The 140,197-nt window shown below is 54.9% G+C and overlaps 2 protein-coding genes and 2 long non-coding RNA genes across 14 annotated transcripts; 2 read left to right on the forward strand and 2 right to left on the reverse strand.

Moving 5' to 3' along the window:
* Nucleotides 1–19,961: 19,961 nt before the first annotated feature.
* LOC147821631 (uncharacterized) lies at nucleotides 19,962–20,832 on the reverse strand. Its single transcript, XR_015446755.1, has 2 exons — nucleotides 20,303–20,832; nucleotides 19,962–20,058 (listed from the first exon to the last, which is right to left on the reverse strand). It is a non-coding gene; the product is annotated as an uncharacterized LOC147821631 (long non-coding RNA).
* A 229-nt stretch (nucleotides 20,833–21,061) lies between these two features.
* Odc1 (ornithine decarboxylase 1) lies at nucleotides 21,062–28,364 on the forward strand. 2 transcript variants are annotated; one of them, XM_004869963.3, is made up of 12 exons: nucleotides 21,062–21,205; nucleotides 23,280–23,507; nucleotides 23,599–23,729; nucleotides 23,894–24,067; nucleotides 24,175–24,347; nucleotides 24,671–24,805; nucleotides 24,918–24,999; nucleotides 25,130–25,213; nucleotides 26,461–26,623; nucleotides 26,693–26,805; nucleotides 26,886–27,100; nucleotides 27,540–28,364. In XM_004869963.3, exons 3-12 carry the CDS (start codon nucleotides 23,628–23,630, stop codon nucleotides 27,682–27,684), a joined length of 1,386 nt encoding a protein of 461 aa, XP_004870020.1. In that variant the 5' UTR covers nucleotides 21,062–21,205; nucleotides 23,280–23,507; nucleotides 23,599–23,627; the 3' UTR covers nucleotides 27,685–28,364. The 2 variants fall into 2 exon arrangements, with proteins under 2 accessions (XP_004870020.1, XP_021104042.1); XM_021248383.2 differs by having other exon boundaries at nucleotides 21,067–21,205; nucleotides 23,394–23,507.
* A 3,797-nt stretch (nucleotides 28,365–32,161) lies between these two features.
* Hpcal1 (hippocalcin like 1) lies at nucleotides 32,162–91,244 on the reverse strand. Of its 10 annotated transcripts, XM_087199714.1 has the most exons (8): nucleotides 90,942–91,161; nucleotides 89,926–90,091; nucleotides 77,528–77,624; nucleotides 77,203–77,325; nucleotides 46,551–46,632; nucleotides 35,879–36,274; nucleotides 34,881–34,986; nucleotides 32,162–32,973 (listed from the first exon to the last, which is right to left on the reverse strand). In XM_087199714.1, the coding sequence occupies exons 6-8, from the start codon at nucleotides 36,254–36,256 to the stop codon at nucleotides 32,876–32,878; spliced, it is 582 nt and encodes a 193-aa protein (XP_087055840.1). In that variant the 5' UTR covers nucleotides 36,257–36,274; nucleotides 46,551–46,632; nucleotides 77,203–77,325; nucleotides 77,528–77,624; nucleotides 89,926–90,091; nucleotides 90,942–91,161; the 3' UTR covers nucleotides 32,162–32,875. The 10 variants fall into 10 exon arrangements, with proteins under 10 accessions (XP_087055840.1, XP_021104039.1, XP_087055836.1 ...); XM_021248380.2 differs by lacking the exon at nucleotides 89,926–90,091; XM_087199710.1 differs by lacking the exon at nucleotides 77,203–77,325.
* On the forward strand, nucleotides 75,986–78,275 carry LOC147821632 (uncharacterized). The gene is made up of 3 exons (XR_015446754.1): nucleotides 75,986–76,368; nucleotides 76,460–76,581; nucleotides 78,162–78,275. It is a non-coding gene; the product is annotated as an uncharacterized LOC147821632 (long non-coding RNA).
* Nucleotides 91,245–140,197: the final 48,953 nt, after the last annotated feature.

Here is a 140,197-nt window from a genome sequence, read left to right on the forward strand (position 1 = left end):
ACGGGGCCATGGTGGGACATGCCTGTAATCCCAGCACTCAGGAGGCTGAGGCAAGAGGATTGCTGTGAGTTTGAGGCCGACTTGGGTTACATAGTTCAGCCTGGACTGCATAGTGAGACCCTTTCTCAAAACAAACAAATAAACAGAAAAGAAATAAAACTAAATCCGAACTTGAAACTCAGTGAAACTCAGCAGACAGCTCAAACATGCAGAGGAACAGCTCTCCCCGGAAGCAGAGCCACTGGCCAAAGGAGGCTGCGGAGGGAACAAGAGAAACGGGAGGTGCAGCCTAGGTGGCCTGATTAAAAATAAACTTAAAAAGAGCATTCCAGAAAGAAGAGAAACCTGGAGAGAAAGTCATCAGTGAAATCATTCAAGGAAACTTTCTCACGCGGGGCCATGAGAATACAGTGAATGGACCCTGGGGTTCAGCCCAGTGGACATAGACCAGTAACCAGGGCTTCTTTCTCTCTCCCTCCCTCGGTACTGGGGATTGAACCCAGCGCCTTTGCACTGAGCTACAGCCCATCCCTTTTTTTTTTGGTACCGGGGATTGAATTCGGGACCTTGCGCTTTCAAGGCAGGCGGCGGAACCACTGAGCTAAATCCCTGGCCCTCCATCCCTTTTTAAAAATATTTTTTAAGGCCGGGGATTTAGCTCAGTGGTTCCCCCGCCTGCCCAGCAAGCGCAAGGACCCGAGTTCAATCCCCGGTACCCCCCACCATCACCATTTTTTTTTTTTTTTGAGAGGGTGTCGATAAGTCAGGCACTAAGTTGCCCAGGGTGGGTTTAAACTTGAGATCCTCTTGCCTTAGTCTCCCGGCACACTGGGATGACAGGCCTGGGGCACCACGCTTGGCTTCTTCTTGGTTTTGCTTTCTCTGGAAAGTGGTAACATCCTTGAAAGGCCTGCGGGGTGAGGGGCTGTGGCCCGGGCACCTCCTTTATGGAGTCTGCGAGAGGCTCACCCGGGGGCGTGAGGCGCAGCCTGGGCACCTGAGCCCGGGGAGCCAGAGGGAGGCAGTGGCCCTGGGGCAGGCGCAGAGCAGGGAAAGTCAGGAGCAGCAGGAAGGACTTTGGGGGCGGCTGGTGGGGGAGGGAAGCTGTGAACACATCTGGCGGAGACCGGGTCTCACAGCGCTGTCCCCGCGATGTGCAAGCCTCGTGTCCACTCTGGCTGGGCGCGCAGTCCTCCCCAGGGACAGAATGGGACCGAAGACGCCCGCTAAGTCGCAGCCACCTGGCAGAGCCGCCCCTGGCTGCGGCCGGGCGGAGCGGGGTGCTGCGGGCAGCTGGTGAGCTGTCCGGGGACTGAGCTCATCGCAAATCGGATGAACCCGAATGGTTTGGCGATGGGGTTGTTCCGGGGAGGGCAGAGGCCTCACCAAGAGCCTCTGGCGGGTGCTGCGGGGGGGGGGGGTGTCTCCCCGGTACGCAGCCCTCACATTTCCACCCCCGCTTTATGCAGGAGGGGTTGGAGGCTCAGAGAGGCCTGGTGACACCTGAGGACAAGGACAGAAACAAGGCTGAGCTGGTTTCCTGGCCACCACTGCAGACTTCACCACTGCTGGCCGGGTCTCAGAGAGCCTTTCATTAGGTCGCACGGTCTGGGGTTGGAGGAGCACTGGGCTGGCTGGATTAAATAACACACCAAAATGCTGCAAAGCATGGTATTATGTGCCTGTAATCCCAGCACTCAGGGAGGCTGAGGCAGGAGGATTCCAATTCCAGCCCAGCCTGGGCAACTTAGTGAAACCTTGTCTCAAAATAAGCAATAAAAAGGGGGTAGAGATGTAGCTCATATCAGAAAGCCGCTGTGTTCAAATAAAGTGCCAAATGCTTTGTTGTTGTTTTGTTGTTACTGGGGATCAAACTCGGTACCTTTCGCTTGTGAGGCAGGCACCGGAACCACTGAGCTAAATCCCCGGCCTGTATTCAAATAAATATGGTGTTGGCACAGGAATTGAAAATTGGATGTAGAACTAAACAGAAAGCAGAAATAGATGCCAGGATAGTTGAAAATCTAATGCACAGGGCCAGGTGTGGTGGTGCACCCTGTAATACCAGCAGCTGGGAGGCTGAGGCAGGAGGATCACTGGGAGTTCAAGCCTGAGCTACATAGCAAGCTCCTGTCTCAAAGAAAGAAGGGGGGGGAGAAGAAGAGAATAGACACTCAGAAGCTTTTTTTTAAAAAAAGATAGACATGTTTGTCAATATTAAAACATTTAAAATTATTTATGGCAAAAAGATATCTTAAATCACCATTCAGACTTTAGGTAGCGGCTTAGTATCTTATCTATTGTATAGAGAGTTCTTACAAACGGATGAGACAAACAACCAATAAAAATAAACTAAAGAAATTGTATCAGTCTATTTTCTCCTTTCTGGGATGCAATACCTGACACCCACAAGCTAAAAGAGGAGAGGGTGGATCTGGCTCAGAGTTTCAGGGGATTCAGTCCATGGTCGGCTGCTCCAATGCAGGAACATCATGGCAGAAGGGCATGGGGGAGCAAAGCTGCTCAGTGCATGGAAGCCAGGAAGCAGAGAGGGGAACAGGACCAGAGAGGAAGGACACAGGGGCCAGATATGGACCCCAAGGTCACCCTCCATGACCACTCAGACACACCTAGGAGTGAGCTGCACCCATCCCCTGGCACGGCTCTCATGGCCAATCTTGTTGACATGTCAAGCTTAACTGTCACGGCTACAGAGAACCAACTTGTAGAAAAGGATGTCAAGCCACTAACAAAAATTTGTAAAGATTCTCAAACACTCCAGTGGTCAAAGAAATGCAATTTAAAACAGTTGTGAGATGATTCTTTACAGCTATTAAACTAGCAGAATTTAAAAGTAGCAATAACATCTTTTGCTCTTGGGGATACAGGGAAATGAGTACCCATTTGCAGCTTAATGGAGAGGCAGTCTGGTGAGAGCTATTAAAATAATACACACACCTCTGATTAGCCAAGCAAGAATCCCTCCCCAGGGAAGCTAACATGGAGACATAATACCACCAGTGCATAAGACTTTAGCTTCAGGAATTGCAGCCTGCAAAACAGCAAGAGCTCAGGAAATGCTTATCAATAACAAGTTTTTAAAATCAATTATCTGTGGCAATTCTCCCTTTAGATATTGGGTAGAGCAATGCGTGGCGGCACACTCCTGTGATCCCAACACTTGGAAGGCTGAGGCAGGAGGGATCACCCTGAGTTTGAGGCCAGCCTGAACTACAAAGAAAGACGCTGTCTCAAAAAAAAAAAAAAAAAAGATATTGGGCAGAATATATTTGTGCAGTGACTGTTGCCCTCTTTAAGAAAATTAGGATGCAAGAAAATGTATAAGATATGAACTTATTTTTTTGTACACTATATTATCAGAGCCTTATATATGCTTGCCCATTAGTATGTGAGCAAGAAGGCGATGGACAGGGTTCATGGAGAGAAGTGGCAGAAAAAGGGAAAAGGAAAAAAATTACTATGCCCAAAAGCAAAATAAGCAAAGGGAACAGTGGATCTGGGTGTGCCTGGCCCAGACTGGGGAGCCCAGTGCCATTTGCTACATTTGGTAATAAAGACACAGCGTGAAGGATTTTCCACTAGTATTTATTTTAGATTCTTTTTGACACAGAGTCTTGTTATGTAGCCCAGGCTGGCCTCAAACTGATGGACTGAGGGTCAAACTTCCCGAGCGTCTTTAGCTGTGCTGTCCTGGCTGCCTCAGTGTCCTGAATGGATTCAAAACGTCTCCCTCTCCTGGTCATTGTGACCTCGGGGAAGAGCCAGAGTCACAGGGTGCCAGATCCGGTGACGAAGGTGGATGAGGACACAGTGTCATGTGTTTATGAGCTGCTTTTCTGTTGGATGGCGCTCGGTAGCAGCATTCACCATATTTTTGATCCCTCCTGGTAAAGACCCTCAGGAAGAGAACTCTGGAGCAGCTGCAGAAAGTGGCGAGGAGATGGGATGAGTGTGTGCAAAGCGAGGCGAAGATTTAGAGGGGATTCGTGGCAATGCGTCTCTTACTGTAATAATTTTTAAAATTTAAACATTCACCATATATTTTGATCACACTTCATATGTAGTGCTCCTGAAACTCTTGTCCTTTCCTCAGTGCCAGTGGCACTGGGGGAGCTTTTAGTGCGAATATTTGTTGTTTGGGTTTTTTTTGGTACGGGGGATGGAACTCAGGACCTTGCGCTTGCCAGGCAGGCGTGGTGCCACTGAGCTACATCCCCAGCCCCTAGTGCTAATATTTGATTTCTACCCCACTTCTCAGCTCGGAGCTCCTCAGAGGACAGTAATTTCCTGGTGATAGGAGCATTGGACACAGAGCTCCTAATTTATGTGGGATTCCTTGGGGGGAGGCACGTCATTCTAATGAGGTAAACCTCCCCCACCCCCTGCTTTTGTTTCTTAAGACATGATCTCGCTGTGTAGTCCAGGCTGACCTCGAACTCACAGCGATCCTCCTGCCTCAGCCTCCCAAGTGCTAAGATTACAGGTGTGCGCCACCACGCTTGACTCTGTTTCTACCACTCTGAGAAGAAGCAATCTTGTAGCAGACAGACTCTGGCCTCTCTCCTCCCTGCTTCTTCCCTTCCACCTTCCTGGTCAGGAAACAGGAAGTCAGATTCGGATCAGGAGCCCCAGGCAGAGGCTGGGCACACAGACTCCGGGAAGGGAGCTCTAGGTTCGGGAAGGATGCTCGCTCCTGGGATTGGTGCTGTCAGCACTGTCCTAGGGGAACAGCCCAGAAAGGTCCCAGGACTCACACCTGCTGTCCCCGGGTCGATCCAGGCACTTTCATTAATTTGTTCCTTCCACGCGTGATGAGGATGCAGACAAAGGGCCCAGTGCTGCCCCGGAAGGAGCTCACACTGGGTGTCCGGGAGTGGAGAAAGAAAAGCCAATAAAGGACAGTGTGCCACAGGGTGTGGTGACGCACGCCTGTCATCCCAGCACTCTGGGAGGCTGAGGCAGGAGGATCCCAAGTTGGAGCCAGCCTGGGCAATTTGGCAACTTAGGGAGACCTTGTTTCAAGATAAAAAATCTAAAAAGGGCTGGGGTTGCAAAGGCCCTGAGTTCAATTCCTCATTGAATTCCTAACTGAAGACGCAGGAAAAGGAGAAGGAGGAAGAGCAGGAGGAGGGCGAGGTGGAGGAGGAATTTGAGGAGGAAGGAGAGCAGGGGGAGGAGCAGGTGTCCAGGGGAGGAAGAGGCCAGGGGGCTCATGGCAGGGGGCCGCCCAAGCCCGCAGACCCCACCTCGTCCCCTGGGACAGTGTGCGGGCTCCCATGGTGGCTGTCACCCAACTGTCTCTGCTGGAGGCACCACTCTGTCCCGAGCCCAGAGCGCCCTGTCGCCCCTTCTCCTCAGATGTGGGGGTCCTCTCACGGCGACTGCTGAGTCCCAACAGTGTCTCCCCAAGATCCCAGACCCTTCCTATCATGGTGCTGAGTTACAGAAAGGTGGATCTAGTTTAGCTGTTGTCTTTGTTTTTGTTTTTTTGGTACCGAGCAAACTCCTGTCCTTGTGCTTGTGGGGCAGGCGGTGGAATCACTGAGCTAAATCCCCCGCCCCTTTGATTAGCCATTGTCAAAAGGTTAAGCCAGGTGTAGTGAAGCAGGCCTGAGGCTGAGGCAGTAGGATCGCTTCAAGTTCAAGGCCCGCCTGGGCTACATAGTGAGATCTTGTCTCAAAACACTGCCCCCCCAAAACCAAATTAAAAAAAAATATATATATATATATATATATAAATGTTAAAAATGCAGCTGTGTCCACGCCATCCCCTAAACAGGATGTGCTTCTTTCTGGTTATAATTCACGTCAAAGGGAGACACAGGTAGAACATCAGACCCTCTGCACAACAAAGATTCTTTGATCAGAGAGGAATGTTTGGTAAACTCCCCCAGAGAGAAACTAATTGGTTGGGAGCAGATCTAATCTCCCCAAGACACCGCTGAGAAATGAGGACTGGTCAATGTATTTGAACTTCACAGGGCTGGGCTCTCCCACAGCAGTGTAATTGGCATCTGGGGCTCCCGGCCCTGTCTCCCGACACCAACCCTCCTGTGGGGATGAAAGAGACACCTCCAGGACCTGGAGCCGCCAGCAGGTGACCTGGATTTTCTCACAGGACTGGCTGTGTGTAGGGGCATTGTCCCTCCGAGGAGCACTGCTGGGCTGGGAGAATCAGCCTTTCTGGACCACAGAGGCAACTGGAAATAACTTCCTACATGGCCATGGACCCCAGGGAGGCCAGATGACCTCAGCTGAGAACCAGTAGGCTGGGCCTCCAGTGTCTCTTCCTTGGTACCGGTAGCTTCCAATCAGAAGCATCCCTGGTCAAGCTGGTGGTGCACACCTGTGATCCCAGCACTCAGGAGGCTGAGGCAGGAGGACTGCCACAAATTCGAGCTCAGGTGGGTTACATAGTGAGTTCAAGGACAGCCCAGACCACATAGTGAGACTTTGTCTCAAAAAAACAAAAAAGAGGGCCGGGGATTTAGCTCAATGGTTCCAACACCTGCCTTGCAACCGCAAGGTCCCGAGTTTGATCCCCAGTACCAAAAACAACAACAACAAAAATAAGGTGAAGAAGAAGGAGAAGGAGGAGAGGAGGAAGAAGAAGCTTTCTTGGTCAAAGAATGTTCAGTTCCTACAGCAAATTGCTGTCCCTCCCTAACTAGTGTTAAAATGGAGATTTAACTGTCAATTCTTTTTTTCTTTGTTGTGTTTTGTCTTTTTGAGTCAGGGTCTGGCTATGTAGCCCAAGCCTGCGTCACCACACCCAGCTAGAATTCCTATTCCTACAGTGATCGCTGTCCATCTTTACAGCCCTGGTTTTGCAAAGGAGAAACCCAGGCTTAGGGAGACCTCCAAAGTTTGAGTCGAGTGGACTGCAAAAAAGGAAACTTGACTTTCCACACACGGGGAGTGAGCACGTCTCCTCCTTTGGTCCCATCCTTGCAATACCCAGACCCTCCAACTCTCAAATCTTTTCATCTGTAAAATTTGACCAATCTCAAAAACTGCTTCCAAGCCAGGTGTGGTGGTGCACGCCTGTAATCCCAGCACTCTGGGAGGCTGAGGCAGGAGGGTGAAATTTCAAGCATGGCCTGGACAAGTCGGTGACTTAGCAAAAACCTGGCTCAAAATAAAAAATGAAAAAGGGCCGGGGATTTTGCTCAGTGGTTCTGCCGCCTGCCGGGAAAGCACAAGGACTCGAGTCCGGTCCCTGGAACCTAAATAAATTAATTAATTAAAACTTTTTAAAAATGAAAAAGGGCTTAGGATGCAGCTCAGTGCAAAAGGCCCTGGGCTCAATCCTTAGAATCACAGAAACAACAAGAAGGAAGGAAAGGTCCTGACGGTTCACTTCACAGACCCCTTGTGAGCAATCGCTGAAGACAGGAAAAGCACACAGCAAGCCCAAGTGGGGCCCACGGGGTGTCCACATCAAGCCGCCGGCCACACCCCATGGTGTTCTGCTCCTCGCTTCCCCACAAGAAAATGCCTGAGAAATTAAAATGCACTGCAACCGCAGATACCGAGTGGCACAGCTGGGATTTGAACCGAGTCTTCTCTCGGAGGAAAGTGACAGTTTCAGAGGCCAGGACAAGGAGTGCTGAGTGGCGAGGAGCTCAGACCGGGTGTCTGCCTCAGTTGGTGGAGCAATGAGGACCTTGCTGCGGGTTCGCCTCTCTGTCGCCCTGCCCGGCCTCCGTCAACCCCAGAGCCCCAGATGCCCCCGGAACTCAGCGCAGGAGGACATCCCCCCACACATGGGTCCGAGTGACCAGACAATCCACTCTTCTCCCCGTGTTGCCCATTGATTTCCTGTTATAATTTCTACATCTAATTTTCTTTTTTGCAGTAGTGGAATTTTATTTTGAGACAGGATCTTGCTAAACTGTCTAGACTGGCCTCAAATGTGCAATCCTCCTGCCTTAGCCTCCTGAGTGCTGGGATTACAGGCGCACACCACTCTGCCCAATTTAAATGTATTTTAAAAAATCTGTCCCAGAAGTTGTGAAATGATATGACTACCTGTCCACCTTGTATTGTCTGATGCCTTTGAACACTGAATATACAGAAGAAGAATAAAAATCACCCAGGAAGAATGGTGCTTACTTGTCATCCCAGCTTCTTGGGAAGCTGAGGCAGGAGGATTGCAAGTTTGAGGGTAGCCTGGGCAATTTAGGGAGATTCTGTATTTAAAAAACAAAACAGGCCCATTGTGGTGGTGCACTCCGGTAATCCCTGTAATGGAGGCCAGCCTGAACTACATAGTGAGAACCTGTCTCAAAAATCCAAACCAGGGTGGGGGATTTAGCTCAGTGGCACTATGCCTGCCTTGCAAATGCAAGGTCCTGAGTTCCATCCCTGGTATGAAAACAAACAAACAAACAAAACAGCCAGGTGTGGTGGTGCACGCCTATAATCTTAGCATTTCAACAGGCTCGGGCAGGAGGATCACCATGAGTTCCAGGCCAGCCTGGGCTACATAGTGAGATTAAGACCAGCCTAAACTACAGAGCAAGATCCTGTCTCAAAAAAACCCAAACCAGGGCCAGGGACTTAGCTCAGTGGTTCCACTGCAAGGTCCCAAGTTCAATCCCCAGTACCAAAAAACCCTCAAAAAACAAAAAAAACACAAAACACAACAAACAAAACAAAATAAAACAGAAGGCTGGGGATGCAGCTCCATGGTAGAGCACTTGCCTGGTAGATGCATGGCCCTGGGTTCCATCCCCAGTATGAAGAGGAAGAAGGAGAAGGAAGAATCACTCCCCCCCGCCCCAATATCAGGGGCTTTGTATGCACTGCTCAAGGCTGCAGGGTGCAGCCCACATTTCTCGGGGATCCAGGACCCGTCCGGGCCTCCTCAGACACCGAGCCACAGTCATCCCCTGCCTCAGTGTCCCCTCTGGGGAATCACCCTAAAGCCTGCGCTTGCTCTTCCTGTTCCCTTCCTCTGGCTCCCCGCCCCTGGAGCTTAATTAACTGTAGGGAAAATCTTCCCTGGAGATGAAAGGGACCAGCATCGCCCAGCTTTTCTATATATAGCTTCTCGACTTTAAAGCCCTATCTATCTATATATCATCTATTAATTGTTCTTTAAAAGAGAGTAATTGACTCTCCGCACAGATCAGAGGCAGGGGCAGGCCAGCTTTTTCTTTTCTTCTGACAGAGGAAGGCGTGGAGAGATCGGGCTGTGCGGTCTTGTGGGGCAGGCAGGTGTCTGAGGAGATTCATCTTCCCTTCCAGCAACCCCATCCAGGCCTGCCATCTGTCATCTGTCGCAGATGGAATCTGCTAAGAGATCACCGTGGGATTCTGGGGCATAGGTCACGAGGAGCCCCTAACCCAGGGCTGGCACTAAAGACGCCTTGTACTATTTGCTGACCTAGGTCTAAAATCTGTAATTATCATTCTGCATTGATTATTGGTAGGGAGAAAGCATGTTATAATTTTTTCAAATTATATAAATTATCTTCTAGACTCCTTTTTGGAAAATTTTCTATGACTATATCTGCCTTTGTTTCTGCTTGTATAGAAATTAAATTTTTGCCTTTTCCTGCAAAATTATCTTTTATAGTCTGCTGGATGATGATGATAATACTTTGTACTTTCTGAAGGGCCTTTTATCCAGGAATCTCAAAGCACATCATAAACTTTAATTAATTCTTGCAACAAGCCCCATGAGGTAGGTAAGTATTATTAACCCCATTTTACAGATAAGGAGAGCAAGGCGTGGATTGGTTAAGTAATTTGCCCAAGGCCCCGAAGCAATTAGAAGCTAAGTCTGAACAAGATCACCCAGCGCCCGACTCAGCCCTGCTGGACCCAGCAGGGCGGCCTGGGGTCCCCCAGCCCTGGCGTGATTGATGGAGCGACCTCAATCAATGCAGCGCCTGCCTTAAATACATGTTTTGCGGCTTGCGGGCGTTATGGGGAATTATTTCAGCTGAGTCACAGGCTTCGCCCCTGGGGATTGGCCTGTCTTCAGCCTGCAGACCCACTTCTCAGATCCCAAAGCTCTTGCTATGCACCCGCACCCCCAGCAAGCCCTCTCCCCGTCCCAGGCATGTGCTGTGGTCCAAGCCCACTGCTGGTGGCATTGGGGCCTCTGGCACTTCCTCAGAATAAATGTTATGGCCACTGGAATAGTGGCTATGTTGGGCCCATTTCACAGATGAGGAAAACCGAGGCTCAGAAAGTGAAGAGGGCTGGGCATAGTGGTACATGCCTGTCATACCAGCACTTAGGAGGCTGAAGCAGGAGGATCACCAGGAGTTTAAGGTCAGCCTGGCCTAGTGAGATCCTGTCTCAAAAAACCAAAAAGAGGGCCGGGGATTTAGCTTAGTGGTTCCGCCGCCTGCCTTGCAAGCGCAAGGACCCGAGTTCGATCCCTGGTACCAAAAAACAAAAAAAAAAAAACCCAAAAGAAAAGTGTATAGGAATAGTTGAGGTTACACAGTAGAACCAGACTGAGTCCTGGTGCAACCAGCCAGCTGACACCCAGGCCTCCAGCCAGGCTGCAGGACCACTGCTCCCATGGTGACATTTCCGAGGGATACAGCTGGGGGAGAGAGTCCACCTCCTAGCACCTGCCATCGGGTGTGCAGCTCCCGGGCCCCTGCTGGGAGGCCGGGGTGTGTGGGTCCCTGACGGGCTCAGTCTGGCGGGGCTCCCAGGGAAGCTGTCTCTCTGCAGAGGGAGCAGCAGGACCCTGCCCCTCGCCCTGAGGCCCGGATGCAGCTCAGAGCCACCCTCCTCCCTCTGCAGGACAAGCCCAGATCTGAATCTGCTTCTGTCTTGCTTGCTGCGGTTAGTCTCGGGTAGGTCCCAACCACTCCCTGCCTCAGTTTCCTCAGCAGGGAGAGGCACTGTCAGGAAGCTTGGAGGAGAGAGGGCACAGGACACCCATGCCACAGGCCTGGTGGACAGGAAGGGTGAGCAGTGTCCCTGTCCCTGGCCAGGACAGAGCAGAGGCCCAGACCAGTGCCACCAGTTCTCCTTTTCCTGGCTTGGCAGCACCCCAGGGGTGCCCACCTGCAGGCCCAGGGATGGATGGGTCCCCGCTGCGGGGTGCCACGCAGGTCTCTCTCTGGTCCGAGACTCAGTCCCTGCCTGCTGAAGCACAGCACCAGGCTTGTCCTGCTCCAGCCTCCTCGGCCTCAAGTCCAGAGCTCCTAGATGCCAGCAGATGATGGGATGGGGATGTCCCCTACCCTGTCCCTTCAGGGTCCATCGCGTGAGCTGAGGGACAGGGTCCTCTCTTGAATGCCAACCCTGGAACAGCAGCCCCTCTGTGGGGTTCTCTTTCAAGAGCAGGGATGGCGACACTGCTCTGGTCAGCTCTGGTCACCTTCAGCTCCTCACCCTCCGCACCTTGCTCCATCCCTGCCCAAGATTACCCTGACTGCATCTTCCCACTGGCAGGACTGCTGTGGGACTCCCTGAGCTCTGAGCCCAGCCTCGGCTTTTATTTTTTTATTTTGAGTCAGGGTCTCCATAAATCGCCCAAACTGGGTTAAACTTGCGATCCTCCTGCCTCAGCCTCCCAGAGTCCTGGCGTTACAGCTGTGTGGCTCCACACCTGGCTTTTCCTTGCATCTTGAACCTCATGGCCTCTCTGTCCATTGGTCCACTTTCACTCTTGACCTCGAGGGACATTTTGTGGGAAACAGAAGGCGAACACAGTAAACACCCTTCCAACTGTGCCCAGCAGGTGTGACCAACATTCTTCGAAAGGAGCAGAATCCGTGGTACCGCAGAAAAATGCCTGGGTGCCTGGTCACTTCTCCGGTGCCAGGGCAAAAACTTTGCAGAACTTGGGGGTGGGGACCAAAGAGTGGCTCTGCCCCTAACCTGCTCCTTCAGCCCCCTGCAAGTAGCTGCTGTGCAGAGCATTGGCCTGCTGGGTAGTCCACAGCCTACGAACTGTTCCTCCTCTGTGGGCTCTGCCGCCTGGTGCTGCTGCCTGCCCTGGGCCTGGGAACGAAACTGGTCCCAAGCCTCTGTCTCTTTTGTTCTCCTGATCATAACATGAATCCCAGACCACACCTGAACAACCCACAGCTGCCCAAGAGTGACACACCACCCCCCAGATTGGGGGGGCTCACTGAGAAGAGCTGGGGACAATCAAAATCAGAAGGGCTTCTGTTAAAAAGAAGTCAGGCACGGAGGGGCACACCTGTGACCCCAGGCTGAGGCAGGAGGGTCACCATGCGTTCAAGGCCAGCGTGGACCATATATCCATGTCTCCAAAAACCAAGAAAGCATTTAGGCAGTCAGCGTGGCCCTAACCGAATATCAACTCTGTCGACCACGACCATTGTTTCAAAGATTATTGATATGAGTTAGAAGCGGGGGTGAAGGAAGGGAAGAAGCAGTCATCCTAAGTGTGGATATTACTGCCATTTTACCACATGGAGAAATCGAGGCAGAGAACCGTCATTTCTCCAGGGTCACACACTCTCCAAGGGAGAAGCTGGGATGTGAACCAAGTTTACCTGCTTTTTTGAGACAGGATCTCGCTATGCACTTCAGGCCAGCCTTGAACTCACTGTGTAGCTCAGATGGCCTTGAACTCAGAGTGATCCTCCTGCCTCAGCCTCCCGAATGCTGGGATGACAGGCGTGTGGCACTGCGCTCGGCTCCTTTGCTTGGCTTTAGGTCTGGAGAAAGCCAGGCTCTTCGGCCCCTGTAGAGCACACTGCTCAGAGGTCAGCTTCCCGAGTTCAGGACAGGAAAGCCAGGTTGCAGTAGGGGAGCGATTTGACCGTGATTAGTGCTGGGTCCCTCGGCCCCGAGGCTGTGGCCGCTGCTCAGAATTCCCACTCCCTAGGACACGGGCGCTGCTACCGCAATTAAGTGGAGGGGCCACAGGCCGAGAGCAGCGCTGAGGTCCCGGGGAGTCGCCCGGGCGGCACACAGGCCTCCCTCAATCCCGTCCGCCTCAGCCTCTCCCAGCACCGGCCTGCAGGTCGGCATGGGCTGCACGGAAGCCCAGGGCGCCAGGGGAGTCGCTTCCGTGTAATGAGGGGTTTGGTTTTATGAGCAGAAGGCATTGTCTCTGTCCAGCAACGAGAAAAAGTGGTTTTAAAGGTAAAATTATGTCATCGGTGGCTCTCAGACTCTGCAGTGAACAGCACCTGGCGGGAGAGGGGCAGGGCGCTGTCCTCCAGCGGGTGTGGCCTGGGCTCTCCCAGCTCCTCCAGTCTGAGCCACAGACTCCCCAGGAGCATCCGGTCCCTGAGAACACAGTTCTTTCTTTTGTTTTGCTTTCCTTTGATTTTTGAGACAGGGTCTCACTATGCAGCCCAGGCTGGGCTGAAACTCATGGTGATCCTCCTGCCTCAGCCCCCCTTACTGCCAGGATGACAGGCGTGCGCCACCCACCAGAGCTGAGAACACAGCTCTTCCACATGCAAGTGCTGTCGGGAACACTGCCCCTCACACACAGATGCACATTTGTGGCTCTGCCCTGGAGCTGCAGGCTGCAACACAGGGCCACCACACCAGGCGAGGTTCCTCAAATGCACGGCAACTGAGCACCCCATTTCCCAGGCACCCGAGCCATGTCTGGAGCGTCCAAGAGCTGTGTGTGGCTGCCCGAGGCCACAGGGAACAGCAGTGGGACCCAGCACCTCATCACAGCAGCCTCAAGTGGTGCTGGCGGGCATCTAATACAGACCCAAAGCCCGCCACGGTGGTGCACGCCTGTGATCCTGGCACTCTGGGAGGCTGAGGCAGGAGGGTGCCAAGTTCCAACTCAGTCTGGGTGACCCAGTGACTTAGCGAGACCCTGCCTCAAAATGAAATATACACAAAAGGCAGGAAATGAGCCCCTGGACCTCAGGACAGTGTGTGTCCCTCCACCCTAGGACTAGTGGAAGAATTCAGCAGCCAGCACCAGTTCCGGTGTAAACTCTGCCTGGTGGGGACACAGAGGCAGAAGAGAAATACAAACATTGTCGGACTTTGCCCTGGACACATATTTTCTTTTTTCTTTTTCTTTTGGTACTGGGGATCAAACTCAGGACCTTGCACTTGCAAGGCAGGTGGCAGAACCGCTGAGCTAAATCCCTGGCCCTGGATATATATTTTCTTCCACAAAAATAATTCCTGTTTGTTTACTTTTTTATTTATGTTGGTACTGGGAATCAAATGCTTGCCATTTATTTATTTTAAGAGATAGGCCCTCACTAGGTTGCCCAGGCTAGTCCTAAACTCTTGGCCTCAAGAGATCCTCCTGCTTCAGCCTCCTGAGTAGCTGGGACTGTGGGCTTGAAACACCATAACTCGCTCCTGTTTTTTTCTAGTGATGAGGATTGAACCCTGGGCCTTTGCACTGAGCTACATCCTCAGCCCTTTTAAAATTAATTAATTAATTAATTTGGGGGGGGGGTACTAGGACTCAAACTTAGGACCTTGCACTTTCGAGGCAGGTGCTGTGCCACTGAGCTACATCCCCAACCCCCCTTTGTTAATTTGAAAAAAATTTTTTTTTAAATTTTGAGAAGGGTCTTGCTAAATTGCTGAGTTACCCAGGTTGTGCTGGAATTTGGGATCCTCCTGCATCAGCCTCCCAGAGTGCCAGGATCACAGGCCACCACCCACAGGAAAGGCAACAGGACACTCTTGGGAGGGAAAGGCTCTTCCCCAGCCACCAGCCCAGGACGGAGAGCACCAGGCAAGGCTGGATCTGCATCCTACCCCGAGTCACCTGGGGCCCCTGTGGCCCTAAGTCACCCAGCATCTGCAGGGTATGAGGCGCCAGTTATCCAATCCCAGGCTGGCACTAGAGCAGGCCTTGTGGCCTCTGCCCTTCACCAGAGCTGTCTCTCTGAGTGCAGGGGACAGGAAACATAGTCGGCCAGGAACAGTGAACAGTGCTTCACAGGGATGAGACCCACTCACTGTGCATAACCGCCCCACCAGCCTGGCCCAAGAGAACGGGATTCCAGGGCCAGGACAGGGAGGCTGATGTGAACGCAGTCACCCAGATGCCATTCTTTGGCCATGAGGTAAATTTCAGTCCACAAGCCAGGCATGGCGGTGCACACCTATAATCCCAGCTGTGAGAGGCTAAGGAAGGAAAGCTGCCTAGCCTGGGCAATTTAGCAAGAACCTGTCTCCAAAAACATTGGTTTTTAAATTTTATTTTATTTATTTATTTTTTTGGTACCGGGGATCGAATTCGGGTCCTTGTGCTTGCACAGCAGGAGGCGAAACCACTGAGCTAAATCCCCAGCCCTAATTTTATTTTTTTTGAGACAGGGTCTTGCTGTGTAGTTCAAATAGGCCTTGAATTCACAGCGATCTTCCTGCCTCAGCCTCCTGAGTGCTGTGACCCCATCCCGAAAACTCCAGAGAGAGAGACTCCATAAGCGTCGAAGGGCAAGCCGTCCCGGGAGGGAAAGGGCATCTCACGGTTGCAGAAGCAGAGCAGAGAGGAGGATGAGGAGGCAGTCCCTAGCCGGAGCACCACCGGAGCCTGCACCCCAGACCCAGGACGGCGCAGAGCCACCCAGGACCCCACGGCGCCAGGGTGCGGGCCCAGCCAGCAGGAGGGTGGGCAGGGCAGGAGATGGGGCGCCCTCAGGTACAGCAAGAAGGGCCGTCTTTGTGTGCAGATCATTTAAAATCATAATGAAACTGACTCAAAGGCTCTGCTTGTTATTACCCGGCGCTGTGCTGACAATTCCATCATCCCGGTGCAGCGCCCTTCCCTGAAAACTACTATTGTTCTGAACAATCGCTGTGGTCAGGATGGAGTTTTAATAACACAACTGTGGGCTTCCGGGGCCCAACGCCCTTTCATTCACGGTGACCTGGCTCCCTGCGCCCCTTGGGACAGCAGGTTCCCGGGGTCTGCAGCCCTTCCTGGGTGACTAAGTCGGCCCCGAGTCCCTGGGCCTCTGCAGGGTTTGGCACTGATGGTCTCAAATCTTGGCCACCCACCTCAGTGCGCACCCAGGAACAATCCATGACTTCCGGCGTCACATTTGGAGAAGACTTGTCATGGACGGTGGGAGCTGAGAGTTTTTTCTCTTTTCTTTTTTTTAGGCAGGGTCTCACTATGTAGCCCAGGCTGGCCTTGAGCTCAGAGATCCTCCTGCCTCAGCCTCCCAGGTAGTAAGCTAACAGAGGTGTGCCACCATGCCTGGCTCCGGGTTGCTTCTTCTGGGGATACTGCTGGCTCCCAGAGGGGTTGGCGGCTGTGGTCAGCATGGCCACTTGCCTCTCTGTCCCTTCCCCACTGATGAGAAACCGTGGTACTGGCACCCCGATGACCTCGTTTTGATCCGGTCACACCTGAAAGGACCCCCTCTCCAAATACGGTCACATTCCGCAGGCTGAGCGGAGGACTTCAAGGTAGTGAGGCACACAACCATAACTGATAGCATCTTCCAAGGCTCATGTTCTTCATGGGAGGCCACTTAGTGACTTATTAAGACCCCGTCTCAAAATAAAAACTACACAAAGAGCCAGGCATGGGGGCATACACCTGTAATTCCAGCACTCCAGAGGCTGAGACAGGAGGGTTGCAGCATGTTCGAGGCCAGCCTGGGCTACACAGCGAGACCCTGTCTCAACGCCTACCCCCCCAAAAGAAAAGAAAATAAACAAGGGCTAGGGATGCAGGAGCTCATTGCAAAGGGCCGGAGTTTGATGCCCTTCCTCTGTCCACACGCTTTCTTTGAAGATGATGCCAGGACCAGGGCAGCCACTTTGGATCCATGAGGGGAGCTGGGCCAACCAGCAAGCAAGCATGGAGGCACAGAAAGCTGAGAAAGAAGGCAGGTCTATGGTGCTTTTCCTGGGGCTCTGAATAACACAAACCGGAGTCCCTGCCCCGAGACTTGCTGCGTGAGATGCTGGATTTCCCTTATTGCTTAAGCTGACGGGAAAGGCCATGTGGTGCTTACCAGAAAACTCTCCTTAGGAAGTGGCCTGCGGAGAGACTTCCACAGGCCGTGGGAAGGGCATGGCTGCCTCGGCCCAGAGAAGCTGGGAAGGAAACTGGCTGCTCTTTCTCTCCCCTTTTTGGAGGGGTGGGTGGGGTTAGTGAGGATCAAACCCAGGCCATTCTATCACTGAACTACACCCCAGCCTTTTTTTTTTTTTTCTTATTTTAAGACAGCTCACACTAATTTGCCAGTCAGGACTCAAACATGCGACCGTCCTGTTCCTGCCTCCTGAGTGCTGGCTCCACAGGCACGCACTATCACCCTCTCGGAGCCGTTCACACCTTGAGTCCCCAGGGAGGTGGCCTGTGTGTCACTGTCCTGACGGTGGGCTCCCCTGGGGATGAGCTCTTCTAGGGCTGGCGCTCACAGAGACCGAGTTCGGAGCCCCCATGCCCAGCCCTCCAGCCTATGACCCTGCTGAGCACCTTCCAGGCCTCGGTTGTGCAAGGGCCCACAATGCTCCCTGCCCCGAGGAAGGAAGCAAGGAATCATCCCTGCTCTGGGGCTTCCCAGAGGTGGGGCCCCGGCAAAAATGGGGCAGCGGTAGAGGCAGGGCAACCTGCTGGGTGCCAGGGAGTCACCTGGAGCACTGGAAGCTGAGCCCAGGAGGCCTCTCCGAGGCGCCGGCTGGAGGGCAGGCGAGGACTGGCCCGGGAAGTCACGATGCCCAGCCTCAGGTGACTTGTGTGTCCCAGGTCCTGGGCTAGAAAGGAAATCACAGTCCCACAGACAGGCAGGAAGTCACGCCTTTGCACTAAACTACATCTCCAGCCAAGTTTTATTTTTTATTTTGAGACAGGGTCTGGCTGAACTGCTGTTTCCCAGGCTGGGCTGGAACTTGGGGTCCTCCCGCCTCACTCTCTGGGGGTGCTGGGAACATAGGCATACACACCAGCACATGGACCTCAGCCCACCAAGACCAGGCTGAGAGGAGCAAAGCACTGCTAAACACAAGCTGCGGGTGAAGGAACCCCTGGGCCGAGGCACTGTCTCCGTGGCCTTCGTGGCCGCTGACTGGCCCAGCCCAGCCCGCTGTCACCCGCTCCTTCCCAGTGAGCCACCGGGCTGGGCCAGGCGGGGCCCTGATGCCAGCCGAGTCCTGCCCCTTCCATGCATTGCGGCGCGGGTGACGCCACAGGTGACGACACCCTGGCTCAGCCGGGGCCTCCCCGACAGCAGCCTTCCCTGTCCAGGGGACGGCGTGCGCACCACGGTCAGAGGGGGCCACTTTCAGCCTCCCAGGAGGAGACTGGGCTACTGGAAACGCTCCAAACAACTTGGGGCAAGGCCCCGACTCCCACATCCAGATGGGATTGGTGCGCTGCGCCTGGTCTGCCTTCCCAGGTGTGCCGAGTGGGGGCGCCTCACCCAGACAGGAAGGAACTTCCAAAGGGCTTGGACAGCTGATGTGAACCTCACTCCACAGTCAACTCTCCAAATGCTTCTGGAAGAAACTGGGAGCTGAGCATGGCAGTGCGCCCTTAAAAATCCCAGCACTCTGGGAGGCTGATGCAGGAGGATCACAAGTTCAACCCCAGCCTGGGAAACTTAGCGACAAGACCCTATCTCAAAGTTAAAAAGCTGAGATTGCAACTGAGTACAAAAGCCATGGGTTCAATTCCCAGAACTCAAAGAAAGAAAGAAGGAGAGAGGGAGAAAAAACTCAGTGAGGCAGAGTATGACTGGATGTGTAGGCAGGACACAAAACATGCCATCCAGAAAGCCCTCAATATTCCAACACTGAGTGTGACTCCTTACATTTGTAATCGCTGAATACCTTGGCAAATCCTTTCAAGGAAAATACAATTAAGAAGAAAAAGCAGGGCGTGGTGGTGTACACCTATAAACCTGTAGGCTGAGACAGGAGGATCACTCCAAATTCAAGGCCAGCTGGGCTACATAGCAAGACCCAGTCTCAAAACCAAACAAAAAAACCCTTCTACATGAGAGTAACTTTCAGGGATTTGTTGTCATCCATCTGACAAGGGTGTGATGTGTTGCTTCTGATTTCTGATTTTTGCAGTGATGGGACGGAACTCAGCCCATCTGTCCTCATCTTGAGTGGGTCTCCCCACTCCGAGCTACTTCCCCAGTCCTTGTTGCTTTTCTCTCAGCGAAAACAGGCAGGGAGAGGGTGTGGCCCATGGAACACATGCAGTCAGTGAAGTCCTGCTGGACTCGGGCTGGGCTTAGTCACCACTTATCTGCTGGGATCCAGGTCAGTGGCTGAGTCTTGACTCAGCCCCGCTGCCCACACACCTGCTGCCAGGGATTCTCCGCCCAAGCCTGCCAGGCCTGTGTGCCAGTTCCCCTGGGCCTCAGCTCCCTGCCTGACCAGTGGGGCGCCCACAGGGCCTCGCCCCCTGGCTCCCTGAGCCAGAGCTTTTGCTGCTCAGTTCCAATCTCCTAAGGCTAACGTGGCATTGCCATCCTGCCACCCTGTCCTTCCTCCCATGCCAGATGCCAAGGGGTCCCACATGCAAGATACATGCTGCCCTGGGAGCTGGGCACTGAGGGAGAACGGCCTTCTTCACAGAGGGGGAATCAAAGATGTCCCAGGTAGCCAGGATGGTGGTGCACGCCTGTAATCACAGCACTCTGCGAGGCTGAGACAGGAGGATGCCAAGTTAGAGCCCAACCTGGGCAACTTAGCAAGTTAGCAAGACCCTGTCTCAAAATAACTGTGAACAAAGGGCTGGGGAGGCAGCTCAGTGCAAGGTCCTGGGTTTAATCCACAAGGTAAGAAAAAAAGAAAGTCCCGTGTAGTGCTTCAGGCTGTCACTTTCTCTATCTGGGGAAGAAACAAGCCTGTTGGGGTCCAACTGACTCCCTTCTCCCTCCCCCTAGTCCAAGATACTTGACAGCAATGGTTGTTCTCACAGGCAAGGGTCCTGCCTAAGCTGTTCTGTTTCCCTTTCTGCAGAGGCCTTGTCCGTTTTGGGAAAGGCTGCTCAATTACTCAAGAAACTGGTATTCAGACTGTGCCCCAGGCTGGTAGGATACCAGGGGCGTCTTTTATTCTTCCCTGGCTTGGGTGGCTGTAAAGACTTGGATGGCTGAGGTTGAAGCCCTGAGAAAGGAGATGACTTGCGTCCAGTGTGGCTGAGTTACTCCAGGGTTCTCCAACTCCAAACCCCCGAATACCCCGGGGTAGATTTACATTCCACCCCCACCCCGTCTCACTCACACACACAAACACACAACAACAAAAAGAAATGAAGGACCATCTCAACACTCCGGGAAGCTGAGGGAGGAGGATCGCAACAACTTCGAGCCCAGCCAGCCCTCGGCCATGGTGCGGGAACCCTCCGCACCTCCTCCGCGCTCTGCCTCTCTGCTCCCCGACTGGGGTCGCGGAGCTGCACCGGAAACGCTTAGAGCCCGTCTCCAGCTAGAAGGCGCCGGGCCACAGGGTGCAGAGTCCGCTCCGCCGTGTCTACGCGGCCCGCGCGCCCCGGGACTCAGCTCGCATCGGCGATTTCCCTTTCCTGCCCTAGGGGACGAGGCATCGAATGCGAAGTGAAAAATAAAGATTTGCGCGGCTGCAGACGCTGAAACGGAGCGAGGTGCAAAGGCTCTGCACTCCCCGCTCCAGGACCTGCGGCGCAGTTCGCGTGCGCTGGCCGGAACTCCGCCGCAGTCAGCGGGAGCCTGAGGGCGCGGTGCGCGTGCGCAAGTGGGCTGCAGCCAGGCCCGCGAGGCCAGGGGCGTGGTGCGCCTGCGCGGGCTTCCCTCGGGGCTGGGCTGGTGGCGAAGCCGGGCTGGGCGCGGCGAGAGGGCGCGGCGCGAGGCCGCGGGGCGGGCACGCGCGGGGCGGGCGGCCCTCGGTGACACTGACGTTTCCCCGCCCGCGCCCCCGCCCGCGCCCCCGCCCCCCGCGTCCGGCCTCGGTTGGCCCCCGCCGAGCCCCCGCCCCTCCCCTGCCTCCCGGCCGGAACCGATTGCGGCTGGTTTGAGCTGGTGCGTCTCCATGGCGACGCGCGTGGCGTATAAGTAGCGGCGCGGCGCCGTCGGCTTTGTCAGTCGCCGCATCCGCCGCCGCCGGCCGCCCTCAGCCAGCAGCTCGGCGCCATCTCGGGCCGGCGTCTCTGGCGGGCGCAGCGAGGCGGCGGGGGCGGCGGGCGGCCCAGCGCTGCGGCCTGGTCCCGGCTCGGTCTTCGCCCGTCTCGGCTCCGGCGCTCCCATGGGGCCAGCCCTTGGCGCCCAGGCGCTCTGAGGTGAGGGAGAGCGCGGGCGGGCGGGCGGCGCAGCCACGTGTGCGGGCCGCCGGGTGACACGTGGTCGCCGGGCCTCCGCCACCTTGGTGACCCCTTCTGCGGCGCGGGGTCGCTCCCGCGCGGCCACCCTGGCCCTCGTCTCCCCCGGGGTGGCCGCGGGCTGGCGACACCCGCCGGGCCGGAAGCGTGGAAGGCCGCGTTCCCCTCGCGGCAAGTGCAACGGGCGCCGGGCCGGTCCTCCGCCCCGCGGACCCGCGATCGCAGCCCCTGCTGTTCTTAGTTATTTCTCCTGGGCGCTCAGAACAGGCGGCACCGACGGGCGAAGTTTGCGGGAGTTGCTAGTTTTCAGACTGCCCGAGAGTAACAGTAATAAGGGGAACCGAACCCCCATGGCTAAGGAGTGTTTATTTAAAGACTCCGATTTAGCAATGTAAGAAAAAAGCCTGGCGCTCCTAAGGGGTCGGGTGTGGTGACTGCACGCCTATAATCCTAGCGCTGGGAGGCGGAGGCAGGAGGATCACCGCTAGTTCGAGGCCACCCTGGGCTACAAAGCGAGGCCTTGTCTCAAACACCGCCCACCCCCAAAAGTAAGCAGAAAGCTTTTATTCAGCGAACCGGCGTTCACATAGGAGCCAGCTGTGAGGTTTTAGCCAGGAGGTTGATGGTGTGGTTGGAGAACCCTAAGTGACGGATGAAAGTGAGGGAGACAGGCACCTTGGGTGTGTGGGGAAGACAAAGATGTGTTGCTTCATTCAGACCTAAAAGGGAGCAGTTCCATTGACTCACGAGGTTTTTAAAGTTTTTGTTTAAATGAGCTGCTGTCTCTTCCAACATGCCAGCTTGTGCTGATTAGCTATAAAGACCAGGTGGTGGGTGTGCCTAAGTCAGACTTTTCAGATAAGTTATTCAAGTAAAGCTTTAAAAAGATCCAGAAAAGCAAAATACTAAGTAGTGGTATATTTCAAAGAAATAAAGCCTTTCTGTTTAAGGTGCCTTTGATTCAAAGATGTGTAACAGGACTGTGATTGTTTGGTCTGTTACTGCCTGACTTCTTATCAGGCGATGGAAGGTGCCTGAGGCTTAAGACAGTGCCACCACGCCTGGGTTTGGGTTTGTTGCACCCTCGTATTCAGGGCCTCCAAGGCAGAGTGACTTCTGCCTTTGGCTGCCGCACTGAAGTGGGTCCGCACAGTGGAAAAGAGCCCTACCTGCTGGGAATTGGAACAGGTTAAAGTCAGTAATTTTAAGATAACTCATTTGCCAGTGTCACATTTAGTGAAGGCCAAGGACAGGGCTTTTGTCATTACTATGGGGTTCTTGCTAATTTTTCTTATTCTTAGCTAAAAGTGACTCCCATATGGCAATCATTCATAGCTGCACAACTGGTAAGGGGAGTCAGAAGTCCCAGAACGGCTAATATAGTAGGAAACACCGGTTCTATAGTACCGGTCTGTGATTAGGTAAGAGCAGCTGCAGTACCGTGCATCATGGCAAAGGTCAGAGAATTAGCTCTGGAAATTCTCTGGAACTCTGCTCAGTGAACCGCATGGTTTGGATAGTTCCACAACGCTGCTTAATTAGGAAAAGTCCTATGGAATTTAGTGGAGGGAGGGAATGGCAAGATGTCTCGGGCTGCAGGTTACTGCTGTAATACTCTTTCAGGTTTCTGAAGCGCTGAGACAGCTTCGAAATAAAGCTGATGAAACTGAGGTCCCTTGGGAGGCTTAGGCAGGACGACCACAAGTTAGCTTCTCACTGAGGCAGCTTGGTGAGACCCTGTCTCAGGGGATGTAGCTCAGTGTGAAAGGCCTGGCTCTGTTCCCAGTGTCGGGAAACAACAAAAAACACTTGTCCCGTCAGTGAGCTAAGTGCAGACAAACTTTTTGTGTGTGTTAGACAGGGTCTCACTGCAGCCAGGCTGGCCTCCACTCAGAGCAATCCTCTTGCCTTAGCTCCCTAGTGCTGAGATTATAGGCAGCCACACCCAGCTTCGGGCAAACTTGTGAAGACTTCCATCTGTATTCTGGACAAGCATATTTGAACTGCTTGTTTGGAAATGTGCTGTATCCCCCAGGGAATTTCTACGTGGTGTTGGGAAGAACAGTATTGGGTCTGAGGCTCCCCGCTCACGGAATCCTGGAATCTAGGAGTGAACGTTGGGATCTCACACCATCAGATCTGTCCCCAGGAGTAGTCGGTGGCTCTGCTTCCTGCCTGTGGTGACCCTGAGGTGACTTCTTAGAACATTTCAGCTGCTGCTTCAAGGACACGCTGGCCTGCATTACGTCTCTTAGCGGTCCAGGTGAGTGCTGAGCCCACCCTCAGGGCTGGGTGTGCAGCTGAGCTAAGGATTGGAGTAAGTTCCCCTCCCTGTTTCCCCTCCCTGTTTGCAGCTCCCTGTGTGCAGAGGTGTGGAGAAACCATGAACAGCTCCCGCAGTGAGGAGTTTGACTGCTACTTCCTCGATGAGGGCTTCACAGCCAAGGACATCTTGGACCAGAAGATCAACGAGGTCTCATCCTCCGTAAGTGAGGCCCATGCAGCACTGCACATCGGGGACTTGGGCTCTCCATGGCGGTGGGCGTCGGTGACAGTGGCGGGTGGACAGGAGCAAGACCTCGAAGGAGGGGACGAGAGGGCAGTGCCTGTTGTAGAGCTGCCAGTGGTTACCTGCTCCTCTCGTTTCAGGATGACAAGGACGCCTTCTATGTCGCAGACCTGGGGGACATTCTCAAGAAGCATCTGCGCTGGCTGAAAGCTCTCCCTCGAGTCACCCCCTTCTATGCAGTCAAGTGCAATGACAGCAGAGCCATTGTGAAGACCCTTGCCGCCATCGGCACGGGATTTGACTGTGCGAGCAAGGTACAGAGGGCAGCTGGCTTTGGACAGCAGATGCTAAGGAAAGGTGGGTGCCTGGCAGCTCCCATGTGCTTCTTGCTGTACAGCATGCCGTCTTTCTGTCCCCTCAGACAGAGATCCAGCTGGTGCAAAGTCTTGGGGTGCCCCCAGAGAGGATCATCTACGCCAACCCCTGCAAGCAGGTGTCGCAGATCAAGTATGCGGCCAGCAGCGGGGTCCAGATGATGACCTTTGACAGTGAGGTCGAGCTGCTGAAAGTGGCCCGGGCGCACCCAAAGGCCAAGTAAGTCGCTTATTCTCCCTCCTAGGGGGAGTGGGAGTGGAGATTCCTGGCAGCCCACCAGGAATTCCCAGTTAATTAGAAAATAACGTGAACTCAGCTGGTTGAGAAAAGCATGGTTTTCTCAACTCAGAGGGTGGGGCCAGCACTTAGCATAGGATACTCTTTTGTTTTGTTTTGTTTTGTTTTGGTACTGGGACCTTGCGCTTTCCAGGCAGGTGCTGGAACCACCAAGCTGAATCCCTGGCCCCAGGTTCTCTTTGTTTTGACCTCGGTGGTTCTGAGTGGTTCTCTGGCCTGAGGTGCGTGACATGCTCTTCTCTCAGGCTGGTCTTACGGATCGCCACCGACGATTCCAAAGCTGTCTGTCGCCTCAGTGTGAAATTTGGTGCCACACTCAAAACCAGCAGAGTCCTTTTGGAACGGGCAAAAGAGCTGAATATTGATGTCATCGGTGTCAGGTGAGGCCTTGGTGGCACTGTGTGCACCTGAGACACCAGGCAGTGCCAATGCCACAGGCTTTCTTCCAGTTGAATGTGAGACGGTAAGAGACCCTGTCTTCTCTGCCCTCAGCTTCCATGTGGGGAGCGGCTGCACTGACGCTGAGACCTTTGTGCAGGCTGTGTCGGACGCGCGCTGCATCTTTGACATGGGGGTGAGTGGTGAGGGCAGTGCCACAGCGAGTGCACCTTCTGCCCCGCGCAAGTCCTCCCGGGTTACAGTTTCGCTGGCCAGGGACACTGCTGTTGCTGTGGCACCCGCCTGACTGCTGCTCTTGACTCTAGGCTGAGGTTGGCTTCAGCATGTATCTGCTGGACATCGGTGGGGGCTTTCCTGGATCCGAGGACGTGAAGCTGAAATTTGAAGAGGTAATTTCTAACAAAACTGAGATACAGTGGCTATTACAGCATGTTCTTTTCTTAAAACTTTCTATTTTAATGTAATACAAGTAGATGTTAATAAAATATAAAAATTAGTTTTCTATGAAAACATGAAACAGTAATTGGAGAATAAAAATGATTAATATACTGTGTATTATGATCCTAGATAAAAAGATTCTCTTAGAAGAAACAAAAATGAAACTTTTTTTCAGTGAAGGAAAGAAACTAGTAGTATAAGTGAAACAAATTAGCATTTACATTATTAAGATATTTCTTAAACAACAGAGTAGATACTTTGGGCTACTTGAGCTTCCTTGCTTCCTGTTTATCTTGTGCTTTGCTCTTCAGCAAGAGTCTGAGACCTCACTGTGGCACCAAGCACCGGCTGGGACAGCCACTTAGCACCGTTTGTTCCTGCACTGAAAGCCCTCGGCCAGAGCTCTGGCAGTCAGTTCTCCATCTGAGAACTGCTGTGGGTTACACAGGGAGGCTGGCTTCCTTCGGCCTGTACTCTTGAGAGTGGTTTGCTACACTTGAGACTTCCTGTCCATAGGAAGTTAGGCCATTGTGTGATGCTTGGGTTAATTATTAGGATGGCACATGTCTGCCATCCCAGCACTCAGGAGGCTGAGGCAGGAGGAGTGCAAAGGGTTTGAGGCCAGCCTGGGCTGCATAGTGAGTTCAAGGGCAGCCTGGACTCCATAGGGAGGCCCTGTCTCGAAAAGCCAGTAAATAGGTTCACATTCTCATTTGTTAAGATTATGTGAAGGAGGCAGAGGGAAGGGTTTTTATCTCGATGGCATGTTTTTGCTAAATCAGACTTCTGTACCCTGACGCTACACTCCTTAGTCATTTGTTGTGTGCTGTTGGATGAAATCGTGACTTGTAACACTTTAAAAGGGAAAGGAGCATGGGGGTGCTGGGCAAGGTGGTGCATGCCTGTAATCTCAGCATCTGGGAGGCTGAGGCAGGAAGATCGCTGTGAGTTTGAGGCCCAGCCCCTGAACTACGTAAGGAGATTTTGTCTCAAAAAAAAAAAAAATTAAAAGGCAGCATGGGTGGCCAGTAGGGATTGAAGCGGAGTGGCTTCTGGGTGTGGGGGTGTTTCTGCTGCTGTCCCCCTATGACAGCTGCCCCGTCCCCTCTTCCTGTCCTGTCACTCTCTGAGGCCCTGGGGTCTTTTCCCTCCATGTGAGTCCCCATGCTGAGTGGCCGCTCTCTGCTCCTCCTCATAGATCACCAGCGTGATCAACCCTGCTCTGGACAAGTACTTCCCGGTGGACTCCGGGGTGCGCATCATCGCCGAGCCGGGCAGGTACTATGTGGCGTCAGCCTTCACCCTCGCAGTGAACATCATCGCCAAGAAGCTGGTGTGGAGGGAGCAGGCCAGCTCTGACGGTGAGCGGGGTGCAGCCAGGGAGCTCCCAGAGCTGGGGTGGGCGGTGCTGAGCGGGCTCTGCTTTCCAGATGAGGAGGAGGCAAGCGAGCAGACCTTCATGTACTACGTGAACGATGGGGTCTATGGCTCATTCAACTGCATCCTGTACGACCACGCACATGTGAAGCCCCTGCTGCAGAAGGTGCGTCTGCCCCTGCCCTGGGAGCGGCAGGGGTCGGGAGCTCATGGGAGCAGGGTTAACAGCCACTGCTTTCTGTGCAGAGACCCAAGCCTGATGAGAAGTACTACTCATCCAGCATCTGGGGGCCCACGTGCGACGGCCTGGATCGCATCGTGGAGCGCTGTGACCTGCCCGAGGTGCACGTGGGCGACTGGATGCTCTTTGAGAACATGGGCGCCTACACCGTTGCCGCAGCCTCCACTTTCAACGGCTTCCAGAGGCCAACCATCTACTACGTGATGTCAAGACCAGCGTGGTGAGTGCGCATGCGCGCGAGGGTTCTGGTGGAGATGGGGACCTGGAACCCCAGCACTGTGGGAGGCCAAGGCAGAAGGGTCACAGGTTCAGCTTGGTTAAGAGCCTGTCTCAAAGTAAAAAGTTAAAAAAGGGCTGGGGGTGCAGCTCAGTGGTAGAACGTTTGCCTGGCATTCGAGAGCCCTTGGCTTGGTTCCACCCTCTCCAGGAAAGTGCTTGTTTGCCCTTGCTCCTATCTAGTTGAGTCAGAAATTGCTCTGCCACAGGTTACACAGCAGGAGGGGAATCCCTCCCATAACACAGACTGAGAAGGACTGAGGAGGGAGGGCGGCTGTGTAACTGCAGTGTCTGACGGACGCAATCTGTGGCTCCCCATTAGTAGAAGGTCCTGGGGCAGCCCTTCCTGTGGCATCCAGGCTGAGCACCACTTTGTCCCCTAGGCAGCTCATGCAGCGGGTCCAGAACCACGGCTTCCTGCCCGGTGTGGAGGAGCAGGACGTTGGCGCCCTGCCAGTGCCCTGCGCCTGCGAGAGCGAGATGAAGCGGCACCCGGCAGCGCGCACTTCCGCCAGCATCAATGTGTAGACCGCCTGCCATAGGTGTGGGCCCGAGGGCAGCTTGGCTGCGGGTTGGGACCGTTAATTTAACTACTGCTAGTTCTGGGCATTTGTAAGAGTAGAGTTGGCACAGGCACAGCCAGGAGACTAGGGGAAGGAGGGTCACACTTATCTGTGTTCCTATGGAAACTATTTGAATATTTGTTTTATATGGATTTTTATTCACTTTCACACGCTACTAAAGAGGGCCCACAACTGCCCAGCAAGCGTTTGTAGCTTGTGCAGCGGCAGCATGGGCCCAAAGCTTAGTGTTGTGACCTGTTTTGGAAATAAAGCATCTTAAGAGAATTATAGAATTGGGAGATACTTGCAGCCGGCTCACCCGGCCCTGTGGCATCTGCTGGGAGCCTCACGGACCAGGCTTGTGCACCTGGGGGGTGCAGAGTGGACGATGATGAAGGTGACGAGGAAGATGGCAGCCGGGCGGGGGCTGAGCCTCAGTGCACAGAGTCTGATGAAGGTGACGAGGAAGATGGCAGCCGGGCGGGGGCTGAGCCTCAGTGCGCAGAGTCTGCAGTCTTGTGACTGGGGCAGAGTTGCCCTGGCCGTGCCTGGCCTGTGGGAGTCACATGGGCATCCTCTAGAGCTCGCTGTCTGGGTTCGAGGCATGTGGCAGTCCCCTGACTAATAAACTTGGTGTCAGCAGTGCCTGTGTTGCGGATCTGCACCTTCCTGTCCAGCTGTGGCCACTGGCCTCAGATGTCCTTTGCTCACTTTCTATCCCATCTGCTTCCACTGAGCCTGCGGCTGCCCACAGGAAGCACAGGTTACAAGCAGGTGCGGTCCCTGTCAGCGGGGCCATCATGGGGACCCTGCCAGCTCCTGGGAGGGACAGGAAGGGAGAGGCTGTGGCTGGGAGTGCCATTGGATCACTCAGGGCGGGGTGTCCTGTCTGCTGCCGGCCATGCTCTGTGCCACCCTCTGCTAGGTGGTGCAGAGTCCAGCTCCAGGCAGGGGAAGCCACTTCCCTCCAGGCCCCTGTGCCCACCCTGGCCAGGGGCTGTGGGGCGGGCCCTGGGCACCTGGCCCCAGGTTATAGAGGGAGCTGGCTGGAGCATGTGTGCTCCCCGTGCCTAAGGTCCCGGTACACTGGGCGGCCTGTGGTCACCTGCATTGGGCAGGACCCGCCCTTCCGCCTGAGGGTGTGGAGACTAAGGAGCCTGAACCAGCGTGGGGCAGGGCCATGGGTGATCTGCTTCCTTCCCCACAGCTTCTGTCACCGCACTAGTGTGTGTAACAGTGCAAGAGGGGCCAGGTGGGTGAGACAGCTGTTAAGGACAGAGGTGGGCCACGTGCACTGACACAGGACAGCCTGCAGGCCGGGAACACGGGTGTGCTGGTACTTGTGGCAAAAGCAACACTCACTAAGCTCTGTGTGAGAGACCCTCACCGCCTCAGTACAGATTAGGACATCCACGACAGGCAGGAGGGGGTGGCCAGGGAGCAGAGGCCCCATCCTTCCTGCCTTTTGGCTATGTGTGCTGCATCTTGCTGGTGACCTAGGGCCTATTCCTAGGTGTCCCTGGGTGGCAGGGTGGGTTGAGATAAGGCCAAGCCCTGCCATGCAGATGGTGAGGCCACCTGCAGACCATGCCTGGTGACTGCTTATCACCGCTCAGCAGCTGCTGAACAGCTGGAGGTAGAGCCAGGCAGGGGCGGTTGGGCTTCCGAGGTCATGGGAGCCACAGCAGCAGGCAACCCTAACCCTGGGGTCAGCAGAGGCACCCTGTTGGGGGAAGGCATCACAGACCCTGCCCTGCAGTCCTCTTCAAGGGCTCTGCCGGCAGGCACGTTGGAGGCACAGGCGGGAGGGTCAGTGTATTGGAGAGCACTCTGCTCTGCTGCTCTGCTCTGTTCTCCTGGCCTGGGGCGGGTGGGTCGGCCCTGTGCTGTCCAAGGTAAGAGGAGGGCCTGGGGACAGACAAGTCCCCACTTTCTGGGCCACTCCCTGTAGCAGGAGGGTTCCCCCATTGCACCTTGCCCTGGTGGCAGCTCAGGGACACCCCAGAGCACGGTGCCCCCCAGCCTCCCTGACCCAACCAGGCAGCGAGTCACCCTGGCTTCGGGACAGATATGCTTGGCCGAGGCCCGGCTGGGCTGGGCAGAGGGGTGGCGTCTCCGGAAAGGAGCTGGCTGCAGCACAGCCTGTGACAGTCTGGCTCCTCCAGCTCCCAGCTCCAGTCCCCTCTGACTGTACAGAGCCAGCTCTGATTTCACAAGTAAGGTGCTTGGATTTAGCAAATAAAAATACATTACATGGGGCATATGTAGAGTGAAAAATTACTCATGTTTCTCTGAAATTTTTATTTATCTGGGGCCCCTGTTGGGAGGGCCTGTGTGCTCCGTGGCCCACTACACGTCAGGCTCCCGGGATGGCTTCGTCTGCCAAAGGGAACGGAGATGGAGGGAGGCCTTGCACACAGACTGCAGGCCCGCGGCTCTGAGAGGCCTGGAGGCCTCAGGGACCCCACGTGCCCAAGCCAGGAGGGCCTTCCAAGTTGCGGCCACCAGGGGGCAGGAGCGCCTCGTGTTTAAGGTGCAGGTCCCGTGACCCATTCCCCGCCACACAGGTGCAGCTCCAGCCACTGACAAGGCAGCTGTGTGTGGGGACAGAGTAGGCCCCTATGGAGCAGGAGGGTTAAACTCCATCCTGGGCCACTCTGATCCTGTCGCCTGCCTCTCTCCCATCCACCCATCTTCCATCCACGCACCCTCTGCCCATCCACCCGTGCATCCATCCCAAGCACCACGAGACTGCAGCTGGACCATGCATGAAGCCTTGCTCAAAGGGATAAATTCCTGGGGCCACTCTGCTGTGACTCCATGGAATAAACCAACTCCAGTGCCTGCCTGCAGAGGATAGCAGAGCACTTGGGACCCCAGGGCAGAGCAGGAGAGACAGAGACCTGGGGAGCACAGGTCACAGAGTGGGAGGCCTGGGACCCCTCCTCCCAGATGCAAAGAGCCCCCAGAGGCCGGGGTGGCTGGACGCCTTGTGCTTCCTGCCAGGCTCTCTCCCCTGCCACTGGGCTCCTTGGCCCATGGCCGCTGTCTTGGGGCCCAGGGTGCCTGAGGAAGGCCAGTGCTACCTCGTGCTCCTGCTAGGGGAGTGTCCCTGGGGGCCCCCAGGCTCACGTTTCCCACATTTGGACAGGGGCGGCCATGAAGTTACTTTTATCCATCAACTTGACTGGGTCCCGGAGTGGCCGGGTGAGACCAGTCTGGAGTCTGTGGGCTAAGTGGACTGTCCTCCCCGGGGGTGGCCTCGTCCAAGCCACGGGGGCCTGAGCAGACAAAGACCGAGCGAGAGAATTCACCCTTTGCCTCGTGGGCTTGGGCATGGACACGGGCCTCCTGCTTCGGACGTGACCGGAACTAGCTGCTAGCTCTCCTGGGTTCCCAGCTGGCCAACTGCAGGTCTTGGGGCCTCTCAGCTGCTATCATCATTCACTGCGCCCAAATCCTTACCATCCAGGTGCCTATTACCTATGCATGGGTCATGGATCCATCCATCCATTCATCTGCCCATCTATTCTTCCCTCCCACCCATCCACATGCCTCTGCCCCTGGAGGCCCCTGGAGAGCCCTGACGCGGGCATCCCACTTACACCCACACCCACTGGCTCTGCTCCCCACGGCACCCGCTCCTAGCAGCACTACCTATGTGGCCTTTGCCGGGCCTCACTTGAGAGTCCTCCGCCCAGGCAGCATTGCCAGCACCCCTGTCCTGCCTCCAGCAAGCTGAGGTCACCTGGCCTCGCCCCCGTGCCCACCTGGCTTTGCCCGAGGCTTGGTGACTGTGGGCGCACGGGAGCGAGTGTGCTCGGGAAGTGGCCTCTGGGTGCCAGGACTCAGCCCTGCTGGACTTGACTGTCTCAGGAGGTGTGGAAAAAACCTCGATCAGCTACGCACCTGTGTCCATGAGCCTGCTGAGAAGACGACCTGGAGCCCTCACAGCGGGGAAGCCAGGGGACCGTGTGACAGGAGCCACTGGGGCCCCTCTTTGGGCCAAACGGCACTTCCGTCTCTCCCTGGGCCTCTCTGCCTGGCCAGTGCCCGTCATCACCAGGTCCAGCCTGGGTGTGGACAGGGATGGTGGCCTGGCCACGAGCTGGGAGGCTGCCACGGTCCAAATTAGGACGGGGGAGCCCGGGAGACGCGCTTATTGAGAAAAGCTGTGTGTGCGAAGCCGGCGTGGGAGAGGGGCACAGAAGGACCCGAGGCTCCTCAGTGATGGTTTCCCGCAGCCCCGATGTGCGACTTCCGGGCGGGGGATGGGCATCCCCACAGGGCCAGCCGCCACGGGCCCAGGGGCGGACGGAGGCCGAGGAGGCAGGATGCAGACCCAGGCTGAGCCTCGGGCCCCACCCATCCCCTTGGAACGTGACTTCCACACCGAGACGCTCCCTGTATGTTCAATACGAGGCACATGACACTCACAGGACTCCGTTTATTTGATCATTTTAATACCAGAAATGCCAGACCAGTCAACAGGAAGGACGGTCACACAGATGCCTGCACTCACGACAAGGACGGTGCAGCGTCCAGGGCCCCGGGCATGCATGCATCTTCTCCAGCACGGGGCGGGTGCGAGGCCGAAATCCACGGGACCACCGCAGGTCACGGGACCATGCTGCACGGGCGACGGGAGGCTTCAAATAGGGAACCTACACGTCACACCTCACGTCAGCAGACACATAATTTACATATGAAAAGAAAGGACCGCAGAATGACGCGTGCAAGGGCTCTGGTCACGTGGGCAAGGGGGCGGGCCATGCACGGGAGGGGCTCGGCTGTCTGTGCTCCGCTGTCTTCGTCTTCATCTTCGGTCCCACCCAGCCCACGAAGTCCCCGCGCTGGCGCTGGGGAGGCCAACTCGGGCCTCGGCACGCTCCTGGAAAGTCCTGCCCGGAGCCCGGCAAGCCGTGCCCTGCAGAGGAGAGTTCCATCCCCGGAGTCACTTTGGAAGGGACGGGCCGGGCGGGAGGGGACATCACGCTGGTCAGGCGGAGGAGGGAGGCAGAGCCCGCAGGCCAGGTGCTTCGTGTTACTGGCCGGCCCGGCAGGAGGGTGCTGGAGGCGGAGGCGTCCGCTTTGGAGAGCAAAGCTGAGAAGGGCAGGAGCCCGGGCTCCTCGCGTCGCCCACCCCACCCCCACCCTCAGAACTGGCTGGCGCTGCTGGGGTCGCACTGCAGCAGCCGCACGATGGAGGGGTCGCTCTTGGCACCTTTGATGAATTCTTCCAGGGACAGTTTGCCTGCAGGGCGGAGACGGGAGAGCAAGGGGGGTCATCAGCACTCTTTGGTCTTTGTGCTTCCAGAGGGGCTGGGAGAGCCTAGTGGGGTGGCGCATGCGTGTCATCCCAGGACGTGGGAGGCTGAGGCAGGAGGACTGCCCGAGCCCAGCCTGGGCCGCTCAGTGATACCCTGTCTCCAAAAGCAAAACAGAACAAAACACGGGGCCGTGCAGAAGTCGGGGTTCAAGCCTTGAGTTTTGTGATTTCCACACACTTCTATGGCTTTCGTGAAAAACAAAAAGCAAAACAAAATGAAACACAAACAACCCCTTTAGCTTTTGAAGCTCTCTGCAAGCACCCAGCAACTCCAAGTTCATTCTCAGGGGCAGTGGGCCCTGCTGGACGAGAAAATACTCGCGGAAACCACCCCACACTTCACTTAGTAAGAAATTTATGAAGTGGCGCTCGCCTGTAACCCCAGTACGGACGGACGGAGGCTGAGGCAGGATTGGAGGAGTTCAACCTGGTCAACTTAGCAATTCAGTGAGATCCTGTCTTGAAATAAAAAATATAAAAAGGCGGGGATGGAGCTCAGTGGTACAGCAACCCGGGGTTCCTTCACCCAGAAAAAAAAAAAAAGAAAGAGAGGAACAAAGAGGCCCCTGACCCGTGGCCAGTTCAGGGCTTCGGGACCTTGCTGGCTGGGGTCTCCCTTGAGCATTGCTTTCTCTCTAACACTGGGAGATGAAGCCCAGCCACGCCAAGTCCCCCCAACCCCCCTCTGGGCAGAGGGGTACAGGGGGGAGGGCTGGGTGGCAAATCTAATGATACCAGTGACAAAGTTCCCGAAATTGTGCCTGCTTCCTTCCTTCCTTCCCTCTCCCTCCCTCCCTTCCTCCTTCCTTTTCTTTCTAGATAGGGTCTAACTGTGTAACACAGGTGGGGCTCAAACCCAGGATGCTCCTTCCTCAGCCTTCCGGAGTGCTGGCATTACACGTGTGCACCACCACAGCTGGCTAGGAGACCAGATCTCTTTCCTTTTCCTTTTTTTTTTTGGTACTGGGGATTGAACTCGGATCCTTGTGCTTGTCCAGCAGGCGGCGAAACCACTGAGCTAAATCCCTGGCCCTCCTTTTCCATTTTTTAATCTATTTTTTATTTTTAAATTTTTTTTCAGATCTCTCTCCTGTGCATTTTGAAAACAGTTCCCTTGCTGTCTGGGAGGCTCTTTGCTGTGTGCAGTCAATCGGGTGCCCTGGTCTCCCTGCCGGGCTTAACTCACCTTAACCCAGAGCACTTCAGACTCCACATGCACTTTCTTGCGCATTAGTTTATTTTTAATCTCAGCATAGCCCAGGGAGAGCATTTTCTTTCCTTTCCTTATTTTTTTTTTGAGAACAGGAAAATTTATTGGGGAACTGGGAATAGGAATAGCTCCTCAGACACAGGAGGGGTCCCAAATGGATTGCCAGTAACAATCATCTTCGATGGTGAGTGGTTTTTTTTGGTATTGGGGATCGAACTTGGGACCTTGCGCTTGCAAGGCAGGCACCAGAACCACTGAGCTAAATCCCTGGCTCTTCCTCCTTTTTTGTTTGCATTTTTGAGACAGGCTGGCTTTGAACTTGCGATCCTCCTGCCTCAGCCTCCCAAATGCTGGAATTATAGGTATGCACCCCCCCCCGCGCCCCCGCCATGAGGTCAGACCTTCTGCACAGCGGGGTGAGCTAGAGTTCAGGTGCAGTGGCCCCGTCCCCTGGGGCATGTGAGGAGACTCATCTCATGGTGGTGGCAAGAGAGGCTTGGGCAGCTTCCCAGGACCCAAGAACCAGCCCCTGTGCCCCCCAAACACACTCCGGGGTTACAGACAGCAGGCGACAGGAAGGAGCCATCGGCTTCCACCGTGCCGCCCATGCTGGCCGCCCTACCGTCGTTGTTTGTGTCCATCTGTCTGAAGATCTTGTCTGTCCGCTTCTCCGGGGTGGACTCGTCCTCCGGCATCTTCATCACAGACGACACCATTTTGTAGATGGCCTGCAAGAAGTGTGGTTCAGGGAACACAGGGACAAGGGGCGGCCAAGCTCGGGCTCCCTGATGCACAGGAAACAGCAGAGGATGCAGCATCTGAGCCGAATGCCGGCTTCCTGACGCTGCTGTGCTAAACAACTCGGCCTGACAAGCATGGCCACAGCTCAGCCTTTGGGGTCACTCGGGGCCACCTTACCCCTGCCAGGGCCACACAGGGTCCTCGGGGTCCTGGAGCTGAGGCCCGAAGATACTGGCAGAGGAGGGAATGCTGGGAAATCAGCTTGCTGAGCCTAGGGCCTGAGAAACGCACCAGTGACTCCCTTCATAGGACACAAAGACTGATACTGTCTGTCACCTAGGCCAAGGGCTAATACACGCTGGCTTTTTTTTTTTTCTTGAGACAAGGTCTCGCTATGTAGTTCAGGCTGGCCTTGGACTTGCTTTTTGGGTTTCTTTGGTACCGGGGATTGAACTCAGGTCCTTGGGCGGCGTAACCACTGAGCTAAATCCCTGGCCCTGGCCTTGAACTCATGATCCTCCTGCCTCGGCCTCCTGAGTGCTGGGATTACAGGTATGTGCTACCATGGCTGGCTTTGTTCTTTCTTTTTAGCAGTCCTGGGGTTGAGCCCAGGGCCTTCTTACTGAGCTACATCCCCAGCCCTTTTTATTTTTTATTTTGAGACATGATCTTGCTAAATCACTAAGTTGCCCAGGCTGGGCTTGAACTTGGCATTCTCCTGGCTCAGTCTCCTAGAGAGCTGGGATGACAGGTGTGCAGCACCATGCCTGGCTTAACAAGGGCTTTTAGCCAGGGAGATGACACTGATCCCTCTTAAAGGGGCAGCCAGGGTAGCCCGGCCCCTGGAGGCCCAGGCGTGGGGGCAGGTACAGCCTCTACCTGCACAATCTCCAACATCTCGCTGCGGCTGATGTACCCGTTGCCATCCAGATCATACATGCTGAAGGCCCACTTGAGCTTCTGCTCCAGCTTCCCCCGAGAAGTCACGCTCAGCGCGATGATGAACTCCCGGAAGTCGATGGTGCCATCACCGTTGGTGTCAAAGGTGCGGAAGACATGCTCGGCGAACTTGGAGGCGTCGCCGTAGGGGAAGAAGTTGGCGTAGATCTTCTTGAACTCGTCCACGGTGAGGTGGCCGGTGGGGCAGTCCTTTAGGAAGCCCTTGTACCACTCCTGCAGCTCATGGTCGGTGAACTCCGTGTTCTCACGCAGGTCTTGCAGCACCTCCGGCCGCAGCTTGCTGTTCTGCTTGCCCATGGTGGCCGGTGACTACACCTGCAAGACACGGTCAGCTGAGGACACCGAGGGCCCAGCCGAGCCAAGCAACATCCTGGGTGTCACGAGCCATAGGCCAGAGGGACCCAAACAAGCCCATCAGTGTTTGTTTTTGAGACAGGGTCTTGCTCTGCAGCCCAGGCTGGCCTTCAACCTGTGGCAGTCCTTCTGCCTTGGCCTCCTGAGAGCTGGGGTTACAGGTGTGCACCTGAGGGGATCAACCTGCCCCAGCCCTGGTCCAGCCCCACTCCATTGCCCCCACTGGCTCTCTGATCTGCCCTGAGACTTGGGGTGACACCAGCATATTCTGGAAGGCTTGAAAACGTCCTGTTTGTTTCTTTTCTTTTGGCAGCACTAGGGATTGAATCCAGGACCTTTGTACTCAGCAACAACCCCAGCAATTTATTTTTTGAGACTAAGTTTTGCTAAGTTGCCTGGGTTGGGCTTGAACTGGTGACCTTTCTGCTTCAGCCTTCCAGAGTGCTAGATTACAGACCTGCATCATGGAAACTCAATTAATTAAAAAGATAAATAATTGAAGGCACACCATGGTCATGATGGCTGAGGCCAGGGTGGCTAACAGTTAAGCTGCTTGATTGGCTTGGGACCCACCAATCCACTCTGGACTGGTGGGATTGGTGTAGCTCTCTTCTGGGTGTGTCTGGGTGGTCATGGAGGGTGACCCTGGGGTCCATATCTGGTCCCTGCCCTTCCTCTCTGGCTCTGTTCCCCAGCTCTGCTCCCCGGCCACGATGCACTGAGCAGCTTTGCTCCACTAGGCCCTTCTGCCATGATGTTCCTGCCTTGAAGAAGCCAACCATGGACTGAATCCTCTGAAACTGTGAGCCAGATCCACCCTTTCCTCGTTTATGGTGCAGGTGTTGGGTCCTGGGAAAACCATGAGCCATGGGAAAACCAACACAGTGGCTCAGAGCCAGGGTGAGGCCTAGGCATGGCTGGTCCAGAGAACCCTAACTGATGGAGCAGGACAAGCTGTCCTCAGAACGCTGTCTGAGGTACAGGCTGGGGCTGCTGCCTAAGTAAAGATGCAAGGAAGCTGGGCTTGATGGCACACATCTGGCATCCTAGCACTCTGGGAGGCTGAGGCAGGAGGATCGCAAGTTGGAGCACAGCCTGGGTTACTTAGCAACTTAGCAAGACCCTGTCTCAAAATAAAAATTAAGAAGGGGCTGGGGATGTAGCTCAGTTCAATTCTCAGTACTGTATTAAAAATAAAGAACTAAACTAAAGCTTCTGGCCTCAAACTCCCAGTCACTCACGGGGACAAAACCCAAGATGGAGTATTTCATACAAAGGAGCTCACTTTAGCTCTCCTTGAAACTCACAGGCCCAAAGCAGCGAGGCGTGGGGAGCGAGCGGGAAGAGAGCTGCACGCTGCGGTGACCCCGGGTTATTAATTGAGTGTGGCGCAGCTGCCTGGGAAGGCGCCCGCCCGCCGGGAGCAGCCTCTGTGCAGCGCCTCACTGAGCAGAGCCATTTTCTTCTCCGCAGGGAAGCAGGGGGGCGGTGAGCGGCGCCGCCACCTGGTGAGCAGCGACGCCTGCACTCGTCACGGAAACGGGGGAGGCCAACGCAGGCCCTCGGTTCATTCTAGGGCCCCGGGACTCTGTTACTGTTCTTCATGCACTAACTTGTGAAGAAGAGACGCAGACGCGGAGCTGGGAGCCCTAGGTAAATATCTGACGTGAAGCCCGCACTGCGGCAAGTGAAAGCCTTTCTGATGGCACAGTGCTCCAGGAGCCCGGGGAACCGGGCCAAGGGCCCCTTAACCACAGCTTAGCGAGGCAGGCTCGGCCCCTCTTGAGAAACGCCCCCATCGAGCCCGGCGTGGTGGCGCACACCTGCATCCCAGCAGGCGGGAGCCTGAGGCAGGAGGATCGGATGAAGGGCCAGGGCTCAGGAAGAGGTTGGAGCGGCCTTCGCTGTGAAGCTAACTTCAAGGCATCAGACGGCTGGTGTGCAATGACAGCCAGTTCCATCTGGAACAGACCTGAGAGGCGTGGCAGGTGGGAAGCTGGCGGGTCTGTGCTTTCCTCCTCAGCCCGATTCTCCCAGTGATCCACAGACATACCCTCCTCTCACAGCGATCGTCCTGCCTCAGCCTCCAGAGGCCTGGAATGGCAGGTGTGTGCCACCGCGCCCAGCTTTGATTACAGTTTTCAAAATAACTGATGTCCTTCTTTCCTCCCTAGAAGCCGGCGAGAGTCAAGTCTCCAGTAGCCTCGCTTCCGGTGCAGTCCTCGAAGAAGCCGGTCCCAAGGAACCGGTGCTGCAGGCAGATGTGCCTGGGGCCAGGCGGGCTGCAGTGCATCCTGGCGGACACTAGAGGGCGCAGGCGGACAGGCTCGCAGACCTGAGCTGAGGCCCCGCCCCTGGACACACCTCCACCCGCTTTCTGCCGCCCTCGGGTGCCTCAGTTTCTCCATCCATAAACTAGGACTGCTCTGCACCGCACTCCCCCCCGCCTTATGCGGCTGTCGGCCATTTAAAATGTGGCCAGTCTGAACCCGTCTATGGGACCTCTGTAAATACTGGATTTTGATGCTTTTTTTTCGTTTTGGCTTTTGAGACGGGGTCTGGGTATGTAGACCAGGCTGCCTCAAACTCACAGCAATCCTCCTGCCTCAGCCTCCCGAGTGCTGGGATCACAGGCGTGCAGCACCACACTTGGGTGTCCCTTCTGTCTCTAGTGGTGCGGGACAGAGGCAGTATTCAGCATGTGATACCAAGGAGACAGGGTCTGGAGCCACCGAAGTGGCTCCCAGAGTCCTGTGCAGGCTGTGCTGTTCTTTGTGCCTGCAGGTCCCAGGCCCTTGAGCGAGAGATACCGTGTTTGCATTTCAGTCACGTAGAGGTGCAGGCTGTTTGGGGTCCAGGGATGGGGAGGCCCTGAGGCCCCTGACCCAGCGAGGTGCAGGAGTAGCTGTAGGGAGAGTGTTCTGCCTCTGCTTCCCTTTCCGAGCCACAGCAGCCGTGCCCTGTGTCCTCTGCGGAAAGAGGTCACACAGTGACCTGGTGGCCCGGATGTGAATCCAGCCGCTGATGGAGAGCAGCACTCACCACCGCCAAGGGAGGCAGTGACAGTGGCCCCTCAAGGACAGAGGCTGGGCCATGTGCATGAGCACGGTGGTGGGAGGGGGCCGCCCAGCAGAGTGGCCAGGACTTGCCTGCCCCCCCCACATCCCCCTCTGCAGCTATGCCCCATGGACACAGGGGGCATCAGCTACTCAGTGACAGGCAAAGCTGAAAAACTGGACCCAAAACATCAGAAGCAACCAGTTTCTTATTCCCAGGGACTCGGAGGGCCCCAGAAAATGTAAGAGGCACCAGCAGAGCCGGGCGAGGTGGTGCACACCTTGATCCCAGGCCTCTGGCTGGCTGAGGCAGGAGGATCTTTAGTTTGATCCCAACCTGGGCAACCTAGCAAGACTCTGTTTCAAAATTTAAAAAATAAAATAAAAAGGGCTGGGGATGCAGCTCAGGGTGAAGGCCCTGGGTTCAGTTTCTAGTCCTGAAAAAGAAACAAAAAGCCACAGCAGGTGGCAGCCTGAGACCTCAGCCTTCTCCATCAGGACGCACGGATGGGAGTAGTCCCTGCCACCCAGGCAGGCCCCTTGGGGCTCCTGTGGCTGCTGATGTCGGGTGACCTGCAGCCCACCCAGGCCTGGGCAGAGGACAACACCGCAGCAGAGCTGTCTCGGTTTGCCTGGCTCTCCCGGGGCACAGGGAGCGAATTGCTCCAGGCTGGCTTGGTGAGTGGTGACTCAGCCCTGCCCGCGGACACCAGGAAGGAACAGGGTTCCCCGCCGGGGCTGAGCAGGGGCTGTCAGGCAGTGTCACTCCTGACTGAGGCCCACACGCTCCTCCTCGAATGGGCCCCAGTCAGTGTGGCTGGGGTCTCTTCACTTGGCCCTGGGGCTGGAACCCAGGGCCTTGGCACGGAGCTGCATCTCCAGCCCTTTTTATTTTTAAATTTTGAGACAGGGTCTTGCTGAGTTGCCCAAGCTGGGCTTGCCCTTGAAAACTTCCTGGCTCAGCCTCTCAGAGTGCTGGGCAGATAGGTGTGCCCACTACACCGGCCTGAGCCCTAGGTCCCTGGCTGTCTCTGAACTGGCCTGGGTTCAGTTTCCCTGACTGTAAAACAGGAACTGTGGGCTGTGGTGAGGATGGGAAGGAAAGTGGAGAAGACTCTGGCACATGGAAAGCATCGCAGACACGAGTGAGAACTGGCACAGGCTCCGTGACAGACGCGCCGGGCGGCTTAATGAGCTTCATCACAGACAGAGCGGGGCTGGCGGGAGCTGCAGTAGCAGCCCATGGAGAGGGACCAGGAGCCCGGGTGGGCACATCCAGTTGGGAGAGGCCAGTCAGAATCTAACTGCCGTCCAAGGAAGAGGAGGGAAGAGACGCGGCAGGCCGTGCCCGGACAGGTGGCCTCGGGATGGGTAGAGGGAGGACAAAGTCTCTTGGTGGCGGGGCTGGGGCTACTCCCACTGCAAAGGGGACAGGGGGGCTAGCGAGTGCTGCAGACACTGAGGGGGCATAGGGAACTGGCTGGAGCAACCCCAGCACGAGGCGCGTGGGAGCCACGCCCGGGAGAGGACAGGGCTGCTGCGGGGTGGGGATACACACCTGCCATGCCGTGTGTCTGTGTGAGCCCCTGCCGGGTGCGTGCGCGCCGTGCACACCGCAGACCCCACACAGCACATCACAGCCCCTCCCCACGTCACCCGCACAGCCCTTCTGTCCGCACATCCCCTGGGTCACACATCACATATGCTGCCTCCCCTCCCGCTGGGGTGGCCCCACCGACTGTCCCCAGGCCTCGGTCCCACCAGGACAGGCCTGCCTTTGTGGGCGGCTGGCCCTCTGGGAGGGAGAGGGGTTCACTCCTAGGAGTTTGCTCCTAGCACCAAACACATGGCCCTTGCTTTCCGTTCATCCACTCATTTGCTCATCCATCCTTCTATCTGTCCACCCTCCCGTCCACCCGCTCCCCTGCTCTTTACCCACGAGCTTACAAGGTGGGGCCTCAAGGCATACAAAGCCACCCACTGTGACCCGACATGCAGAGTGGCTCTGGGGTACATGGGTGAGGTCTCAGAGGTGGCACCTGAGCTTGGGTGGGCTGGGAAATCACTCAGGGTGAGGACAGGGTGGAAAGGGCATTCCAGGAGGGGCCCACCGAGGCTCAGGGCCCAGGAGATGTGAGGGTGGAGGCTGTGGCTGGTGTGAGGGGAGCACTCAGCTTCCTCCTGGGGTGCAGCCACCTGCACAGCATCCAGGTGTCAGCGGCTCACAGGGACAGGGTTCTGGGGACACCATCACCTGCTGCGCAGCTATGGGCCCGTGACCAGTGCAGAGCAATGTAGAATAATGTAGACTCTGCATCATTCAGCTTTCCATTGCAGGGACACAGTGGCCAACACCCACAATGCAAAGGAGGAGCAGAGGTTTCATCTGGCTCGTTCTTTCTTTTTCTTTTTTTTTTTTTGGTACCGGAGATTGAACTCGGGTCCTTGCGCTTGCTCAGCAGGCAGCAAAACCACTGAGCTAAATCCCCGGCCCTCTGGCTCATTCTTTAGGCGATGCAGTCCATGGTCAGCTGCTCCAAGGCATGAACACCATGGCAGAAGGGAGTGGAGGAACAAAGATGCTCAGTTCATGGTGGCCGGGAAGTAGAACAGGGGAATAGAGCCAGACAGGAAAGGGAGGGACCAGATATGGACCCCAAGGTCACCCCCCTCCATGACTCACCCAGAAATGGGCTTTACTAGTCTCCTGGGCATTTCATAATCCAGACAAATTGATAAATCATGCTTAACATTCACAGAAACGCATAGAACAATACATAGGAGTATGGAATAAAGGGCTAGATTAACAAATGTAAGCTGAGGGGAGGAGAGGCAACTAGGGGAAGAAGAAAAGATCCCATCAAGCCCTAGGAATTCAGACAAAGGACTAACAGGGCAGTTCAGATGGATAAAGGTAAAGAGATACCGGAAGCAACGAAGGGCAGGAACTGGCACAAGCCGGCCTCGGTGACAAGCACTCTGTTATACGCAGGGCTGTCACTGCCAACTGGGGCTTGGGCTTGAAGGCCTGGAGGTGCTTTCTTCCCTTGCTATAAAATCCGAGTTGGAACAGCTCGGCTCTGGAAGGGAGTTCCAGCCCTAAAGCAAGTCCCCGCCCCAGCGGAGGCTGTGCAAGTCCCGCAGGGCTCTCCCCAACTGCCCTTAGCAGGTCCATGGCTCAGCTCTCTTCCCAGTCAGGGGAGAGCACTGACTTTCTGCCAGGTCCTGCCTGAGCGATGACTAAATTCTCCACTACGAGCCCCAAGTGAGCTCTTCCCAAATTTTCAATTCATGTGGCCCAAGTGATCTGATCGCAGTTTGGCCACACGCTGTGAGCTGCCTATGAGAAGAAATGTAATCGTGAAGTTTACACTTCAGAGGTGTCTACAAGCTGGGCGTGGTGGTGCATTTGAGCACAGTCTGGGCAACTTAGTGACTTAGCAAGACCCTGTCTCAAAATAAAAAATAAAAAGGGCTGGGGATGAAGCTCAGTGTGGAGGCCCTGAGCTCAGTCCTCAGGACTGAAAAGCAAAACAGTGTTTCCAAGACACACTCAGCCTCCAGAGATTTCGTGCACACTGGCAGAGAGCACTGCCCCAGGACAAGGTCCACCGGAGACGCTGGCCACGCCTCCCGCCGTGCCACGCTCAGCGCTGCAGGCCAAACGCTGCAGGTCCTTGTCCTTCAAACGTGGAGAAGACCTCCAGGCCATGGGCTGTGCTCTCACTCAGGCCTGACTTCTCAGTAAGACAGGAGACGGCACTGACCCAGAGGGAGCTGCCCGGCACAGGGATGCGGCCGGGGACGGCGTGGCCCTCAGGGGCCGGCTCCAGCTTCCTCAGAGAACATGTGGATCAGGAGGGGGACGGCGCCGACAAGCTGCCCTTGGCCACCTCTGCTTCAGATGACAGCATGAGAAGTCACGGAGTCTGTGGAGAGGGCTGGGCTGGAGCTTAGGGCCTCACTCAGGAGCCGACCGCTGACACCAGTAAGTGAGCAGCTACAGGATGACACCATGGAGCTCAGTGCCGGGGATGGAGACTGCAAGAGGCCCTTGAAGTGTACGTGCTCTGCTCGGAAGGCAAGGCCTGAGTCTTTTTTGTTTTTTTCAGTACTGGAGGTGGAAGCCAGGGCCTCCACACTGAGCTACAACCCCAGGCCTTTTTCTTTTTCATTGTGAGGCAGGGTCTCGCTAAGTCACTGGTTGCCCAGGCTGGGCTCGACTTGTGATCCTCCTGCCTCGGCCTCCCAGGGTGCTGGGATGACAGGTGTGCATGGCCATGCCTGGCTCCGTGCCCCTTCTTGCCTTCTCCCAGACTGAGCTCCTCCTCTGCCAGGGTCTGTGCCTAGGCGCTGGGCACCAGTGGTGCAGGGAGCCAGCAGCGACTCCAAGATGAACCTCCAGCCTGGGCCCGATCCTTCGGAGCCCCAGTCCCCTGGACTTAGAGCTGGGTTCTGACTGCCCAGGTGAAGGCTGGGAATAATCCCATAAAGACCAGCACAGGGAAGCACTGCAAGTGCAGAGTAATTGCCTAGAGGGTGGAAGGGAGGGAGGAAGGAAACGGAGGGAGGGAGAGGGCTGGCTGCCAGGGTGGCCCCCTGCCCCAAGCCATCCCCGGGGTCCCCAGTAATACACATTTGCACACGTGGTCTCCAAAGAGAGAAATGGGAGCTCCGGGCCATCCCTGGGCTGTGTGCCCAGGACGCACGGGGGCCTCAGGGAGGGACGGAAGGAAGTATTGGTGCGATTCCACCTGAGAGGCCGGGACGTGCGTGGGGGGCAGCACGGCTGATCACCTGTTCACTCTGGGGCCCCCGGGGCTCTGAGCAAAGCTGCCCAGCCATCCAGCTGTGCTCCCCTTGCCTTCTGAGTCCTCTCCAGACCAGAGCGGGCCCGGGGCGGCCTTCCTCACAGTCCTGGGGCAGAGCAGCCGCAGCAGGCACTCAAGAGAGGCCGGCGGGCAGGAATCCCCTGCTGGGCGCCTGTGGACCCCCAGAGCGGCCAGGATGGGGCTCTGGCTCCGCACTGAGTCGGCAATACCCACAGTGGGGAGGGGTGTGCACGTGTGTGCACATACCAGGTGTGATCGAGACATAAGGTAGATGTTTCAACTAAAAAAAGTTATTACAGGGGCAGGGGATTTAGCTCAGTGGTTCCACCGGCTGTCTCGCAAGGGAAGGGCCCGAGTTCGATCCCCGGTACCAAAAATAAATAAATAAATAAATAAATAAATAAAGTTATTGCAGTAAAACACACACTGCCATGAATCCCCCTCAAAATCCTCCCCTCACTTTGAACACACTCATCCCGTCGTCCCTGACACTTCCTGCAGCAGCTCTGGAGTCCTCTTTCCTGAGGGTCTTTAGCTGCACTGTCCTGGCTGCCTCCATGTCCTGAATGGATTCAAAACCTTTCCCTTTCATGGTCATTGTGACTTTAGGGAAGAGACACAGGTCACACAGTGCCAGATCTGATGAATTAGGTGGACAAGGACACAGTGTCATGTTTTCACAAGCTGCCTTTCTGCTGGGTAGCACTCAGCAGCAGCAGTCACTATGCTTTGGATCATACCCCATAGACCCTCAGGAAGGAGGACTCCAGAGCTGCTGCAGGAGGTGGCAAGGACGACGGGATGAGTGTGATCCAAGAAAGGGGAGGATTTTGGGAGGATTCATGGCAATGTGTCTTTTGCAGTAATACCTTTTTTTTTTTTTTTGGTACCAGGGATTGAACTTGGGACCTTGAGCTTGCAAGGCAGGCGGCAGAACCACTGAGCTAAATCCCCGGCCCTGCAGTAATACATTTTAAAAATTAATCCTGCACCATATTTTGCACCTGCATGTCCAAGTGTGCTGTGTGGGCATGTGTGGAAGCCGGAGGGAGCCACCCACAGGAAGGGATACTCCAAAGTCATCCTGGGGTGTCCTAAAAATAGGCCTTGCCGCGGGGAGGACTCTCCCTCCGGGAGCCTGAGGTCCACGGCCAGCGTGGGGTGTGAGCTCACCTGGGGCTGGGGCCTGGCCAGCAATGTGGGGCCACAGCAGACACCAGCAAGGGGAGAGACCGGGTCACACCCTCCTGAGGAGCAGCAGATCTCCAGCCTCTCAGCCCAACACCTTCGGGAAGAGCTGAGGTCCCACCAAATCTTCACGAGCCAGGAGGCCTTCCCTGCGCACTCCGGCCACAACAGAAGGCTCGACATGCACCCTCCTGCTTGCCGACTTTCCAGACCCCCATGGGCCACACTTGCCACCCCCAACCTCTGACCTACTCCAGTTTCTGGTCTCACCCGGCCCTGCTAGGCCCCTGTGCACCTGCAAGCCAGGAGCTGCCAGATGTGTGTGCAGGTGGTGCCCAAGGGTGCAGCCCCAGATGCAGAGCCTCCCAACCCCTGTTCCAGCTGCAGCAGGGCTGGGGGGAGGGAGGAGGAAGCAGGAAGCAGTGCCTTCCGAGCACTCTTGTGTCCATTTCCTTTTTCCTGCGGTGCTGGGAATGGAACCCAGGGCAACTGCAGTGAGCGACCGCCCCGGCCCTTTATTTTGAGACAAGGTCTCTCTAAGTTGCTAAGTGGCCAAGGCTGGCTCAAACCTGCTGATCCTCCTGCCTCAGCCTCCTCAGCATGCTCCACTACACCCAGCTTCTTTTCTTTGGCGGGAAACACAGAGCCCTTGCTGTTAATCTGACTGAAGCAGAGGTCCCTCCCTGGGTGTCAACTCCCATAGGCAGAGGAGACACCCCCTTGGGGCTAGAAAAGCCACCCCGCCCGCAGGAAAGCAAGGGACAGCTTGGCGGGGTGCACTGTGTCCCTGGACATCCTGGCTGCGGTCGCAGAGGCGCCCTGCAGGAAAGCAGCTGGGCCTGCAGCAGGAGCCTGGCACTTGCCCCTGCCTGTGCCCCTCCGCCCACCACCACTGAAACTAAGGTAGTGACGCGCTAACAGGTCCCCAGGCAGAGGCTCCACGAATCGCACAATCCACCCAGAAAGACCCAGAACCGACCCATCCAGGGCCAGCTCCAAGCCTCAGTTTCCCGACCTGTGCCCCAGGCGTGCTGGGTAGCCTGGTGCTCACCGCAGCGTCCCCTGCTCTTTCTGCAGAGCTGGACCAAAGACCCACCATGGGGCGGAAGCCACCCCTCCGCTCCTCCCCGGCTGGCAGGCCCATCGCCGAAGTCCACCTACCTGCTGCCGAGCGGAGAACCAGACACGGCGAGGGTCAGAGGCTCCGGGCTGGGGCGGCGCAGTGAGTGGCTAGACCATGCCCCTGCAAGACAGGAAGGGTCACATGGGTCACACTGTCCCTCTGGCTGCTCTGCAGCACCCACTGGGGCCACAGCCATGGGAGACGCAGGCCACCCCTCTGCCACCCCTGCCGTCGGGGTCGGCGATCCCAGAGCCAGCACAGGCGCTGACCCAGGCTCTGAGGCCAGCAGCATCACCACCCAGCCAGGTCGCTCTGGCCATCAGACAGCCCATGCAGGCCCAGCCCGGCCACCCTGTAGGGGCCCCCTCACCTGAATGACTCCCAGAGGCCCCAGTAGCCTTGGGCCCAGGGCAGGGCACACACCGGAGCTCTAAAAAGTGCCTGAAAGGTGGGTGTGATCAACCCAGCAGTCTGGGAGGCTGAGGCAGGGGGATTGCAAGATTCCAAGTGGGGGTTCCCTTGCTCTGCAGAATGGGGGCTGCAGCCCGCCCCTCCTTCCTCCCACCTGTCCAGCTGTGAGCTCTACACAGCCAGGAAGGTGTCTGCTTCCTTTCTGTGTATGTGGTGTTTCTGCCAGCCGGCAGGCTCTCAGCACATAACCAGTGCTTGACAAATGAAGTCCCCAAACCTAAACTAATGGCTAAAACTCAAGACCAGAAGAGTCACACACCACCCTACCAGAAATTCTCACGGCAGGGCTAATGTGCTTTTTAAAGACAGCATTTCACATGTGTAAACACATAAATATAAACACACCTCTCATATATACGATCTGGGTTTTTTTTCTAGTATTGAGCCCAAGGCCTTCACACTGAGCTGTATCCCCAGCCCTTATTTAAAAAAATTTTTTTTTCCTGGTACCAGGGATTGAACTCAGGACCTTGCGCTTGCCAGACAGGTACGGTGCCGCTGAGCCTGGCCATGTGCCATGCCAACCCACAAGGGCATCGTGGTCCTGGCTGCCCCATTCCGCGCCAGCTCATGGGGAGGCACGGGTGGTGACATGGCCCATTCTAGGGCCGCCTCCACTGCTGTGCCCCGTGACGATTGCCAGGTGGGAACGTGGGACCAAGGGCTCCCGGGGACCCGGCCAGCTCAGCACCCAAGTCTCAAAGCCCGAGAGGCCTTGATCTCAGGGGTCTCACAGGCTGCTGGGGAGGAACTTGAGCTCCATCAACTCGAATTGCAGATTTCCTCCCAGCCCTATCACTGAGCCGCAGGGCCTCCCTAGCCGCAACAGATAGAATGACAGTCATTGCCGGGGCCTGGACTCAAGGAGTGGGAGTTATTATTATGTGGAAATAATGATGCTGAGTTGCGTCTGCTTGCTCCTGATTTCTGTCTCCAGCTTGTTTTACACTGTCAGCCTCTTCCTCACTCGCAATCCAGAGGCCTGAAGGATCCGTACAGAACCTGGCCTGGCAGCCACAGCCCCATTCCTCCTGTCAGCGCCCCCCCCCCCGACTGGACACTGGTCCCAAGGGTCCTGCCTGACACCTGGCTGGCCATGGCTCCTGTCCCGCCCAAGGCCTCTCCCGCCCTTAGGTGTGGGCCCCTGGGACAGACCCAAGGAAGTGACCAGGTCCTCACCCCCAGCACAGCAGCCCAAGCAGTGTCAGGGCGGCTGGGGACCCTGAGGCACGCAGAGACCTGTGCCTTCCAACCCCACTTCCTGGTGTGTGACGCGGGCCTGTGACCTCACTCCTTCCGGCTTCCCTTTCCACACTGTGAAATGGAGATAATAATACCACTAGGTCATCAAGCTTTCATAAAGATTAAATGAGTTAATGTGCACCAAAAAATGTTTGACGCACAGCAGGGACTCAATAATCAGGACAGCAGAGCATGGTAGTTTACAGCCGTCATCCCAACACTCGGGAGGCTGAGGCAGGAGGACTGCTGCAAGTCCAATGCCAGCCTGGGCTACATAGCAAGACCCTGTCTCAAAAAACTGAAAAACAAACAAAAAAGAATATTCAAGGGGCCAACAGTACAAGATGCTCCCTGCACTAAGTTATTAAGAAAATGCTAACCAAAAGCACAGTGAGCTATCACTCCAAACTCACAAACATTTCTCAAATTCAAAAGTTAGATCAATGCACGTGTGGGCAGAGATTTGGAAAAACCAGAAGCCTCCTACACTTCCTGGTGCAAATGTAGATTGTTTAACCATTCGATTCTCACAGAGCCTGTGTGCTTTTTGCCCCAGAGTTATTATTTATTTTCACACAGCCTGCAAGCTTTTAGCCTGGAGTTTAACTATTTGTGCGCTTTTGGCCTGTATTTTAACCATTCGCTCCTGGCCAGGTCCCCCACAATTCTCCTCAAGTCTTTACCATGGTCTTTGGTCATCAATCTGGTTTCTTGTTTTGGTACCGGGGATCGAACTCAGGACCTTGTGCGTGTGCCACTGAGCTAAATCACTGGCCCTATCCATCTCCTTTCTTCAGACTTCCAGTCAGACTCCCATGGGGGAGCTTCCAGGCCTTCGACCTCAGACTGGGGCTGTGTCCTGGATCCTTCCTGGTTCCACGGCTTCCAGCTTCTCCGGCAGAGCAGCTCCTGGATCCTCCAGGGCAAGACGACCACTGTGGAGTCCGCCTCTGATCCTGTGAGCCACCGAGTAAATCCCCTCGCATAATTACACACATGCTTCCTACTGGTTCTGTTCCTTCAGAGAAGCCTAACACAGGGTATGAAGACAGAGGTGGGTGGTTTGGGATTATGACTGATTTGGAGGTGACTGTGGTTTAAAAATGACTAATTATACCACGTGGGTCCCCAGGTAACGAGAGCAGTTGTGCCCAGAATACTGTCTTTGGTTGAGCAGTCCTGGCTGCCTCGATGTCCTGAATGGGTTCAGAACGTCTCCCTTTCCTGGTCATTGTGACTTTGGGGAAGAGCCAGAGGCAGAGGGCGCCAGACCTGGTGACTAAGGTGGATGAGGACACAGAGTTGTTTTTACAACCTGCTTTTCTACTGTGTGGCGCTCGGCAGCAGCAGTCACTGTACTTTTGATCACGCCTGGTAGAGACCCTCAGGAAAGAGGACTCCAGAGCTGCTGCAGGAAGTGTCGAGGACGATGGGATGAGTGTGTGCAAACCGAGGGAGGGGCTGGGGATTTAGCTCAATGGTTTCCCCACCTGCTGCCAAGCACAAGGACCAGAGTTCGATCCCCAGTACCAAAAAAAAAAACAAACCAAAAGCTTAGACATGACAAACATTATTTTGGGGCTGGGGATTTAGCTCAGTGGTTCCCAAGCGCAAGGTCCCGAGTTCGATCCCCAGCACCAAAAAACAAACAAACAAACAAAAACAAACCGAGGGAGTATTTCAAGGGAGATTCGTGGTGAGGCGTCTTTTCCTGTAGTAATTGTTTAATTTAAATATTCACCATATAGTGTGATCACACCTCATATGTCCACCCAACAGCGTGTGCCAGAAAGTTCATAGCTGCGTAACTGCACCAGTATCAACCTGGAAAATACTGGAATGTCCGTCCATGTGAAACAGGAAAGTAACAAGGGACAGTCACAGAGTGACCCTCAGTGCCACATAACAGAGGCGAATCTCACAGACAACACCCCATGAAGCCGCCAGGAACAAAAGCTTCTGCCCTCTGTAGCTTGGCCCAGGCTGCTGTAACAGAGTCACAGAGCAGTGGTTCACACACCACAGAGGCTGGATTCTGGAGGCCGAGCCAGAGATCAAGGCACCAGCTCAGCCGGGAGCCTCTGAGGAGCAGATGGCGCCTTCTCGCTGGTCCTCTCGGGCAGTGAGCAGGGTTCGCCCTCCTCCTGCATGACTTGTTCACCTCCCAGGATTCTGTGTCCCATGAGGCATTAGGGTTTCCACACAGGAACTTGGGGACACCAATGATGAGCCCCAAATGAGGTGGGGCTGGGCATTCCTGCCAGGACCTGAGTGTGGACTTCTCTCTTCTCAAGACAAGGGCTTAGCAGTGGGCGGTGCTTGCCAGCCAGGATGAGGGGCCTGCATTTTATTGTAAGCACAAAAGTTGCAGAACTTTGAAAACTACACAGTACTACAAAAACACTATGCCAGGCATGGTGGTGCACGCCTGAACTCCCGGCACTCAAAAGGCTGAGGCAGGAAGGTCACCATGAGTTTGAGGCCAGCCTGGGCTACATAGTGAGACCTTGTCTCAGAAAACAAAAACCCAGGGCTGAGGATTTAGTTCAGTGGTTTCGCCCCCTGCCTCACAAATGCAAGTCCCAAGTTCCATCCCTGGTACCCCAAAACAAAAAACTCCACAAAAACCCAAAAAACAAAAACAATAACAAAACACCAGGCACCGGGGAAATCCTGGACCTCAGGGCCGTAGAAGTGAGGCCTTGGGACTGGCTGGTCGTCATTCACACACAGGATGCTGTGTTTTCTGAGACTGAGACTCTTGGGACCCCCCAGCCTGGGCCACTGCCCCTCCCAGCACAGCTGCCCCACATCCCAGGTCATAAAAAGCCAGCTCTGCGTCTGCTCCACAGCGTCTGAGGCCCTCCGGTTCCAGAGGGATGGAGACGAAATGACCCTTGCTTGCCAATATCCAGCAGGGAGACAGGAGAATCACTCCTAACACCTTCGACCCAGCTCTTCCTGTTTCAGGGAGCTCCGTGTCCGGAATCAGACCTGCTGTTGGGCATCTGTCTTGGCCAGAGAACAGGCTCAGACTTTTTCTTTTTTGGTTTGGGGTTGAAACCCAGGCCCCTCACACTGAGCTACATCTCTAGCCCTTTTTATGTTTTATTTTCATTCTTTTTTTTTTTTTTTTTTTTAACCAGGGATTGAACTCAGGACCTTGCACTTGCAAGGCAGGCAGTGCCACCACTGAGCTAAATCCCCAGCCCAGTTTATGTTTTATTTTCAGATAAGGTCTCGCTAAGTCACTAATGCCAGGCTGGGTTTGAATTTTCCATCCTCCTGCCTCAGCCTCCTAGAGTGCTGGGATTACTGACTGCCCTGTGCCACCACACCTGGTTTGTCATTGTTATTAACGTCCGGACTGCAGGACCACCCGAAAGCTCAGGGCCTATGAGTGCCTGGTCCTTGATTCCTGAGCAGAAGAGAGGAAAGAACAGACTGGAAGAGGAGGGACAGCCCCAAAGTGGGGGAGCTCGGGGCCCCCCTCAGTGCAGCCAGCAAACCAGCAGCCTGGAATCAGGCACCAGAACACGCAGAGATGCGTCTGGGCAGCCACGAAGATGAGCGAGCCGTGCGCAAACAGAGATCAATTATTCATCCCCCACAAATGAGCAGCCTCTGGGTACCCGAGGATTCTACTGGTGACACTGCTGGCTCGCCAGTCGCCCATTCCGCCGCCCATGCTGGTCGCGCACCAGGCTCCGTCCATGCTTCTCCCACCCAGCATCCAGGGCCGATCAGCTTCGCATGGCCCATCCAGCGGAGGCCACGGCCCTGGCAGGGAGATGAGGGTGGGGCAGGTGGTGGCTGATGCTGATTCCCAGCAGCTCCAGGCCCAGCGTCTGGGACGTTTGAATTGTAAACCAAAACCTCAGAATGCTCCACCAGGGGACTCTCAGGACAGGGGTTTTGGTGGCATGGAGGGGACATGAAAGGGATCAGGACACCCTCAAGCTGTCTCTTTAATCCTGCCTGACACAGTCAACAGGGTCTCCCCTGCGGCAAAGCCAAGAGAAGGCCAATTTGTCATCTCTATACAGTGCTCTGCCAATAAGGTGCTCCACTTCCTGTCACCTGACGTCTCCACGAGGAACCCAGGTCTGGGAACGCAGGGGAGCTGCTGAACACACTGGGCGGGAAGGACACTCAAGGTCCCTGCACAGGACTTCCGATAGTGCTCAGCAGATGCCACCCCACGGCTACAGCCAACCGCGGACCTCAGGGTCCCTCAAGGGTCCTTGGTGGCCTGGGTCCAGGGCCCCTGGTAGCTCATGGACACACTCGCCTCTGGGCAGGTGCCCACTTCCCGGCAGCCCCTAGCTGGCCCTGTAGGATGCTGAGGACCCATTCTGCCCTTGGTTGCAAGGGGACATGGGGCTGCATGTTCAGTGAGCCTGGGGACCCAGGCCAGCCAAGCGCAGCGCCCACACATCTGATCTTTTTTTTTTTTTGGTCCTGGGGATCGAACTTGGGTCCTTGCACTTGTGCAGCAGGCAACGAAACCACTGAGCTAAATCCCCCACCCTATCTGATCTTATTCTGGACTGGAGCAGAGTCCTGAGCTCACACCTTCTTCCGCTCACTCCACACACCTTTAACTGAGCTTCTACTATGTGCCAGGCAGTGTCCTACATGTTACAGATGGGTGAGCGTGCGGCAGGTGCCCCAGGACAGAAGGGGACCGAATGACAGGTGCTACCGGCCAGAAGCACAGGATGCTAGGGGAAGCCACCGAGGAGGGGCCCTCCAACTCAACGGGTGACCACAGAGGGCAGGTCTGAGAAGGAGTAATTTCCATGCAGAGGGAGGGAGGGAGACAAGACAGGGAGGGCAGAGCGGGCAGCTCTGCCCGGGACTTTCCGAGAAGCTCGTGCACCCAGGCAGGATGCTGTTGACCCTGGGTGAGGTGGCCTTGGCCAGCACAGGTCAGCGGGCGGCTGTGGCCAGAGCTATCACAGACAGCCTCTGGCCAGGCGCCTGGGCGCTGCTCCCAGCAGGGCTGGCCTGGCTGGAAGAAGCTCAGGGGCTGGTCAGTAATCTCACCCGCCAGGACGCCTGGGACACACATGTGGCTTTCCCACCACCTGAGAGTAGACCCTGGCGATGCCAGGCCAGGACCTGGTACAGTGCTGGGGACACCTCGGGAGTTTCAGCTGCAAAGCCACCGTGCCCAAGGGCAGAGCCGCCGAGAAGTCCCACCCTGCCTGGCTTCCCACCCTGGGGCTGGCACCGGTACCATCACAATCGGACTCATTCCCGTGTAGATCGCCACCCTCTGGGTCCAAAGTGGCCCCGGTCGCCCGCTTGTGATGCCATCGGAGGGGCTGCAGGGAAAGGGCCGGGTCTCTGAGTGCCTACCCCAGCCTCCCCATCCTGCTCTTTCTTGGGAATGAACGACCCCGAGCATAAGCCAGACCCTAAAGCCTCCTTTAGCTGGGTTTGTCTTCTTTCCTGGTCAGCTTTCCAACTTGCACAGCTCTGGGATTCAAGTGCTCCTCGGCTTTGCAGCCTGGGCCAATCTGATCAACCTGCCTCACCTCAGGGAGGAGCCAAGAAATAGAGGACGTGGCCCAGGCCAAGCCACGTGGCACCCTGGAGAGGTCCAATGGCCACTATCATCCCGCTCCTTACAGCCTCTGAGGGGGACCGCAGGACCATTCTCGAGGCCCGCTGACCAGCTCCCATCGCAGAAGGAACCGGAAGGGCCCAGTCCATGGCTCAAAAGGGGAGCCAGGGCTGGGTGCCCCGGGGCTTGGCAACCCATCTCCCGGGCAGGAACAAAGTCACTTCCATAAGCCACGCCTCAGTCACCGGCGCTATTTTTTTGTCTTTGCTACACGGTCTCATTAGGTAGCCCAGCCTGGCCTCAGACTCGGGCCGATTTCTCCTGCTTCAGGCTCCCAAGCACTGAGATGACAGGCGTGCGCCACCGTGTGCAGCAGAATTCACCTTTTCTAGGTGTATAGTTCAAAGGGTTTTGACAAATGTGCTAACCACCAATGTCACTTCAGCACAGGACTGGAACGTATGTAATAAGTGATTCTGGCTAATGTGACTATTTATTGTCTCCCAACTATTCCCTTGAATTGTTTTAATAATTGCTAGTGTTCCAACTGATTTCCTCAGTTTTTATGCCACATACAAAAGAAGAGCAGAATAGAACCCAGCCTCTGGGGAGTGAATGGGATGCATAAGGGGCCTGCTAAAGGGGACACTCGGTTTGTTCTCTCCTCCCTGCCCCATCCTAGTGAGGAAAGGAAGTCTGGAACTGATCTAACTCATCCCAGGTCACACAGCTGGAAGAGGGGCATCCAGGCTGAGACGCAGGGCAGGTCTGCCTTCCAAGTTCACGTCCATCCCCAACAGCCACACTACAAATGACACTATTGTCACCTGGGCTTGGGGACTGCTTGGCCCTGTCCCTAAAGGGCAAGAGACGGGAGTGAAGGTCATGCCCTCTGCCCCGGGTGGGGGACAGCTCCGCTCCATAGCTCTGGCTGGGGACCCCCAAGCTCCCAAGCCCATCCCCATCCCAGAACAGACCATCGCCACCTCCTCCTGCCCAGTGAGCTGTAGGGAAGAACAGGGTGTTGCTAGGTGACAGAAGGGCAAACAAGATGGGGCACCTCACTTCCTCTTTGGGACAGGCATCCCCTAGGCAGGATACCGCCTGCTACCCCAAGGGCTGGGCGACAGTGGAAACTCAGTTTCCCCTCCCCGCCTGCTCTCTCTCATGGGATTTTCTATTATTTCTTCCCCAGAGTACTAAACTGGGGAGAGGTCTCAGGCCCAGTGTCCCCAGAATGACCGCTCTTCCATGGCTTCTTGCCCCTCCATCGTCAGCACCTGCCTCAAGAGGTGGGGAAGCCCAGTTTCAGGGTCCACTGACCAACAGCTGGCCACCAAGAAGGTCACAGACGGGGTCCACGCTGGGACAGAAGCAACCAGGGAGCCACCTGCAAGCCATCAGGTCCCAGTATCTGCTCCCCATCCTCCCCAGAGCCACACATCTAATACGTCCTCTCAAACCGCACCCCAGAGTTCAGCTAACACTGGCCTTGGTGTATGGACTGGAACATGCATGGGTCTCCCTCCCTGAGGGACAGGGGCAGGAGTGGCTGGAGCCTTCCCTCAACCCACCTCAGGGCTTTGAACCCAGGACTGCTGAGAAAACAGAGACCCACTTTCCAGAGGCTGAGGCAGGAGAATTGCTGCAAGGTTCAGGCCAGCCTGGGCTACATAGTGAGCTCAAGGTCAGCCTGAACTCCACAGCGAGATCCTGTCTCAAAACAAAACAACAGAGACCCACAGAGCATGGGAGAACTGGGTGAGTGGGGTCAGGAAGTGACCATCAGTGACTTTTTTTTGTGGTACTGAGGACTGAACTCAGGACCTTTGCCCTGAGCTGCAACTTCAGCCCTGTTTATTTATTTTTAATTAATTAATTAATTAATTAACTTACCTTTTTTGCACTCCTGTGGGTTGAAGCCAGGGCCTTTGCACCAAGTCCACCCTGCTGCAGCCCAGGGATGGGGTGAGTCAGGAGAGGAAGGTCCTGGGACCCCAATGTCCAACCGTGGGAAGAAAACAGGGAGACCCCAGGCTCCTCCGTCCCTGGCTTCCGAGGCCGAAGCAGGCAAAGCTCCTGGGGAGCTCAGCACAGAGAGCAGGTCGGAGCTCAGTCTCCGGTCCCCAGGGATGCTGCTGTCACTTGTCACTGCAGAACACTTTAAATTTTAATTTTCTATTACCGACTTAGACGCTAACAAAGAGAGCACTGGGCCAGCCTCCTCATGCCTTATTCATGTGACTCTGCAAGGGTCAGCGAACATAGAGCCAGCTGAGCACAGCCCTGACCACCCGGGCCTCAGTTTCCCTGTCAACTTCTCATCCCAGGCCACTGCTCGCCTGCCGGTCGGCTCTGTGTCCTCCTTCAGCCGTGCATCCATCCCAGGCCGGGACACCAGCTCTCCAGGACTGGCCATGGCCCCTGGCCAAGGAGTTGAGACACTTCCTGCCTCGGGCTTCGGTTCAAGGGACGGGAGCAGCTGTTACCCCATCTATAGATGGCTGCTGTCTGAACACCACCGCTGACAGTGGAGGGAGCGATGGGACCCAAGCCACCCTCTCGGTGGGGGGAGATGGCCGAGCAAGGGGGGCTTGGGCAGTGTGCAACCCCAGCTGCGGTGCCCTGCCTTGGTAGCAGTGCTGGAGCCTCTGGGCCCTGACGCTGGGCTTGCCCGTTAGCCTCACCCAATGTGACATCATGGGTGAGATTCGATCTCAGGCCACAGAAATGTGATGTTGCTGATCTGGCCCTGGTAAGGGTTATGAGACACAGAGATAAAGTGACCCTAACATCAGGCCAGCTGGTGACAGATTCAACCAGTTCAGGCTCAGGACAACGGGCAGTGAGCAAGGCGACCCAGGCTTCTAGAAGAGCGATTGCTCGGGCAGTTGCTCCAACCAGGCTTGCAGCTGGGCCCCTGACGCGTGCAATTCTGTGATTCCCAAGTGGGTCCCTCTGCCCTACAAGAAGTGGATACTGAGGCAGGGCAGAAGGCTGCCCAGATGCTGGTGCCAAGTCGGAATCTGGACTGCAGTGCTTCCAGAGCAGGTCGCCATCTAGAGGCTCGCACCTGGGGTCTGGAGCAGCTCGGGGCACGGGCAGCTTTACGGGGCCCCTGGGTCACAGCCCACCTCATCGCCCAGAGCGTGTCCTGGTGCCCAGGTGCCTGGGTTTCCAAGGAGCCGCACCTGCAGGGGGCGCCATCCAGAGGCACCGTTGCTGCTCCTCCGCCCCGCCTGCCGCCAGCACCCACCAGGGCTGCTCCGAGCGGGGAGAATCGGGACACTCACAGCAGGGGCAAGTTCACAGAACGGGCCACAGCCGCCTTCCAAGGCCTCCCCGACCCCCCCACATCCTGCGCATGCCCCGTAGCACTGCCAGGACCCACAGGCGCAGGTGGGGACCTGCAGGCAGGGCAGCGAACACGGCTGCTTCTCCATCCTCACCCCACGTGCCCAGTGCCCAGGACCGATGGGGATCGGAGGGGATGATGGAGCCGAGGCGGTGGGGAGCGGGTCACCCCCTGTTGAAGGAGCTGGGAGGTGTCCCGGTCCCCATGGATTCCTCAAAGGCCTGGTGGACCGGCAGGCAGAAGGCCAATCCCGCCTGGGAGGGCCGATCGGCTGACTCAGGGTGTGTGTGCCTGGGAGATAAGTGGCCCAGGTGGGCGCCTGCACGGGGAGATGAGGTTATTTATAGCCGGCAAAGTTGTTTTTTCCAAGATGTCCAGAAGCACATTGCAAGGAGCAAGGCGGTTTCAAGGACGTCCCGGGGGCAGCCAAATGAGGCCACAGCCTCCTCGTTTTTTCAGAATTCTAAGTTACACTTCTTGAAGGACAACTAGTTCTGGGCTGGTTGAATCTAGGCTTCCTTTTAGCTCACTTGTGGCTTTTCCTCCAGGACCATATTCATGATCCTTTCGTTAAAAGGGAACTGGCCAGCTGGATGCGGTGGTGCAGGCCTGTGATGTCAGCACTTTTGAGGTGGACAGGAGGATCGCCATGAATTTGAGGCCAGCCTGGGCTACACAGGGAGACGCTCTCAAAAATCCCAAATAATAACTAAAAAGGGGGGCGATTAGTGACAGCGTCCAAAGGACACAGGCTGTTGGCTTAACTACCACCTCCTCCAGGAAGCCCTCAGGGACCCTCCCAGTCCTCCCACCCCTGGGCCAGGTACCCTGGAACCTGAGCTAGGAACCAGCCAGGAAGCCAAGGCCCCCGCTCAGCAACCCCAAGTGTCTGCATTCGCCTCACCCCACTACGATGGGCCCCAGAGGCTGACAGCACTGCCGGGGCCCAAAGGCATCCTGGGAACTCCATGGATCCTGCAGGTGCCGCTGGGCCAGGGAAGATCTGGAGAGGGGTCTCAGGGGGTCAGTAGGGCACAGGAGCCCCAGGTCCATAGCCCCTAGAAGGCAAGACCGGGACCCAGGAATCAGGCCACAGGTGTCAGGTGGCTTCACACAGTGGAACCACACGGCTCACCAGGGCAAATCGCATTTTCAGTCCGAGTGGGCTGGCGGGGGCTGGGGAACCCAGGACCAGACCGGGCGCGGCCCGGGACAACAGTGTGTCCTCTTGCTTGCCCCATGCCAGGAAAAGCCCCAGCCGCCACCTGCTTGGGGGAGATGTGCTTTTGAGAAAATCAGCTCATTATGACCTCCTCCTGCCCTCTGTCCCCGCCCACTTTCGCTGTTGGCTACGAAAACCAAGCCAGTGGTGGCAGTGACTTCCAACAGATATAATCAAATAATCTGTTCCTGGATTCCACAACTCCTGAAATGTCATTTCATAGCTGCTGGTGCAGGCTGCAGAAAGCTCACTCGCTCACTGGTCCCAGCCTGCTCACCCTGACCCTGGGCAGGCCCGATGGCCACAGTAGGGGAGTCCCGGGGAGGGAGATACTAAGAATGGTGGATAAATATGGGCCAGACTGGCCAGGCCGGGTGGCGGTCTCCTGCAGTCCCAGCAGTTAGGAGGCTGAGGCAGGAGGACCGCCAAGAGTTCCAGGCCAGCCTGGGCTACACAGTGAGACCTTGTGTCAAAAACACAAAACAGAAAACAATAAAAAAAGAAATCCAACCCAAGTGGCATCTTGCCCAGCAGTCGCAGTCAACCCTCCCTATGCAGACTCAGGATCTCATCTGAGATAAGGGCCAGACCCGGCCAAGAGGCCACGGCAGATCACAGGCTCCTCCCATGGTGCAGCTCAGCTGCCCCAGGGCATGAAAACCATTCATCTTTGGACAGGAGTGCAGGGCGGAGCAGGAAGGTCCTGGGGCCCTTCCTCCACAGCGGAGCCCGGTGCTTCCACCCCAGGACATCCAGCCTGGCCAAGCGGTGTCCTTCCTCATCCCCATACCTGCCGTCCCCCGGGACAGCCAGAGGGCTCCGCTGCACACCTGCCACCTCCCTCAAATGACTCAGGTCCCCAGATGGGACAGTTTCACCCCGACAGCTGAGAGTCACCAAGATGCTTCGCTGGGACTCTGACTTCCATGAGGGCGGGCAATTGGTTCCGGGACAGAACCCGCTGTGGCTGCGTCCCCGGCCCTCCCAACTGGGCACAGCAGGCATCCAGCAGGTGCCTACTCAGTGAACGCCACTGGTCAGTAAGCAGCAGTGTAATTAAGAAAGTCTAGCTGGGCGTGGTGGTGCATGCCTGTAATTCCAGCACTTCTGGAAGCTGAGGCAGGAGGATGTCAACTTCCAGGTCCATCTGGGGAATTTAGCAAGACCCCGTCTTTAAAAAAAAAAGAAGGAGAGAAGGAAGGTATTTTGGTGGGGCCAGAGAGAAGGGAGGGAGGCTATGAATGAAGACCCAGCCTAAAAGCCCTTTCCTCTCAGAAGAGACTTCCAGTTTGGGGCCCTGGTTTGCAATCACCTGCTGCAGTGACCACAGGGGAAAGAGGAGGCAGGAGCCCAGGCCAGGAGCTCATCAGCGGCCTCGAGCCACGACCCAGAGACTCGAGAGGCCGAGCCTCTCCCCACTGGTGCGGTGCCCCTGCCCTCCCAGACACTGGGGATTCCAGGAAGCCAGGAAGTGCTCCTCACTCCCCTCACCACTGATTCACTCTGTCTCCTCCTTGTTCCCCACCAAGCAGCCAGATCTGCCCGCCTACAAGCCGGTGCCACCGCACACCCAAGCTCTGCTTGTTACAGTGGGACCGGACTCGCTGAGGACCTGAGCCCCATTTTTAGCCAGAAACGAAGGCACGTAGTCTCCCAAGTTTCAGCAATTCCTCCAGGTGGTAAAGAGGCCCCTTCTTAGCCAAGCACAATGGTGAACGGCTGTAATCCCAGCACACTGGGAGGCTGAGGCAGGAGAATCACAACTTCGAGCTCAGCCTGGGCAATTAGTGACTCAGTGAGACACTGTCTCAAAATAAAAAACCTCAACTGGGGAACACAGCAGCAGAAACTTACCATGTTCTCCAAACGCCTGGTGGGGAGGAAGCGTGACGTTTGGAAGAACCCACCCTTGTGCTGGTCTCCATCGAGGGCAACCTCTGCCAGGAAGGCTGGCTCAGTGCCTCCCTCCACCAGCCCTGGCCAGGAACAGACAGCGGGATGAGGAAACGCTGAGGATAAGGAATAGAACTGGACAGGAAAGATGACAGTCTGGGTGTGGCCAGGCTCTGTGACCTTGGCCTTCACCTGCTGCTGCAGGCCTGGGCTGGCATCTCAAGGAGGAACCCAGGAGCCCGGGGCACAGAGGGGCAGGTGGGCGGCAGCCCTCTTTAATTTTGGGGACAGGTTCTCACTGAATTGCTAAGTTGCCCAGGCTGGGCTCGAACTTGCAATCCTCCTGTCTCAGCTTCCTGAGTAACTGGGATCACAGGCCTGTGCCACCATGCCCAGCAAAAAGATTTTAAGGAGCTGACACTCCCGTTCCACCTTTTGGCATGGGGCAACAGGAAGAATGTGGGGTTCACAGCCCACAGACCCAGCTGAGTCCTGACCCTGCGGCCTGGGCTGTGCACTAGGAGCCCCGAGCCTCAGTTTCCCATTCTGTAACAGCATCCCTGCAGGGCAGCCTCCCAAGGGACCTTGGGAGGTTGTTGATCCCGACCCTGGCCTCTGAGTGGCCAGGGTGGCCTGGGTTTCTGCCCCAAGCAAGCGGTGACCTGTTCCCTTAGAGTCCAGTGACGGGGTCGCCCGGGGGCTCCCAGGAGGCCTCTCACCCGGAAGGGAGAGGAGGAGGGTGATCGGGCTAAAGGGCGGACCGAGGAGGCTGCTGCAGGGTGAAAGGGAGATTCCTGGAGCTGCAGCCCCAAGGAGAACCAGCGAAAGAGTGATTACGCAACAGAACTTCAGGGTGTTGAAAGGCCAAGGCCACCGAGGTGTGGTAAGTCCCCAGTCACTGGAGGAATGCAGCCCAGAGCCAATGAGAGGTCACTTTACAAAACCACAGACCTTCTGCAGACTTGCCAGAAAAAGCCAGCACTCAACATCTGGGGCTCGGCAGCCTCCAGCGGCCCAGCTGCTGCTCAACCCTACTTGAGGCACAGGGCAGGCAGAGACAATGGCGTACACTGTGAATGGGTGCAGCTGTGCCAATAAAACTTTATTTGCAGAAGCAAGCAAGGAGCAAGGGGCCAGATGCGGCCAGGGACCCTGTGGTCTGATCTGAGGGGAGCTGAGTCACAACTCAGGTGGGCAACTCTTCCACCTCCTTAACTTCAGCCGCCCTTCATTTTACATTTTATTTCGTTTGGTTTTGTTTTTTGAGAAAGGATCTCCCTTCATAGTTCAGACTGACTTGAACTCACTATGTAGCCCAGGCTGGATTCAAACTCAAGGTAATTCTCCGGCCTCCCAGTGCTGGGACGAGAGGACAGGCATGCGCCACCACGCCCGGCATTTTACAGTTTTCACTCCATCTGTGTGTGTCTGAAACTTTCTACAATAAACAGATGAAAAGGGAAACTGTTTCCAACTCTGGGCCTCCTAGAGAGCTTATCATTCCCATGCCTCTGGAAGAGGGAGGAGCCAGCGTCCCTGGAGTCCCTGGAGGGTGGGGCAGGTGGCGTGGGGCTTCTGCTCCCAGAGAGGAGTTCCTCTACAGAAGCCTTGCTGAGATTGCAAAGCCAGGTATCCTGAGTGTATCCAACCCTCTTGCCCTTGGTGTTCTGAACGCACAAAAGGCCCTGAGCCCCGCACGCTCATGCAGACCCTTGCTAATTCCTCAGGAGGCCAGTGGGGCAGAGATACTCCCACTTGACAGATGAAAAAGCTGAGGTTCAGAAAGGTGAGGGGAGCGAGGTTTGTTGGCTCACTTCTATAATCCAAGTACTTGGGAGGCTGAGGCAGGAAGATTGCCCTGAGTTCGAGACCAGCCTGGGCTTACGTAGTGAGACCTTATCTCAAAAAAACCCAAAACAACACCACACAGAAAGGGGACTCCTCCCCACCCCAACCCCATCTTCCACCAACGGCAAGGGTGTGATGGGTCCTTGTCTGTTTACCACCACCCAGGGCATCAGTGCGGCCCTAGCTCAACCTGGTCACCCAAGCTCCACCTACCCCTTCCTGAAGAGGTGACCACGCAGACCACTTGGGAAGCCTCCTTTCTCACTGATAGACATGAAGTATTCAGTGTCCAACCTGATCTGACTTTTTTGTTCTATTTTTGAGGCACTGGGGATCAACCCCAGGGCCTTTGCATATCCTCAGCCCTTTTTATTTTTATTTTTTTGAGACTGGCTCTCCCTAAGTCACTAAGTTGCCCAGGCTGGGGTTGAACTTGAGAGCTCCTGGTTCAGCCTCCCACAGTGCTGGGGTTATAGGTGGGCACCACCTTATCCAGCTCTGATTTTTTTTTTAAATGTCAGGAACCATACCCACCTTTAAAGGGCTTAGCAGTTGGCAAGAAAGAACAGGAGATTCTTTTCAGTCTGCTGCAGAGTCCAGAGGGCTGGAGAGCTTGGGATCTGGTCAGAAAGCAGGCAGGACCAGAATGACTCCAAAGGTCCCTCCTGTCAGGGGTGGTGCCAGGCCCTGGCTCCCTCCCTGGGGACCTGAGTGGTGCTGGGGCTCAGTGTCCCAGAGGCCCCGGGGCTGCAGGGAGGGCGGGCTCCTGCCCTGACTTGCTCAGCCTCTGAGAGCCTGTGACAGCCTCCAGGGACTCCACACGGTGAGCTCAGAGCCAGACGCAAAGCCTCCTGGGAAGCCATTAGGAGACAGGAAGAGGTCTAAGACATGAGCACACAAGCTTTAGCCTCTCACGGTAGAGATCGAGGGCTTCTGTGTCTCTGTGTGTTTTGCAGCACCAGAGATTGGACCCAGGGCCTTTGCACTGAGCTGCGTCCCCAGCCCTTTTTATTGTTTATTTGGAAACAGCGCCTCGCTAAGTAGCTGAGTTCCCCAGGCTGGGCTCCAACTTTTGATCCTTCTGCCTCAGCCTCTGAAGGTGCCCTCTGCACCCTGGGCAGGGCGATGAAGGACTGGAAGGGAAGAAAGGAAGGTCACAGCAGGCTGGGCGGAGGGCACAGGGGAACGCGCTCCCTGCACTGGTTTTTACATAATGGCTTGATGGCGACAGAATTTACATGTCATACAATTCACATATCCAAAGGGTAGAACTCGGTCAGGCATGGTGACCCACACCTGTCATCCCAGCACTCTGGGAAGCTGAGGCAGGAGGATCACAGGTTCAAACAGCCTGGGCAACTTCGTGATTTAGAGAGACACCCTGTCTCGAAATAAAAGAGTTTAAAAAGGGGATGAGCTGGGCATGTAGTTCAGTGCAAAGGCCCTGGGTTCAATCCCCACTACTGCAAAATAAGAAGTAAATAAATTAATAAGGTGTACAACAGTGGTTGCACAGTGCTGTGTAGCCATCACCACAACCAATACTAGGACCTTTTTCTCTCCCCAAAGAAACCCCTCAGCATCTTTCCCCATCTCGCCCCAGACCCCAGCGACCCTAATCTCTGCTGTCTGCATGGGTTTGCCTCTGCTAGATTTCATGTACATGGAATAGCACAACACACAGCTTTTCATGACTCCCTTCATCCACTCAGCACAGGGCTGACCCAAGTTGTACCATGAATCTGAACTCATCTGGGCGGATCCCAACACTCGGGAGGCTGAGGCAGGAGGATCTCCAGGAGTTCGAGGCCAGCCTGGGCTACATAGTGAGTTCAGGGAAGACTGAACTACATACTGTCTCAAAAAACAAAAGAAAAAAAAAAGAATCTGAACCCCTCCATCCTTTCTATTGCCAAATACAACCCTACTTCGTGGACAGACCACGCCTCTCTGTCCATGCCTCAGCCATTTGACACTCCATCCTTTCCGCTCTGGGGCACCATGCATAACGCTGCAGTGAACACTTAGGCACAAGTTTTTGTGTGGGCAGAAGCTTTCGTTTCTGGGGAATCCAGCCTGGAGTGTAATCACATGGTGACCTTAAATATAAACTTTTGGGGAACCGCTAGCCGTTGTCCAAAGCAGCTGTTTTCATTTCTACAGCAGTGGAGGGGCTTCGGTTTCTCCACATCCTGTCTACACTGCATCCTGCTGCCATTTACTCCGGCAGTCCTCTGTTGACTGCTGGAGCTGGGCATCCCTTTCTGTCCTCATTTGCCCCTTGTAGGGCTTCTCTGAGAGTCCTTTGCCCACACTGTATGAGCTGTCCTTTACTAGTGAGTTGTAAGAGTTCTTTACATGTCCTAGATTCAAGTCAGAAATATATGCTTATTTTGCAAATATCTCCTATTCTATAGGCTTGGGGTGGGGGGGTTGTTCTGTTTTTTGGCAGTGCTGGGATTGAACCCAGGACCCTGCACAGGCTAGGCAAGTGCTTTATCACTGAACTATGTCCCTATTCCTTTTAAAAAAAATTTTAGTTTGAGACAGGCTCTTACTATGTAGCCCAGGCTGGCCTTGAACTCACAGTGATCCTCCTGCCTCAGCCTCACGAGTGCTGGGATGACAGGGGTGTGCCACCATAACCAACATGAAAGTTCATTTCTGAATGATCCATTTCATTTCATGGACTTATATGTCTATCCTGCTGCCACTATTATATTATCTCTGTTACTGCTGTTTTGTGCTAAGTTTTGAAATCAGGAAGTGTAAGTCCCTGCAACTTAAGTTCTTCTTTTTCAAGACCATGTTGGTTGCTCTGGGTCCCCTGAGTTTCCATATGAAATTATTGTACTGACTTTTACTTTTATTTTCTTAATTCTAGGGATGGAACCCAGTGCCTCACCCAGGCTAGGCAAGCAAGCACTCTGCCACTGAGCTTACACCCCATTCTTCCATAAGATTTTAGTATCAGCTCATCAGTTTCTGAAAGGAAGCCAGGTGGAGGCCGGGCATGGTGGCGCACCCCTGTATTCCCAGGACTCAGGAGGCTGAGGCAGGAGAGTCACTATGAGTCTGAGGTCAGACTGAGCTACACAGTGAGACCCTGTCTCAAAAAAACATTCAAGGGCCGGGGATTTAGCTAGTGGTGCGGCCGCCTGCCTCGCAAGCACAAGATCCTGAGTTCGATCCCCGGTACCAAAAAAATTAAAAAAACAAAAAACAAAAGTAGCAAAACACAAGAAGCCAGCTGGAATTTTCCCAGGGCTCATGTTGAATCTGTAGATTAATTTGGGAGCTGTGCTCTTAATGACAGTAAGTCTCTGACCCATGAACATGGGCTCTATTTATCTACATCTTTCATTTCTTCCAAAATTTTTTTTGTAAAGTTTTCAGAGCATCAGTCTCGCAATTCTTTTTTTTTTGGTACCGGGGATGGAACTCGGGTCCTTGAGCTTGTGAGGCAGGTGGCGGAACCACTGGGCTAAATCCCCGGCCCTCGAGTCTTGCACTTCTTTTGTCAAATTCATTCCCGAGTATTTTGTTCTTTGATGATAACATAAATGGAATTGTGTTCTTAATTTCACTTTCAGATTATCTGTGGCGATTCATTGTTCTATAAATCTTTGTTATAATTTTATAATAATTTTATAAGTCATGATTACAATTCATTGTTCCTAAGTTTTAGATTCAACAACCTTGTTTATTTCCCCGATTAGCTCAATACATTTTCTAAAGTGGATTCTAGGGCCAGGGAATTAGCTCAGTGGTTCCGATGCCTGCCTTGCAAGCACAAGGTCCCGAGTTCGATTCGATCCCCGGTACCAAAAAAAAACATAAACCCTAAAGTGGATTCTACAAGATCACGTCATCTGTAAGTAGAGGTGGTTTTACTTCTTAAGTCCCAACCTGGAAACATCTGATTTCTTTTTCATGTCTAACTGCTTTGTCTGGAGCCTCGAGAGAGGACAGCCTCATCTCGTTCCTGATCTTAGAGAGGAAGCTTTCATTCTTTCCCCATTAAGTACCTTAGCTGTTGGGTGTTTAAGTTTCAAAATGTCAGCCTGGAACAGATAACATTTTAAGACTTTTCTGGGCACTTAAAAGAGGGAGGCCCTACAGGAGGCTTCGTATATAGAAATGGCACGGCCTGGAATTTAGCTCAGTGGCACCTCGCCTGCCTCACAAGCCCAAGGTCCTGAGTTCGATTCCCAGTACCAGAAAGAAAGAAAGAGAGAGAGAGAGAGAAGGAAGGAAGGGAGGGAGGAAAGGCACTCATGGAAAGGAGACCGGAAGAAAGCAGACCTCATTGGCCACGCACCCAGGCCCTGTGGAGAGGGTCCCGAGGCTCTGCCACATTTCTGAGACTGAGGAGCTGCTGATGCTCAGGGAAGAATGGCTGCCCCAACAACCGCTTGTGGAATATCAGAGGTGTTCGAAAAACTGCAAGTATACGGGGCGCTCAGCTCCTACTCCTCTTGATAGAAACAGAAGCTGAGAATCTCAAAAAACACCAGATGTGTATGCCAGAGATAATGTAGGACATCCTCCTGTGGACCCATATCTCAAGTCTTATATTAATATGAAATGGTTTATGTCCAAAAAATTGCTCAATTTTTCTGCATGATTTTAATGATTCCTCTTTAATACTCTTGTTCAATTATTCAACTTCCCCCAGGGCTAATGGTCTGAGAAAAATGGGATTCCTTTAAACATCAAATATAAGTGCCGACTTGGGCAGATCTTTTTCCAAGCTCCTTTTTACCATTTAGCTTTTTGGATTTTCTGAATAAGTTTTTTTTTTTTTTTTTGGTACCGGGGATCAAACTTGGGTCCTTGTGCTTGGGCAGCAGGTGGCAAAACCAGAGGTAAATCCCCGCCCCAACCATTTAGTTTTTTAGGTTTTATTGTTTGTTTTTTGATACAGGGTTTCACTATGTAGTTCAGGCTGGCCTTGGACTATGAAGTCCAAGCTGGCCTCAAACTCGAAGTGATCCTCCTTCCTGCCTCAGCCTCCCTCGTCAGTGCTGAGGTTACAGACCCATGCCACCTCGCCTGGCTACCATTTGGAATTTTCCAAACATCCCATTGAGTATGAATTCTTTCATGCAGCGAAAAAGTATGATCAAATCTTCTGAAAAAACCTCACATTCCATTCCCGCCCAGTCATAACGGGAAGGAATTCTCAAATGGCGCCCCCCCCCCCATGGCCAGCGGTTTGCTGACACCAAGAAAGAGCCGCAGTGCAACGGAGCTGAATAAACAAGCAACATGGAAACACAAGGAAACAAGGCAGGACCGGGACCTGAGTTTGAAGCTACTCTGGCCACACCTGACTGTGGTCCTGTGGTTCCTCACCCTCTCCAGCCTGGCAGGGGAAGGGAAGCGGGGCACTGGACCACGGGGCTTGGGCAATGTGGTGCCACCCACATCTGGATTTCCTGGGAGGCCAGAACCAGGGTGCTTTTAAAACAACATGTTCTTGCCAGGCGTGGTGGTGCTCACCTGTAACCCCAGGAGTCTGGGAGGCTGAGGCAGGAGGACCGCAAGTTCAAGCCTAGTCTGGGCAAATTAGCAAGACCTTGTCTCAAAATAAAAACAAGTAACAAGGGCAGGGGATGTGGCTCAGTGGGTTCAGTCCTCAGCACTGCAAAACAAACAAAACAACAAGAGCAAAAAACCAAAAAAACCTGGCAGGGACTAGTGGCTGGAGAAGCTGGGGTCTGAAGGAGGGACAGCGGGGGCCACTGGGGACTGAGAGGTGCAGAGCGGAGCTGCCTCACGCCGGTGTCATCCCCCCCCACACACAGCGTTACCAGGCAGTGAGGCACATTTGTTACTCTCCTGAGATCCCGGGTTCGGTGGGCTTGGGCGCAAGGCTTTGCTCCTCTGCGAGCAGCTGTGCCCTGCAAGTGACATCTACCCCGGGACAGCGCCAGGCACTGTGCCCACAGCCCCTTTTCTGGCCCTGGTCCTCCTCCTCCCCCTCGTTCTCTGCCCGAAGAAGGGGGCACCAGCCCTGCACAGCCCCGGGAAGCTGAGGGCTCCAAATCACCACACCTAGGTGCGTATACACATACAGAGCGCACGCTCAGACGCCCCACAGCATCAAACTCCCATTTATTTCCACAATTTTCCTTCTGCTTTGGATACACGGACCATCTGTGCACGCGGCCCTCTGAGTAAACCTTCCAGAACCCAGCAGAACATCCGCAGGGTGGGTGGGCGGGGCCTATGGAGTGTGCCTCGGTTCACGAACTTGATTCTCTCCAGGCTTCTGGTCACAAACCGAACTGGACGAGACCTGCGTCAAATTCAGTGGTCAGGTTCAGGGCTGACCTTATGGGGAAATTTGATTCGGTTCTCACCCAATTCAGTTTGCAACCAGGAATGTGGAAAGAATGAAATTTGTGAACTGAGGCACCGCTATACACGATGAATTTCTTCTCCGGTTCCTCTGTACTAAGTATCTTATGCTAAGATCTTATGGGCATCACATTTGCATTTGGAAAAGCTAAAGAGCACAATAAAGCTTTTGTTTTTCTGTTTGGTTGGTTTTTGTTTTTTGTGTTTTTTGAGACAGGGTCTCACTATGTAGTTCAGGCTACCTGAGCTCCCAGCAATGCTCCTGCCTCAGCCTCCTGAGTGCTTTGATGACAGGCAAGTGCCACTGCACTGGGCTGCTAAGGTCTTTCTGAGACAAATAATAAATGACACCCTGCAACACACGCTCGGCATTAATCACATCCGGGCCCATACAGCGGCTCCCCGTCTCACAAAGGACTCAGCCAGGGCTGCGCAGGGCCACCCAGCTGGCAAGTGACAAAAACTGAGAAGCCCGTGCGTGCCTTCCCTCTGGGGGGGGGGGAGGCTTCCTGGTGTTTCAGACCCAGAAGGTGGGAGGCAGGGAGAAGGGGCAGGCGGGGAGTGCACCGCGTGTGTGGCGTGTGGCAAGCCAGCTTACTCATTTGATTAGAAAATATTTCTGAGCCGCCAGATGGTATAATAGCAGCTGCGATTCTTCATTTCTTACCCGGGCTCCATTTCAGACCCTAGAGAAGGAGTGAAATCCAAGAGGCCACTCTGGTCCCTCAAAGACAGTGACCACCCGAGCTAGGCAAGGAGCCTGCTCTGCGGCGCCTGCCAGACGTAGGCTCCTGCTGGATACGGGGCCCCTCCGGGTAGCCCGGGGCCCCGGCCCCGTTACCTAACAAATCCTGGCTCTGGGCCCTGCACACCCTCACAGGTGACTTGGCTGGGCCCGTGATGGCAGGCCGAGATCGGACATCAAAGACCATGTCTCTGCGGTCCCCGCCAAGCCCTGGAGATCAAAGCCACAGAGGGACAAGCTCACCCCGGCGCCCAGCTGTCTGCTTGCTGGTTCTGCCTTTTCTGATTTTCACTTAGGTTTGTTTGTTTTTTTTGTACCAGGGGTTGAACTCGGGTCCTTGCGCTTTCATAGCAGGCGGTGAAACCACTGAGCTAAATCCCTGGCCCCTCATTTAGTTTTTACTACAGGGACTCGTAGGCGTGGTGGCGCACACCTGTCATCTCAGCACTCACTCCGGAGGCTGAGGCAGGAGGACCATCACAAGTTCAAGCCCAGCCTGGACCACATAGCGAGACCCGGAGAACAGGTGTTTGAAGTTGTGCAGGGACCTGGGAAGGAAGCACACAGGTGAACCTGACCCAGGTGGGGCAGTTACATTGATTTCATCAGCTGGACAGACTCGCTCAAGTCAGTGGACTTCTGTCCCTGTAGACACTTGGCAGTAACAGGGCGACACCACATGGGGCCTGGTGAATGCGCCACTACCGAAAACACGTCTCTCCCTGCACGCACAGCCCCTCTGCAAGTCCTCCAAGTAACAGGATTTACCCCTGACTTTGGCTGAAAATAGTAAATGCCACCCAGCGCCGAGGCTCTGCTCAGTGATACCTTAATGCAGACTAAGCCGAGGGAGCCAGGAGTGACTTTCCTCGGACTGAATGGATACAGATGGGACTCTAAGGGCCATGTGACAAACCACAGGGCATCCCCGGGGAGGGCCTGGGAGGGATCTGTTCACAGCCTTCAGGGGGCAGAGACAGAGCCAGGAGCCAGGAGGGCTGAGGTCTCTCCTGGCTGGGCAGCCCTGACCAGTGTCCCACCCTCTCTGAGCCCCACTGTTCTAGAGGTGGAACAGTGAGGAAGCACTTGCTCCCCAAACTCCACTGAAGACTTGAGTCCCCAGTCCCTGGTAGGGTCGCTGGGCAGGGAGGGCTGGAGCAGTGGGAGGTGGTCAGGATTTCACTTTGGCTAAGGGAGATACAATGTTGCATGCACGCCACCCCCACCGTTTATAAAGTCTAGACACAAACAACACTGTTATTCCTTCCCACACTGAGGACATTCTCGGTGACCCTGGCTCCATGTGCCCTGTCAGACTTCAGGGACATCTTACAGGGATGTAATTCACACCGACAGACACACCTCTGAATCCGAATAAGAGCTGGGTATGGGGGGTGCACACCTGTAATCTCAACACTCAGGAGGCTGAGGCAGGAGGATCGCTGCCAGTTCAAGGCCAGCCTGGGCTACAGAATGAGTTCAAGGTCAGCCTGGACTATATAGCGAGACCTTATCTCAAAAAAACAAACCAAAAATAAATAAATAAATACAAGAAAGGAGCTAGGGCAGAGAGGGGAACTTGCTGCCCCTTTGAGCAGTGTAGACATGGGGCTCTGGGCTCCTGCCTTGGTTGGTGGCAGACGAAGGGTGCATCTGCCATTGGGTCCCCGAGGAGCCTGGAGCGATGGCTTCCTGCCTTCAAGACCACAGCGGTGACTTCCTGACCCCCACACAGGCCTGGAAAGCCATGGAAGCAGCCTGAGGCACAGGCGGGGGGGCGGGGGTGCAGGAATCAGTCACAGGCCTGGTTCATGGCCGGGGGTGAGGGGTCCACAGCTGTGACATGAGCAGTATCTCTGTCTACTGTCCCCTGGCACTTGGGGGCCGCTTAGACCCGCGCAGAGAGGAGAGGGGGCGGGGAGAGGGACAACCCTCATGGGGTGGGGAGAGGCACAACCCTCATGGGGCAGGCCCGGGTGACACAGCGCCCTGGAGTCCCTGAGCAGTGAGCACGCTGAGCCCGGCATGGTCCTGGGCTCTCCTAGTGATTCTCCGTCCCTGACCCCCACGTGCAGGTTTCTGGCTCTGAACCCACGGTCCCGGGCATCAGGACCTGAGCCCCATCTCTATCCCCTGGCATAAGAGAGTGGGCCCCAACTGCAGAGTCCTGGATAAAGCCGTCCCCAGCCTCTGCCAGATGAATGCCAATGAATTTTTCCTTCAAAGTCTGCAGCCTGGTTAGGGAGCTCGGAGGACACCCTGTCCACTCTCACCCCGGAGAGAAGCTGGTCCGGGTAAGGTGTGGGGACCAGCAGCGACTCACTGAGGACAGAAGGGGGCTCCTGGGCCCGGGCTGGAGTGGAAGGATGGTTCCAGAAAAAACAGAAACCTGTGGGGAGATGGGCCTTCATATACAAGCCAGACCAGAGTGTTGCGGCACACGTACTCCTGTCATCCCAGCACTCTGAGAGGCTGAGGCAGGAGGACTGCAAGTTCGAGCCCAGCCCGGGCCGCTGAGTGACTGAGTTGAGAGCCTGTCTCCAAATTTAAAAATAAAAAGGTCTGGGGACATAGCTCAATGTGAAGGCCCTGGGTTCAATGGCCAGTACTCCAATAAACAAACAAACAAAAATAAAACAAAACAAAAAAGAAACAAGTCAGAGAACATGATTCTGCTCTAGGGAAGTTTCGGTGGAATGAGAGGCCCGAGGCTTGTGAGCTCAGGAAAAAGGAGGAAGAGGAGAGACGCTCAGGAATTCAGGGCCAGGGCCACAGAACGGGGAGGGAAGGGCCGAGAGCCAAGCCGCAGAGGCAGAGGGAGCTTGGGGTCAGGGACACTGGAGGGGTGCAGGGTCGAGCACCCAGCCCGAGGTGCCAAAGCCCCACAGCGCCTCCCTCCTGAGTCCCCTAACCCCGGGGACCCTGGGAAGTCTGGCTGGAGGCGGAAGGAGCTGTGGGGACGCAGGAGGACGGTGACACCAGGAACAGGCTGGGGTGGCTGCAGGCACGGGGGGGGGGGGGCAGCTGGGAGTCCAGGACCCAAACACACAGCGAGTGCGAGGCCGGCCTGGGCCACACAGGTAGACCCTGTCTCAACCAACCCAAAAGAAAAGAAAACCAGGGCCGGGGATTTAGCTCAGTGGTTTCTCCGCCTGCTGCGCAAGCGCAAGGACCCGAGTTCGATCCCCGGTACCAAAAGAAAAAAAGAAAACCAAAAGCACCACCAAACAACAGGAAGCACCCTGCAGGCCGAAATTGTCTGTACGGCTGTAACAAGAGGATAGATGCTGCTGTTCAGCTCCTTGAGGCCGAAAGCTGGACTCTGGGCCCTCGGCCTGCTCAGAGGGGCCGTGACCTGCACTCCGGAGTCCATGCACCATCAGGGCCGGCACTGGCCCCCATGGAGGAAAGCAAACCGAGGCTGAGCTACCATAAGCAGAGGCCCAAGTGCAGGTCGGGCGGGAACCCTTCACACCACCTCCCCCAGAGGGCGGTAAGAGGCCCCAGCCCAGGGAAGGGGCTGGCGGAAGGTCTCTCTCGCTGCTGGAACTGCGCCACTGCACTTTGACTTCCGTTCCTGGGGTGTGGCTGGCACAAGGACCCCAGACCCAGGGGTACCCGAGATCCTCCCCATTTCCAGGTCCCCGATCTGCAATGCACAGCAAAGCCGACTGGCCACAGACCCAGGATAACTCTGGGGCCCCGCTGCCGACGCCGGGTGCCAAGTACCCTGGACTGCAGCAGGGGTTTCAGCTTCCAGGCCACCCCAGGCTCCCTTCTATCACAGATCGATATCACAGAGCGGTGGGGTGGCAGGAAGCTCCAGGCTAATTAGCTTCCCCACATCCCCGTGAGCCCAAACCTCCAGGGCAGAGGTTGCCCAGGTGGGGAGTGATCAAGGTGTGGTATGGGCCAGGGCTCCCCAGAGAAGCAGAGCCAAGAAGACAGACACAGAGGCACAGAGGAAAGAGACGCCGTGAGAAGGACTGGTTAGCAGGGTGATGGGGCTGAGAGGTCTCGGACCTTCGCCTGCAAGATGAGACCCAGGGAGCGGGCGTGTAGATTCTAGGCCACGCCAGAAGTTGTAAGGACTTGAGAAGGTGAGTGTCCCAGATCAAGTGGAGGGCCAGGGCCAGTTCACGCCACCATCGTCCTGGCCTACCCAGTTTGTCAGCGCTGGGGCCAAGTACTTGACACCCACCACCTAAAGGAGGAGAGGGTGAATGTGGCTCACGGTTTCAGGGGATTCAGTCCATGGTCAGCTGCTCCAAAACAGGATCATCATGGCAGAAGGACGGTGGGGAGCAAAGCCGCTCAGTGCATGGTGGCCAGGAAGCAGAGCAGGGTAAGAGCACCAAAGAGGAAAGGAAGGCACCAGATATGGACCCCAAGGTCACCCTCCATGACCACGTGGACACACTCAGAGGTGGGCTTTACTACTCCCTGGGCAGCTCTCAAGCCAACAAGGCTGGCAGTCCAGGTTCCTGTCACATGGACACCCAAGGGGTCCAGGCTGAGTGTCACATATACTTGGGTCGCAGTGTAGAGTCTGACATGTTGGAACCATTACCCCCGGACGGGTCACTGAGCCTTCTGGACCTTGTGCGCTCCCCTGTAAAATGGAACCCCAGCTGTCACCTGCCTACTGTGGAGAGTTTCCAAGGAGACAGAGAAGACACACAGGCGGGTGTCACACTCAGTGTCACCATCCCTGTGGGTGTCCTGCTGCGGAACTCCACCCAGAGCTAGAGGACAGAAAAGACTTCAGCATGAGTCCTTCACGCTTCCTAAATATCAGAGGCTGTGATAACCAGAGCTCCTGGGAGAGAAGAGTTATGGAACTGGTGTAGCCACAAATCACCCACTTACGAGGACAGACATAGTAAGTCATTAACGCGAGCACCATCTGCAGCAATGCTTCCCAGGGAATCAAGCCCCTAGGACTCGGTTCTAAATAACTCCATCCTCCACCGGAATAAGCCAACGCTGTGGGCCAGAATTAAGTCCTGGCTGGAGGTGAGCATCCGAACACCTGCAGATGGCTAAAGGAAAGTGGCTCCTGTCTGGCTTTTAAAATAAAAATCGAATCATCACAAAAATTGATCCCCTATGTTAAGGAAACAAAGGCATAAGAGGAAGAGAGCACACCGATGTACGAAGCATCCCATAATCCTCGAGGCAGGCCCCTCAGATCAGCACAATTTACACGTGGGGAAACTGAGTCCCAAAGAAGACAGGGGACTTGCTTTGAGCTCACAGAGCCAGAAGCAAGAACCGCAGCCTGGCACCGGGCAGAACTGGAAGGAGGTATGGGCTCATCCTGGCTGGGGTGACCGGACATCACCCGGTGCATTCTGGGCAACAGGATGCATGGATCAGGCTTCTGCGTGATGAGAGCTGGGGCGAATGAACTGCAGATCGCAGGAGAGGTGGGGAGGGCGACGCTGGACTGCGAGCAGCCTCAGGTGACAGCCCAGCCACACAGGAGGGCAAGAGCTTCTCGGGGGCAGCTGAGGCCTGGGGCTGAGCCAAGCACGAAGGTTGGAAAGAAAGGGCTGCCCGTCCTGGGATGGCTTCGGTCCAGCTCAGCAGGACGCAGGGTGGAGAGGAGAGGAGATGCACGGTGGCTGGCAGCTCGGCATCTGCTGTAAGCCTCGCGCAGCGGGGTTCACCGGCACAGGGAGGGGGAGCACCCGCACGCAGCACCACCCCAAGTCTCCGCGTCACCGGGGGAGGGCGCCAGGCAGGCAAGCAGCACACACCCAGCGGCTAATTCCCAGCCAGCCCTCGTCCAAAATGAGTCAGTCAAGGCTGGCCTTTTCTTTTTGCATGGTACCAGACTGAATCCTGGGCGTCTGCACTGACTACATCGCCAGGCTGCTTTTTTTTTTAAATTTAGAAACAGGGTCAGGCTAAGTCGCGAAGTTGCCCAGGCTGCACTCAAACTTCCGATCCTCCTGCTTCGGCTTCCCAGAGTGCTAGGATCACATGCATGCACTACAGTGCCCAGCTCTGCTCAAGGTGTGGAAGGCAGGGCCCTATCATCTGTGGTGACGACCCGAGGATGGCAGGTGGCCCCAAGGACAGGTGGCTAAGCTTCTGCAACCCCAAGAGGCACTGGGACAAGCACCTCCGCCACGTACTACTCAGCCCCAAATGGGCCTGGGAAACAGGGCCCTGGGTAAAGAGAGGGGGAGCCAGCACACCCGACCCAGCCATGGACAAGTCACCTTCCGGGCCCTGTTTATCCTCAGTACTAGGGATCGGACCCAGGGAGAGCTGAGCCACATTCCCAGCCCTTTCTAAATTTTATTTTGAGACAGGGTCTTGCTAAGTTGCCCAGGCTGGGCTGAAGCTTGAGATCCTCCTGCCTCAGCCTCATGCCTGGCAGGCACTACAATCTTCTTGCCTGTAACATAATTAGGGCCTTCAGGCTGGGGCCGAAAAACAAGCACATTTAAGAGGCGCTGGGGAGGGCCCGTCTGAAAGGAAAACCCCGCGTGAGAAGCAGGACTTCCAGGCCACTCGGGGTTCACAATCCAGTGACCCCCAACAAAACCGGCCCCTGCAGGCATAAAGCAAGGAAACCAAGGCGGAGGGGAAGTGACTTCCTCTCCCAAGGCCCCCACCCGCAAGTTCTGGACGATCCTGAATCTGGGCTTCAGGGGCCTCCGGACCCCAGCCCAGGCCAGGGGAGCCCTGCAGGACCCCGCAGAGCACAGGACACAGCTTGGCTGCCATGGCAACCACACCCCTAACAACTCTGGCATCAACATCACAATGCACCGGTGTTTGCATTTAATTTCTTTTCATTGGCTTTTCCAGGACAGCGGTCCAGGTCTCACCTTCCTAACAGGGTCAGAGAGCTCCCTTGCCAGCAAGGTACTGCCACCTTCGACTTCCACTTCCTCACTTCCTGGCAGGATGCAGCTCAGGGCTCTCACCGGGTCCTGAGGCAACAAGGGATCAGCCAAGGAAGGGACAGTGGGCCTCACCCCCATCAGACCTGAGAAGGGGCCCGAAGTGGAACAGAGACAACGGGACAGGTTTGGTCCCTGCAGTCCAGGGCTCCACCTACCACGACGAAAAACCTACTTTTCAGAAAATGCCAGCCTCTAAGACGTCCCCGACAGGGGTGTTGGGTAGGTACAAAGTGCAGAGGGGACACCAGGAAAAGCAGATCAGCTGCGTGAGAGGAACTTGCTCTTTGATTGTTTTTGTTTTTTGAGACAGGATCTTACTATGTAGTTCAGCCTGGCCTTGAGCTCACAGCGATCCTCCTGCCTCAGCCTCCCGAGTGTTGGGAGGACAGGTGTGCGCCACCGAGCCTGGGGTCAGCCTGCTTTTTGAAGGAGGTGGGTGTCTACCAGGTACAGGTGGGGAGAGGGAGCCTCCAACAGACATCCATGATGTCCGCCGGTGGGCGAGGTCTTAACCTCAGTGACCTCAACTGAGTGGCCAGCTGGCCAGGATGGGGCACAGGAAGTAGGAGAGGGGCCTGCCCCACACAGGTCTGAGCCAGCCCTGGTCCACACAGGGGACTTGGGAATGACACATTCTGGCTTTGACAACCTATTCACTGCAAACAACATACAACCTGGCAAGCAGGGGCTTAGACAAGAAAGGCCTTTCTTTGTGTCACAGAAGGAAAGAGCAGGGGCCTGAGGTCTAGGGCTCAGGCAGTGATTCAAGAGCCCATCAAGGATCTGGTCTTCTGCTTCATTGTCCTGAGCATGTCAATTGCAACCTCATGGTCACAAGAGGGCTGCCCTACTTCCTGAAATTACATAGGCTTTCCAGGCAGGGAGAAGATGGATGGGCCAAAGCCTGCCTTGGGAGTTCGGCTCTTTATTTAGAAAGGGAAGCCCTTGCACTTGGCCTTGAACTAATACATCATGGCCAAAACTCTCTGGCTTCCCCTGGCTGGGAGGTCAGGGTTTTCGCTGTCCAGCCTTCTGGGAGAAAAGCTTTTGCACCTGCTGTTCCCGTGCTGCTGTTCCTCCTTGTGCTCCCAGGGGGCCAGTGCCCTCGTTTCTCTGCTAAGTCACCTTTCCTTGGCTTCCTCTGACCCCTCAAGTAAGACTGCACTCTCCACATGCCTAAGAGAAATGAAACCAGGTGACACTTTGCACACAAGTGCTCCTAGCACCATATCCCATAATAACCCAAAGCAGAAACAGCCCAAATGCTTATCCCAGATAAATAAACCAAAATGTGGGCTACTTGAGTGGGGGAATAGTATATAGTTGTGAAAAAGCAGAAGTATGGATACAGGCTACGACTAGGCAGAACTTTGAATACCTTATGCTCAGCACAGTGGCCACATGCAGAAGGCACTGAGTCCGTGGTTCCATTCACCCTCCAAAGTCCAGACAGGCAAATCCAGAGGTTTCCTGGGCTGAGGAGGACAAGAGAGATCAGGGAGGGACTGCTAACAGCGATACGATTTGGGGGGGGGCAGTGTCACAGTTTAGATCTAGAATGTCCCTATCCTGCGTGTGATGGTGATGGATCAGGGGGCGCTGTGCTCCTCAGTGGATCCATCATGGGTGAGTTCAGGGCTGAAGGTGCTGTAGGAGGTGGTCCTGGATGGAGGAGGTCACTGGGGGGAGACCTGGAAGGGTGAGGTCTTCCCCCCAGCTCCTCCCTCCGCTCTCTGTTGCTATGGGGTGAGCAGCTCTCCTCCACCAGGGCCCTCTGCCATCCTGCTTCTGGCTTGGAGCCAAATGACCATGGACTGAAGTGTCAGATATGACAGGGTCTCTTTAGGTAGCCCAGGCTGGTGTTGAACTCACTATGTAGCCCAGGCTGGCCTGGAACTTACAGTGATCCTCCTGCCTCAGCCTTCTGAGTACTGTGATTACAGTGTGTGCCCCACACCTGGCTGAACTGTATATTTTTATTTTTATTTTTAAATTTTTTTTTTTTGTATCAGGGATCGAACTTGGAACCTTGCACTTGCAAGACGGGCACCAGAACACCGAGCTAAATCCCCGGCCCATGTGGACCATATCTTAACATTAAAAAAATTTTTTTCCCTAAAAATAAAAATTCCACCTCTTACCTGTCCAGCTACTGAACACCCCACTTCCCCTCATTTCCCCGCTTTGCCATTTCTAAGTCTCACTACTTACACACAGAAGTGACAGCTTTCTCCCTGTCAGCGCTCCCGGCCAGAAGCTGAGCCTGAGAAACAGGGACCCGACTTTGGGAAGGATGGGGGAGGGACGGGAGATGGTCAAGGGGCAGGCTGGGGCCCTGATGGACCCGTCGTCCCCCGGAGGGCTCAGGGCTCGGAGCCCCAGGCTCCGCTTCTGCACAGAGGGAGAGCAGAGCACAGCGTCCTGGCCCGTCTCCAAGGCAAGTGGCTGCGGGTGGGAGGGGGGTGCTTCCGGGAGCAGGCGGAGCAGGCTGGGAGCTGGAAGGGCCGGGGGTCAGAGCCCCTCTCTGCCAGGCTCGCTGGGAACCTGGACACCTTCTTCCTTCCTCATCCCTCACGACCTAAGCCCCACGGAGCGTCACGAGTGCCCAGGACTGGCACCGCGGCCAGGTGCTGGGCGGATTCCGGACGAGTCCTGGGAATCTCCACCCCGGGGCCAGCCCCGCGTCCTGGCGCAGTGACCCGGAGCCGCTCACTAAGTCCGCGCTATGGGGCCGGGCCGGCGGTGCAGAACACGTGTTTCTAATCCGAGAACTCGGTGCCGGCCTCGGCTGCCCAGGATGTGACAGCAGGTCACTCCCGCCCTGGGGGACGGAGGCGGCCGCCTGAGCTCCCGGGCTTCGAGCGGATGCGAATGTTTTCCCATTTCCTCAGTGAAGCTCTGGGCCTGACATCTTGAAGGAGGGAAATGAAAACACAGGCTGACCGCGAGCAGAGGAAGGAACAGAGCTGAAGGCTCAGAATGCAAGTTTCCAAATGAGACGCCAGAAAGGAGCTTGTGAGGCAGTGCACGCCTGTCATCCCAGGACTCTAGGAGGCTGAGGCAGGAGGATCCCAAGTTGGAGCTCAGCCTGAGCAACTTAGCAAGATCCTGCCTCAAAGTGAAAAAATATGGGGGAGGCGTGTTGTACTTCAGTGCAAAGGCCCTATGTTCAATCCCCAGTACTAAAACAAAAGAAAGAAAGAAAAGAAAAGAAAAAAAGAAAGATACTTGATCCTCAAATGAGACTTGAGAAAAACCACTGTCTCTAAGTCCCAGGTACCTGAGACCTGGCTTGGTCTCCTCTCTCCAACACGGCATCCAGCTGTCCCACCTCCACTGCACCCCCAGCTGGGTCTGTCCCGCTCCATGTCCCCCATATCATGCTCGGTCCCCAACTTCCTTCCACACCACGGGCAGCCTCCTTGGGCTGGTGACCAGGCCCTCGGAGCCCCCAGCACTGACCAGCTGCCGCCCTCGGAATGCAGTAGCCCCTGCCTCCCCAAGCCTCACCCGGGGGAGGGAGAGCAACCACCCCAGGGGGAGCAGAAGGTGAGATGCCGCCTCAGGCATGGTGGGAGCAGGCGGATGAAGCACTGTGCCACCTTCAGAAAACGCCCCTGAGCCAGGCGTGGTGGTGCACACTCGTGACCCTAGCACTCAGGGGGCTGGGGTAGGAGGGTCGGTTAAGGCCAGCCAGAACAATACAGTGAGACCCTGACTCAAAACAAAGCAAGAAGGCATGGTGCCACCCACCTGTAATCCCAGCACTTGGGAGGCTGAGGCAGGAGGATCACTGGGAGTTCAAGGCCAGCCTGCACTACATAGCAAGAACTTGTCTCAAAAAATCAAAAGAAAAACAAACACCAAACCAAAACAAAACACCTGCGAATAACAGATAAGTAGCTGAGGCATGAGCCATCCAACAGGATACAGGCTGCAGGGACAGCCATGGAGGGTCTCACCTGCAGACTGACAGGGAGTCACCGGCAGACACGCCCAGGTCCTTCTCAGAGTCACACAGTCTTAGGTTGTTACAGTTTTGATCTGAAATCTGGCCCCCCCCCAAACCCAGATGCTAAATGCTTAGCAGCCTGTGCTGGTCTTGGAAGGTGTTGGGACCTTTAAGAGACGTGGCCTCATGGGAAGACAAGAGGTAATTGGGGCGTGGGCTTGACGGGGACCCATCTCTTCCTGTTTCTATTTTTACTTCCTGGCCACCATAAGGTGAGCAGCTCCCTCTGCCATGTGTCCCCACCACCATACCATGATGCCCTGAGCCACCACAAGCCCAGAGCAACAGGGTTAGGGTACCATAGACTAAACCTGGGGCCCTCAAGGCAGGGCACCCTCAGTCTTGCTCCAGCCTGGCTGGCAGCAGGTGACTGCTGGGCTAGAGTGTGCGATTCTAAAGGCCAACGATTGTCCCTGCCAAGCTGGCATCCCTGGCTTTATGAAGAGCCTTTGTTGTTGTTTTTGATAGATGGTCTCACGCATGGAAGTGTTTCTGGCAGAAGGAGGGCGGGAGAGATGGTGTAAATAATTAAACAAAAACAGAACCAAGCACTGATTATGCCAGAAATCACTGTCTGTGTCGGCTGCAGTGTCTGACCTTTGTCTAGAAAAATGCACACGTACTTTTTCAAGAAATATCACTTTAAAGTGTACTGCTTCTCCAGGACCACCGGGGTACCCAGGAAACCACAGACACACCTGGTCTCCACGGCAACCCACCTTCGGTCTCCAGTGATCGGCAAGCAGCTTCCTGCCTGGGTGTTGGATGTGGAATTACCCAAGGACCTGGGTAAGAACATTGGGAAGAACGAGCTCTGAACCTGGAAGCCATATTCATTCTTTTAAATTTAGCTTCCTTATGGAGAAGATCCTGAAAGTATGGTACCAGACGCGATGGAATTTCGCTGAGAACTGCAATTTTCTTTCTCCACATCATAAATACCGACAGTGCACTATAAAGATGTGGTTCGTTAACTGTCGGATCTACACTGAGCTGGTGGCAGAGGCAGGCTGGGGTTCCCCACATTTTACAGCAGTGTTATCTGCCTGGAGGCTGCCCAGCGCCCCGCTTCCCTCTCCCTCGTCCACCCTGAAATTAATCTTTCATTTCAGCCGATTTCTCTAACAGCCTCCTCTGCTGACCTGTCCACTGCTGCTGACTCAATATCCTGCATGGAGCCAGATTAGACCTCTGAAATATGTCGGGGAATAATAGCCCTGGGAAGGGGGCCACCAAAAGACAAGCACGACAGGCACGACGCTAACGAGGGACCCGATGACCCTGCTTCCCAGTCGAGCCAGCGGCAAGTGGTGGCTGAGTCACCTCCGAATGCGCACTGAAGGGAGCAAGTCCTCTCTCGGGGGTTGCACAGAAGCAGCAATGATGATGACGGTGAAGGAACTGGGAAGCTTATCTGCAAACACGGAGCTAGCGCTGGGTGTGGTGGTGCAGGCCTGTGAGCCTAGCACTGAGGGAGGCCGAGGCAGGAGGATGGAGAGAGCGTGCAAGCCCAGCCTGGGCACCCTACCAGTGACTTGGTAAGACCCTGTCTCAAAACAAAAAATAAAAAAGGGGCAGGCATGTACCTCAGTGTGAGGCCCTGGGTTCAATCCCTAGCACTGCAAAAACAAAACAGGCCAAACGAACAAACACAGCTAGAACACACTGGCTGGGTGGACAGGAAGGAGCTAATTCCTGAGACAGCAACAATGACAGTGACGCGAGGGGCTGGTGGCGCCAGGACCCAAGGTATCTGAGCGTGGTGGTGCACACCCTTGGTCACAGCACTCATGAGGCTGAGGCCTTGCAGTCAAGGCCAGCCTGGACTACATAGGGAGACCTGTCTCAAAAACAAACAACAGCAACAAGCCAGAGCTGCAAAGCCTCCTTCCAAGTCATGAAACAGGGGACGCCCAGATTCAAGCAAACAAAAAGAGACCCATTGTGGGAGGTGAGCAGACTGCCCTCTGCCCTCTGCCACCCTAAACGCTGCGTTTCTCGGAGGACTCGGAACATTTTTCTTTCTACCCAGTTTGGGCATTTGCTCAGTGTTGAATTCAGATTCTGGTAAGAGGTGCTAAGGATGTTTTAGGATAAATTCCCATTGATTCCAGGGATCACAGGTCTGGAAGTGGCAGGCTTCAGCTGGTATGAGGCTGCAGAGGAAATCCAGGAGCAAATTAAGAGGATGAGGTCTAGGGATTTAGCTCAGTGGTGCCACTGCCTGCCTCACAAGCACAAGGTCACAAGTTCGATCCCTGGTAACAACAACAAAAAAAGAATTAAGAGGATGAGCAAAGTATGAGGGTGCCTGGGCTTCTTCTTAAATCATTTTTCTTTCTAACTGGAGAAGTAATACATGGCCACTGGAAAATTCAGAATGCACAGAAATACGAAAAAGCAGGGAACAGAAATCCCCTGCAATCTGGGCCACCTTCTACCGCGACGGACGACGCCGAGTGTTGCTTTCCCTTCTGAGTTCTCTGCTTCTCCTGCCCCCCAAAACATACGTGAGCTAAAGCTGTCTGTATAACTCTACCTCTGCCCTCCCAGCCCCACACTTAGGAAAAACGCTTGGATTGCTGATTTTCAACACTTTTAGCTAATTTCCACATTCACTACTGTGTTAATTTCAAAAGAAGTCTTAGGAATTTGCTACAAAGGCCAACTTGAGGCAAAATCTGCTCAGTAGTTCACACAGCTAAACATACTTTTATCTGGAAATAACGGCTCAGTGTCCTATGCAGCTCCTCTGGATGCTGACCTGCCTCAGACGAGAGGCTCAGTCTGCCAGCCTGATAATCCGTGACCTGGTGTCTCTGAATTTAGCCACGAGCTCTGGGCCTTTCTTTCTTGGTGGTGGTGGTGGGGATTGGGAGCAAATCCAGAACCCTTACACTGAGCTACATTCCTGGCCCTTTTTATTTTTTATTTTGAGACACTAAATTACCCAGGCTGGGCTTGAAATTGTCATCCTCCTGCTTCAGCCTCCCAGAGTGCTGGGTTACAGACACATGCCACCAAGCCCGGCTGACTCATCCTCTGAATCTCAGATTCCTTAGTAGTGGAAGTTAAAAGGTTGATGGGTGAGAGCAAAACAGAGAGCTCTGCTCCCCAACTTTGGCTGCCCCCACCCCTACTTCTTCTTCCTCCTCTACGCTCACAAATGGGTTCCTCCGTGGAATCCACTTCCTGGGCACGGTGTTGGGGGTGCAGTACCGCCTCTTCATATGGCAGTTGCTAAGGTATCTCTGCATTTACTAAGAGCTGCTTTTTTGGGGGTTTTTTTGTTTGTTTTTGCAGTCAATTTAGCTGGGCAAATTCTCTCTGCCCTGCACTGAGTATACTCCAGCATTCAAGTTTACATTTTTCAAATATTTCTGCTGAATCATAGAGCGGATGGAGGATTTAGAGGTGATCCAGCCCTAAGCCCCATTACCCAAATGAGAAAGCTAAGATGTGAAGGAAGCGCTCCCCGAGCCAAGTCAGAGCCAGACCCTAGCGGTGTGGTCCCTCCTCTGAGCCAGTGTCCTCCAGGCACTGGCCCAGGATTGATTTTTTTTGGGGGGGGGTTAAACCCAGGGCCTTCAGACTGAGCTGCATCCTCAGCCCTTTTTAGTTTTTATTTTGAGACAGGGTCTCACTAAGTTGCCCAGGCTGGGCTTGAACGTGAGATCTTCCTGCCTCAGCCTCCCAGGGTGTGGGGAGGACAGGTGTGCACCACTACACCCCAATCGTCCCAGGATGTTAACGAATTTGTAGAACAAAAAGGGGCTAAGCAACATGCACAGAAGATGGCACTAATGTGCTGGCCCAGCCACCGGACCTGCAGGCAGCTGCAAGATGTTTAAATAATTCAGTGCACCCACCAACCTACCGCTCAGCGAGCGAGCAAGGGCGGCCAGCTGCGGCCACACATCTGGGCACGCGTCATGTTCCAGGCTCTGTACCAGGGAGGCAGGGGCCACAAGGGGAAGTCCATGGGGTCCCCCAAAGAGCCCCACTGGTACCATCGATCTGCATCTCCTTTGCCTCCATCATCCTGTCCTGACCCCCTCCCTGCTGCGCCCGGCAGGCAGTGGGAAGTCATAAAAAGCCACTGATCCAGCACGGTGCTGCACACCTGTGATCCCAGCACTCTGGGAAGCTGAGGCAGGAGGATCCCAGGTTGGAGCCAGCCTGGGAAACTTAGTGACTTGGCAAGACTCTGTCTCAAAATGAAAAGTAGACAGCGGGTGTGTGTGTGTGTGTGTGTGTGTGTGTGTGTGTGTGTGTGTGTGTGGAGCTGAGTGTAAAGGCCCAGGTTCAATCCCAGCAGTGGCAGAAAAGAAAAAACGACAGCTAATTTGGTGCAGACGGGCTCGGTGACAGGACAGCCGAAGGCCAGGAATGAATGCTGGGACTGGTGACCATGGAGACGATGTGACCCCTAAACGAAGCCGGTTCTGGGCCCCAGACAGGCCGCAGGGGAAGGAGCTATGGACCGCAGTGAGGGGTCCTTCCTGTCCCTGAGGGGTCCCAGGCCATGAGCTGGGACCTTTCACTGCCTGCATGCGGCGCCTCCCTACCTCCGCACTGTAGTGGGAAGGACCCCAAATTCGGACCTCTCACCTGGCAGCGGGCTCCAGACAACTGCCAGGCCGCCCTGCTCCCACCTGGCGAAGCACATCAGCAGGACACTGACTCACAAGAGCAGCCACTGCTCAGCCCCTCGACACGAGGAAGGGACAAGCCGCCCCGGATGAACCGCGCTTCCAGCCTGAAGGAAGGACACCCCGCGGTCCACCTTCGCTGCCTGGGCTGTGCTGCACACATCAGCCCCGGTGGGGATGGCTAGGGCACAGGGAGCCCCCTGTCCTGCCGCCCAAGGCCCCACCTTTGTCCCCAGGCTGGGTGGCTCTGTGCACATCCCGCGATTGCTGGGCCAGCCGTGTCGCTCCAGCCACACGCAGTCTACACCGGACATCTACACCAGACACGGCTCAGTGCTGGGAAGGGTTTTAGACCCAGAGGGCTGGTGCTAGGAGGTTCTCAGTTCCCCCCAAAATGGATTACGGGCAGCAAATGGAAAGGACGGGAGGGACAGGGAGGGCAGGGACTGGGGAGCGCTGTTTTCAGGAAATGCCTGTGCAGTGCGGAGGGGAGAAGGCAGGGAGTGCACCCCAGTCCACCGGCCTTATGCTCTCGGCCCAGGACAGTGACCCCGAGGGTCCCCGGGAGCCTCCCCTGAGGCCAAAGCAGTAAACCCCTTCCTGAGCTACACAAAGACAAGGACCACTGCAGGTGCCTCGGCAACCTGAGATGCTTCTCAGAAAGGGGTGAGGCTAGGAAGACGAACACAGTGGCCCCCAAACTCCAAATGGCCCCCACCTGGGGCCCTTCTGGAAGCCTTCACACACACACCTGTCACCACTGCCCATACCAGATACTTTGAGCCCGAATTGGAAAAGGAATATTTAGTAGCAGAGGAAGCATGACCATCCAAGATTTAAACGGTGACAGCAGGCTGTGCATGGTGGCGCACACCTGTGATCCCAGCACTCTGGGAGGCTGAGGCAGGAGGATCCCAAGTTGTAGCCAACCTGGGAAACTTAGCCACTTAGCGAGATCCCGTCTCAAAATAAAAAGTAAAAAGGGGATTGGGATGTAGCTCAGTGCAAAGGCTGTGGGGTCAACCCCCAATACTGTCATCCCAGCTCAGGAGGGGACGAGACTTATCCCGGGAAAACTGAACCTTCAGCACAGGCACCGAAGGGCACAGAAAGTCGGCACAGATGGGGCAGAAGAGAGTAACCAGCTTAATTCTCGCTTTTACTTCCTGCTGACCCGTCTTTGGCCGTTTGTTTTCCTCTGGGCCTCCACAGATTTTTCATTTAAAAAAACAAGCTCCAGGGGCAGGGGACTGTGCAAGGTCCTGAGTTCCATCCCCGGTACCAAGAAAAAAAAAACGAGCTCCATGCCGTGGGCCTCATAGGCCCTTGGACAGTGGGTGATGGGTGGCAGGGCCCAGCCTGCCGGACCCCGCACCACCCTGCATCTGGATTCCAGCCCCAAAGGGCAGCAGGGCTCAGGCACCAGAGATGCAGAAAGAGCCGGCTGTACAGGAGGTGCCACTGCTGTGCCAGGTGCAGGCAGGGCAGTAACAATGCTCCATCCAGGGGAGACCTCTGGGCGGGACGTCCATCCAGGCTGGCAGGCTGCCGGAAGGCTTCAGACGAGGAAGGGGCTCTGAAAGAGGGAAAAGCGCAGGAAAAGAGCCAGGAAGAAAGGGGCACTGCGGAGACCCCGACAGCTGTCAGTGAGGGACATACACAGCAACGAGGCTCCTTTCTGGCATGACACTGTCACTGTGCACATCTGTCATCCCGGCACTCTGAGAGGCTGAGGCAGGAGGGTCAAAAGTTAGAGCTCACCCTGGACACCTGAGCAAACTAGTGAGACTCTGCCTCAAAATAAATAAACAAACAAACAAACAAACAAACAAACTGCTGAGGATGTAATTCAGTCCAAAGACCCCGGGTTTAAAGCCCAGTCGTCAAAACAAAACCAAAGCAAACCCCTGAATCATGGTAGTGGTTGCACAACTCCATCAATTTTCTGAAAATCATTGAACTGTACACTTTTTTGTTTGTTTGTTTGAGACAGGATCTTACTATGTAGCCCAGGCTGGCCTTGAACTTGTGGTGATCCACCTGCCTCAGCCTCCTGAGCTCTGGAATTACAGGCACGTGCCACCACACCAGGCAGAAGTGTACACTTATAATGGATACATTTTATATGAATTACTGTATATCTTGATATAACTTATTAGAGAAAAAGAAAAGTTTGAGAAAGGTCTTGCAGATAAAGGGCACAGGAGCAAAACCAGGGAAGACATGCAGAGAGGAACCACACACCCCCTAAAGCCTTTCCTTCTTCGGGGTCCCAGAAAACTTGAGCACGGAGCCTTCCTAGCCGAGGTCGGAAGCCCATCACTGGCCCCTCTCATGAGGTAATGGGGACTGGACGGCGCCTCCAACCCCAGGTTCCTGGCTTCTGGCAACTTGGGTTGGACCTCAAGCGCTGGAAGAAAACAAGTACAGTAGCACCCAGAAAACACAGGTGCCAGTTAGTAGGTGCTGGGAGCCCACTAAGCTATTTTGTTTTGGTTTGGATTTTTTTTTTTTGGTACCGGGGATCGAACTCGGGTCCTTGTGCTTGTGCAGCAGGCGGTGAAACCACTGAGCTAAATTCGGATTTTTGAAACAGGGTCTCATTGTGTAATTCAGGCTGACCTTGAACTCATCATGTACCCCAGGCTGGGCTGGAACTCAGCAATCCTCCTGCCTCAGCCTCCTCAGTGCTGGGATGACAGGCCTGCACCTCCACGCCTGCCCTAGGCTTATTTAGGTCAAGGAAAAGAAGCCTAAGAAGACCTCTCTCCTTAGTCATGCCTCAAAAATGCACAGATGTGAACCTCTGCCTTTGAAATTCAATTTTACTTGAAATGACATGGGCAACATAGGGCGCTCTAAGGATTTACTGTGCTTCTGAGATGATAAAAAAGAAAAAAATTCTTTAGACTTACACCTTGCTCATCAGCACCTAAGAAATGTTCTACCTGGGGCTGGGGATGTACCTTGATGGTACCATACTTCTCTAGAAATGTTCCACCTGTCAAATTGTATTGATTACCTGAAGTTTTATGACAACCTGCACCAATTATTTTGGGGGGAGGGGTGTAAAAAGTGCTTTGAAAGAGACATCCCCCATCCCCAGTAAACCGAGGGGCACTAAGAGAGCCCCTAAGCCCATCCCAGCATCTCCATATACAATTATCTCTGACCTCCTAATTAGAGGCTCAATCCAAAGGCAAACGGACATGCAGGTCACAGCCTTACATGAAAACAATGAAGGAACCCAATAGACTGAAAAAACCCGGGCATAGTGGCGCATGCCTGTCATCCCAGCACTTGGAAGGCTGAGGCAGAAGGTTCTCCATGAGTTCAAGGCCAGCTTGGACTATGTAGTGAGTTAAAGGGTAACCTGAACTACACAGTGAGACCCTGTCTCAAAAAAATAAAAAAAACTTTGAGAGAATAGGAAGCCCCCAAAGTAGAGCATGATTAAAATCTACAAGTGTCTGCTCACCCTTAACTCCAAACGCGCGCCCCCCGCCCCCGGCAACGCTGCCAGGGGCTAACACCCTGACAAAATGCACCGAATCCTGAATCAAGCCTGGGCTGGCATAAATTCTAAGCATCCTCCCACATCCAACAAGCACGGTTCAGAGCTGGCTGGAAAGCCAAACCCTGCTACAAACCCGATCCCAATCTAGATAAAACTTGAGCTGCCCAGTAATTTAACGTTCAGGATCAAAGCTGCTCTGGGGCTGCCGTTAGTTAGCACTTTGGGTATTCCCTGGTCTGAGAGTGAGTGTGATACTCTGGCAGCAATATGAGGTCTGGAGCAAGTCGGGAGGAGGATGTAGGGAGCATAGGGAGAGTGCTACTTGCTGCAGACAGAACAGCCCTGCCTCAGTGAGCAAGGTATTGGACGTGGCCAGCCTGAAGGAGGAAGGCGCAGGACCTCAAGCTGCACAGTAAACCTCACTGGGACTCCAGGCGGGGACGGAGCAGGTTGGGCACAAGGCCCTGGCCAAAGTGAGCCTGCGCTTCTCCTTGCCTTGGCTTGGTTTTCTGTGCCACTTTGGGGCCAGAAACAGGGATGGAGGTCCATTCTGAACCAATTTCCCCTGGTGATTTTATTTCTCCTGGAGCCTCTCTGGGAGGGTTTGCAGGAAAGGAACTGGTTCTTGCTGCAGTTGTCCTTCCTAGTTTTCACTTGGTCTGTTTTCTCCAATCACCTGCTGGGTATCTGCTTCCCAAAACCACATCTCCCAAATGGTTCTGACGCACGGATGGTCATGTTCCACCTTAAACACAGCCTGAAAGTGGCACCCGGAGGAGCTGCCAAGGCTCCAGGGTGGGACCACAACCCACAGCCAGGAAAGCAGAGCCCCTGTGCCTTCCCTCCAGCACACGATCCAATTAAAACTCAAGAGCTCAGTAATTACAGGCACTTTCAAAAGTGAAACAGAAATAGATCTAGGGCCCAAGACAGGTTTGCTTGAGACAAAGGGCTGGCTTCAGCTAGAGAAAAGACCAAAACAAAACCGCTTTCTAGTCTGTCTTCTGAGCTTTGAAAGCCAGATTGGCTTTTGAAAAAACCGTTGAATCTGATGATGGGGGAAATAGTAGGATTCCAACCCAAAGTCCTTTTCTCCTGTAAGGCATAAAAATCACCGATCACACAGAAAACAGGTTGCATTTGAAGTAAGGCCAACACCAAATCAGGATGAAATCAGCTTGCCATCCCCCATCCCCCGACAGCCGTCACACAGCTAGACCTGAGTTAGGTGTTGCAATTGGAAACGCATCCTACCCTTGGGCAGCCTCCCGGGAGCCCCTCTCGGCCGCTCCACTCCACGCCATGGCTCCATTTTGAGAGGCCAGGGCACTGTAAGGTCTGCTGCTGGCTTTGCCACCAGGAAGGGTCCTGGAGGAAGGAACTAGCGGATGGAGGGAAGGAATAACTATCTGCGGGGACTGGGAGCTACAAGCTGCCTTGTGGACACGGAGCAGGTGGCAGGTGATCCTATAGCCCAACTCCTGCTAAAAGCAACGCGCAAGGCCAGTGCAGTTCAATTCTACCAGTGGTCGCCTCCGAAGGAAACGCGTTTGTGAATGAAGGTGTGAGAGTCGAAGGATGGGCCCCTCGCTAACCTCGGGCTGCCGCACCAGGCTGATGCCAAGGCCTCCGGGGTGGGGCTGGAGGGTGTCCGATGCTCTGGACGGCTGCAGGGCTCTGCGTCCTGGCAGACACCTTCCTCCGCGGCAAGAGGGGGTGGCCTTCGGGTGATCAAGCCAGGAGCCCCAGATCCATACCTGCCTGAGGAGAGCGACGCTTGCACACAGGTGGCGTGGTCCCCGGGGACCAGGCACTTGTTGAACAAAAGGGATCCTGACTTGCAGTCGCTACGTTCTGGCCAGGAGAGGGACCCCCAACTCGGGGTGCCGAGCCTACGGGTGGAAATGGGCGGGCGCCCCGCGCTCCCTCACACCCTCCGTAGGAGCGGAGCACGCAGCACGGCCGAAACTTTCGCGAACCTGCAGCTTCGCGTTAAGTTGGGGCCGGGAGAGAGGCGCAGAGCACGGCGTGGGAGTGGTAGGGGTGGTGAGAGCCTCGCCCACAAAAAAAGAAAAATAATTTAAAAAGAGAATCCAACGCACGCAGCACCTACTACCTGCCAGGCACGGTGCCAGGAGTCGTTTCGTGCATTCCTGTCCCAACTGTCACCACAGCCCCCAGGGGGCACCTGCCCTCGGCTGAGGAGGCGCAAACAGCGACCCCGAAGGTGGCGCATCCGGCCCCGGGCGCAGTGCGGGGCGCGGGAGGCCGGGGCTCGGTTCGGCCCCTTGCCCGTGGCCCGGGAGGCGGCGCAGATCGCAGGGTACCGGCCCACGTGGGCCTCGCGGGCCGAACCCCGGGCGCGAGCCCCGCACTGCACCGCACGGCAGGGACCTGGGGGCTCGGGCCGCCCCCGCACCCGCTCTGCGCACGGCGACGCCCTCGGCTCCCGCTGGCCCGGCCCCCACCGCAGCGCTGCACAAACGCAGTCCGAATGTGCAGCCCCACGGCGCGCTCACCGACCCCACGAGGACGCGCCAGCTCCGCCACGCAGGACACGGGCACCCCGGACACGCGCGCAAGCTGAGCCCAGCCCGCAGCCCTTCCGTACCGGTCCGGGGCAGAACGCACTCCGCCGGCTTCCTTCCCGAGGCCCGAGAGGTGGCTAGGAGCGCGGGCTTCTGTGCGCCCGCAGCCTCCGCGCGGGTCCTGCGCTCATCGCCGCCCGGAAAGACAAAAGGAAGCCGGCGGCCGGGAAGCCAGGGCGGTGTGGGCGCCGCCGGCCAGCCGATCCTGCTGTCCGCCGCCGTCGCCTGCCCGCCCGGGAAGGAAGGGACGGGAAGGCGGGGCCCGGGGGCGGGGGCGGGGGGGGCCGGGGGCGGGCCTCGAGTTTCCTGTGGGCCCGCCCCTCCTCGACCACGCCCCCCGCATTGGTCACACCCATTGGACCGTGAAATGGCCACGCCCCCGGATACGGCCACGCCTGTTGGTACGCAGCGGTCACGCCCACCGGTGACCACGCCCCCTGGTGGACTTTGGTCGCCCACAGTTTTTGCCACTTGGTGCTGTTCAACCCTCTCTTGGGTCGACCGAGGCACTGCCGGGTCGCAGTCAAGCGTGGGTGTCGGACCAAGGGCGGAACCGAACACAGGTCCCGCCTCCCTAACCCTTGGCCTCTGGCCTGCGGGTGCAGGAGAGGCCAAGAGGCGTCGCCCGGGAGGGGCCGACCTGGCAGGAAGTTCAGCCTAGGTGGCCCGGGAAGGGGAAGAGGCCTTGTCGCCCCACGCTCTCAGGGACCAGACTAGGCCACGCGCCAGGCCCGCTTCCTCTCCACCCGTCCGGGCGCAGCTACCACCCACTTCCCGCGCCTGGATCTGGGACAGAGCCTGGTTGAGGAGATCTGGCTTCCACTTCTGGTGACCTCCGCCAGCTCCCTAGAGCCCCTCTGCCTCAGTTTCCCCGCCTGTGCAATGGGCAGCGGGGGGGGGGCTGGCTTCTTCCGGTACTCCCTCCCCTATGTGTGTGAATCTTCAGTCTCCTGGCCGGGGAAGGGACTTGGGCTCTTGGTGACCACAGCAAGGTAGCCTCCTGGGCTTGTCCTGCAGGCTCCTACGAAGCCCTGCCCATTGCTCCCGCCGTGACCACCCACCCCGCTGGTCCCCACAGACGGGTAACCACAGAAACAGCCGTGCATGTGGAGCCCGGCGCCCCTGGTGCGCTGAGACTGAACCGGCTTTCCGGCATCTCTAGGGAGAAGCTCCAATCCCTCCTTCAAATTCTCCTCCACAAAAAGCTCCTTCAGCGAGGGAACTCCTGGTACCTAGGAGGCTGCTGCGCCGTCGGTGGCAGAACAGCTGATCCTCGGCCCCCAGCTTCCTGACCCCTCTCTCTCCCAGTCTCCTGAGGACAGAACGGCAAAACCACCAGAAGTTCGTCTCCCAGGTGGCCCTGCAGTGAGGCACAAATGAAATAATGGCTAAGAGGGTTAGCAGTACCCTGCTGCTGTGGGGATGTTAGGGAGCCCGGCATGGTGGTGCCAGCCTATAATCACAGCACTCGAAGGCTGAGACAGGAGGATCCCTGCAAGTTCGACCCCAACCTGGATGACATAGTGGGACACTGCCTCAAAAAAATTCAAAAAGGGAGAGGGCTGTTCTGATGTCTGGGGGATGCTATGCCTTCTTTCTTGGCAGAGACCTACAGCCAGAGTCATTCTGGAGCTTATTGTAGCAGATCATTGCAGGGGACAGGCAAGGTTACAGGTGACAGATGCTCAGACACCCAGTCCCAGGCCCATCAGCCAGGAACCTGCAGCCTGAGTGTCCAGTATTATGTCAGCCAGGGCTGGTTATACTGTGCCATCAGGCATTCAGGAGCCAGGCATTGTCTATGGGTTAGCCTCACATCTTCCATCTTCCCTTGGGGCTTCCAAGGCTGCCCCTGGTTCCAGTAAGAGAAGAGGGAACCTGCTACAGGGGCCCCAGGGTGTTTAGGAGCCAGGCTTGGAAGTCGTGCCCATCATTTCTGGCCTTGTCACGTGGCTCCACCTGGATGCAAAGGACTCTGGGAGTTACGGACTGCTGAGTGCCCAGGAAAAAACAGCCAGTTTGGTGACCACGCAGCCACACCCTGCCAGAGAAACAGCATACTTCTCCCATACACAGGGCCACAGAGATTCATGTAAGCTCAATAATTACTGTCCTCGAGGCCTGTGCTGTGACCACCAGCAAAATGAGCTGGTGGTGGAGTGGGTCACGAAGGCCACCCAGGAAATGACTAAGTCAGGCTCAAATTGTGCTGGGCCCCCACAGGCACTGGAAAAAATATTTTTTAAAAATTACTTGCAGGACTTTAATAAACCTGGGTGAGTGTTCTACTAAGAATCTTTTTTTTTTTTTTGGTACTGGAGATCGAACTTGGGTCCTTGTGCTTGTGAGACAGGCGACGGAACCACTGGGCTAAATCCCCGCCTCTACTAAGAATCTTGCAAAGAAGAGAGACACCAGCTCACAGACCCCTGCTGTAAGATGTTTGAGGACGCGGAGACCAGCTGTCTCCAGGTCTTCCTTGGATTCAATCAGCCAGCTTCATCTGTAATCAGAGTAATGTGGCTGCCAGCCCGTCCTTCCCCTGACCCCAGGGCTCACAGCCAGAGGAAATGGCAGAACTTCCGGGTCACAGCAGCGGTAGGAAGCCAAGGAGGTACTTGGGAAGTGGAACGCTGGGGTTATGTGATCTGCCAGTCTGCAGGATCACTGTCCTGCATCGAATCAGTGGACGGGTCAGGGCCCGCGAAACTGGATCACTAGGTAACTAGCGTGACTGCCCCAGACACAGATCCTGTGGTCCTACTCATCCAGGCAGTGAGACTCAGGGGAAGATTCTAATGGGGTCCCCGGACCCCTTTATCTTTGCAAGCTCCAGGAAATCAGGATCAACTCCAGTGTCCCCTGTACTGAAGCAACTGTCCTGCTATGGACTAACATGTACCCGTCCACCTCCCCATGTTGAATCACTAATCACTAACCAAGTATATTTAGAGACAGGGATTTTGGAAGATACTAGTCACCTTTGTGTTACTGTAACAAATACCTGAGATCGTAAATTTGCACCAGGAAAAGGCTTATTTGGTCTTGCAGTCTTGGGGGTTCCAATCAAAGATGGGTTGAGCCTGCTGGTTGGTCCAAGTTTGAGCCTGCTGATTGGTCCAAATTGGACAAAACACAAACTTTCTGATCTGAGCTTGCTGATTGGTCCAAATTCAAATCCCCTGCTTGGTTCAAATTCAAGTCTCCTGCAGTAAGGTGGACACCTCCTGTCGTCCAGGACAGCAACCTGTAGCTGTCAGTCAGTACATGCCCCCTCTTATTAGAGGGAAAAGAAAGAGTTGGGCCATTTCTGATCTGTCTTAGGAACAGGAAGAGGAGTGTGGTCCTGGGGGGCTGCATGTAGAGGGCCAGGCTTGGGGTTGGGGGGACACAACAAAAAGGTAGCAGGGCAGGAAGCAAATCCTTTGCAGAAACAGGTCCAGCCAGTACCTCGACCTTGGACTTCCAGAACTGTGACAACTACATTTCCGGTTGTGTAAACTGCCCAGTCTATGGAATTTGGTCAGGGCAGCCTGAACATAAGACATAAAATACACCCTGTGTAGCTCTGGCTCAATTTCCCACCCGCCCTTCGGAATCTCAATGCCAGTTCTACCACATTTAGGGCTGTCACCGAAACAAGACACCTAACCTTTCTGATGATGGAAAACTACTTTGTAAACTGCGAAGTGCGCTCAGCAGCTGAGGTTGACACTCCACAGAGTCGCCCAGGGGCCGGGGATTTAGCTCAGTGGTTCGACTGCCTGCTTTGCAAGCACAAGGTCCTGAGTTCGATGCCCGGTACCAAAAAAAAAGAGTCGCTCAGTTGGGGTGAACATCTGAGCCCTTGCAATTTTCCCAGTGGGGTGGAGGTGGACACCAACCCATAGCTGCCGGTGACCCCAAGTCGGAAGCCTGCCGGGCTCCCCAGGCAGAAGACAAAAGCCCAGGCCTGGGGCTCTGCACATCCCCCAGCATCTGTTCCTGTTTAGCCACTCCATCACCCAAAACCAGGCACAAGTACGGCTTTGACCGCTATCTCAAACCAGTTTGAACCAGAAAAGGTTGCTCGCCTTTCCAGCTCTGCTCCCAACAACTCCCAGGCCCTGAGAAACCAGTACATACCCCGTATGTATTATTACCCTTCGACATTAACCAGTGTAAAAATTATGAATGAGAGGGCCGGGATTTAGCTCTGTGGTTCCGCCGCCTGCCTCAAAAGCTCAAGGTCCCGAGTTCGATCCCTGATACAAAACAAACAAACAAAAAATTATGAGTGAGATATCTTGCTTTCCTTTTCCACAATAACCCCTTGAAATGCAGCATGCGTTCTGCATCGACAACACAGTTCAGACTCGATGTAATTCAAGCAGTGGATGTCATGCTGGACCGTTTAGAGATACCACAGCGAATCCCAAACTGTAGTGTCCCTTGGGAGGCCCGGAAGGCTTGGTAACCTTTGGTTGCTGGCCCAGGTCCCCGGGTTTCCAGAGCCCGGGGTGATGCCTGGGAATGTGCATTTCTGACAAGTCTGCAGGAGATGCTGGCACAGCTGCTGGTCCAGGGACCACACTTTGAGAACCACTGGCTTAGACCTCTACATGGAGCAAGAAATGTGCTTCCTCATTTACACTTGGGGAAACTGTTCATTACTGTGAGGCCGTGGTAATAAGGCCATTATGGTGCAGCATAGAGGTCTGAACCTGGATGGATGGAATACAACTGAAAATCCAGAAAGAAACCCTCATGTATTGTCATTTGTCTTTTCAGCACTGAGGATTGAACTCATGGGTGCTCTACCACTGAGCCCCAGCCCTTTTTAATTTTTTCTTTTGATGTATGGTCTAATTGCCCAAGCAGGACTCTAACTTGAAATCCTCCTGCCTCAGCCTTCCAAGTGCTGGGATTACAGGTGTGCACTACCACACCTGGCTTGATTCTTGACAAGGACGTGAAGATGATTCAATAGGAGAAAGAACAGTCTTTCCAACAAAAGCTTCTGGGACAGCTGGGTGACCAAATATAAATAATGAATCTGGAGCCAGGTGTGGTGGCACACACCTGTAATCCTAGCACTTGGGAAGCTGAGGCAGGAGGATTGCCAGCAGTTCAAGGCCAGTCTGGGCTACATAGTGAGACCTTGTCTCAAAAAACAAACAAAAATAATAACAACAAAAAACAAAAAGTAATGAATCTGAGCCCCTACCTCCCACCATATAGAAAAATGAACTCAAAATGGTCCAAAGACCTAAATGTAACTACTAAAGAACAGGAAAGGATTTGAGTGGACATTTCTCTAAGGATGATATATATATATATAAATGGCCAATCAGCACATGAGAAGAGTTCAGCACCACCAGGAGATGCAGATCAGGTCCCAAGGAGGTACCACTCCACACCCACAAGGACACAGGGTTCAAAGCTCTGGCCCACTGTTGGTGTCCTGAGTGTGTGAAGCTGGGAACCCACTACATCATGGGTGGGAGCATAAATGGTGGCTGGGCTGTGGGAAAGTTTGATGTTCTTCAAAAACTTAAACATAGAGGCTACCATACAACCCAGCAATTCCACTCTTAGGTATATCCCCAAGGAAATTAAAAATATATGTCCAAGAACCAAGATACATCATGTAAAGGTACAAGATCACAATGATGAATGTAACTATATTGTATACCTAAAATGTACCAATAAACTTAATGGAAAAAAAAAGAAAAGAAATGAGGATGAAAACCTTCATATCAAAAAAAAAAAAAGGTCCATGCCAAAATTTAAATGTAAATGTCAGTAGCAGCATGACTCATAATACCTAAAAAGCAGACACAACCCCGAAGTCTGTCAACTGATAAATAGATTAACAAAATGTGCTATAGCCACATGTTCAAACATCCTTCAGCTCATATTATGGGATGTGAACCCTGAAAACATTGTGCCCAGTGAAAGAAGCCAGAAAAGGCCATAGATTAGTTGGGTGTGGTGGCACACCCCTGTAATCTCAGGACTCTGAGAAGCTAAGGCGGGAGGATCACGAGTTCAAACTCAGCCTAGGCAACTAGTGATTTAGTGAGACCTTACCTCAAAATAAAAATTTTTTTTAAAGGACTGGAGATGTAGCTCAGTGAAAAGGTCCTAAATTCAATCTCTAGGACTGCAAAAAAAAACAACCCCAAAAGACCAAATACCCCAAAGCCAGCAACAACAAAAGCCATATCCTACTCGAGCCTGTCTCTATGCAATGTCTAGAATGGGCAAATCCGCGGAGACAGGCAACGGACCCGTGCTCACCAGATCTGGCAGGAGAGGGGGTGGTACAGGGCTTCTTGATGGAATTGGCCATGATGGTTGCACATTTCGTGAATACACAAAAACCTGCAGAACCGCATGCTTAATAAATAAACCGAAAAATGCAGAGGGGAAGGCATTTTCCTCAAGTCATAAATAATAACCATCAGCCGGGAGCTGGACCAGCCTGTGGACTCCTAAGTAGATTCCCCCACGCCGCGCTGGTCCGAGGGGCTCTTCCATCTTCAGTGCCGGAGATCATGACATTAACAGACCCGAGGGCAAAACCCTTTACAAGATGAAAAATGAGTATCACCCAAATGGCCAGCAAACAGGAAAGAGCTGGCCCTCATGCTGGCTGGGAAGGGGCAAAGAAGTGAGGGGCAGTGGCATCCTTTAGGATGACTAGGGAGGTGGGGGGGCCTCGGCCCAGCGGGGCTCCCCCTAGTCCCATCCCCCAAGGAAACTATGCAAAAGCCTGGGGGTGCCACTCAGGTGTTAGTGATTGCCTAGTAAGCCTGGGGCCGGAGGTTCCATCCTCAGCACTGTGAATATTAAAACGAAATGATTTCGAAAGAAAGAGAAAACTGTGAAAGCCAAAAGCCATGTGCAAAGACATCAATGCAGCACTAGAGGAGAACAAATAAGGCAGTTACATCCACACCTTGGGTGACTATAAACTGCAGTGACCGTCACTTAGCTAGATGCACCCATGAATTGGCCGGGGTGGACCTCAGAGGCACCACTGAGTACCAAAGACAGGGAATGGAAACAAGCCAGGTGCAGTGGTGCACACCTGCGATCTCAGCACTCAGGAGGCTGAGGCAGGAGGATCGCTACAAGTTCAAGGCAGCTGGGACCTGGGCATCCCAGTGCAGTGTCGGGAGGGGCAGAGAAGAGGAAGGACATGGGGGCAGCTCAGGGGGCACTGAGCAGATCGCTTTGGTGAGCAGAGCTCCCTTTGACCACTGTCTCGGTCCTGTCTCCAAGAGCTGGCCTCTGCTTTTCTTTGCAGCTCTGGAGATTGAACCCAGTAGTGTCACACCGGGCTACATCCTCAGCCCTTCTTCATTTTTTGTTTTGAGCCAGGCTCTCACCGAGTTGCCCAGGCTGGGCTCCAATTTGCGATCTTCCTGCTTCAGCCTCTCAGAGTGCTGGGATGCCAGGTGTGGGCCACTGCTGCCCAGCTCCCTGATGCTCTTAAAGCTGCAGGACCTGCAGAGAGCCAGCCATCTGCCTGTCAGACACCAGCACCCAGAGCAGTGTGTGACCAGGCGGATCCATGGAGAAGGCAATGGGTGTCTGGTTGCCAGGCACTGGCATGGAGAGTGGGAGTGATGGCCGGAGCACCCACACATCTGCTGGGCACTGAGGGTGCTCCCAGCACTCGTGGTGGCCTGGCCACTGGGAGACACCGCTTGATTCCCATCAGAGCTGGGAGTCTCACCCGCAGCTGCTGGGAATGTGGGCAGCTGCTAATGACACACAGCTGTGACTCTCCCCGGGCATTGAACTCAAGCAAGGAAAGCTGCCAAGTAGGTGGTCGCTGGTCTCCAGAAGAGAGAACTTGTCATTTGAGGGGGTGCAGAGGTGCAGGTCCCCACCCAGGATGCCTCAGACCTCCCCGCTGGGTCAGCTCAGCCGGTGCCACGTGTGTCCCCCGCTCTGTCCCACGTAAGGGCCAGATTTGTGCCCAGGAAACATCCTCTCTACAGATTCCCAGCCCGGACGTGAAGCTCCGGCAGCTGCCAGTGGTCCAGCGTCTCACATCTGTCCGTGTTGGGTTCTGCACAGGAATCCATCACAAATATAAGAGCCCTGGAAAACATGGGGTTCAGCCAGAGAGATGCTCTGGTTCTCTCTCACGTCAAAGCAGTTCAGGGCAAAACAAGTGTGTGTAGGAGAGGAGGTGCTGAGTGGCAAGCAGGTCCACGGCCCTGGGGGGCGGTGAAGACTGACGGACACAGAGGGTTGCAAGGAACTCTGCCAGGGCTGGGAATGTTCAGTATCTTGAGTGAGATGCTGGCTGCGTGAGTGTGTAGATTTGTCAAACTCCATTAAACTGGAAATTTAAAATGAAAAAAAAAAGTAGCCCAGAGTCAGGAAGTTTGGAATAAAAACGGCAGCTCAGGTGACAGGGATCCACTCTTCTTGTCTCTTGTTTCTCTGGCTGGTGTGATCTTTATTTCCGAAGTCATTTCATGGCACATAATGGCTGCCAAAGCTCTAGCATTTACATCCTTATTCCAGGTGGAAGGAAGAAAAGGAAAAGGGTGAACCCTCCCTTCTAAAGAGGTGGTAGGTGCAACACGACATTCTGACCACATCTCAGTGGCCAGAACTTAGTCACATGGCTCCACCGGCATCTGAGGAAGATCTGGGGCTTCCAGTTGGGATCTCTGCTGTTCCCAATACATTCAGGATCTTGTTATTAAGGAACAGGAAGTACAAGACTATTGGAGAAACTCACATAATACTTTAGAAAGGCTTCCAGGAAAAAGTGGTTGACATGAAAAACCGCTTGAACATTCCTAATCCAAAAATCTAAAATCCAAAAAGACCCCAAATCCAAAACCTTGTGAGAGTCGACGCTAAACCACGAGTGTAGAACTCCACGGCCGAACCCCAGCGAAGATGCAGGCACATTAGAGAAGCGTGCAGTCAGGCGCAGCAGCGCCGGCCTGTAATCCCAGGTACTCTGCCCTTGTGATTTCTCATTTTGAGCCAGGGTCTGGCCACGTGGCCCAGGCTGGATTAAACTCCAGATCTTCCTGTCTCAGCCTCTCAGAGTGTGGGAATTACAGGGACGCGCCACCACACCCAGCTAGGTCAGTCTTTTGCTCCCAGAGGTGAAGACACAAAGGGCTTCAGTCAGCCTGGGACCAAGCTCCTCCCACCGGGAAGCCCGCTCCCCCCCCCCCCCCCCCCCGCCTGCTGACTCCGCTCTTCAGTCAAAATCGGCGCCCCCAGACCCTGCACCCCCACTTCCGGTTCCACCCAGGGCGTTTTCCTGGGGTGAGAGCCGTGCCTGAGGGGGTCAGGAAGTGGCGGTGGGAGAGGGCAGCAGGGACCTCACGCTGTCACTGTGCCGCCTGGGTGCAGCTGGCCGGGACTCGGGTTGCTCCAGGCCTCGACAGCGACCCTCCTCCTGCCGAGGTCGCCATGGTGACTCAGCACTGGCACAGCTTCCTGCTGAGAGGAGCTGTCGTTCCCACGCACCTGTTTGACGGAGCTGGGGGCCGGGCACCTGGCCTTCTGAGATGCCACCACTGACCCAGCAGCCAGGGATGCGTTGCACAACCTCTCTGTGAAGCTTATTGGATTTGGGGTGGGATGGTCACAAGGTGAGAGCAACCGGTACCTTGCTTGTGATCCTCCTGCCTCTGCCTCTACGACATGAGAGACCACACATCTGCTATTAAGCGGTGGCCTGAGAAATGAACCCAGAGTCAACTCCAGGAGTCTGTGCACTCAGCCCCTTCACCCTGCCGCCCAGGGTGCCTGAATGTTAGGCCAGGCACGCCATTTGTCTTGGCGGATGAAGAACAGAAGTTCTGAGCGGGGCAGTGGGGGCAGCAGGTGGGCCTGGAAGTCGTGGGCCCGCTGGAACAGTGACAGAAGAGAGGGGGACAAGGGGACCCTGTAGGAGCCACATAGAGGAGGATCTCAGGGCGGCACCACTCAACAGCCCAGCCAAATGTCCCCGCATCTCCAGCGCCCCGCCCGCTTTAGTCCTCCTCTCCTCCGGCCCTCCTCCGACTGAGATCAACGTCCCTTGGCCAAGTGGCTGGGCTGCAGGGGGCTTGGATTTGAACCAGGCACAGAACTGAATTAAGACCCTTCCGCAAGCTCAGATCAGAAGACTTGAGGTTAGACCTATTGGACCAATCAGCAGGCTCAATTTGGACTGATCACAGGCCTGCTGCTGCTGCTGCTATATAAGCAGCACTCCCCAGCCTCTTCTCAGGTTGAACGCCCTATTGGCTAAAGTCCTCCGTTTTGGGTACCCCTAGCACCCCACCTCACTGTGCTCTCCTGACCTGGTGTGTGGTTGCCTGATGAATACCCACGTCCCCCACCAGGTGTGAGCTCCCTTCTGTGGGAATAACACCTAGAACAAAGCAGATGCTAGTACTGTTGGGCTCCACACAGGTCAGGCTCACTGCTCTCTGACCTTCTCTAGCTGCTACTCTCTGGAGCTCTTTCTAAAATGACTTCCCTGTCTATTCCAGTCATAGGAATCCAAAGAAGATTTATACGACCTCCTAAGATGACAGATAAATCACAGATGTACAAGACTCCCACAAGGTTTTATCTGAGCAGGAATACGCACAGAACCACACAAAAGAAAGCCCTTTTACATCTATCTGAGGGGAGGGGAGCGAGTGCTGCTTATATAGTAGCAGCGGGCCTGTGATGGGCCCAAATTGAGCCTTCTGATTGGTCCAATTTTGAGCCTGCCAATTGGTCCGATTTGGTCTAAACGCAAGCCTTCTGATCTGAGCTTGCTGATTGGTCCAAATTCAAGTCTGCCCTTGCTTCAAATTCAAGGCCCCTGGCATCAAGGTGGACATTTACAGAGTCGACTCAGGTATCCAGGACAGCCAGGTATAGCTGTCAGTTGGCACAGCCACCCCTCCCCTGCTGATTATTAGAGGAAAAGGGAAGAGTTGGGCCATTTCTAATCAGTCTCAGGAAGAGGAGGGTGGCCAGGGATGTAGCTCAGTGGCGCCACACCTGCCTGGCAAGCGCAAGGTCCTGAGTTCGATTCCCGATAGCAAAAAAGAAAAAAGAAGGAAGAGGAGCGTGGTCCTGAGGGGCTGGATGCCAAGAGCCAAGCTCAGGCTCCGGCTCGGGGGACTAGAGAGAAGAGACTCAGAGGAAGACACAGGCAGGTCTCGAAGCACAGACCAAAGGGGCAGTTGGGGCCAGAGTCGAGGGCAGGAAATCTCATGCTCTGGTCCAACCGAGGAGGCTGGAAATTTACGTTTAAATCCAAAGGGACGCCCCCTTGTGTGTCTAGAATCCCACAGAAACCCCTTTCCCAAGCTTTTCAGGCTGGTGTCAGCTTGGTTAAGCAAAACATTGCTTAATGTGAGAAGTTTGGTTTGTTTGTTTTAGAAATTTCAAATATGTATCTGTACATTTTAAAATCTAACCTAAAACACACAAACTCCATCAATTTTGGGGGCCAGAGTTTGAGACAGTGTCTTGCTATGTGGTCCAGGCTGTCCTCAAACTCATGGCAATCCTCCTGCTTCAGCCTCCCCAGTGCTGGGATCACTGGCATGCATCACCACGCCTGGCAAAGGTCCATCAGTTCTGTCCTGGGCACAAAGCTGCCTGTGAGCCCGTGCCGATGTTGGAGTGTGAAGCAACTTACTTCAAAGGCACCCAGAACTCCTGGCTCTCATTTATTTAAACTGCAGTGGGTACCTAAAAATAGTTGTGAAGCAACTTGAGTGCAGCCTCCAGGAAAAGCAGTAGTTTTTCCTCTGATTCTTTACAGCTGTCCATCTCACATGTGCTAGTTACTCCCAGCTTTGTAACAGATAGCTCCAGTACTGGGCGCAGTACCTTACTTCTTGTCTCTTATAGTGTCTGTGGCCAGGAATTTGGAAACAGCGGGATGGCACATGTCTCCCCAGGATTCTCCTGAGGCCACTCGGAGGTCGGCCAGGGCGGCCCAAATGAGGATTGCCTGGCCCAAAAGATCCGCTGAACTCAACACCAAGACTAAGCAATTCTCCTCCCTTTTTTTTTTCCATATTCAGGATCAAACCCAGAGCCTTCACAATGAACTACTTCCCTAGCCCTTGATTTATTTTTTATTCTCAGAAAAGTCTCTCTAAGCTGCCCAGGCTGGGCTTCCACTTGCAATCCTCCTGCCCCAGCCTCCCACAGTGCTCGGTTTACAGTCACAGATCACCACGCTGAGCTTTTAACATTTCTTTAAGAGCCCTGTCTCCACTTTAGTCACACACTGAGGTACCAGATGTTAGGGCTTCGATTCCACCTGTAACAGGGAAAGAAGGGCCCCCATTCCAGCCAGGGAGCTCCCCGCTGGCTTCTAGGGGCACACTGCTGAGGCCCTGCGGATGGAGAGTTTTCTCGGCACAATGAGGGAGAGCCAGGAGGGTGGTAGGCACGGGGAAGGCAGGAGGCACCGAGCCCACCCCTCCTTCTGAGGGTGCCATTTCGGCAGAACAGAGAACTGAGGCTGGAGTGGCCTGGGACACCCGTCACAGGTGACTCGGGAGGGACTGGTGTGTAATTTGGCCCCAGGCATGGAAAGTTAAATCAGCTGGAAAGAGTAAAAGGAAGTTGGAAAAATATTTACCTCAACCACAAGCTTGGGAGAGATAAAAAAGAAGGTGAGGCCGAGGGCCTTCTGGAAAAAGTGACTCTGCTAGAAAGTCAGAAGGAACGAGAAAAGGGGAGGCCTGGGGTGTGCGCATGCGTGTGTGTGTGTGTGCGTGCGTGTGTGCGTGTGTGTGTGTGTGTGTGTGTGTGTGTGTATGGGGAGGGTCCAGCCTGTGTGGTAGTGTCCCTGGAGCTCTGGGTGAGGTGGTGCACACCTGTAACCCCAGCACTTGGGAGGCTGAGGCAGGAGGACTGCAGGATTGCCTGGAGTTCGAGGCCAGCCTGGGCTACATAGCAAGACCCTATCTTGAGAATAAATAAGTAAATGGCCCTTTGCTATCCTTGTGCTAGTGTTATTTATTTATTATTTATTTGGCAATACTAGGAATTGAACCCAAGGCAGCCTTCACAGCGAGCTCCATTCCCAGCCCTTTTTATTTTCTATTTTAAGATGGAGTCTCCCTAAGTTGTTAAGTTGCCCAGGCTGGGGTCAACCTTGGAATCCTCCTGTCTCAGCCTCCCAGAGTGCTGGGATGACAGGCGTGCGCCGCCATACTCAGCTTGTTCTCACGCCAGCTCTGCTGGGGCCTGCAGTGACAGGGGCAGAGTTTTCGTGCCATTCTTCCGCTCCATGCCATTCAGGGGGTAGGGGTGCAGGGGGGCTCGTGAGGCCCTGGAAGCAGACACAGGAAGCTTACAAACCAGCAGTGCACAGAAAAAGGCCGCCAGGGCCCCAGGACCTGGCCCAGGCCTCTCCACGGTGGGTCGCCTGTGCCTCTGAACCAAGGTGGAGATGGGATCCCAAGGCAGGGCCTGGGCTCCTGCGGCTCTGGCCAAGCCTGGCTCCAGGGGCCCCTTCAGCTGTGGAGCCCTGGGCAGAATGCAGAGCGAGGGCAACAGCAGGATGAGGCCGGGCAGGGCCTGGGGTCCGACGGGGATCGGGGGGACAAGAGGGCCAGAGCCGGCCAAGGCCGTGACTCCATCCTTTGTCTAAGGTCAACAAAGAGTCCTGCCAATGCAAACAGACAGGCCCAGGCCCAGGCCCAGGCACGCGCGCGCGCACACACACACACACACACACACACACACACACACACACACGCCCGTGCATATGGGCTACCAGGCCTCAGAGGCCAGGTTTTCAGGATCCTGCCTGCACGTCCTGGGTTGGGCGGGGCTGGACTAAGGAAGGGGGCGGGGCCAATGGAGCAGCTGGGCCCATCTGGGAGGCAGAGCCAAGCAGCCCCTGTTCCCAGTCCCTCCCGGGCACCTGGTTGCTGGCAAAGCTGTCCGACGCCAGGCGAGGCCCCCAGGAGGCCCTGGGCTCTCCTCCTGGCCCGGGGGCAGAGGACACAGCCAAGGTCACCTGCCCGCCGGCTGCGCAGGCCCTGGCCCTTCTGCCCGATCCCCGGTGCTCAGGGACACCAGCTTGGGGCGATGCCCACTAGAGCCCCGGAGGAGAGGCTGCTTCCCCCTGACCCCCACAGGCCTGTCCCAGCACTGCAGCCCGGGACAGTCGCAGGACTGGGAGGATGAGCCAGGCGCCCGGCTCCCTGGGCCAACCCTTCTGGGTCCGGAAGCCTCTGTCACCCCCCAGGGCAGACTTGGGGGGCACAGCCTGGCCTGGGAGCAACTGGGGTGGGGTTCCTGTGAGGGGCGAAGGGGGGGCCCCGCTGCCTGCTCCTGTCGTTCTGCTTGCTCTGGGCACAGCTCTGGTCACCTGGGGCGGGCAGAGCCGCACGGAGGGGATGAAGTGATCAGGGCTTGCTCGGAGCTAGGGGGCGCCTCTCCCCACGCTGCCTGTCTCAGGTCGGCCGGTGCCTCTGGCGTTTCTGTCTCGTCCCTGTCCCTGGGGCAGAGCAGGAGATGGGCGCTCAGGCACTAAGTGACCCAAAGCCTCCCTGCATCTGTCCCAAGCCCAAGCTGGCTCCCACATCCCCATGTGACATTGTGCCTGGGCTGGAGATGGAAGCCGGGATCCACCTCAGGGCCCCTTCACGTGACTCCAAATGGCGAGGAGCCCAGAGGTACTCTGTGCATGTGGGCCATGTCCATCCACATTTACTCTGAAACAAAAATGAGAAAATGCCAGACTTTTTGTTTTCTGTTTTTTGAGACAGGGTCTCACTATGTAGCCCGGGCTGGCCTCACATTTGTAGCGATCCTCCTGTCTCAGCCTCCCACGTGCTGGGATTACAGGCATGTACCACCATGCCCAGCTAGACCTTTTAAAAATTCACTTTAAATCTGTGTCATGTGAACACAACAACACTCTTTTTTTTTTTTGTACCGGGGATTGAACTCGGGTCCCTGCGCAAGGTGTGTCTTTTGACCTGCAGACTTCCTGAAAGAGTCTGATGGCGGTGGGGTTCCTCAGGGGTGCCCTGGGGCCAGCACTTTGAGAACCTACAGGACATTTCTGAGGTATCATTTGCAAAACAAATCCCCCTGCCTCCCTGATGCTAAGATGCATCTTCTCACCCTGACGCGTGGAGTATTTGTGAGATCCTAACTCGTCTTGCAGTTGCCCCTCTGCTCATGCTCTTACTCACTTGACAGATCATTTAATCCGAAGCCTGTTAGACTTGGCACCGTTTTGTAACAGTCACAGTGGCAAACATCTGAATGGGGCTTTCCCCCCGGATGAGAGACTCTGGGCTGCTTCCCACACGTCTTCCATGGGCCTGTGCAGCCCTAAATCAGCGCCTGAACAGAGCCAGGCATGGGGTGCAGGTGCTGGGCTGGGCCATGGGGCCCATAGGCACCATGGGGTGACCGGAGGAGGACGACCCCTGCAGCTCCTCAGCTCCTCCTGCAGCCGCCCTGCCCTCCAGAGTGAGCTGTCCCACTGCCCACTGTGGCTTTGCCTCCCGCCTAGCTGTGGCCTCCCCGGGGAGGAGGAGGAGGAGGAAATCTCGGGCTGTCCTTGTAGTCCAGGAGCTGGCGCCTAGCCGGCTGGGAAGCAGCCACCAACACCGTTTCCAGGGCCCTTGAAGTCCAGGCAGATGGAGGGCTGGAGGAGGAGGACCAGCTCGCTGGACAGCTGCTGGCAGGGCCTGGGCTTAACTCTACCCACCCTCTGAAGGTAAGGGGTGCGGGCCTCTCCTGGGCTCCAGGACGAGTGCACTGCTCCAGGAGTGTGCACGCATAGGGTCTGGTCCCTTGGTCCCTTCAAGCTGACCTTGCCCTCTCCTGGCCCAGCCCCCTGTCTTCTTAGGGTCACTGGGGAATTTTTTTTGTTTTGTTTTTGTTTTTTTACTGGGGAAGTTTTCTTGTTCTTGTCTCTGGGGCCCCCAGCTCAGGGCAAGGGTCAGCACCTAATAAGGGTTTGTGGAGTGAATCCTTTAAGTGCAAGGATAAATGTATTATTTGTTTGCTTTTTTTTGGTACCAGGAATCGAACTCAGGACCTTGCAGTTGACAGGCAGGCATGGCACCACTGAGCTAAATCCCTGGCCCTGTTTGCTTTTTTTTTTTTTTTTGTACTGGGGATCGAACTTGGGTCCTTACACTTTCAAGGCAGGCAGCGAAACAACTGAGCTAAATCCCTGGCTCTTGTTTGCTTAATTTTGAGACAGGGTCTTACCGTGTTGCCCAATCTGGCTTCAAATTCCTGGGTTCAAGTAATCCTCCTGCCTCAGCCTCCAGAGCAGCTGGGACTATTGTGTATGCCACCATGCCTGGGGAAAACATGTATTAACAGGAAATACAAAGTGATGCTGTTGTCTAATCTTTGTGTGTCTGTGGTACTGGGGACTGAACCCAAGACCTTCACACTGAGATGCATCCCCAGTGCTTTTTATTTAATTTTGAGACAAGGTCTCCCTAAGTTGCTAAGTTGCCCAGGCTGGGCTCACACTTGGGATCGTCCCGCCTCAGCCTCAGAGTGTTAGGATTACTGGGGGCACCACGACCCCGGGCTCCCAGTGGTTTTAGCATGCACTGAGCATAGTAGCCCCTGCACTCATGGCTTTTTGGTTCTGGGTTTTCTTGAAACGGAAGCCCTTGGACACACATTGCTAAAGCTCCCAGGTGCTCTGGAATTGAGTCAAACTTGTGCAGGCTCTCTTCCAAGGCGGGAGCAGCCCCTGCCAGGAGTAGGCTTCAGAGGCCTCTGAGCCCGGTGACCCGGGTGTTCCCTCACAAGACTTCCAGAAAGGACAGATGTCAGGGTGGCTCCTGGATGGTTCCAGCCCCCTCAGAAACAGGCGGAGAGAGGATCAGCCTCGTGCTCTTCCCAAAAGGCCCAGGCTGGAGGGGGAAGAGGGAGGAGATGAGACTCAGGGGGCAGAGAAGAGACCTCTTCCTCATCTGGGTGCAGAAACGCACACACATGCACACACGTGCACTCGCAGACACACATATGCACACACTCTCCCGCCATCACCCCGGAATAGCTTGTACCAGCACCAGATTAGTAGCTTGCTTTTTGGAGCTGGGAAGCCCTGCTCCCCAAAGGACACTGAACCTTGGAAATGTGGGCCTAAGTGCCTTCGGGGGTGGGCTTCGGGGTGCCGGGGAGCACATGGGGCACCCCAACTCAACACCATGGTTTGCTCACAGACTTGGAAAGAAAGCATGATTTTTGTGTTAACCTTGGATACCTCATGGAAATGAACGTGAGCGTGTGTGACTAAAAGCAGGAATCGAGGCCGCTTCCCAATGGCAGGCGGGACCCCTGGGATGCACTGAGCTGCACCACCCTCCCCTCATTCACGGAACTGCCACCAGGGGCTCCGGTGGGACTTCGAGAAGGCACTTCATTAAGTCTTTACAGGCTAAGGGCTCATCTGTGCCCAGTGACTGACCAGGTTTAAATCTGGGCCCTGGGTGGTGGCATGGAAGCAAAACTAGAGAAAGCTCCCTTTTGCAACAAAGCACCTCCCCCTAAAACCCAGTATAATATGCGTCCATCCATAGGTTAATATAGCTTCAGCTGTTGATGAGGTTAGAGACCCTGTCATCCAGTCATTTTCAAAAGGCTTCACCCCCACCTACTGCTGCCATAGGGATCAAGCCTTCCACACATGAGCTTTTGAGGTACACTGCAGATACAAAACATAACAAAAGACATCTTTTTTTTATTTCAAAAGACATCTTTTTAAATATTATTAAAGACTTCTAGAGAGAAAGCATCATCTAAATCACTTAACTTGGAAAAAAAAGACTTTTGTATTTTAGTTCCACACTACTTATTTCTAAAAAACAACACCTTTTTCTTTAGTTTATCCTGTTTCTTGTTTGCCAGTCTGTACTCTATAAAAATCAACATATGATGAAAATATGGCTTTGTTTATTGATAATCAAATGATGTGATGCTTTAAAATAAACAGTACTTTCAGAAACACACACACAAAAAATCTGGGTCCTGGGGACCACCCAGGTCAGAACTCAGAGCCCTGGCTCATTTTAGATGATGTGTGATTAAGAAATACTGTGACTTAGGGGCTGGGGATTTAGCTCAGTGGTTCTGGCACCTGCCTAGCAAGCACAAGGAGCAGAGTTCAATCCCTGGTACAAAAAAAAAAAAATACGGTGACTGTTTAAATTTAAAAATTAGTACAGGGCCGGGGATTTAGCTTAGTGGCACCATGACTGCCTTGCAAGCACAAGGTCCTGAGTTTGAACCCCAGTATCAAAAATAAAAATAAAAATACTATTAGCACAATGAAAGACATTGCCATGAATCCACCTCAAAATCCTCCTCCTGGCTTCAAGCACACTCATCCTGTCATCCTTGCCACTTCCTGCAGCAGCTCTGGAGCCCTCTTTCCTGAGGGTCTTTAGCTGCACTGTCCTGGCTGCCTCCATGTCCCGAATGGATTCAAAGCATTTCCCTCTCATAGTCATTGTGACTTTGGGGAAGAGCAGGAAGTCACATGGTGCCAGATCTGGTGACTAAGGTGGATGAGGACACAGCATTGTGTTTTTATGAGCTGCCTCTCCATTGGATGGTGACCAGCAGCATCAGTCTCTGAATTTGTGATCACACCTGGTAAAGACTCTGAGGAAAGAGGATGACGGGATGAGCGTCTTCATACCAAGGGTGAAGATTTTGAGGAGGATTCGTGGCAGTGTCTTTGATTGTAGGAAATGTTTAAATTTTAAATGTTTAAGCATTCACAGCATAGTTTGATCAGCCCTCATCGACACAGCCACTTGCCCCAGGCTTGCATCTTGGCCTAAGTCAGCTGACTCAATCTGGACCTTGCCTTGAGAAGTGGCCAAGTGAGCAAGGTCCCAGGTCCTGGCCACCAAGACTGGCTGCAGCTGGCGCTGAGAACTGGTCCCCTCTTGGGGGCCCTGAGCACAAGGCCATCCTGCAAGGCCCTGAGGCAGGGAGGAGAGCAGGGGCCCTGGAGTCCTGCCCCGCCGTGAGCCCTGCAGCATCTTTGGATGTTGGAGGGGAACTGTGCCCGAGGTCCCCAGGAGCACACCTTCTCTGGAAAAGGGTCCACGCAGGTGACCGAATTAGAGATGTTGCAACAGAGGAATTCCTGGATTATCGATGTGGGCCCCAAACACAGTCTCAAGTGTCCTGAAGGGGTGGCAGAAGGGGACTTTACTGGAGAGACGGCGGTCATGGAAAGACAGGATGAGGACAGCCGGCTGGGCGTGGTGGTACACCACTGTAATCCTAGCACCTGGGAGGCTGAGGCAGGAGGATCACCATGAGTTTGAAGCCAACTTGGTCCATGTAATGAGTTCAAAGCCAGCCTGAAGGAACTTGAGCCAAAGCACACCTGGAGAGAAATGAAAGTGCAAAGACACTGTCCCCAATTCCTGTGTGCCTTGGTGTCAGCCCCAGGGTTCTGACCGCGGGAGAATAAATGTGTGTGGTCTTCACGCACCAGACTTGTGGTATTTTGTTACAGGAGCCGTAGAAAATGGAAGAAGTTGTCCTCAGGTCTAAGCCACCATCAGCCGCATTCCAAATGCAGGACACTTTGCCAAGTTCAAGAATGCACAGCACTGTGAATTCACTACATAGCCCAGGCTGGTCTCGAATTCACTGCAATCCTCCTGCCTCAGTTTCCCAAGTGCTGGCATTATAGGCTTGTGCCACGTGCCCACCATCAGAGCACCCACCCTGAAAGTCACCCTCAAGACCCATAAATATACCCAGATTCGGATTATGGTGAGCCTCTCTTCTCTTGATGGCCTGCACTCCATTTCTCTGAGCACGTGATTTTATATTTCTATCTAATAAATCCCCTTATGCCTCAAAACAAAAAAAAAAGCACCAGCAAACCAGGCATGGTAGCACGCACCTCTAAACCCTATGCCCTGGGAGGCTGAGGCAGGGAAATCACAACTTGGAGCCCAGCCTGGGCAACTTCGCAACTTAGTAAGAACCTGTCTCAAAATTTAAAAATAAATAAATAAATAATAAAGGGCTGGGCCAGGGGTTTAGCTCAGTGGTTCTGGCGCCTGCCTTGAATGCACAAGGTCCCAAGTTCAATCCCCGGTACCAAAAAAAATAATAATAAAAATAAAAATAAATAATAATAATAATAAAGGGCTAAGGATGTAGCTGAATCCAAAGACCCTGGGCTCAACCTCCAGGACCAAACTAAAATAGAGTATGAGCAGTGGAATGGGGTGAAAGGCCAGAGGCAAGGATTAGGGTTGCCCTGGTGCCAAGGTGACTGTCTGCCTATGTCCTCAGAGCTGGGGGCACTGGGGCCTGAGGTCAGGGAGTCCTCCAGTCAGAGGTGGGATCCCTGAGGGCTCCTGATGGTCGCCAGGTCCCCGGGGACCTCAGAGGTGTCCCGACCCCAGACTGACAGATCGCCAGCATGAAGTCCTCCTGGCTGACCAGAGAGAGCCCTGGACTTTGGGGTCTGTGGTCTTTCATCTCCAGGCTCCTTCAGACCCCGGGGCCAGCAGCACCAGGATTCCTGGGAACCACGAACCTCCCAGCACTCTGGCTAGGGGTGAGCCAGCTGAGCTGGGCCTCCCTGCAGCTAGCCCGGCCCTCCTGCAGACATCCCCGAGTCCCCAGTTCTTCAGTGGTCTGGAGGGACCCTAACAAGGCCAAGCGAGAGGGAAGATGAAGCCTGAATTTGTTTTGTTTTGTGTTTTGAGACAGCATCTCACTGGGTAGCCCAGGCTGGCCTTGAACTCAGGGTGACCCTCCTGCCTCAGCCTCCCAAGTGCTGGGATCACAGGGTTGCACCACTGTGCCTGGCTGAAACCTGAGTTTAGGACAGGGAACTCAGCAGCCGGTGGGGCTTGTAAAGAGCAAATGAGAATCCGGAAGTACAACAAAGGAGGACAGTGATAAATCTAAAGATGAAAAGAGCAGGTTAGATCACAATTAGAGAGGAAGAAAATGAATCTCCTGGTGTTTGGAGCCCTGTTACCAAGGGCTACGACAGCAGCAGTTGTATATCTTGTAGAAAAGGTGAAGAAATGGAAAATAAATTATCCTGTGCCCAATTCTATGCCAGGTTGTCACTCAGCAGGATCCTTCTGGGGGATTTGGCTTGAATCAAGAAGAAAAAAAAAAGAAGAAGAAGCAAAAATAGCTTCAAGGAACAGCTTCTCCATCAGATTGAAAAACCAAAAGCCCACCCCATGTCCAGGCTCAGAGAACATTCTGGAAACTTGCCCAGGCCTCCTTCATTCCACTCCACGGTGACGCCCAGAGGGAGAGCTTCCCTGAAAAGGGCTCTGCTAGCTCATGTGGCGCCACACACCTGTAATCCCAGCACTCAGGAGCCTGAGGCAGGAGGATCATCATGAGTTCAAGGCCAGCCTGAACTACATAGTGAGACCTTATTTTTAAAAACTGAAAAATGAATTTTAAAACTCTAAACACTAAAAGGCTTTGCTTAGGTTACCCCTCTGCTCAAAAACCTGCAATGGCTCCCTACTGTTCCCAGAATAAAGTCCACCTTCCCTGGCCCTGAATTCTCAGGCTCCAGTTCGAGTGCCCCTCTCTCTGCTGGAGGCCTCTAGACTCTTCTTCCTGCAAGTCATGACCTCTGGTCTTGTACCCAAAGGTTCCAGCTGCCACCCGCTGCACTCACATAGACCCTCAGATGTCCTCCAGGCCCCTCAGACTCAGGAAATGCATCACCTCCACAAAGTTGGTTTTCTTCAGTCTTCCCTGCCTTGGTTATCCCAAGACTTGGAGCAGATCCAAGTCCATTTCCTATTCCTGGACACATAGTGTGGACTACATTTCCCAGGCTCCTTTGCAGTTAGGTGCAGCCATGAGACCAAGATGGAACCCAGAAATTTGTGCAGAAGTGATTTCCTGCCCTTCCAAGTCTAGCCCATTAAAACTTTCTCCTCCTATTCCTCCATGTTCTTGCTTCCTTCTGGTGGGCTACAGGGTAGATGACCTCCAAGATGACTTTGGGGTCTACTACACATGGGTATCACTCTGGACTCTTCCTCTCCCTCAGTTGCCACACTCAGAAGCCAGATCTTATCCATTTTAACTACAAGATAACTCTCTGTTCTCTGTTTTAATCATTTCCCAATTGCTGGACCAAAATAGCCAACACCCACAGCTTGAAGGAGAGGTTTATTTGGGCTCGCAGTTTATAGAGGCTTCAATTCATAGTTGGTTGGCTTCAAGGCAGGGTGGTATGGGACAGGGGCCTGGTGGAGGACAGCTGCTCATGACATTGGGGACAGGAAGTAGAGAGAGAAGGGAGGAGCCAGGGACCAGAAGGCACCACTCAGAGCAGGAAGCGGGGAGACAGATGGGAGGAGCCCAGAGGAGATTGGTTACGCTCCTGGATGCCCAGTCCTGTGGCCCCAGGACAACCGATTCATTCTGCTCTTGAGCCCTCTCCTTTCTCTACATCCTGAGCTTTCCATGCAGCAGCTGAGTTTAACTTAATTCATTTGCATATCTCCAAACCATCCCCAGGCCTGGCACATAACACATGCAGAATACGTGTAAATCTCCACCATCAGTGGCCAATCTGAAGGAATTGTCCAGGGTTGTTGATTTTACCAGAAGAATCCTACCATTAGGGAATGAAGAGCATTCTTCCAGAAAAATCTAGAATACAGCAGGAAGGCAGACAGCTGGGCATGGTGGTGTACACCTGTTATCCCAGCACTCGAGAGGCTGAGGCAGGAGGATTACTGTGAGTCTGAGGCCACCCTGGGCTTCATAGGGAGACCCTGTCTCAAAAAACAAAAAAGAAAACCTCAGGCCCAGGTTTCTGGTTCCCATCCCATCCAGTTTGCTTTCTACAGTGCTTACAGATTTCAATCAATAAACCCGAAGCCTCCATCCTTCATCCAGCTTTTACAAAACCAACAAGCAGGTCTCCGGCAATTGTAGGGCCGTGAAAAGTGACACTGCAGGAGGAGATCAGGGCCCTAGACACAGAAGCCAGAAGGGTGCGATTTACCAACAGGGACCACAGGGTTTGGAAACAGACCCTGTCTAAGAGGTGATAATTTGCTCAGCTGTAACTGCAGGTTTCCAGCCCATGAAAGGTCTTTGTGTCCCTAGAGAAATTGAATAGAGCAATGACAGCTTTAATGACACTCTCTCAATTCCATTCACCCCACCCCTGGGCACCAGATGGTCAAAGTGTGCCCTGAAAACGGGCATTAATCATCCTTCCCAGGTTCATTTCCGCCATCCCTGCACACTTTCATCAGTGGCGTCCCCAGAATGGGTTAACTGAGGCAGGGAAGGGCTGCTGTGCTTGGGCACGGGGGATCACTCTGGGAAGCCCCATCTCCTCCATCACCGGCTTGGGGTCTCAACTGCAAGGTCCAGTTCCTGGATCCAGGGTCACATCAACCAAAAGACCCTTTGGATTCAGAAAGCACTGCTTCAGTCCTGGCTCCCTGGTTACTGCTGTCACCCTGGGCAAAGAGGTGAGGGTCTCTGAGTGTGTTTCACACATCAGAGGTGCTAAGGCTGCCGATACCCAACAGGTGAAGCTCAGTTTCCTGCCTTGCCAGCATGCTGTGTGCTGTGTATCGTGGGAGCGCCCTGCCCCACATTCCCTGTGTCACCCTCGGAGGCAGGAGGATCCTGGGGAGTTCGAGGCCAGCCTGGGCCACATGGCAAGACCCTGTCTCAGCAGTCGCGTTTCGGAGAGGATCTGGGCTAGGCATGGTGCTGCACACCTGTGATCCTGGCACTGTAGGAGGGTGAGGCACGTGTCATCTGCAATGCTGTTTTGCCCTAATTGCCTCACTGGACCTTATTACTGCTGGGTGGCCACACCTGGCCCTCTCTCAGCTCAGGAACAAGGGCGCTCCTGGACCACAGACCCCAGCAAGGGAGGGCCTGGCATGGCCTTGAGCCCGGGCAGTGGGGGGGGGGGCGGTCTTAGAACCTAATACGCTTTACTCCTTGAGTGGAGTGTCTCCTTCTGGGACCATTTGGGGCATGTGGATTCATTTTAATAAGAAACCACATGTCCTTCCTGGGTACAGTGCCACAGTCTGTGATGCCAGCACTCTGGGAGGCTGAGGCAGGAGGATTGCAAGTTGGAGTCCAGCCTGGGCAATGTAGTAATTTAGGGAGACCTTGTCTCAAAAGAAAACACAAAAAAGGCCAGGGATGTAGCTCAGTGGGAAGGGTGCAATCCCCAGTACTGCAGAAGATGAAACAATTCCCACACGAGGCTCCAAAAGGACGAAGCTTTCTGACCGGAGCAGGTCCCAGGGGTGCTGTCCTTGCCAAGGTCACTGGCACTGGCCCTGCTCCTGCGGCACACACGGCCCCAGGGCCCTGCAGATTCAGCAACATCACCTGGGGCCCGGGGAGAATTTCCTGCCCTGTGTCTCTCCCCTGCCTTTGTCTCTCTGCTGGGGGAAGACCTTACCTGGCTCAGAGCCCCAGCCAGATGGGGACACTGCCCAGGACGGAATCCTGGGCTCGTCTGCCAGCTGGCGGGTGCAGACATTTCCCAGGGGGGTGGTGTCACAGAGGAGGGACTGAGGCTGGGGAGGGGCAAGGTTTCTAGGATACTCCCCAGGTTCCTCCTGGAGACAGGTACTGCCCGGGCCAGGCTGCTGAGGGAGACTTTGCGACAAAGCAGAGGGGAGACCGAGGCCGGAGCAGCCACCTCTGTGAGCTCCTTGCTGCGGGGCCCGAGAAGCGGACTGGACGTGGGGCAGCCCCCGGGGTTCCTGCCCCAGCTGCACCAGGGTCGCAGGTTTGCCTGCTGGGCCAGCACCCATGGGTTTCACGCTGTGCTGCCCTGGCTTCTCCTCCTCTCCCATCCTCTGGTTCCCCCCGCAGCCTCCTCCCACCCCTGGGCCTCAGCTACCTGACCCGGCCCTGCCTGCCTCTTCTCACACGGTTGCCGGGGGAAAAATGATTGCCAGTGAACATTGTTCCCACACCAGCCGCTCCCCACCAATATTAATAAGGCCAATAATAGCCAAGCCTTACTGGGCAGCTGTCGTGTGCCAGGAGCTGTTATAAGCACTTCAGAGGCGGGGACCCAGCGTCCCGCCCAGCAGCCCAGTCCCTCAGGGGACAGTGGTCGGCCTGGCCCTGGGGCTGCTCTGGGCATTGGCTTGGACTGTCCCTGCCCACTGAGGGCCTCGGTTTCCCATCACGGGGGACCAGGTGCCCGGAGGTGCTGCTGTCGTCCCTTTTCGCCCTATTCTGTGATTCCGCCCTGAAATAGTGCCGGTCCCCCGCGAGCTTCCCTTGCTGATGGGAGCCCTTGTTTCCACCGCGTTGTCCGTTAATATAGACACATATTTTTAACATCCTTCCATGCCCTCGATTTGTTTGCTCATTTTATCCTCATTTCAGTGGGCCCTTGGGACTCAGAACCTAATTTTAGCGAAGGTCAAACGTGGTTTCCTGAGGCAGCCTCCTTTCTGTCCCCTGGCCCTGAGGATGGCGTGTGGAGGGGTTGAGTCTATCCAGACCTGGTGAGGATTCGCTTGCCCCTGTCACAGGGCAACGGGCTGGGGGCGCAGGTTCGCTGGACAGTGGCCTGGAGCTGCCAGAGACCTTAGTGGTCTCACTTGTAGTTGGGGAAACTGAGGCACTGATGGAGGGGCCTCCGAGAAACAGCCCAAGAGTCAGCCCAAATCAGAGCATAGTTCTGTAACTTCACCTTGGGAGAGAGAAGAGGGAAGCAGGGCCTCCGAACACACTCTCGGCTTCATGGTAAAGACGCAGCTGATTAATCGGGGGACATGTGATGATCCCTCGTCTTCCCTCAGCCCTGTGGCTGGTTCCAGAGGGGCCCGGCCTGGAGACAGATGCAGCGCGGTGATGAACGAGTTCCACAACAAGGTGTTGATCCAGGCTGCGGCACCAGAGCTGCACCTGAGCTTGAGCAGTTATTAGAAATGCAGGTCAGGCAGAAATGCAGGCCTCGGCTGACCTGGTTTACAAGATCCCCTGGGCCAAGAAGAGGGCGATTGATGGGAAGCAAAAAGACTCAGGGTCCCCAGGCAAGGTGACACACACCTGTCATCCTAGCTCTCAGGAGGCTGAGGCAGGAGGATTGCCAAGAGTTCAAGGCTGACCTGGGCTACATAGTGAGTTTGAAGCCATCCTGAACTATGTAGTAAGACCCTGTCTCAAAAGAAAGAAAAAAAGAAACTGGAAGGGCCGGGGTGGGGACAAGGAGACTGGTCACAGGAGAGCGTTTTGAGAGCACTGGGTCTGCAGCGTGACTCACCTTGATGCGGACCTCACACCCACTGTGACTGCGGGGACAACAGCACCGAGTAGCGAAGCTCGGCCTGCTCCAGTCCCTGAGCTGACCTCAAGTCCTCCCAGCTACATGCTGTGCACCACAGTGGCCGTGGGCAGCCTGCTCAGCCCACAGGTCAGGGTTTCCCAGTGTCATGTGCCTCCCGCCACTGCTGCCCAGCCGCCTCGCCTGTCCCCCCGTCGCCGGGGTGGGGGCTCCGGGTGAAGTTTGCTGCCGGGGATGAACCTGCAAGGCTGGGGCTTTAACAGTGCTGGCTGCAGCTGTGGGCGGAGCTTTTACTTATCAGAGCCACTGGAGAAGAGCCTGGGGTCCCTGTCTGGAGAGAGCTGCTTCCCCCTCACCCCAGGGAGAGCCTTGGGGCTTCCAGTGGGTTTCTGGGTGGAGGGAAGCTGGCTCCCGGCCCTGAGACCGGGTCCCCCAGTGCAGCATCGCCTGGAAATGTGCATGGTATGTGCATGCAGGAGTGGAAATGTATGTGTGCCTGAGCATACATACATGGAGGCGTGCGCTGGTGTGAGTGTGCACGCGTGAGTGACTGTGTGTGTGTGTGTGTGCGCTTGGCATGGGGGTACGTGTCTCCCCCACCAGCACAGGGAGTGGGGCCTTAGAAGGATTCTGCCTCACAGGGGTTCCTGCCTCCCCTGACCCCTGAAGGACAGGGAGGAAGCCGCAGTGCCTGGGCTCTGGGGCTTCTCCTTCCGGGGGCATCAGTGTGAACTTGCTCCCCCAAGGACACCCCTCCCCTGGACACACGTGGCTATGGGCTGCGCAGGTGCATGCATCGTGGAAAAGCCCACCTGGGACTCCACCTCCCCGAGTAACCTTCCCAGCTCTCCCACCACATCCCACAGCTCGGCCTCCTAACTGCACAGAGCCCATGAAAGCCTTCCAGAGCCTCTGGGATCTTTGTTGGCTATTTTTTCCCTTTCCATTTAAAAGAGAATTAAGTAGATACGGAAAGTGCTACCTGAGCATCCTGAGGAGGCAAGAGTATCCCATACCCGGCATGGCAGATACCCAGGGAGGCCTCCCTCTGCTCCCCAGGCCACCAGAAGACCCTGCGCAGAGCTGGGCCTGTGGGGAGAAGAATGGGCTTTCTGGGAATTGCCATAGAGGAAGCTTACACTGGGGGCCGAGAGGTCTGACCACCGAGCTCCCCATGCAGTGAACTGACCCCCGTAGACAGGTCCACCCCCAGGGCCGGGGATTTAGCTCCGTGGTTTTGCCACCTGCTGTGCAAGCGCAAGGACCTGAGTTCGATCCCCAGTACCAAAAAAAAAAAAAAAAGAAAAGAAAGGCCCAGCCCCAAAGCCAGGGGTGGGAGTGGTGCGTGTTCCTTCTTGCCTAGCCCAGCTGCAGGCTCTGAGGGACCCAGAATTTCCCTGTAGTAGGGGGATAGGAAGGGGCTGCTGCAGTATCCATGATACCCAAACACTCAGACTCCTTCAGGCTCAGGATGGTCGGTGAGAAGGAGCTCAGTCTTTCCTCAGACAAGCCAATGCCAACAATGCAGCCCATGGTGGCATCACAGTGAGACAGCCGTCAGTACTGGCTTTGAGGGTCCTTGAGGGGAGCAGGAGGAGGGTCAGGGCCAGAGAAACATCACTACGACTGACCCAGCCACAGCCCTGCACTTGAGAAGCAGAGACCGATCCAAGATGGCCTCACTTCCGGAAGGCTCTACCACCAATGCTGGGCAGTCACAAACCGCCCGAGCTTGTTTAGCCCCCACCACCGGAATCAGGAGGAAAGAGCTCCCATCCCGGGAGGGGACAGTAGCAGGGCTCTCACTCTGGCCTTCATCACCTTACCTGTTGCTCAGGTAGAGCTGGACTTCCTGTGAGGCTCAGTGTCCCCAGGTGAGGAGCAGCCAGTGGCCAGAGTATGACTGTGGACAGGCTTTGTCAACCACACACTGCTGTCCACATGCGCTGCTGTTATTCAGAGGTGGCTCCGAATGGCAGAGGAACCTGCCTTGTGGCCCTCCCAGAACAGGAGACCTTACAGCTGCCAGCAGGAATCCAGGGGACCTAGAGCCCACCACACAAGGGCCCCCCAGGTGTGTCCTTAGAGGCAGGGTCAGTCCCAGGACAGCCCCGCTGCTGTGTGTACAGAGCAGGGACAGGCGTGAAGACGTCAAGCCCAAGGACAGGGGACATCTCTATCAGACACCAGATGGGTGACCTTGGACAAGGAAATGTTGTGCTTTTGCTTGAAAACGGGCAAATGGGCAGCCACTGTTGTGGACAGGCTGGTGGGTGGCCAAGGGGGCTCCTTGTCACCTTCAAAGACTGGATGGACAGCAGTGTGCAGGGCAGGCGCTGACCACCCATTCTAACTCCTCCTGGCCACGTCATAGCGCCCGGGCTTGGGGATAGGTGAAGGAAGGCAAGAGGGGACCTGGGTGCACAAGGTCTGCAAGCCCGCAGTTGAACCCCACTGCCACCTCCACTGCCATCTTGGGAAGCAGGAAGTGGAAGGGATGATGGCGTTTGCATTGCTATCCTGCAAATTCCGGAGCTCCCTCCTGCCTTTCCCTCTGCTGGGGAGACTTTGCCTCCTCTCCAATCAGATCACACAGCCGCACACACAGGAGCCGGCTGGCAACATGACAAAGAGAATTGTCTATGCATTTGGGGACTAAAACTAGAAAGCACTTGATTTGATAAATGTCACCTACTGGAGGCATTTTTAGAAATGTGTGCAGCAGCAGTGGCAGCCCAAGCAACAACAATGTCAAAGAAAGCCAGCTTCATGCTGCCCAGTAAATGAAGGCTTTGTACTTTTCCAGGGCTCACCGGAAGTGGCCCCCAAGGGACTGCTACAGAGCAGGGCATGACTCACCAGTGCCCGCTGCCGCAGCCCATTACCTGGGCTCTAGACATTCGGGCTTGGGGGCTTCCCACACTTCCTCCCCAAACCTGGTGCCAGGCTCCACGGCATGCCCTGAAAACAGAGGGGCTGCTTCCTCCTCTCCCAAACCCGAGTCTAGACACCATCTCACCGTCCCTCCAGACTGGAGCACACGAGGCAGCTGGACATGGCTAGATAGGAAGTGGGCACATGGTAACGTCCAGGTCAGCTGGCTTGAGGCCTGGGACTTGGTATGTGGAGGAAATGGGTCTCTGGGTAGGGACTGTGGGGCTGGATGAAGATGATCCCTGTCAGGGCTGTGTCTAGGAGTCCCCTAAAGCCTCATGCACTCATAGGTGGGGCTTTTCAGGGGTAGCTGGTTCTAGGGTGTGTGAGGCTGGGTTTAAATTGTGTGATGCTGGGACTGAGGGTGTGTGGTTACTAAATGAGTCCACTGGCTGGTTTGGCGCAGCCCCTGGGTGTGAGCGGCACCACCCGAGGGGCAGGTAGCCTGGAAGGGATAAAGGGAGGACGGACAGCTGCTGCTCTTGCTTCTGTGCTACTTTGCTGCCTTCTGCCCTCCATGAACTGCTGCTTCTCTGTGACGCCCCTCTGCCATCCTGCCTGGGAGCCAGCCAGGTATGGACTGAAACCTCCACAAACTGTGAGCCAAACAAACCTTTGCCCCATTAACTTTGAGTGTTGGGTATTTTGTCTCAGCAACAAGAAAAAAAGTAACCAAGATAGTCCCCTGCTGAGCAGGAGGGTGGATGGCAGTCCTCCCGGGGAGGTGGCGGCAGTTAGGGGCCACTGCTCTGCCATATCTGTCGTCCAAGGATCCCCCGAAGAATCCCCTGCAGTGAGTCCCCTCCTGAGGTGGTACTTGTGGGCTGCGGGTGACTGTGGCAAAGCAGGTGCCCAAGCTGCAGGGAGCACTGCAAGGGGTGGAGGGGTGACTGAGTGGTGGCCAGGAAGAGGCCCTGCTTGTCCACGGAAGTGGCTCTGCCTTGGCGCCCTTCTCCCCTTCAAAGCTGCATATCATGCCTCAGTTTACCTGGGAAGTCAGCTCCACATTCTGTGACATTCCCAAGGTCCTATGGCATGGAAGAGCTTGGCACCACCCACCAGTGAATGACAAAAGTCCCCATGAGGTGGAAATCTAGCCACTGTGCCCTAGCTGTTCCAGGCCGCACTGGGGATAGGACCCAGGGCTCAGGAGCCCGGCCCAAGGCTTAGCCCCCAGACTTCCAAAATAGCAAGCAGTTCCCACAAGGCAGGGTCTGGGTGACCCTCGCCCCAAGGTGCTGCTGTTCTCTATGTCCAGAGAAGGAAGTGGTGACCCAGGGTTCACCCCAGCTGCGGGGCCAGTGGGGACCAGGACCCTCCTGTGCCGACGTCGGCCCAGCTCCTGGAAACCAGCCACAGCCTCCCCCTGGTGTCCTAGGGCGGGAGGGAGAGTCTGGGCAGGCTGCCCTCCTGGACTTGTTTCCAGGTCAGCAAAGCAAATTTCCTGCCCTGGATCGCGGATCCATCCCTTCCCAAGATGACCCGAGGGACACACTCAGCCTGCAGGGCCCAGCCGCCGACCCGCTCTCCCTGGACCCCGGCCAGCGTGCGGCCCCCGCCCTGGTGTCCAGGTGTGAAGTGCTTCAGACCCCCGCAGGGAGAAGATGCCATCCTCTCGGAGCCCTTCAGGCCCTGCCACCTGCATCCCCCAGGCTTCCTGCACTGCTGGCTCAGCCACGGCTGGGGCAGGGGCTGCAAGTGAATGGAGGCCCCAAGGTCCAAGCTGTCCCTAGGCTGGGCCCCCTCACCACGGGGTGTGAGGCTTCCCCAGGGGAAGGCATCACTCCTCCTGGCACGACGTCCCTGTGCTGACACAGGCACCAAGCTCAGTGGACACTGGGGAGGGATGGCAGTGGGTCCTACTGGGAGCTGGGACCCCAGCTTCCCTTGACCCTCAGGGCTTCTCAAGACCCGGGTGACCCTCACACTCACAGACTTATACACACACACATTCACACATGCATACATACACACACATGCACACTCATACACATGCACACCTCACACGTGCAAATGCATCCTACCTCATACAAACCCACACACATTCATACACACTCGTGTAGAATACTTGCACATTCATAGTATATTCACTCTCACACATGCATGCACACTGATACATACATGCACAAACTGTAGCACACACATGCACAAACACATTCACACTCACACTCATGTGGAATACTCACACATTCTTATACACACTAACACACCCATTCATACACATGCATGCTCATGCACAGTCATACTCACAAATAATACACACTCGGCCACACACACCTCACAGACATGAACTCACACAATGCGGATATATTCTCACTCATACACACTCAGCCACACACACTCACGTTGATACACTCATGTAGAATACTGCACTCACATCCACATGCACACACACTCATTTATAAAACACTCATATAACTCACTCACACAACGCTCACACAAGCTCACACCTTGCCCACCACCCATACACACTCACGCACACTTGCAGTGAGACACTCCCAGTCCTCCTTACCCAAGCCTCTCTCCACCCCGTGCCCCTTCCCATCTGTCTGCGCCCTGCCTGCCCCTCCCGCTTGGTGGGGCCCTGCAGGGTAAGGACCCAGCCTTGGCTTTTTTTTTCAGTACTGGGATTGAACCTAGGACTTGCACATGGAACAATAACCCCCTGACTTTTGGGGGTACCAGAGATCAAACTCAGGACCTTGAACTTGCCAGGCAGGCACAGTGCCACTGAGCTACATCCCCAGCCTTTCCCCAACTTTTTTTTTTTTTGGTCCCAGGGATCGAACTCGGGACCTTGTGTCTTCGAGGCAGGCAGCGAAACCACTGAGCTAAATCCCCGGCTCCCCACACCTTTTTTTTGAGACAGCAACTTGCTAAATTGCCCAAGCTGGGCTCAATCTCAAGATCCTCCTGCCTCAGCCTCCTAAAGCACTGGGCTCACAGCCCTCCACCACCATGCCCTGCAATACTGGCACTTGCAGGAGCCTGCAGAGCTCTGGCCATGGCACTCATTGGCAACCGGAGCTCATAGGCCAGCAGTCCCCGGAGCCCCAGCGCTGGGGACCCTTTGCCCTGGGCCTCCTGGGCTTCGGTATTTCTTCAGTGAGTTGCTGTTTACAAAGCTGCATCCCAGTTACCCTCCACCCCTCCAAGGAGAGCGGAATCATCCTGGGGACAGATGGACCCTGAGCTGGCTGAGGAGCTACCCACTGCTCCCCACGCCCCATGGCTGTGACAATGCCGTGCACCCCCACACACACCTGCCTTCCAACGCTGCTTCCTCCACACTTCACCTGAGCAGGCAGGGCCTGGGTAGACCCTGTGTCCCCACCTTCCTGCAGCCAGAACATTCCTGCTTCTTCTCAGCCCCTGGCCCAGTCTCTCCCACCTGCCCAACCTTGGGGACAGGCATAAGTTGTATTTCCAGGCCTGTTAACTTGGGTAAAGCTGTCTCATGCTTCAGTCTCTGCAGCTGAATGTGCAAAATTAACAATTTAAATATCTTTATGATCAGAGCAAGGTGGCGCACACTTGTCATCCCAGCACTTGGGAGGCTGAGGCAGGAAGATCACTGTGAATTCAAGGCCAGCCTGGGCAACATAGTGAGACCTTGTCTCAAAACAACAAAATAAATAAATAAATATCTTGATGAACCCTAGCTTGGGATGGGGAGGGGAAAGCAGCAGGAAAGACAGCACACTCTGCTCCAACCCTCCTGGGCCTCTTCCTTGTGTCTCATCTTCCCAGTAGGGCAGAGAGAGGTCCGAGGGGCCAGTGTTTGGGGACAACAGAGCTTTACATTTCCCTCATGTCCAGCCAGTAGGAGCTCTGCTCTGAGCAGAGACCGGCACCTCCACCCCAGGAACCCCGGCCTCCAGGGCATGGCATGTGCTGCTGGCAGATCTCAGATGGCGCCACCTGATCCCAACATCCAGGAGTCTGCACTGCGCCTGCCTCTCATGCCCCTCCCTTTATTTTTTGAGACATAGTCTCACTATGTAGCCCAGGCTGGCCTTGACCTGTGATCCTCCTGCCTCAACCTCCCAAGGGCTGGGATGACAGGTGTGCACTACAACACCAGCACAGTCTGTATTGTTTTCAGGCCTAGCAGTCTGAGGTGACGGAGCTGGGGGGCTGTCCCCACCCTCAGCCTAAAGCCCTGTGCCTACTTGGGGACAGAAGTATCCTGAACAACAAGGGGTATTTGTGCTTCCCGGCAAAGATATGGTCAGCCACTGTTCCAATGTCGGTTTCCATGGTGCATTTTACTAACCAGGGAGATAGAGAGATGAACAGTTCATTCTTGGGCAAATCACTAGGCGTGTACTTAGATGCTGGTCCAGGCCTATGCCAGCTTTCTTCGGGGGGGAGGAGTCTTTTCCTGCCAGGCTGCAGGCACCGGGTGCTGGGAGGGAGGTGACCTGAGGGGAATGACTGCACCTGACCTCTTTGCTTGGGCTGTGTCAAAACTGCCTGGGGAATTAAAAAATGCCAAAGCGCCCACTTGGCTGGAGAGACCGTTTTATTGGTCTGGGTGGGGACCAGGTGATTGATTTAAAAACCCTCAGGTGACCCCAGAGGGAGCTGAGGCAGAAACCCACCCAACTAAATGGGGCCAACACCTAAAAAGCCATGTTTCCAGTGCCAGGGGTGTGAACATTCCCAACGGCCGCACGCCGCCCCCAGGCAGTGTCCCCAGCTGAACACCAGCCCTTGTAAGATGACCTCTCCTGCTTTGACTAGAACAGAGCAAGAAGAAAGCTTCCAACCCAGGTATGGCAATGCATGCCTATCATTCCTGCACTCCAGGAGGCTGAGGCAGGAGGATCGCAAGTTCAAGCCCAGCCCGGGCAACTTAGCAAGACACCGTCACAAAATGAAAAGTAAAATAAAGAAAGTGTAGCTCAGTGCAAAGCCTTGGGTTCCATCCCAAGCACAGCAAAAGAAAGGGGAGGAATAAGAGGGGGAAACTTCCAGGCTGTCAAAACAAGAAATCACAAAGCCTGTGCCCTACAGTGAAATCCGATTAAAAATGATGCTTGGAAAAGTGGACAGTAAGTAAAGCTTTCCTGGAAAATGGAAGATGAGAGGAACACACCGTGATGCACGATCATTTCATTAGGGGCGGGATAGGCAGGGTCTGGCGCAGCCGCAGATGTTCCAGGCGTGACTCAGAAGGCGAAGGCCAAGTTAAGAAGGCAGCGTCTGGCACAGGGTCTCCAGAGGAGAAGGACACTGTGTTAGACGCGGTGTACCTGCACCTGCACTGCACCTGCGGCATCCTTCCCACCCTGGAGTTAGGACAGTTGCTCTTGATGGCTTAAGCTACTGCCCCTGTTGGCCTGGGCTGGATTCCGCAGCCTAGTGGAGTGGACTAAGCTGAGGTCAGAGGGGACTCAACAGGCCTACATCTTCCTGGGCCATGCGGTCAGGATTATTGGCCTTGGAGCTCTGGCCTGAGTCAAGGAGTAGTCAGGGACATGTAGCTGGGACCATGTTTGTGGTGGCCTGGAGGAAAACAATGAGTCCAGGCCTGTGTGAGCCCAGCACTCAGCGCTCTCCTGCCTCGCAGCCGGTCTCCCCACCCTGGTGTCCCTGGGGTGCGTTCGGATGGCCGCCACAGTGACTGTCCTCCACCAGAGGCATGACCATTGTGAGCGAGGACACTCGGAATCTCCCAGCCTCCCCTGCGATGCCCTGGAGGCCTGGCCAGTTTGCTTTCCCTGGCCTCATTCTCTGTCTCCCAGGGCTACATTAAGGGAGGTTTTAAAGAATCAGTCTGGCTGATTTTGAAGCATGGGGGTTTGAACGTGCGTATCCTGGCGGGGCCTGTTTTCCCGAGTTTGCAGTCCGGACCTGGTCCCCGGGAGCGACAACTGGGCCACCTCCTCAGTCCCCTATCCTCATTCTGCCTCCCAGAGCTGGCAGCTGGTGCTGATCCAGGGCCAGGTCCTCTGTGTGCCCGGCCCAGCTCCTGACGCCCAGGGACCTGGGCCTGGTATTCTGTGTCCCCTGGGTCTCCTGAGCCCGGCTCTGTGTCGTGCAGTGTAGCAGCACCCAGACCCCCCCACCGGGCCTCTCTGACACTGAAGGTCACGCAGCAGCTGGGACCAGGTAGGCAAGCCCCGTGCCTGAGCCCCGAGCCTCTGGAAGCCCCAGTGACACCAGTGACAGCCCTTGAGCTTTGCCGGCCTCGAAACCGGCATTTCGTCAGTGATCCTGCGGTTTCTGAAATAGTGAAAGCTCTTCCACTCCAACTCCCCTGGTTTCAAATTTGGGCCATTGCCCGTCTCCTCCTTCTGCAGAATGAGCCTGGGCTGCAAGGGGAGGCTGGGAGGGGACCATCCCCTGCCCTCAGCTCTGGGCCTACTGCCCTGGGGGCCTCTCTGATCAGGATCTCTCTCCTCTGAGAGCCACTATTTCCATCCAAAGGGAAGCCGTCGTCGGGCGCTGCAAGGACAGCGTCCAGGAGGACAGGGACCTCGCTGCCTGAGCCACGTGCCTGGCCTGTGAGCACACAGTTCTTCTCCCCTGCAGATGCCTTCCTGTCTCATCCTTCTGCCCCCTCCCCCACTCAGCCCGGGGCCTGGTCGAGGTGTGAGGTCCCTGCCTCTTCGATAGGCATTCTCTGCCAACGCTGTCTCAGCGGCAGTGGCCTTCACCCTCAGGCAGGGGATCTGCCTGGTGGCAGAGACATCAGCTGGCTCTTCGGCCTCTCGACCCACCCCGGACACCCCCAGGAAAGGCACCTGCCATTCCCCAGCAGCCCCAGCCAGGGAGAGGGGCTACCCTGGAGCCAGGGAACGGAGGTTCTAACAGCCCAGGTTGGGTTGCCTGTCTGGGTCCAGAGCAGAGGGACAAAGGCTTCTCAGAGCCAGAGGAGCTGGCCACCTGGACGGAATTATGCACCTGAGTGGGTGCGAGTAGGTCCAGGAGGGCGAGGGTTCTGTGACATTCCTGGCCCCTGCCCATGTCCTTCACGAGCCTTTAGCAGCCCCCCAGCCAGGCACCCTAGGCCTGGGTGTCTAGGGCTCTGGAATTTGCTAAGTGACTCCGTGCTGCTGTCATCTCTGCACACGAGGCCTCCAGCTCTGCAGGCGCTGTCCCAGGAGAGGAGCAGGCCCAGCGGGCAGCGTGTGCTCATTAAGGCTCCTTCAGCAGCAGCTCCCAGCCAGTGACTCTCTCTGAAACCCACTTGATTCCATCTCAGGAAGAAGGCGCCTTTCTGCCCTGGATGATGAATCCAGCTGATGCCTGACTCACAGAGCAGGGTCCCTTGGAAAAGCGGGATAACCTTGAAGCCCAGGATGGCTGTGAAGACGAAATGTCAACTGCAAACTGTAAAGCGCTGTGCATCCCAAAGGGGTCATCACCATCGGCACGAGATCAACCGCCTCTCCTCAGGGCTCAGGCCCAGCAGGTGACAAGGACCTGACCCCTAGTGTGGACACTGAATTTCCACAGGACAAAGGAGAGGCCTGAGACGCAAGCAACGAGAGCTCACACAGGCAGCAGCTTGGCAGCTGCTCCCAAGTTCAAGAAATAAACGCTTCAGGGTTTCTCACTGCGACAGCAAAACATCATTACGAGAATGATAGGCTCTGGCTGACTGAGCCCATTCTTCTCTGCCAAACCCCAAATTACTCAGGCTATTGATGGAGGCCTAATGGGAAAGGCAAGGTCCCCCGCAGTGAGCCCCGCTGTGTCCCTGGTGGCGGCACAGCCGGCAGCGACACCTCCTCCCTGGCCTCCAGCTGGCTGCGGTGGCACAGGGACCGCCTCCCAGTGCTGCAGAGGGGTCTGAGCCGGGGTCCTGGACAGCGGGTGTTGGGTCCTTGGCGGGCTATGGCTAAATGACCCTCACCACAAGCATCACTTTCTGGAACCTGCTGTTCCCCAGCCCTAACACTGTGGTGGTTTACACGTACTAACACTGCAACACACTGGCCGCTCCCCAGTACCGTAAGGGTTTCCGCACACACTTTAGGTTCTAGGACCCCCACCTACACACTGTTTTATTTTGCTTCGCAATTGGTAAAATATACAAGGGCTGATCAAAAAATCAGGTGTGTGTTTCAATTTTAAATTGTATTACAGTCAAAGATGCATTTCAAGGAATTCCACCTGCCAAATCCTCACCTTCACTGCAGACACACTCATCCTGTCGTCCTCATCACTTTCTGCAGCAGCTCTGCAGTCCTCTTTCCTACTTGTCTTTACCAGATGTTATAAAAAAAATACAGCAAATGCTGCTGCCAGGCACCATCCAGCAGAAAGGCAGGCTTGTAAAATCGCGACGCTGTGTCCTCATCCTCATCCTTGGTCACTGGGTCTGGCACCCAGTGACTCCTGACTCTTCCCCAAAGTTAAAATGACCAAGAAAGGGAGATGTTTTGAATCCATTCAGGACATCAAGGCAACCAGGGCAGCACAACTAGAGACCTTCAGGAAAGAGGACTCCAGAGCTGCTGCAGAAAGTTATACGCCATATCAGTCACTAAATTGCCAAGGCTGGGCTGGAACTTGAGATCTTCCTGCCTCAGCCTCCTAGAGTACTGGGATTACAGAAGCGTGCCACCACACCCTGCTTCAATTTGTGATTTTTAATCATTGTCATTCCAACAGGTGTGGCCCCACACTGTGGCTGTGCCATTGTGTTTTAAAGATCATCTCTTGTGGGACCACAGTGCCAGGGACATACTAGCTCGGGGCTGGAAGTTGGTGGCAGTGGTGGTGGCAGATCCACGCTGCCTGTTCTGCCTGCCCCGGGCCTCACTCTGGGCCTTGGGTTGCAGATGGCCGCTCCCTTCTGCATCAGCTCCAGAGGAGGGGCCCGGACTGTTCCCACGCTCCTCTTGAACAAGCCACAATTTGCTCTTCAAGTTGCTGAGCTGTTTACCAAAAGCACAGTCTTCGCACTGCCAGTTTGCAGAGTACTCATTACCCGGGCCTGCGCCACTCTTGGAACGTGCTGTGGCTTAATAGGAAAATCAGCACTGGTGGCTCGAGCCGTGGCTCCTCTTCGGGGCCACAGGGTCCCAGTTCGATGGGATCCAGGTGTCTCAGACACCAAGCTCACCCCTGCACAGGGGCACAGAACTGGGACCGGGCTTGGGCCAGGAAGGTGGGGTCCTCCCCACAGAGAGGGGTGACCTGCCGAGCACCAGCCTGGCCTGGGAGGGTGCCTGGCAGCTGTGGGCAGGAAGGGGCCGCGCTGTGCTGCTGTCTGCCTGCCGGCTCCCTGGGTGCTGGGGCTCATGGCTCTCTTGCGGATTTTCTGCTCCAGCTGCCATGGAGACCGGACAAGGATGCTGTCTTCTTTCTGCCTCTTATCCCCTTTGCCATTTGTCTGTGGGCCCAGGAGATTCCCGAGAGTCCCTCCATTTGCATCTCCACCCCTCCTGGGCTCCCGTGGGCCCAGGCCCAGGGTTCCAGCTTCAAAAGAGGATGGCCCAGCCCAGCGGGCAGCAGCCGGGAACCGTGCCTCGATTCATCATCTCAGAACCGGTACCATCATAAATAATGGAACAAACTTGGATGCAGTGACTCGATGTATCAAAATATAGAAAGGCCATTTAGTATCGGTGACAGAATTAGATGAGAGGCTTCCCTCCTTCCCAGAAAGAAGTAGACGGGATGGTGTGGAGAGACAACATCAGCCCGCACCTCCACCTGTCACCGAAAGCCTGGTCCCTGTACACCCAGCACATCTACAACTCTGTAATCCAGATGCACCCAATCGCCAGATGCATCTGAGAAACCACATGCAGGAAGAGAACTGTGTCCCTGGGAGACAAGGGACAAAGCCCCTCCTTCCACCAGCCCCTTCCCACCATCCCAAGTCTCAAAGTGGCTGAGTGTCCAGGGTTTGGTGAATTTTGGCCTCCCTACCCAGCTGTGCATGCAGTAATGGTCTGAGGTAAACTCCCAATTCTCCAATTAATCCCTCGTGGCGGACTCAGTTTGCACTGTGAAATCTGAGTCATAAAAGAAATGCTTGGTTCTCGTAAGAATATGTGACTGTTAACCTGGACTGTCACCGTGATTGGCTTATGGAAGCTGCCTAGGGGATTGGTAGAGCACACTTCTAGTGGCTCATGGAGCTGTGAGCTTGAGGTCTATATCTGGGTCCCTTCCCCTCTGCCACTGTTTCCCTGCTCTGTTTCCTGGTTGCCATGGGTTGGGAAGCTTTCTTCCATCACACCCTTCTGCCATGGTGTTCCTGCCTTGGAGCAGCCAACTATGCACTGTACCCTCTGAACACGTGAGCCAAATGAACTCTCTCCTATTTTAAATTGCATTTGTGGGTATTTTGTCTAAGCCATGGAAAAGCCGACTGATACAGAATGCATTCCTCACTTTCTGTTGGGGCACCACGTGCATACGTAAGTCTCCTGGGGCAGGATGGAGCCAGGTTGGTTGTCAAAACCAAAAACCAGAATTTGAGGTACCTTTCAGCTCTATACCTCAGGAAATCACTGGGATTTTGATTTTGTGTGTAAACTGAAGAAGCATTTAACAGACCGCACACTGAGATGTGTAACACAATGTGTGATCCAAATATAGGGTGAATGTTTACATTTTAAAAATTCACTGCAGTGAAAGACATGGCCATGAGTCCCCCTCAAAATCCTCCCCTAGGTTTCCAACACACTCTTCTAATCATCCTTTCCACTTTTGGCAGCAGCTCTGGAGGTCTCTTGCCTGAGGGTCTTTATCAGGTGGGATGACAAATACAGTGAACACTGCTGCTGAGCACCATCCACCAGAACGGCAGCTCGTAAAAACACGATGCTGTGGGCAAGGGATTTAGCTCAGTGGCACCGTCCCTGATTTGCAAACACAAGGTCCTGAGTTAGATCCCCAGTATCAAACAACAACAACAACAAAAACAGGATGCTTCATCCTGTCCTCATCCGCCTTAGTCACCGGATCTGGCACCGTGTGACTCTGACTCTTCCCCAAAGTCAAAATGGCCATGAAAGGGAGACGTTTTGAATCTACTCAGGACATGGAGGCAGCCAGGACAGTGCAGCTAAAGACCCTCAGGACAGAGGACTCCAGAGCTGCTGCAGGAAGGGACGAGGACGATGGGATGAGTGTGTTCAAAGCAAGTGGGGGGATTCTAAGGGGAGTGACGGCAGTGTGTCCTTTACTGTGATAAATTTTTAAAATTTAAACATTTGGGCTGGGGATTTAGCTCAGTGGTTCCACCACCTGCCTTGCAAGCACAAGGTCCCGAGTTCAATCCCCAGTACCAAAAAAAAGAAAATGTGGTATAAAGTTTAAACATTCACCAGGGACTGGTTTCAGGGAAGACAATTTTTCCGTGTGGGTGGTTTGGGGATTGAATTCTCATAAGGAGCAGCAGAGCAGCTCACCTGCATGTGCACTCACAGTGCCTCTGTGAGAACCGATGCCCACTGATCTGACAGGAGGTGGAGCTCAGACATGGCTGTCCTGCCCAGGACAGGAGTGAGAGGAGGGACAGGAAGGCCTGGGGTGGCAGCTGTGTCTGTCCAACCTGCTGAGCTGCCCAGGTGCAGAGGGTAGGAGAGGAGGCGAGGTACCGGGGCACTAGAAGGCATAGATAGGCCTAGAACATCTGTTGGTTGGGAAGGGGCTGTAGAAGCCATCAAGGATGACATTCAAGCTGGACGTGGTGGCACACACCTGTAATCCCAGCACTTGTGAGGCTGAGGCAGGAGGATCACTGTGAGTTCAAAACCAGGCTGGACTTCATAGCAAGAGCTTGTCTCAAAACAACAATAACAACAACAAAGGATTAACACTGGCATGTCCTCTGGGCCCTGGTGGGTAGTGCTGGGTCCTAGACAGGTCACAGCAGGGGGGCAGCTGTCTGGCCCCATTTGAGCTCCCCCAGTGGGTGCAGCACACAGGCAGTGCTGCAGCCTGGGAGACAAAGGTCACAAAGTGGCCCACACAAATCCTTATAAAAACATTTTTTGTTCCTCAAAGTGAAACTGGAAAGCAGCTCACAAAACAAACAAGTGAATCAATATCCCTTTTTACCATCTTAAATTAACAAAGATGAGCACCACACAGTTACTGTCCCTCTGGCCACCCGGCTGCCGGGAGGTCCAGCCAGGTCCTCGTCTATCCGAAGAAGGAGGCTTTTAGCATAGGGACGCAAAGCAGGTTTCTTGCGTCTGCTCCTCCATCTGAACACTTGATGCCTTAATGGGAAAGGCTCTTTGATCTTTATTTAATCTGATTGGCAGAGCGAGTGGGCTCCTCCCTAGCCCTCCCCACCTCAGTCCAGATGTCAGCAGCCAAGCTCCTGCTGTCCTCTCTCTGTCCCCGGAACCTCTTAACCTCTGTCAGCCTCACTGCCAAAAGCCAGCTCTCTGCTCCGCTGTTTGCTTTCTCTTCCTTTTCCTTTCCTGATTCCCAAGTCCTTCTTTTTCCAATTATCTCCTATGGCACTGACTCATGGCTTATTAATACAACTGAAACTCACATTGACGTAAAAAAGAAATGAATCCACCTATTCTAGAGTGTGCATAAGGGAGTTTCTGGGACAGCAAGCACCGATGGTTCATGCATGAATTCTCCAATTATTGGTCACACGCTGCCCACCCACCTGCTCTGCGCCAGGTCACAGTGGGACATCATACCCCAGGCCCCAGGAGAGAAGCCCGGCTGCACAGCCCTGGCTGGACCTCCCCACCCTCTCCCCACCCACTCCAGTATCTGAGAGGGGAGCAGGACACCAGCATCAGGCCTGACACCAAACAGCAGGACAGAGCGTGGCATACAGACTCCTCCAGGGTCATAAAGGGCATTTCCAGCTGGAGTGGTGTCTCATGCCTGTCATTTCATCTATTCAGGAGGCTGAGGCAGTAAGATCTTGAGTTCAAGTTGCCTGGGCAACTTAATAAGACCTTGTCTCAAAAAGAAAAAATATAACCCAAAAGAGCATTTCTACCCTCCTCCTACCTCTGTGCTGCAGAGTCATCTCCAAGTAAGTCCCTGCCTGCCTGCCTGCGATCCTTAGCCAAGTCCCCACCCCAGCGGAAGCCAGGCTGGGGAAGAGCTGGAGCCTCACTCACTCCCAGCCTGCAGGCTCTGGCCCTCCCGGAAGCTGGCTGGTTCCCAGTGGCCCTGGCCTGAGCCTGGTGTGGGCTGCTTCCAGCACGGCCAGGTGACCCAGGTCTGAGAGGTTTCCATCCGACTCACCCTGCTTCAAGCATCAACCTCGAGTCTGCTCCAACCTGGACGCTTCCCCTCAGTCCGCGTGCCTGGCCACAGCACCTGCCCTCTCCAGACACTCGACGAGGCCCACGGTCCCTAACGCTGCTTTGCTGTGGAGCTATGGCCTCCCGAGGACAGGATCATATTAATCTTCCATAGTGGCATTCGAGGTTTGGAGAGGTTAAGAAATATGTCAAGGTCACACAGCTCATAAAGGGCAGAGCCTGGCATTCAGCACTGATTGAGGCCATGGGAGCTTCTGGCTCTCGGAGTGCCACCCCAGGGGGCTGGCAGGACAGGCTCCATGCCAGGCTCCTGTGGACAAACAGCTCCCCCATAGGCCTGTGTGTGCCCGAGAAGCCAGCGGCTTAACCCCTCCAAGGCCAAACACAGCCCCGGTCATGGGTGGAGCCACCATGGCCTCCTGAGCTGAAGAGGAGTGAGTGTGAGCTGTGTCACCACCATCGTGCTCAGCACAGCAACAATGACAGCCAGGGGTCTGTCCTCAGGCTCCCACGTCCATGGGAACCAGGCTGGGGGCCGTCCTGTGGCCCCCGAGGGTCCTGGGTTACCGTAATGCCCAGTGTGGCTATGGTCCCTTCCTGCCAGCCCCACATCATCTCTGGCTGCTCCCAGGCCCGAGCTGTTCTGCTTTGGTGGCCCTGAGTCACTCCTTCCCCCTAAGGATGCTCCTTGTGTTGAGGGCGATTTTTCCAACTGACCTTTGCAGCCTCCGGATTCAATTGGTCTGGCTCCCCTGGGGACCAGGGCCTCTGCCTGCAGATGGGGAGAGCACTTCCCATGCTGTGCCCACCGGGCTCCCTCGTTGGCACTGCTAACCCTCCCTGAGGACCAGAAGTGCTCACTCAGCCTCGCCCTGAGACCCAGCTGTTCCCTGGTGTCCCTCTCACGGGAAGGAGTGGGTCAGGAGCTGTGGACCAACCGTCTTTCCGCAATGACATACTGAGGCCGTGACCCAGCCATGACTGGACTTGGAAGTCGCATCCTTGAGGAGACTGAGGTCATGAGGGCAGTGGAGTAGGAGAACCAGGGACGTGCAGGGGAAGCTGCATGAGGACCCATAAGAGAGGGAGGCTGCTCTGTGAGCCAGGAAGTGAGGCCCCATGAGAAACTGAGTCAGCCACGCCTCAAGCTGAGCTACTGGCTGCAGAAGTGGAACAGTGTCTGAGACACAGAGGGACCAACCAGGAGCCGCCAGCCACCCTGGCCCAGCCAGCAGTGCCCCCACTCCTATCTGAGCAAGGCCCCCTCAGCAATGCCATCTTCACCATCGTGGTCATCATCACCACACAGGGAGGAGATGGGGTCAGGAGGACTAGCACCCATCAGAGCCCCCGGGCACGTGTGACAGACAGATGGCCGAGCCCAGCCTGGAGTTTCTGACTTTTGACGCTACGACAGGGGGGTGGATTTTTGTTTCTAATGAGGGCCCAGGTGCTTCAGGACACCCACTTTGAAAGCCACTGCATCAAGGATTCTCAACTAGTCCAGTGGTCAAAGCCAGACACGGGCTGCTCGCACCCTAAGCGGAGTCATGGCGCTGGGGGTGGCAAGGAGGCAGGAGGGCACTGTTGTGAGCCCAGCCTGGGACAACCTGGGGACAGGAAGGCCGGGCTCAGGCGAAGGCTGTGCCGTGCAGGGCGTCAGACCCCTGAGAGGCCGGCTCAGGCAGGAGAGGTCCGGGGAAGGGCGGTTCGGCAGCTGCAGCCAAACCTGCAAGTTTCCGAGGAAACCGGCTGCAGCCCTCTGTAACTACGGTGAACCTCAGAGGTGACCCCAGATCTTCCTGATGGGCAGCGAGGGAGCCACACTCTGGGGTGGCTGGGCCAGGCCTCTGGTCCCATCTGGAGCCTCGGGTGACGGGGACACCAGGGAATGAAACTAGAGGGTGGAAGGGGAACTCAGGCTGGCCAAGACCCCACAGGGCCAGGCGGGGTTGCAGCCCTCAGCTGCTTGGCCACATCCGATCCGTCCTGGGCAGAGTTCCAGGCAACAGCCCCACAGCCTTGTCCTAGTCCACCCCAAGCTCAGCCTCCCCTAGACCCCAGAACACAGAGTGTGAAGACTCAGCCCTGCACCCTGGGGCTGTGGAGATGGGGCTGGCTCATGGTGAGGAGAGGGGGCTGGTGCCCTGCCCCACCGGAAGCCCCATGCCTGGTGTCTGTGAGTGCTCCCTGTGCCTGGGGCCCCAGGGCAGGTTTGACCCCAGAAAAGCCCTTGACTTCCATCCAGCAATCACTGGACCCATTTGCCAGATGAACCACAGAGGGACTCAGGGCTGGGTCCAAGCAGCTGGGGCTCTGCTTTGAGCGGTGGTGCTTGCTTGGGTTCATCAAGGCGTTAGCTGAGGTCGGGGATGGGATCTGCTTCCAAAACCATTTTGATCCCAGCACCCGGGAGGCTGAGGCAGGCCGACTGCTGTGAGTTTGAGGCCAGCCTGAGCTACATAGCCAGGCCCTGTCTCAAAAAAGAAAAAAGAATACAAAAAAGAAAAAAGGCCAATGCAGTCAATATGCTCATTGATTCTCACGATTTAGAACTTCATGGTGATTCATAATGGATTTTTGAGGGAAAGATTTTGAAGATTTCTGGCAAGCTTAAACTAATTCTTCTGCATTTGACTTCATAACAACATTCAAGGTATTTCAGGCTTGTCTCTGTCCAGCCACCGACTGCTTCACCTGAAGGAAACTGAATCAAGCATGGAGGATCTCTGCGTGAGGGGCAGAGTCAAGGGTCACTCAACACAGGACAGGCTGCCAGCCCCAGAAGAGAGATGGAGGGCAAGAACAGAGCTCCGGAGATTGGAGGACACTGCAGAGGAAGAGGGGAGGTGGGGGGGCGTTTTGAAAGGCATGGAAGGGGAGACTCGGTACATGAAAGAAGGTATTTAAGAATTCCTCATCAGGGCCAGGGATTTAGCTCAGGGATTCCGTCACCTGCTTCCCAAGCACAAGGACCCCAGTTCGATCCCTGGTACCAAAAAAAAAAAAGAATTCCTCATCCTCAGTCCAGCTGAGGCGGCGCACATGTATGATCCCCACCCTTGGGAGGCTGAGGCAGGAGGCAGGAGGATCACCACAAGTTCAAGGCCAGCCTGGGCTACATAGCAAGACCCTCTCTCTCTCAAAAAATAGTCCTCATCCTCAACATATTTAACAAAATTTTCAAGAATGCACTGTGCATACTTGAGACTAGAGTTTAATCATCTGTACAGATGGAATATGGATGTGGCTGGAATTACCTCAAAATAATTCAATCTGGGAGGGGAGAGAATGGGTGGAGGTCAAGATGAGAGAGGATACTGGCTCATCACATTATTCTATTTTTGCCCCATGTTTGAAATTTTCCACTATAAAAAAAAAGTTTCTAAAAAGTATGTCATCAGTATATTCCAGAATTTTTAAATGAAGTTTTAAATATAGTTTTCTTTTTTAAAATATAGTTTTCTTTATAAGGAGAATAAACACATACACGTATATTTTTTTCAATCCTGCAGATTGAACCCAGGGCCTTCACACTGAGCTACATTCCTGGTTCTCTTTTATTCTGAGGCAGGGTCTCGCTGAGTCCCTAAGTTGTCCAGGCTGCACTTAAACTTGAGATCCTCCTGCCTCAGGCTTGCACAGAGCTAGCCTTACAGGTGTGTGCCACCAGAAAAGAAGAATATATTAAAAAATCAATATCCCCTTCTCTTAGCCCCTCCTGCCTCTGCCACTGAGGCCTGATCCCACCCTGCTATGTCTTGGTTTAGATCTAAAATGTCCCCCAAAAGGCTCATATGTTCAGACAGGGGCTTCAGGGTGACTGGACTTAGGTGCTAACCTAGTTGGTGGATTAATCTATCGATGTGATAGCTACATGGGCTGTTAGGAGGTGGAGCTGGGGAGAGGAAGAAGATCGCTAGGGGGTGGCCTAGGGGGATAGATGTTCCAGCGGTTTCTGTCTGTCTTTGACGCACTTCCTGGCCACCATGAACCCCCAGGCCCTTCCACCATGATGTTCCTGCCTTGAAGCAGCTGACCATGGACTGAATCCCAGAAACCATGAGCCAGATCTACCTTCTCCCCCTTTACAGTGTTCTTCTTGGGTATTTTGTCCTAGCAACGAAAAGCTGACTCACATAGTAGCTAAAATGAGCAGCTGTGTACTGATTCCCTCTGTTCAGACAGAATCCAGAGCACTTGTTAAAATATTGATGCAAAGGAAAAAATAAACAGGAAAAAAAATCACAGATGCCTTCCCAGTGCACCACGTCCTCTAAGATTTGTTGTAAATTTTAAATTTCATAAATAGATCAAAGAAATCAGTACATCTGCTGTCCTGGCCGGTGACAGATTGGCTTTGGGAGCCTCTGCTCTGAATACATGGATCCCTCCATTTGTAGAACATTGCTATGATGTTAAAAACGTAAACCAGGAGCCAAGTGCTAGTGTAATCCCAGCACTCAGGAGGCTGAGACAAGAGGATCACCACAAGTTCAAGGCCACCCTGGGTTACATAGTGAGACCTTCTCTCAAAATAAAATAAAAAACTGCAGACATAGGAATAAAATGAATACACCCTATTGCAATTCTGCACCATAGTTTTGCAAGATGTCAACACTCGTGGGCTGGGGATTTAGCTCAGTGGCACTGTGCCTACCTTGCAAATGCAAGGTCCTGAGTTTTATCCCCAGTACCAAAAAAAAAAAAAGTGTCAACATTGGAGAAAACTGGCTACAGGGTACTTGGAATTGCTCTGTATTGTTTCTTACAGCTGCATGTAAATCTACAATTATCTCGAAATAAAAGGTTTAATTAAACAATGGTAAGGGGATGATGTTAAATGGAAAAGGTTGACCAAAAAGCTCTGTGTGTGATATGAGCAGTGCTGTTAACACCTCACTTTTTATACCTATTCTCTACTAAAGCAAAACAACAGCCCCTCCATGACCCAACAGCTCCTCTCCTAAAAGCACCCTTGAGAGAAAGAGGGGCTTGTGGTCACCGGACAATGTGCACAAGAAGGCTAATGGCAACTTGGACCCAATAGCCGCAAGGGGGTGAGAATCCCCATCCCTGTGGGTGATGGTTAATGGATCCACTCTATCAAGCAGTGGAGTCCCTCATGTGACAATTAGCAAAGACAAATGTGTGCTTTGTGCAATGCTGATGGTCTTGCTGACGCCGTGAAAAACAAAAGAAGCAGACACTGGATGGAAAACAGTACAGCCGCTGCGCAAAATGGTGTGACAGTCCCTCAAAGATTAGGATGGACTTTCTGGGCTGGAGGTACGGCTTGGTGGTAGCACTGTCTAGCAGGTGTGAGGCCCTGGGTTCAATCCAACAACAACAAAACAACAATAGTGGTCAAAATACATAGTGAATATTTAAGTTTTAAAAAGTCATTAGGGTCAAAGACCCACTGCCATGAATCCCCCTCAAATCTTCCCCCTGACTTTGAACACACTCATCCCTTCATCCTCACCACTTTCTCTTTTTTTTTTTGGTACCAGGGATCGAACTTGGGACCTTGCTCTTGCAAGGCAGGCAAGAGAACCACTGAGCTAAATCCCTGGCCCCCTGGACACTATCTGCAGCAGCTCTGGAGTCCTCTTTCCTAAGGGTCTTTACCAGTAGATCACAATATAGTGACTGCTGCCGCCGAGTGCCATCCAATGGAAAGGCTGCTCATAAAAACACGATACTGTGTCCTCATCCACCTTAGTCACTGGATCCAGCACTGTGCAACTTCTGGATCTCCCCCAAAGTCAAAATGACCATGAAAGAGAGACTTTGTTTTCTTTTTTCAGTACCGAGAATTGAACTCAGGACCTTTTGCTTGCCAGGCAGGTGTAGTGCCACTGAGCTAAATCCCCAGCCCCAAAGGGAGATGTTTTGAATCCATTCAGGACATCGAGGAAGCCAGGACAGTGTGGTTAAGTCTGGCATGGGGTCTTCCTCGATACAGAAGGCACCTTCCAGGGTCCTCATGGGAGAGAGAGCTCAGGTCTGCTTTGCCCTCTCTCATAAAGGTGACAATTCCTTGGATCGGGGCAGCACCCTAAGACTCCGGTTACCCACTGATTCTTCCTTAGTAGCCACACCAGGGCCTCGGGCTTCAGCATATGAACATGGGGGGTACAGATGAAGTCCCCAGCAGCCACTTTCATGCCCCCACTCCAAGGTGTGGCCACATTGATTCCCCACCTGAGCATTCTACCCTGCTCAGGCCCTGCCAGCCTGAGGCTCCAGAGGGCAGGAACTTCGGCTGTGCTCAAGGCTTCAGAACTGGGTTTTGTTGATTTCCAGCAGCTATGTGACCATTAAAACCCTTGAAAGCTGGGTATGGTACATGTCTGTAATCGCAGGGAGGCTGAGGCAGGAGGATCACCGTGCGTCTGGGGCCAGCCTGTATTGGAGGGCAATCAATCCTCCAACTGCCTCGAAAGGGGGATGGAGAGGGCTAAAGCAAAAGAAGGCAACAGAGACTTGAATAATTTCAAAGTATATGGGCGGCCGGGAGGTCAGTGCCTCAGAGCGGGCAAAGACAAAGACTCTCCCAGCTGGCCACTACTTATTGGGTTCACACAATCATGGGAGGGAGTCAAGCGGGAAAAGCATCCGGTCACCATTGTCATGGGTCGCTTTGCTCCCGCTTCAGCCCTTGTCTCTCCCGCAGTCCCTCTTGAGAAAGCTTGTCCCCCACTCCCCTCTGCTCCCTGTGCTGGCACAGACACCCAGATCTCAATACAGGGACACAGATCTCATGCAGATGGGAAAGGCACTGAGAGAGGGGGAGGGAGTGGGCAGAGGC

Source organism: Heterocephalus glaber, unplaced genomic scaffold, assembly GCF_053883595.1.
Source record: "Heterocephalus glaber isolate CG9 unplaced genomic scaffold, H.glaber_assembly_v1.0 deba00001724, whole genome shotgun sequence".
NCBI classification, from domain to species: Eukaryota; Metazoa; Chordata; class Mammalia; order Rodentia; family Bathyergidae; genus Heterocephalus; species Heterocephalus glaber.

Coding starts and splice junctions, on each gene's coding strand:
- Odc1 (XM_004869963.3), top strand. CDS start 23,628: ATGAACAGCTCCCGCAGTGAGGAGTTTGACTGCTACTTCCTCGATGAG. Junction 24,348..24,670: donor CGGGCGCACCCAAAGGCCAA/GTAAGTCGCTTA, acceptor CTCTTCTCTCAG/GCTGGTCTTACGGATCGCCA. Junction 25,000..25,129: donor GCTGCATCTTTGACATGGGG/GTGAGTGGTGAG, acceptor TCTTGACTCTAG/GCTGAGGTTGGCTTCAGCAT.
- Hpcal1 (XM_004869966.4), bottom strand. CDS start 36,256: ATGGGCAAGCAGAACAGCAAGCTGCGGCCGGAGGTGCTGCAAGACCTG. Junction 34,987..35,878: donor AGATGTTGGAGATTGTGCAG/GTAGAGGCTGTA, acceptor CACTTCTTGCAG/GCCATCTACAAAATGGTGTC. Junction 32,974..34,880: donor GATGGACACAAACAACGACG/GTAGGGCGGCCA, acceptor TCCGCCCTGCAG/GCAAACTGTCCCTGGAAGAA.